This window comes from Hetaerina americana, unplaced genomic scaffold, assembly GCF_022747635.1.
Source record: "Hetaerina americana unplaced genomic scaffold, ioHetAmer1.1.p SCAF_33, whole genome shotgun sequence".
Classification (NCBI taxonomy): Eukaryota; Metazoa; Arthropoda; class Insecta; order Odonata; family Calopterygidae; genus Hetaerina; species Hetaerina americana.
In genome coordinates this window covers 1,510,596-1,617,356 of record NW_027286908.1, presented here as the reverse complement: position 1 = coordinate 1,617,356, position 106,761 = coordinate 1,510,596, and the positions used below count along the sequence as shown (strand labels likewise).

General features: G+C 39.1%; 2 protein-coding genes across 5 annotated transcripts; both read right to left on the bottom strand.

Moving 5' to 3' along the window:
* Positions 1–5,010: 5,010 nt before the first annotated feature.
* FIG4 (polyphosphoinositide phosphatase FIG4) lies at positions 5,011–35,735 on the bottom strand. Of its 2 annotated transcripts, none has more exons than XM_071589106.1 (17): positions 35,359–35,735; positions 35,174–35,287; positions 34,970–35,081; positions 33,651–33,858; positions 32,864–32,949; positions 32,727–32,772; positions 28,039–28,297; positions 24,339–24,534; positions 22,568–22,766; positions 21,366–21,624; positions 19,433–19,658; positions 18,110–18,236; positions 14,884–15,093; positions 14,089–14,247; positions 12,900–13,097; positions 8,025–8,264; positions 5,011–5,057 (listed from the first exon to the last, which is right to left on the bottom strand). In XM_071589106.1, exons 1-17 carry the CDS (start codon positions 35,431–35,433, stop codon positions 5,018–5,020), a joined length of 2,754 nt encoding a protein of 917 aa, XP_071445207.1. In that variant the 5' UTR covers positions 35,434–35,735; the 3' UTR covers positions 5,011–5,017. The 2 variants fall into 2 exon arrangements, with proteins under 2 accessions (XP_071445207.1, XP_071445208.1); XM_071589107.1 differs by having other exon boundaries at positions 12,900–13,094.
* Positions 35,736–38,263: 2,528 nt separating this feature from the next.
* Positions 38,264–104,349, bottom strand: LOC139691357 (serum response factor-like). 3 transcript variants are annotated; one of them, XM_071589142.1, is made up of 5 exons: positions 104,261–104,349; positions 98,347–98,673; positions 51,175–51,448; positions 46,042–46,275; positions 38,264–41,185 (listed from the first exon to the last, which is right to left on the bottom strand). In XM_071589142.1, exons 1-5 carry the CDS (start codon positions 104,294–104,296, stop codon positions 41,076–41,078), a joined length of 981 nt encoding a protein of 326 aa, XP_071445243.1. In that variant the 5' UTR covers positions 104,297–104,349; the 3' UTR covers positions 38,264–41,075. The 3 variants fall into 3 exon arrangements, with proteins under 3 accessions (XP_071445243.1, XP_071445240.1, XP_071445241.1); XM_071589139.1 differs by lacking the exon at positions 104,261–104,349 and adding an exon at positions 100,767–101,509; XM_071589140.1 differs by lacking the exon at positions 104,261–104,349 and adding an exon at positions 100,767–101,509 and having other exon boundaries at positions 98,419–98,673.
* Between the last annotated feature and the right edge of the window lie 2,412 nt (positions 104,350–106,761).

Sequence of the window (106,761 nt, the reverse complement as noted above, 5' to 3'; positions counted from 1 at the left end):
TTCATTTTCCCTGGTACACTTCAAAGAGGACATCTAGGGCCAATATCATTCCAAAAATGAATCAATACTTTTGGTGCAGCTTTTTTTGCATCCTATTGATTAACATATATTTTCTGGTGAATAATCTTCAGCTTTTGGAAATGGTTTGGGGTGTCTCTTACCAAAAACTAATTTTCAATTTGACTTGGGGAGTAAAAAGAATTCAACATAAATAAATATCCAAAGAACTTAGTCAAGGATTTTGATGTTAATCACTCAACATTTGATCACCAACTCAATGCTCAAGAAGGGAACTTACAAAATGGAAAAGTATCATAAGATGATCCAGCATTACCTAAGTAGGCTATTGCAATCCTTAAAGGAGAATAGGATGGTTTGACTTTAAACTTGGCCATTAGCTCCTTAAACACTCATTCAACACTTGCTTAAACCTAATAATCATCCTGAGTTATAGTGGAAAAAATACTTCTTTTATTTTTTCATCTGCATGCCTCAAAAGAGAGATTCAAGTTAACTCCTGGGTCTGAAGCCAACCTTTTCCTCCCTGGTTGATCTTAAACGACAAAATCTAGCTTTTCACACTGCATCCCAAACCATTATTTTGAAAAGGGTGTTGGCAGTGGCCTAGATATTGTAGGGAGACAAAGTTTTACTTCCCATCCTCCAAAACAGGACAGGAGTTTCAAACAAAGCAGGAGGGTCATAAAGTCATGACTAAAAAACATTTTTTCAAAAAATGACTTATCTGTTTTCATGCATGTATAGTGGCTCTGGCATCTTAATCCTCTGGTGAAATTTTCTGAATTTTTTGGAATTTGATGACCCCCTTAAAGTATCAACATTTTTAGTTATGGTCTTTGCTTCCTTCAAGTTCACCTTGCAGAGGCACTTGCCCAATGAGTATTTTGATACCATTCAATATGCTTTTGATCTGGTAAATTGACAACCTGGGCTGAGAGGAAAGGGATACAAAGGGGATGTTTTTTGGGAAGAGAATCTTAAATAAAAGGTTCGAGTGGGGAAGGTACAGTTCCCCACTTCTCTGGCATGCTCCTCTGTTTTGTCACGTGTATTGCTCTTCACCTGATACACTCCCCTTGTATTTCCCCCTTAATTTTAACCTCCAGTAACTTATATTTTAGAAAGTGTCCCCAGAATACTATTTTAAATTCTTCATTAGGGAAATGGTTAACCCTTGAGTAAGGAACTTTTCCTAACATAGGTAATTTACACCAATTGATTGTGTTTTTTCTCAGTGGGAGGGAAATTGATGCAATATTGGAAATGATTTTCTTTATTGATGCCTAATTGATCATCTAGTCTACAAGGCCTGCATTGAAGCCTTTTGACATAACTATATGTTGAATTACTCCTAATTCCTTCTTGTACACATTTTCTTGGAGTGGAATCGTCACTAGTCAAGTGGCCACTGCATGGAAGGTATGACTTGTACAATGTGATAAAACTATGTATTGTAGAAATGTACAAATCTTTAAACTTACTTGTAATTTTGGCCATTATAAAGCTTCGGGAAGGTTATAAGCAAATCCAAAAAAACTGATGAGGTGCTTCAAATACCAATTGGTAGAGAATTTCATATATTCTTTTTAATATTTAGGAACAAAAACAATTAATAAAATTGAACTGATTCCATCAAAAAAGTGAGTATGGAGGAATCACTCATTGATCAAGTTTAATTTCTTGTGAATAAGATGTCCCTATATCTCTGAAGTTTATGGCAGTTTTGTCACAGTCAGCTACCCAAGTAACATGTATCACCCTCCAATACAAGATGAAAACCTAACTAAAGTAGTTTTAATTCTAGATGTCCCAGCAAATCAAATGTTATCTTACTGATTGTGACTAACATGAGTCCCTCCTACAGGCTCAAAAATGGTCTTGTTTTATGCTATCATAAATAATTCCAGTGTCTCATGATGAAATTCTGCAGTTTGCTGGACATATACACAATTAATGATGCATCAACCATTTCCCATTCCTACTTCTGAGTACAGATGGGTAATTGAATCAAAATTATCAATATGCTGGAAGACTTAATGTAAAATAATGATTCAATATTACGGATAAAATGAGTTGGATCAAGAGCGTATATTCCAAATAAGGCTCTTTTACTGAGCCTTCTCTTAAATTTATAATTTCCATGGAGTTTAGATTTTAATAGCTCTTGACTTTTTAACTCCCTACCTCAAGGTGGCATATAACTCCCCTTAAAATCCCTGAACATTACTTAGTCATGGGAAAGAAAAATAGGTTTTGTTTGCACAATGTGGATTTTATAATGAATAACTGCTCAAAGCACTTTTCCACTCGATAAAATTTTTTTTTTATATTTTACGACCGGGTTTCAATGTATTACATCATCATCAGGCAACAAACTGAAGTTGTGTGCAGGCTTATATTATACATTCACGATTCCGGAAGGAGGGGAGAGGACGTGGCAGGAAATGAGGGGGGGGGGCACTAGGGAGACGTTTACTATGAATAGGGGAAAAACAGTGTTTTGACCTTATTAAAACAGTACACTTAGTCTTTGGGTGCAAAGTGGTCCAATTGGGTAAATGGCAGCAGTCACCAATAAACTATTGGTAGCCGGGACAATGCCAGTAGGTGGGCCAGGGTTAGGAGGCCAAGAGTATTAGGCCCTTCTGGAAGGGTGACGGTGGAATACCCCCACTTAACTCACACACACTGGGGGGGGGGAGAAGAAAGCACTCAAGGACAGGGGCGGTTGTCTGTCACGCGTGGTCAATGATTCCCAACGAAATTTGATGGAAAGAAGGGGAGAGGAGGAAGTGAACTGCATGTCATTGAGGAGGGGGGTTTTCTGCTTTACTCGTTGGACAATTTTCAATTGTTCAAACGCATCTAATTTTTTGGATTTGTTCGACACATGTAGCACTTTTAATTTAAAATCACAGGTGTGGCTGGTATCGAGTAAGTGTTTGGCAATCATAATTTGGTGTTACCTAAGATCGTGCACTTCTTGTGTTCTTTGATTCGGGTGGAGAAATTCGTACCCGTATGGCCCACGTATATGGCATTACACTCACACTGTATCGCATACACACCACTCTACCTTGTATTGTCAATGGTATCTTTGTATTTGCAGAGGAGTTTCGATATGTTGAAGGGGGTGTAAAAAGAGACTCAAAATTTATCCTTCGGAGGTGCATTGGCTGGCTAACTGGTACGAAAAGTTGTTGATGAAGGAGATTTTGCAACATTTTTGGGTTTATTTGGTCCGTTCCATTTGCAGGGAGGTGGTTATGTTAGTGGCAAGCTTAATCCTTTTCTTCCGGAGTAAAGAGTTGGTCAAATCTGAACTAAGTGTGCTATTTTCACAAGGTCAAAACGCTGTTGTTCCGCTATTCCTTGAAAACGTCTCCCTTTCCCTCTTTCACTTCCCCCCCTCATTTCCTACCACGTCCTCTCCCCTCCTTCCAGAATCGTAAATGTATAATATAAGCCTGCACACAACTTCAGTTTATAACCTGATGATGATGTAATACATCGAAACCCGGTCGTAAAATTAAAAAAAATGTTATTAATTGGAAAAGTGCTTCAATCAGTTATTCATTATGTTCGCCTTTAACCACATCACACCTAAAGCTACTCAATTTGGATTTTATAAGCTGAAGTATGGAGCTCTAGGTTATGGAAGGTGTATGCATATTCGACAGCCATGTAGAGAAATCAAGAATGAGCAGATTGAAAGGTGAGTACGAAGCTCTTATAATGGCCAAAATTACAAGTAAGTTTTAAGATTTGTACATTTCTACTATACATAGTTTTATCACATTGTACAAGTCATACCTTCCATGCAGTGGCCACTTGACTAGTGACGATTCCACTCCAAGAAAATGTGTACAAGAAGGAATTAGGAGTAATTCAACATATAGTTATGTCAAAAGGCTTCAATGCAGGCCTTGTAGACTAGATGATCAATTAGGCATCAATAAAGAAAATCATTTCCAATATTGCATCAATTTCCCCTCCACTGAGAAAAAACACAATCAATTGGTGTAAATTACCTATGTTAGGAAAAGTTCCTTACTCAAGGGTTAACCATTTCCCAAGTGATGAATTTAAAATAGCATTCTGAGGACACTTTCTAACATATAAGTAACTGGAGGTTAAAATTGAGGGGGAAATACAAGGGGAGTGTATCAGGTGAAGAGCACTACACGTCTAAAATATCTGTTTTATGGTGACGGTAATAAGTCAATAAGTCACAGAAAAGAAAAGCCTTAAAATTAACTATTGAGTTAATGAAAATTGCTAAATAAAAATTATACAGAGCTTTGCTGAAAATTATACCTGAAGGGCCCTCCCAGTGCCCAGAATGGACTGTACTGTCAGCATCAATTGTCTCAGTGCACAAAATCATCCATGGCCATAGCAGGGCAGCAACAAAAATAATACGAGTTGCTGAGCCGCTACCGATATGTTGGACACGGGCTGTTCAAAATCGGCAGGTGGAGCTAAATATGCCAATACTTCCTCTTATCACGGCACTATTCAACTAGAGTTGCACCCACTGTACAGCATTTTCACAGATGAGCTCCTAGCGATTAAACTCTCCCTTTGCAAAACCCAATGCAATAACATACTTTGTTGTCTGCACAGATTCATTTACTGCATTTCTATCTCTTTCCAAGATATTTCCCCTTTCAATCTATAGTTCTGGATATTCAGTCAACACTTCCAGACCAAGAAGGCCGGAATATAAAAATATTATTCATATGGGTTCTACGGCACATGGGAATAGCAGGAAATGAGAGTGCCAACATAGCGGCAAAAGAAGCACGAGATAAGTGGCATTTGCAGTTGAAATCCATACCAGCACAAGAAATAAGAATTTAGCTTAAGAGTATATCAGTTGCTGATTGGAACACAACATGGCATGCGCTAATTAATAATAATATTTGGGCTGTAAAATCCCAAGTCTCACCTTGGATGTCTTCCTTCAGGAGATGCCAGCAGGAGGAGGTCATCATTACGCGCCTGAGGCTGGGTCACTGAACTCACTCTTATCTCTTCATGGAAGAGAAAGGCAAACTGTGGTGTAATGTCTGTCATTCTGACTGCTCACCTTCTCACAATATGTAAAAAGTAAGAGACAGTCTCTCTAAATACTAGGTAGCCTTTAATATTACCCTTAGTGACACTCTAAATCCAGAGTAAATTTGTTTTTAAATGAAGCTGACCTATTCCATCTCATGTAATACCTTTTATAGTAGATATACTAGTAAAATATTAAAGTACATACGACATCATCAAAGAAATTAGCACATTCCATGCACATTAATTTCCTTTCCTAATATGGACCTAGCAAGGTGCAAATAACCTTGGTCTTCAAGGCACCTAAAAATTAAAGTAATGCCACCATATACATTTCTTCCAAAACATCATGCCCTTAAGAACCCCTACCCCTCCCAGTAGTCGCCGGCCTCGGTGGCGGCAGGGTAACGTCCTTGCCTACTAACCCAAAGGTCATGGGTTCGATTCCCGCCTAGGTGGATTTCCCTCCATCTAGGTCTTGGTTGTATGTGATTGTCTTCAATATAATGTCTGTAATGTAGGGTTAGGAGAAAGAAGGGACATTTAGCCTCAACCTCGCCCAATTAAGTCGATAAATAAATAAATAAATAGTCTACCTCTCCATGTCTCCAGAAGGTATCATTAACTCTCACCCCCATTTCTCATCAATGCAAGGGTGCACGTGTGGCTACCATATTGGCTGGGTCACGACCTTGGGTTGTTACAAACAACCATCCCAACACTTGTGGTCATTATTGAGAGGACCAGCTACCTTCTTCCACCATCCTCTCAATAATGACCACAAGTGCTAACCTCCCCCCCCCTCTTTTTAAATCTCCATTTCTTTAGTTCCTCTGTTTCTTTGGGTTTTCCATATTTCTCCTCTTTGTCCCCACCTACCTACCTCCTCACTCTTTTCTTTCCCCTCCCCCCTCCTCAAACAGGTATAAATATGATGTATTTACAGTTTGAATTCATCTTGTACCTGAGGATGATTCAATGAACTGAAATGAATGGTACGCTACAAATAAATCTGTGGAAAAGTGGAAATTTGTTTTTCTCATAATGCCAATTCACCATCCGTGTATAGGCAACCTGAAGGTTATGATATTCGTGTTTCAAAAACTTCTTCCCAAAGTGTTGTGGAGCTGGTCACCATTCTCCCTGTTGAAATTTGTAGCATGTTTTGTAATTTCAATGACCTTCCATGTAAGACTGGGGTAATAAAAAAACTCCTTAGAGATCACCTCGGCTTTTTCTACTTTTACTTTGTGCCTTGGGCTCTGATCAGGCATGCTCCACAATGGCTGAAAGGTGAAATTGCTTTTTCTTCACAGCTATTTGGTGTTCCTTGAGTCAAGACATTAAGGATTTTCCCACAGCTGCACTCCATTTGCTATAGAATCCTTCATAGGGCATGTGTGTGAAATGATATTCTTCAGTTTTGGGCAGGATGTCGCAGGCCATTGTTACACTGTGTATGATGGCATCATGCTTTTCCTTAGAAGCATCCCCTTACCAGTCACCTGCATCTTTAGAAGATGCTGAGAGCCCTCTCTACAGCCCTTTCCCCATCCATAGATGCACATCAAAGTTGACAGATTGAGGGAAATTTTCGAAAACCATAAAAGATAAAAGTTAAATCCTTCTCTAGAGCAAGATGTTGGACACCTGTCTTCCACTAAAATTTTATGCAACTTGAATATACATAGTTTGTATAAAAAGTATCGGTAAAAGTTTTGGCAAACTAGATTTATTCCAGATATTGCTACAATGCCTCAAAATTCCTCAGAGTACATCCTGTGAGCATCGACACACTTTTGCCAGTGGCTTTTGCAAGACTTGAGGGCTCCCTGGTAGGCAGATTCTGGAAGGTTCTTAAGGATACCTGTGCAAGCTTCTTTGACGGAACCATTGCAGAAGGTCTTCACAAGCAGACACTTGAACTTGGTTGTCCGTCAAGACCTTTACGACGACTTTAAAGATGATCTTTCGAATCGCTAAATTTTCAGTGATAATGGTGTGCTCTCGTCATCTTATTTATGCCAATACAATCTGCAACCATGCGCACACTTAACCAAGGGTCTAAATCCACCACTTCATGCAAACATCAGGAAAACATTGTTACCTATACTTTTTACACAAAACTTGTATAAGCATGCTGATGTTATATCTATGATGTGAGGTATATATAATTGCTTTGAAGAATAAAAAATTATAATTTCAACACAAAATATTAAAGGTATGTAAGAATGAGATGAGCTTGGTTGCACAACTCTCTGCATTTCCACAACATATTCTAGCTCTGGTGGAATAAGTTTTTCCAGTAAGTGCCGAATAGAATTACCCCTACACTGAATTTGTATGACCTTTAAACATCAAAGTACTTATTACTACACGATGAGCCCTAACATCATCAATGATACAAAAGCTAAGGGTTGAAGACAAGTGGTGGGACCTCAAATTTTGTCATTATTGTTTCATATTTTCACTCTCTAATAAGACTTCATCCTCCAATTTTTAACTTACAAGAACAATCTCTGGCCAACTGTCAGTATAAAAATAGATGATCTTATAAGATATTACTCATTACACTTTTCCACAGGTTACTCGAGCAAAATACCATACCATTTTAGTCATTCATGTACATGTATTCTTATACACAAGGTCACCTCAAGAGATTAAAGCAGGGGAGCCATTTTCCATTAGAAATAATATTCTCCCCCCGCACAAAGTCAATAATACTACAGTTACGTGGCCTAAGAAAAAACCATAGGTATACAACTTGATCAGCTCTTCAGATAACAGCTGGAATAGCATTCATGGTAAGGATTTAAAAAAGTTAATCAAATGAAATAAATGTATCAGAACTTAACAGAGTTTTTATTATAAATAAAAATTACAGAGATCAAAAGAAGGGATAATGGAGCTATGCAGAACAAAGCATTTCACAGCTCACAAACCTCTTGTACAAAGTGAGATCCTTTTCTTGTAGAGGAAGTTGGGAGGACAAGCAAGTCCCTGAAAACAATCCCCTCTCAATGTAAGAGTTGTAGATGTCTATCGATGCAGACTGCACTTGGGGCTTGGTAGTGCAGTAGGATGATGAGTCTGTGGGGAATTTCCCAGCCACCAATACCTGCTGGTTACTTGCTCCAGGCACTTCCATTTGCAGAGGGGTGCTTCGTCCAAACATGCTGTACCTATCAGTCATAAACAAAAACTCATGATGATGGAGAAGACTGGCCATTTATTGAAGTCTAACCAATCCCTTAAGGTAGAGTGTGCAAAAAGGGTACCCGCCTGTTGAGAATAGTGAAAATGGGCCCAAGAGGAATTTAACTTGTGGCATGCTGGCAAAAAGGTGATACAACTGCTCATGTCATAGCCTTTAGTAGATAATACAGGTACTGCTATAGCTGATAACCATGCACGAGGTCTGTGCAATAAATACACAAACTGAGGTCATAAAAACTTTATTTTACAAAATTTAGTCTACATCGATTTTGTCCCCTTCAAAGTACTCTCCATTCGTTGATAAGCATTTATTCCATCTTCAATTCTAATGTTTAAAGCACCCTTTGAAGTCCTCCGCAGATAAGCTTTTTAGTTGTCTCGTCGTTTCTTGCTTAATTGTGTCCAGATATACCCAGTGATCACAGCTCATCATATTTTGGGATTAGGAAAAAGTCACACGGGGTGAGATCTGGTGAATCAAGAGGATGATCAAGGATGGTGATTGAATTTTTTGCCAGAAACTGGTGAAATCAATACTGAAGGTGTAGGTGCATTGTCATGGTGAAGGATCTATCCATCATGTTTGGTTAAAATAGTGTGCACTGTTGATTTTCCTAAATTCAGTTCATCAGCTATAGGATGGTTTTTTGCAGATCGGTAAGAACAAGGGACCGCAGACGATCAATGTTATCATTGATGCAGGTGGTTGAAGTTTGTCCAAGCCTTGCGTCATCCTTGGCGTCTTTTTGGCCATCTTTAAAACGGATGCTTTCTTCAGAGCATTATCATTGTACACAGCTGACAACATTTCAGTGATTTCTTGATAACTTTTACCCCACTTCACTAAAAAACTTGATTGAATAAATGGAAAAAACTCCAATTGCTATGGGAGTTTTTTCATTTATTCAATACTACTAGACGTAAGAGCTCAATTCAATCAATATAAAAACTTGATGTTGATTCATTGCTCTGTGATTTTGTCAATTTCCATTTTTGAGGAACAGTGAAAACAAGGAAAACAGGAACTAACATAACTGGCACCATACACACAGCTCGCTGATCTGCCAAGCACAGACGGCTCATTGGGTTTCAGGCAACTAGCGCCGCCAGTGGGAGGGGCTATATTCCACATCATGGCAGCCAGAATGCACAAGTTTGCGCATTTGTTGCAAAGGCCAAGTATATCCCATCCTTCCTTACTCAAAAGCATCAAGTGAAAGAAAGAAAACCAAAGCAATGATGGCCATTGTAGGCTATATAAGATTGGCCCATCTAGAGAGAGACCCACTAATGTTACATGAACAATGCAATGTACCTGGAATTAAAGATAGGTGTTTACGGAAAGGAATGAAATGTCAAGATTTTTTTGAAAATAAATAAAAATAATTCTGCAAATATGAACATATTTGCCAATGGATAATTCAATATTCACAGCATCTTACAAGTATAATTTTTTTGACCAAATCCTATGTCTGTGTCAGGAAACTATGGAAAGCTGATGTTTTGTTGAATATGTTTCCTTCTCTATCCTCTGTTTTTACAAAAGGTTGAAATTTCACAACCTTCCACTTTCATTTGCGGATGTAAATTCTAGCAAGGTGAAATTTAGCAGTAAAGGAATCGAAAAAGTTCCTGTTCATCTCGCAAATCTAAGAGGACTTCGATGCACTTAAATTTCATCCCTTGGGCCCTAAATGACAGTTTTCAAGAAAACAAGAAGAAATTATAACAAAATTATTTACTTTTAAATAATTAGTAATGTCCCCAAAGCCAAACATTTCACAGGAAATTATGGATGTGATAACAAAGTTATTTATCATTTACATTTGAATAACTTAGGCAAATTCCATAGGAAAGTATTTTCGAAGAGGGATCCTCAAATTTAAAATTAAGCCATTGAAACTTCTTTGATTTTTAGGTTTAAAAGATGAATTGTTTTGTTCTATATGGCATTGAAATGCATTGACAAAAATTAAATTTTAATAAAGATGAATATAACCGGGACTGACCAACTAACTCCAATTTTACTAAAACCCTTAATTATAATATCATATGCCCTTTTACTATCACAAAAATTTATCCAAAAACAGGCAAGGAAACTCAAAATATAAGCGAGGATTGGGTGATGGTACATTTTAACAAAGCCAGTTATGACTGCCAAAGAATGAACCTTTTTAATTTCACTCAAATTATTAATGATCACCCCCCAACCTCAAACCTTCCCCCACAAAACATCTGCCCGACTTCCACGTGATCACAAGAGCCAAAGAAAGGAAGAAGCAAATTATTCTAATTCCCCAAGGAGGGGGTCAGGCCACAAAAATCTCAAATACCACTGATGTGGCTGGAATTCAATCTATCAGTTAGCATCATTATTGACAGTGCCTCAATCCAACATTGGCAACCTTCCATTTTTCCCTGATTCATAACAACTCTCAAGTACCCCCAGGGCACAACTTCTTTGCCTGGTTTGCAAATACTTCCCTTTGTTTTCCTCAAAGCACCTTCCCTTGCTCTTTCCCTATGTACCATGTCCATAGCATATTGATTGCCTCAGGATGCTCCCTACCTACCTAGTTATTCTTTCTTGTACAGTGCTCCTAATTGCCTACCTGTTTCCTCGATACATATTCTTCACTTTATTTGCCCAGTTGATCTCTTGGGCCCAAAATGACAGTTTTCAAAAATATGTTTAAATAATCATCAGGGGAAAATAAGAAGAAATTATATCAAAATAATACACTTTTAAATTATTAGTAATGCCCCTAAGGCTTCTGTTATGTTTATTCTTTCCTGGCCGACTCATCCCAGTGCCAATGTCCCTGAATGTCACAAAGTTTTCATTTCCAATTTCCTTATTTGTAAACACATTCTTTGAGCACAGCTATTGCCTCTTCATCATAAATGATGCACGGGCTATTTACTTCATGCATATGAGGTTTCTCTCATTCTATTCTATAATGCTTTAAAAGTGACATAAGTGAAGAAGTAATTCTAATAATAGAGATAGATGTAGCGAATTCAGATATTTTATTTTGAAATAAAAAAGTGTATTTTGCTTGAAAAGTCAGCAACTAATTTTGTTCATTTTCCCTAAATTTTTGAAGAAACCGATTGCCACATTTCCCATTTTACAAAGTCTGATTTTTCCCCCAAAGAATAAAATCACCCTGCATATTTATATGGCAAATGCCAGCGTTATTTTTGGCCTATGAGCCACTAGCATCTGATGTAAATGGATAGTATTCCCAAATACAATACACTAAGGCAACATATGTATATTTCCCATTATTCATAAGAAAGTAAGAAATAAAATAAGTTTTATTGGTGAATAAGAATGTTTTATAAAATTTCAATCAAAATTTGTGTCATGCTTGCACAGTACCTTATTTTGATGATATGAGTGTCACCCACCCATACTCATTTGATTTAAAATAATAACTATAGTAAACTGCAATGAAACTGCAGCAATTATGGCATCAGCTCAATGTTTCTGTGGCGATTTGGTTACAATCAGAGAGTTTTTTGGTTAATTTATTCCAAAATTAGTGAGTGTCTCATAGGTCCATACACATTTGACTGTGAAATGCAAGGGCATTAAACTATTTTACAAACAACCATTTTTTTGCAAAAATCACCAATATTTCAATGCTCAAAACCAAAATGTCCCATCACTCACAAGCCTTTTTACTCAGCCAATGAATTTCTTAAGAATGACACTAATGACTTGGTTTTCAATGTAAAATGAATAATAATACGTACATATCTACATGCATGGTGTTTTTAATATTTTTGATTACACCTATGCAACCATATAAGGATAAATCATGATTAAGACAAAAAATATGGCAAAAGCAGACTTTTTCCTGGCTGACTGGTGAGCCCAAATTAAATCTTTCCCATGTTTCATCGGTATGGAACACTCATGAAGTAGCCCTTGCTCCTTTCCACATTTTAAATTGATTGAAGAGTATTCTGACATCTCCAAACAGAAAGTGTGCACATTAGGTTCATTATAGCGGGGGTTAAAGCGGCGTATGAGCAATCCAAATGACCAATAAGACAGGGCCTGGCTGAAGGTACATAAAAAAAGAGGACTTGCAAGGCAGTGGATGACTTCAGCTTACATAGAGCATATCACGTCAAGAATCACACGGGGCACAAGATACTCTTTGGTGAGGCTAAATTTTTGGATAAAATTGATCTCGTTTATCCTCATGCATAGCAACTGAGTGTCAGATGGTCCCTTGATTTTAACAGGGAAGACGGCTGCATCAAAGAGATACCTAACCACTAACAAGAATTAACAGACTGCTTATTAAACATTCTAATTTTTTAAATAAAGTCATCAATGGCCATCTCAGCAAAATATGTAGAGCAAAAATAAAAAACAACTCTTCAGTCAGCCTTCTCACAATATTCCCAACAGGTAGAGTAAAATGTAGTACTTTTCTTTTAAATATCCTCAACAAAAATCAGGAAATCCTAAAAGTATTTATTGAAAATGCTAATCAAACTTTCAAGGACTGCAAAATCAAAGCACCGCAAAAGCCTAAATCAAAGATTCAAGGATAAACGCCACTAATATTATCAACATTCACCTTTTATAGAGCATCAGGCTGGCCCTGGACGGCTCCCCTGCCTTCAAGTCATACTCATGGCCCATTGGCAGCAATGGGGCACTGTGAAGCGGTGTGGCATCCGAAGAAGGGGGCGGCGGCTGCAGAGTGGGCATGGCTCCCTTTCCACCTCCCCCATCATCCTCATCTTCCGAAGACTCACTTGCCGCATTCGTGCTGCTGTGTGGAGGACACCAATGCCGACGCACATGGATTATATTAAATGGAAATATCAAAACTTTACCAAACATCCCCAAACCACTACATCCCAAAATTGAGACCTCTATTTCAAAAACACCCAATCTCTGGAAGCATACTCTGCCATTCAGCTTAAACAAGTTTTGGAGCAGCTTTAAAATCCACATTTTCTTGCACATAAAATATATTTATGGTTCAAAAAATAGGTCTAGGTGTTTCAGTGTTTAACATAGTGCTGCAATTAATGGGGACTTTCCTGAAGGAAAAATTGGTTTTTCAATGGGCATATTTCCTAAGTAGAGAACATCAAGATACATGTGCAAACTCATGAGCACAATAACTGCTACTAATGCCTTTGAGGGGCTATAGGGTCACATACACTTTAGGATGGAAGTTCATTTGATGGTTTTAAGAGTCAGCGGCCAGACAAAAAGTCATTAGACAAACTAGCCATTTGGCGGCACACAAAATGTCTTTAGGATATGTTGAGACTATTATTATTATTTAGATAAGTTTTATAAGTAGGCCAAAGTAAGTTTTTAATGGATCCATGGAATAAGCAATACTATGCCATTAGACCCACAACACTACACTTAGCACCCTGCATTACGAAGACTGCTTGAGGCCTTGCCTCTGGGCAGGAATCTTGCTACTTTGGGCTGAGTCCCATGGTGCTAGGATTTGAATTATCATATTTATCACAATGGTGTGGGCTCATGTGAAATTGAGTGAATTTGGAAACACAAACCTATTCACTAAACCCACCAAGCAACCAACTCCCTCTCCCACACTTGTATAGTAAGATATAAAGAGAAATATACTAACTTAATTGCAAAAATACACTATATGCTTGCACTAACGCCAGTGGCCCTCTCGAGTCTCAATCATGCACTGAACTTATTCCAGGGATTTCTCTGCTGTCCTGCAATATTGACCAGGAGAGAATAATAAAGATCACATGGCTCAGTCCCACCTGTCATCACTGGAGTTAGTTGAGCTGGTGGAGCTTTGGCCCGTGAGTGAAGGGTTCTTAGTCCTTTCCCCACCACTAGAGCTCTCCTCCCGTCGCCTCCCAGGGCGCACCCTCACAGTGAATGGGCTGAAGTTGGTGGTGAAGTGAGGCATGAAGTCCCTGTGCAGACACCATTCGAATAAAATAACATCCTAGTATATTCAATGAGTGAGCAGGTGCTTGAATTCTGTGAGTCTTTCATTACTATCACTTAATAACATTATTTGTCCATAATATACCCATTAAATGTGGATGACTGTAATTTCAAAGCATACCCTCTGCAACAGGGCACAATTTCAATTGATCCATTCAAATGTATTTCAATTTTCAAGAACTGAGTCATCCACTGCATTTGCTCCAATTTAGTAAAACAAGTAAAGTCGATTCTGTCACAATATTATGCCATTTTTATTCCCATGAATTTGTAACAACATATATTCATTTTAATTCGAGCAAAATCATGTCACATTTCAACTTATGAGTATTTCCAGTTATCTACCAATTATATTTTTACGCTTGATATTCTTGAAAGCATAATTTTGTGTATTTAGGGCTCAGGATGTGGTGAACAACCTTTAAGTCAGTGTCATAATCAGTTATTTTATCTAATTTTAATTGTAAATGATTAAACACAGCAGGTTATGCTAACATGCATTACGTCCTTATATCCTTAATAAAACATTAAAAAGTGAATCAAAAGACTTCCCATTGCACCATTGAGATCTTGAATACAAAAGAGAGAGTGAAATACAATACCTGACGGAATGGCTAATTTTATAAGCTGAATCATCAGAAAGAACGCTGAATTCATGTGGGCGATAATAATCCAGGTAGGCATCCACTTGGTCATCGCCAACCCACGAACCAAGCTTCACAATTTGGGCACATTCTTTCCAAACTTCATCACAAGAGCAGGGTAAGCACTCAAGCACCTTTCGATCCCACCATTGAGTAAGTTTTCCTAGCCTTTGACACAAGGAAGCATCAAGATGAGAAGAAATCATATGGCATTACCTACATAAAAAATCTTCCCAATCCATTTATTTTCATCAATTTTTATTCTTTACCCCCACAAAAGACTATCACCATCTGCCAGCTGAGGACCATAGCAAGTTATTTCATGATGGAAATTTAAAATGCATACTGAATGAAAGAAGGGAAATTAATTTGCCAAGTCCAAATATTTTACGATAATATGTGGGTATCTTAAAATTAGAAGGACCTGAACAAAATCTTGAATCTGCAAAATGTTGGTTACATTTGATTAAGCTATGCTTGCAGACTGAAAATACACTTATTCCTCATTTGGCACATAACACATAATATGAATACATAAATAGTTAAAGATAACAATACATGCATATATTAACAAATTGATGATACCTTATGCTTACGGGCAAACTGATTAATGCCAATTCAATATAATGACTATTAAAAATCAACCCAAAATTGAGTTAACAACAGCCCTTGTTTCAATAAGAAGACTAATAGAAACAAGATCATTTTATAAATTAAATTATCCAATGACACCAAATTTATTCTGTGACTTGTAAAAATGTTAGTAATGTCTTGGAGATCACCACAATCTGTCATAAAGAGGGGTAACCCTATGCATGTATTTCATCTGATAAAATTGGACAACCCTGTGATGTAAGAAGTTTTCTCTTAGCCATAAAAAATCCTCCTGGACACAGTTGATCTACCTACATGTTGAGAGCATTTATTTTTGAGGCCACCATTTGAATGCATTAGAATGGAGGTTGTGTTGAGATACAACTATCATCCAAACACTGATATAACATATATTATGAGATATAAACCATAAACACAGTAATCAACCCGAAGGTCGGTTTAGTAGGTGATGGTAGAGATCACCCAGTACTAAGCCCTATATGGCGTGCGAAAATTCACACATCAGGGTAGGGGGGCCAGTTCCTTTCCCTATGCCGGTTATGGTTTACCAGGAAGACCTGGTACCCAAAAAATCACATAGCTTGGGTGGAGCTTCAGGTGCCAAGAGTGCCTTGCCCGGGAATCGAACCCGGGACCCTCCGGTCAGCAGTCCAACGCTCTACCCACTGGGCTACCGCGACCCACATTATGAGATATATCTTGCACAATTAGCCACAATTTACACATTAACCAACAGTATATAGCAGTTCAAACGTATAACTACCTTTTAGCATTATTGTAGCATACCTTCTCTATTATTTTGAAAAGAAATACGTACCATACTTTGTAAAAATAAATTAAAGAAGATTTAATACACCATTTATTAGTTCTATACTGATGGATACCCCAGGAAACACCTTGAAAATCATGAAGGTTACAAGTCAGATTAGACAATAACAGAGGAACTAGAGATTTTACCATACATATTGGTTTGCCCAAGTACTCCCATAATATTTCTGAAATTATGACACCAAGCATGCCATTTATAGATTCCTCTCATGTCTTACAATAAGGCCTGCACAGAAATTAAGTAATTCACAGGAGATCTTCAGCAATGTAAGAGAAAGTACAAAAATTATCAGCTCAAACAGTAGAAGTAGCAACATAAATCTATTGTGCAGTCGTACTGACTATTATAAGGCTTACTTTGATTTAACATGAATTTTATACTGGATGAAAAGACACTGTAAGAAAGCATTAACGTTGTCCCATGAGAGAATGCTACAAACATATGCACATTACATAACAGTACAATTACAGTCTAATGCCTCTTTTACACCTTTTGTAAGGAAATGTTAATGAATGGATTCTGGAGGCAAATGGAAATAAATAAATTCAATCTATTTGAAAACAGTATTCACCTGATTTGCACACCTAGCATTATTCATGAGGGCCTAGATCATATGTGGGTGATTTCCTTTTTCATTAGATATATCACTTCAATGAGGAAATCAGCAAGGGCTGCAAAATTCAACAAGAGTAAAACCACAAAAACAGATTTTTGTGATTTTTGACAGAGGAATTAATCCCAAAGAAATGCTAAATAATTTTAAATCAATGAATTTCTTGATTCAAAGAAATTTTATGATAGGCCTTGGAAAATTCCTCAACTTCCTCAAGATTTCCTCACTTTTCCAAGATTTTTCCAAACCAGTAACAATTCCCTCAACCATGACCAGTAAATTAAATTAGCAATGACCATTAAAAATTCAGTGGAATTCAGAGAATTTTTACTGGTCATTTGTCTTTAATTTACTTGCATGACTACTAATGACCAATAAAAATTGGTGATTGGTAGCCCTGCAAGTACTACTGGTTGCGACTTCAGTGGTTTGGATATTGTATAAATTTTCATACTATCTAGCAAATTGTGTTGAGGATAGGTAGTATGTTATACCCTATAAGGAAATTCAAGACTGACAGTTTACTACCAAAAAATTATCGCTCATAACATCAGAAGCCTCACTTATGTCACAGGGCTTATACAGTACAAGATTATTGTTAATAGAGTGGTGGAATGATTAATAAAGGCTAAGGCTGCAGAGTTAATTTATGAGCTTTCTTAAGATATAGGTCACTGGCTACCAAAGAGTTCAATACTCTATCATGGAATATCATCACAAAGAAGTTCAACAAGAGAGAGTATTGATGTCGGATGCTGATTATCCCAGCAGCCATGAGGGGCAATTTTGGAGGATTGAACGCCTTGCACAAATTCCAAACTAATAGATAAAAGATGGATTCATCATTACAACTGCAAAGAATAGCCAGCAATCTACTTTCAGGATGCTGTAACAATGAACATGAAGACCACAAGCCTACTTGGCTAAGGAATTGACTTAGATGTCCCTCTTCACAAAAATTAGTCCGAATTTCTTTATTATATAGTGGTTATGAATAAGAAAAAATATTCAGATATTTTCACATAATACCTGGAATAAGAAAGAAATATGTGCGGGTTTACAATAATTTTCAGTTATGCCCAGCCCCATGTCTTAGGTCACCCACATTTTGTGTAATGTAGTCTCACCTCTTTTTGGAATATGTAGACGGATGATGTAGATAATAATCGGTTACTTGCTCCCAAATGGGCATTTTCCCTTCCTCAGGAATAAACAGCCCCAAAAACAGATTCATTGTGTGCTGCTTCTCTGCATCTGAAAGTGAAAATTCAATCCATTAACTAAAATATCTATGTGGAAAAAGACCACAATTCTATTTCTGTGTGTCTATATATATATATGTGTGTGTGTATGTGTGTGTGTGTGTGTGTGTGTGTGTGTGTGTATATATATATATATATATATATATATATATATATATATATATATATATATATATATATATATATATATATATATATATATATATATATATATATATATATATATTTTTATAGATAATGCAACATCTGTACTCTGATATTACTTAGACTCTCTCTGTCAGCACTACCATGTAAATGCCACATAGAATGGTCAAAACAATTAAAGAATCACCTACAAAGCAAAATGAGCACTTTTAGGCCAGTTGTGTAGGCTTTTAACTATTCAAATCAAAATATTGGTAATCATATCTCAAGCCCCTGAGGGAGCCAGATGACAAATTTATTTACATTTGATGTCAATCAATGAAAACAAAATTCTTTTGAACCAGCAGGATAAGACTTTCAACACCATTTTTTCTGAACAGCCCTCCATTCTCCTCATCAAATGCTATCTTATGCTGTCAAGTCTGCTGTTGTATGCCTTATGCCTTGAGAAGATCCATGCAAGCAACTTTAAGTGATGTCATAGGATCTTGCAAGATTAAGTTTAAATACATATGGTATACATATGAGTAAGCACAAAAATCATGAAAAATCTATTTAATGATTAAAAAATGAATTAGAGCAAAAGACGAATATTTCCAATGAATGGCAAATGCATTCACTAACTGGGACAATGGTATATCCCCCCAACTGTTAGTTAGAGAGTGAGGTTGATATGATGATCATTCTTTGCAGTCGAATTAATTAAAATATTGATAGTTCAAAAAATCTTATAAATATTATAGTTTCATGTCCATGATCTCTCTCTCTCTCTCTCTCTCTTAAGATTTATTGTCACACACTTTTAATGTCCATCTCATCTGGGCCTTCTCACAAGGATATGAGAATGTAGCTCCTATTGGAAGAGAATATTAAAAGAAATAACATCTGCACACTTAATGTATGAGGCACTGAAATATTTCACTCATGACTTATATTCAGGAAAATCTTATCACTAAATGTTTTGGTGTGACTGTTCCTCTTTTCCTCCCTTGATTTTTGTTGCCAGTGGGCGAGTGCCAAGGAAAGGTGAAAAACATCTCTAACCTGAGAAGGTGTTCCTGTAGTAACGGCTAAGGGTTGTCATGATGTCATTGCCCTGGGATGTCCAAGGAGCAGTCTTCCTGTATGTCCGTATTCGGTGCACCAGCTGTGAGCCACCATACTGCAGGGCCAGTGTGTCCCCATGGTCCTCATACAGATTTTCTAACATTCGAACACAGTCGGTGTCAAACTCTAAATTCCCATCTTCCAAAATGCCCAGGGCACACAGCTAACGGTAAGAAAGAAAACAATCAATAAACATAACAATGCAGAAGTGTTCAACCAAGAACCTAAACTTGCATTTTACAATCCTATTACATGAATTTCTCAAGCAAGTATATTAAAAGTTTTAGATCAATTGTCCAAAATTCAGCCACATCACATTATTGATAAAGGCAGTATGTGCATGTGTGTATGCATGTTTGCTGAGTTTTACACATGAATGTGCGAAAATTATAGCAGAGGAGGCAGTTTGTTCATCAGGATTAGACTGTAGCTGTTGGCCAGTTTTCAAATCTGCAATATCAAGCAGAAAACACAGTTCTGGCGGAAGAAGCTGTATGAAAATCTGATTGAAGAGTCAGGAGGGCACTATAACAAGAGGTTCTTGTTATGAGACCAAAGCCATTGCTCAACCAACCAAGGAAATCTTCATAACATTTAGGGAGAGAATAAAACTCTAAAAACAATTGGAGATTGCCGGTTGGTGCATTTACCAATGTACCTGTACATGCCCAAGTCAAGTCTAAAGTCACTTCAGTTTGAGCCTCAAACAGAGTTGTTGCCCACACAATTATCCATGATTTACTTTATACTGTTATAAAAATCATGAAACAAGTTTTATTAAGTATTCTCCAGTAAACCTATTTTTAAATAATTTAATAGATTTATTATCAGCCCTGTGGTTATACATCATAGCAAATTTCTCTTCAATCAGAAAGAAAATAATAGGTAAATAGAGAATTCATATGCCCAAAATTATAACACTAGACCTCTAAATTATTTTCATTTCAGTAATTATAACATAATAAAAGCATTGAGAGTATTATTTATCATTGATTTTGAGTGTATATTAAAGTAACACAATTTATAAAGTGTCTGGATAAAAAAACATTCACCATTAAGCTAAAAGAGATAACTCAAAGAAACATGATCTAGACCTAAGAAATCATTCAACAAGTACATCAATAACAGCAAACTGATCAGCAATGGACAATTGGTGCTCTGGCTGATAACTTCCCTGTTGTTGGACGCACCTCTATTACCACGATTGTTATAGAAAATTAACATGATTGTCATAGAAAAGCTCAGATATCACGACTTGTGGGCAAATGGGTGTGTAGCAAAACTGCTTACCGACTAAACAAATAGCAAAGAAAGTTGAGTGGATGGGTTTTTTAGGACCACTATCAACAAGACAGAGATTGAACCTACCAACTACTTCCTCTTCTTTCACTTGAAGCCGTGGCATCGTGGACAAAAATCTTAAGACATGGAGGAACCCAAGACCACCAACTATTGTCAGCTGATTGAATTCCCAGTCGGCAAACGTCTATGCTGAGGGATTAAAGAAGTGAGTGCAGTGTTATGAAAAGTGCTTAGAAATGAAGGGCGATTATGTAGAAAAGTGAAGTAGGTTTGTATGAAACTAAAACCACCGCAAATGACCTTAGCTGTCAGTCGCCTCCCACAAGACTTCTACTAAAACTGTCAATAAAAACATTTTCTGACAAATACATCGTTTTATGACCAACATCCCTTACTCTTTGAATATGCCATGTACTTTTGAGTATGCCTTTTGATTAGGTTCCAATGAAATTGAATGGCATACACCTAGATGGCATATTTTAGTGGATGGTTATGAAATGTCTTGGTCTAAAAGAATTAGACCAAGAATCTATTTCTCACAAGTACCAAGAGTCTGTGCTTGTCTTACCTGAAGCCCCAGGGCACACTTGCCAAGTGCAAACTGAGCAGTGTTTGTCCTGTCCAAACAGTCCACGCAATTGACTCGGACAATGCCAGTTTGCAGGAGGGGGGTGGTCATGGTAGAATGGTGGCCAGGGGGTGCAGGGAACCCTGGTGTCTCCCACCGCCCCCCTCGATTCAGTGGTGGTTGACTCTGGAATATTCCCACTTTGCAAACGGCCTTGTATGCTTTCTTTCCAAGGTGAGCCATCACGTTTGCTTCCTTTCTGCAAAGGCAATGCAGGAAAGGAATGACGGGTATGCAATAGGTGGAGAGGGGAGACAAAATGTGGTGCAAGGTATTTGCCAGCTTCACGATTCATTCGGTGGAACTGCTTCACAATGAATACACAACCAGCTAAGCACATGAGTGAGCACACAAGGCAACAATGGATTATTCAAAGGGAACACAAGGAATAATGAACTTAATGAATGATCACGTTTTATCAGCTTCCAATAACCAAGCAAGCATTTTCAAAGCTGTAGAAGAAGACATAAAGGGAATTTTAATATCCAGTGTCCAGAAAAATTTCACTGGCCAGATTCTTTTTAATTTAGCTTAGATGATATGCATTTCATCCAAAATCATACTCATCGATAAATCCAACTCCACTGCAATTAATCCATTCGTATTAGAGTTTTTTATTAAAATGGTATATTTTAAAAGATCAACAGAGATGACATTTTGTCTCATTTCCAGTTTGACAAATATTATAATTGCCAATTTTGAGGAGTCATTTCCTGTAATGGGCAAAGTCTGAAGGAAGAATTTGATAATTATTAAATACGAGTTCTACAGAAAAGTTTGCAAAAGGACTTACAGCTTCCTTCTGTACAAAAAAGAATCTAAAAACATTTTGGAGAGAAATGGTCTCTGGACCTCATTGTCATGTTCATTTATAACGGGGATGAGCAAATGAAATCTTTCAGTCCTGCTGGATGAAGTCGTCGAAATATTAAGTGAAACTTGCACACTAAAAAAGCAACACATAGCATACTAAAAAAAATCTCCCTTATTTTATAATGAAACTCTCTGAAGAAAAAGCACAAGTCTAATAAATATTTTCACATAGTGCACAAGTGGCATTCTCAAGAGTATGTAGAAATGAAATTCACAACGGAATGGAGCATGTATTTGGTGTTTGGCTTTAGCAGGAGCAGGGGACTTACTTTTTGTTCATACGGGCCATATCAAAGCTGAGGTAAATGATGTGGTGCTGGGGAGGGAGGAACTGGTTTAAGTAGTCCACCGAGGCTTTCAAATTCTCACTCAGGGCACTCTCATGGCGCTTCTTCTCCCTCTTCTTCACCAAGTTGAGGACAATGATGGGGGAACCATAGCGACGGAGCACATCATTGAAATGCTTGCCTTTGAACATGACAGAGCATACAGGGGAAGTTAATATTGCAACACCAATTCAGCTAGTCATAGGTGACCTCAGCATCATTGTGACATATGAAAATGTGATATAATAACCTTACACAATTTTATGCTTAAGGGTTTGATGACCCATCCCTTCCTACTTTCTAGGACTAGAGCAACTAGAACTCAGGATAGCATCAATGGACTGCACACTCAAGAATTAAACAAGTCTCCAAAGGTGGATTACCAGGAGGTTAAGCAGGGATGCCGTTATTTGACTAATATGGTCATGGTTTATCATTATCAGGTCATCTGCGTACATTGCTTACCAATACATAAATGCAGTCACTTGAAAAATTGAACAGAATCATCAAGCCCGATTTCAACCTTGATACCACTTGCTATTTTTTCAGTAGAATAATCAAGTAAATATTTCTTGAGATACAATACAAATAACTTTAGGAATTTTATGCATCCAGCAGTTCATTTGGTTGGAATCATGACTTTGGTTCATCTAATAAGCATTATTTATGTATTTATGCTGTGTATAATCCGATAAAAGTGATAGGAGATTTTCCTTAGAATTTTGCCAGGACTGTTACATTTGCTTAAAAGTTTCACAACTTGTACCCCACTAAAACTTGGTGTTAAAGGTGTTTCATCCCATTCACCTCATTTCTACCTTTAACCTCTCTAACATCTTCCATACCCATAGAGACCACACGTTCCAAATCCCAATTCCGAGTTTGGGGCCTGTCTTGATCTACTCTATAAGAAGAGGCCCCAAACAGAGATCCCAATGGGGAATTAGTTTATCCTGGAATGTTTCTGAAGAGAGTTCCATTATATCTATTATTTAGCCCTTTCTCTGCGGTTGACTCTCCGGAATCCTACTTTTCACATGTGGTGAAAATGGAGGGTATCGTGCCTCCATAACCTTTAATACTCCCAAAATAATCTAAATAATAAAAACATGGAAACAATAAAAAAAATCTAGATTCACTGTCTATTTAATGGAAAATTTTCATTCATTTATTTTGACAAGCATTTGATTTTTTTTTTAATTTCAAAGTATTATAGCACACTACAGGGAGGATGAAAAGGTATGCTCACATCAGCAAAAGAGTTGAGTAAATAAAACTTAAAAAATATTATTTGGTGAAGTACTAAGAAAATTAAAGTACTTTTTTCCGATTGCCTTCCACATTACAGTGCTGCAGTCTTTGCAGTATCTTTTTTATAAATGCCTGTAGTGATATGAATGATGCTCTACCTACCACTTTGGTCTCCATTCACTCATATGAATGCATATTCATAGGGTACACCCACTTATTTTGCAGATAACATTGTATCAAAATGTAAACTCACCATTCACTAGTCTCACTCTCATCCACCTAGTGGATGGCTTGGTGCTTAACCATGAGCTATATCTAGAGGTCAACCAACCATCCACAACGTGATGGATATACTAAGGTATTTTTGTTAACTGCAAAACTCTTCAAGAGCTCTTGAAAATGATGATAAAATCAAGATGGGAATAAGTTTAAGAACTTAATACTAGGTATAATGTACACATACCCGCAGTTTCAGCATAAGGGTCGCTAATATTGAAGGATATGGCCGGCTTAGGGACCATTTTGCTCACATCCTGACTCCAGTAGGCAGGCACTGAGCCACGCATTTGAACAAATGAACTAAATCGTGACTTCACCAAGGAGGACAAGCCAGAGTCATGCACCATCTGCTCTGTCTCAACTTCATTGGCCACATCACCCTGGCAACAGAAACAATAGCCATTAGAAAAGCTGTAGGAGGATTGCTGTTCGGAATCACACATAAAAATTATTAACCTATGTAAATTATTATTATTAGTATTCTATCACTTAAGTTAGGTTGAGGTTGGACACAGCCTACATAACAGGACATTGATATATTCCCTTGCCTCTCCTAAGAAAATGCAACTGGACAATCGATACTACAGTAAACCCCTCTTCATCTCTGTATACTTCCTTTCTCCCTTCATTCCATCCAACATGCCTATCCTATTCCCACCTCTTCCTCACTTGCCTAATATTCTCCCCTCTGTCAGTCTTCAGCATCCCACTGCCGATCAACATGTCTTTCATCCATTTTTCCTGTTTCCTTAAGATTTCCCCAAACAATCCTCTCATCTTCGCTACCATGCCTATGACTTCCTTGTTTGTTTTCCTTCCAGCCCCCTTCACCTTCTCCATACTTCTCCATGCCCATAGTTCAAAATCCTCCAATCTATGCCTTTCATCCTGCTCATGCCCTTCCATCCTGACCATGTTTCCGCTCTGTACATAACCATGCTTCAAATCTAAGTTTTGACAAGCCGTTTCTTAACATTCTTACTCAATGTCCCTGTCATCAATTCCCTCCTCCTTGTGAAAGCCTCTTTGCCTAGTGCAGTTCTCCTCCTTATGGCTCTACTACTTTCGGTTATTCTGGTTCCTAGTCCAAAACAATTCCAAGATAGGTAGACTGTTCCATCTGCTCTAGTTTTTGCCCTCTGCTTAGATTACCTTTCCTTTTTCTAGACAACTGAATTACCTTTGTTTTAGTTACATTTAATCTCATCCCATATCTTATTCACTGAATTTCCAATTCACTCAGCAATGCTTGTAAATCCTTGGCTGACTGACGAACTAAAGCTGGTTCATCAGCAAACCTATCTGATTTTATGAATTCCCTGTCGACTTTCATTCCTGCCTAGTTCTTCCTATGCCTCTTTCCTCCACATATATACATTGAACAGCACAGGTGACAATGGACACCCCCGGATAACTCCTCTTCCTAACACTGTCCATCCAGACTCTCCATCAGCCACTCGTACCTGAGCTGTCTTCTGAGAAATGTACAAATTGTGAATTAGTCTCCTATCCCTCTGATATATTCCTATTTTCTGCAATATATTCATTAGTTTTTCTCAACTCACTCCATCAAATGCCTTTTTGAAATCGATGAAACAGACAAATACATCCTGATTGTATTCTATATTCCTCTCTACCAGTGACCTCATCACTGCAATGGCATCGCACGTGTCTCTCCCATTCCTGGACCCAAACTGAACATCCCCTGAGTAATAATTTGCTCCACTCTATATCCTCTAGTTGATGAGCCTGACAACCACTTTAGCTGCTTGTATAATCAAACATATTTTTCTGTCGTCTTCACATATGGCTCCCTTTCCCTTTTTTGGAATGAGAACTAACACTGATCTGACAAAATCTTCCAGCCTAATTCCTCACTCATAACTGAGACAAATCAGTCCATTAAAGCTCTTCCTCCTATGCTTTCCTAAACATTGTGAACATGATTATACAACCAAAAATAAAGGGATTCCTCAGCACATACATATGCAAGTGAAAACACAATACATGTTGATATCTGATGACATCCTATGAAAATTTCAAATTTCAAGTCATTCTACCAGATCTCATAATTCAATATTAAATTATCATATCACAGCTGAAATCATGAAAAACATACTCAAAAATGAAATTATGAAAATGCTTAAGTTCCCAATAAATAATATAAAATATGGAATGAGAATGCTTTCTCCAGCACAAACTTCCTGCGATGAGTCCTTCATTTTTTCTGACTTTTTATTATTAATAACATAGCCTTACAGAGAAAAAGGGTTGGGAGCTGTCCCAAGTCACCAGGAATTAAACCTGGGCCCACCAGTCTGTAACCCAACACTGTGCTCTTAAGGCTACTATGCTCCTTAAGACCTTGACTAAAAAGCCAACTAGTAGAATTCCTGGTTGAAAAGAAAATAAGCGCAAACTATGCAAAAACAATGCATTTTATTTTTCAGAATTTCAGTTCTAGGCATGATTTACTGAAAATTTACTTTACTGCTACTCATAATTCAGCAATAATTATAATAAAATTTAGCTGTTGTTACGTATAGCTACAGTAACAATAATGAATATCCCAACAAGTTTTCAATTTCAAATTGACATAAAAAAATCATCCAGCTGATCAAAGGACCAGATTGTTAATAGCAATTACCTGGTGTTTGGCAGAAAGTATTCTCTATTGTATCTCTCGAAAGTATTCTCGTTTGAGAAATGCTATTCTCCTATTTCCCTATTTCTCAAACGAGATGCTCTTTTAAGTTTTGTGTACAATTTAAGGCACGAGTCAGACTGTCAAAGGCATACATTTCAGGTTACTCATGCAAACATGTATGCAAAAATTAATTGAACTCCCAGCCAAAAATCTGACCATGTCAACCATTTGAAATGAGATCTCTAATATGGCACTGTCATTCGGTGTTAAGAAATTATCTCAAAATGATATGGTTACACATTGATGGAAGAATCCCATCCCATTAATGTCAAGAAGATATCGAAGAGACAGAAGATACCTCTAATTCTTTGGCACAAGCACGGTTTCATGGATGAACCCATGGAACACAAATAAACAGTGTATTTTGAAAGGTGAACTTGACAGACAATCTACAAGGCATCAACAGGAAGAATGCAAGTTTTACTACATCCTGTAGTTTCAGCAATTATCACATCACAGGCACAGGAAATGAATACTAATTTTCCTATGCATTAGAACACAATAATTTTGTTTGCACCACTCAAAATTATTTCAGCATTATACTAAATGGGATGTTAACAATTACAAAAAATCAGGTGCTTTATAGACATTTAGAACCTTGGGATGGATCCCATTTCCTTTTCCCTGATATGCCACCAATTAACATCTCTTTAATGAATATCATACCGAAAGGCTTCCAGAATAACGCATTGAAATGAAAAGTATTATAAATGTTCACCAATTTCAGCTTAGAACACAAGGTGTTCTACAAGAGTAAAAAAATAACTTGAAGTGGAATACATTAATAATGCCTTTCCCATTACAGTCGTTAAATTTTCATCATCAAAAATTAAATAATTTGACTGCCTGCATTTTCTCTGATATTGATGCAGTCAAATCTATGAGGGCAAAGATGCCACACAAATGCCTCAACTAAGCATGTGGGATCATTTTACAAAACTTGAATTCACCTAATTTCATTGCATTAGTTTTTCAGAAAAAGTGTAAAATAACATTCAACTCCTCATCAATGGTATTTTAATATTTGATAGTTCAATTAATAAAATTAAAGGTTTCTGAAATTTTACCTAGCAATGGGAGAAGGCATTTTATCTCATTGCATTACATTTTCTAACCGAAGTCATTCTTGCAACGATAACCGACCATCATAGTTTTAATTACATAGCATTGCACTCACATCAAAGTTTGCTCCTCTTTTGAGGAATCGTGTTCCAGCAAATTTGTTCGATCGGCGGGCAATGAGGGTAACATATATTGGCCGTCCAAAAACACTGACATTAGACTGACCAACAAACCCATGCACTACGTAAAGGATCCAATCAGGATGCAGACGTCCCTCAATTTGGGAGAGTAAGTAGGAATTCCACACAAACTTCCTGTTCGGGATGTTGCGAATGCCAAATTCCTGTTTGTCATCATTGAAGCCGACATTGTTACTATGATTTGAAAAAAAAAACTGTAAGAATTATGCTATCACTTATCAATTATTTTAATAGTTACACCCATTACAGTGTGGGCATTAAGTATCCTTGAAACTTTCAACAATAAAAATCCAAGAATACTTGTTAAAAAAACTTTAGCAAAGATTATGCAGTCCTGACATGATATTGAAACTGGCACGAAAAATTACTTTCAGCATGCAAATTCATTTGGTTAGGAAAATAATTATTTTCATGAGAAAATCTGAGAACTCTGAAGAGGCATGGAAAAGCTCTTAGACATGTTCTTCAAAAAGCTTTGACCTTCCACAATGTGTACTCTCTTTAACTATTCATAGTCATAGGCTCACAAGAATAAAACTTTTTTGGTGAGTAGTTAGTTATAATATGAATTGTATTTTGCACTAAAACAATATGGTACTGCAGGAAATGAAGTAGACTATCCAGAGTATTGTGCAAAAATGATCAGGAGGAAATCCAAAGGAAAGATGCAAAGGAAGTAAAATAGAGAGAAGTTGCCAGAGAGCATCTTGGACTAAAGAGAATGGAGAAATACTCAGGAAGATGGAGGCAGGAAAATGACAAGGAAAACGTTGGTTGGGGTCACAGTGCCATTAAAAAAGAAATAAAAGTGTGGGTAAAGAAATCAAGACTACATAAAACTAAGAACTACTGGAATGTCTGCCAGATGCCTTCTTTTTCTATCTCCCATGCATTATTACACAAGAGGTTTTCCACTTATTTATCATAATTCTGGGGTTTCTAACATAAGTCTCTTCCATATTACTATAAGGATTAATAAAGAAGGAGAGCAAATTGTCCTAGGTAAATTTTTTAAGACAAGTTATTTGCTTTTGTTACGCATAGGTCAAATTGAGAAATGTTGCTATTGTGTAAAAAATTTGATGGACAACGAAGAAAACACTCCAGCAACAAAAAAATTAAAACTGAAATTTTGGAGAATCCATTAAATTAGAGACTTTATTAGAAGTTGGTGACCGTAATTTTGAATCACCTGCTTTATAATTTTGTAAAAAAATTCTGATAAGGGCTATGTTAGTATAAAACGAGACATTTTAAAGCTTACAAGAGACATTAGAAGTATTACCACGGAGTCCTTGCCTAGTCAACATAGAATATTCGTAACATAGTTTTAATTAACTAGTAGTAAGAATAATTGTAGACCATAGTGTACATCATAGACCAAGTGGCCTCCACTTGGTTATTGATGGGAAAATTGCAAATGAGAGTGCAATAAAATATAGAGTAATGTTAATAGAAAAGATAAAGAGTTTAGTTGGAAGAGCATAAGATAGATGAACACTGAAAGGAGTAGGATAAACATGGAATGAATAAAAAGTAACAGTAACAATTTTTTCCTGAGGTGACTGTACATCACGCCACGCTCACAATGTGCAGGCTTGGTGGTGGGGGTTCTGACCTTCAACAAACACCAAGCGCCAATCACCAGTAATTATTCATTCAGGCTAGATTGTGTTGACAGTAGACCCCGGTCACGTGACTCGGTGCAGGTAAAATACAGCAAACGATTGAACAGCAGTGGGCCACAAATTTTGTACTGGATGGGGGAAATCGGGTACAGAGACACTGAGCATGATTCACCAAATATTCAGGATGAAAGCATGTCACAAACTACAGTTTTTGAGTGGCACAAGCTCTTCAAAGATGGCTAAGAGAATGTGGAGGACAAGCCCGGCAATGGATGGCCGTCGATGTCAAGAACCAACAACAACTCTCACCGTGGGCACAAAGTGCTGAATTCAGAATTTGTTTAGTGAGCGCATGCTCGCAGATGATATTGGCATTGATAAAATGACAGTGCCTACCATTAACACTGAAAATGTGAAAGATCAGCGATGTGGCTGGGTGCTGCACACCCAGCCACACCTGCATAACCAACTACCTGATGAAAAATGGCATCGCCATGATTCCCCAACCCCCTTGCAGTCCCAACTTGGCCCCAGCAGACTGTTTTCTATTCTTAAAAGTGAAATCGTCCCTCAAAGGACACCACCATGGGACCCTAAGTGCCGTCAAAGAAGCTTGTACGCGTACCCTTAAGGGCCATCCAAAATCTGCCGACCAGGGAGCCTTCAAGTCATGGAAAAGATGCTGGAAAAAGTGTCATTGCTCAAGGGATGTACTTTAAAGAATTTTTAGGCTGCAGTAATATCTGAAATGAATCTATTTTCCTGAAACTTTTCCTGATACTTGATATACAATCCTTGTACATATATGAGAAAAGTAAAAAAGCAACAAAAGGTTGCTACAGTGAAAGTTGCATTGTAAAACAACTTATTTGAAATACTAGAAACTAAGGAGGGGGCCAAGATCATGCTCAAAAGTAGCCAAAGCAAAAGGAAGAGAAAGCTAGTAGGAATACTTACTGTGTAAAGGGAATAAGATATAACAACAGAAGAGTTCTGGCTAAAAAGGAATACACTCAGAAATGTTGAAGAAGTTATTTTGATGATCACTAAATGTTGAGAATGGAAAAAAAAACATCACAGAATTACCAAAATCAATATAAATGGGGGATATTAAGAATGAAAAAGAGAAGGAAGCTCTGTAAATGATAAAGGAGGGATAAATCATTTGGGCAGGATGCAACACCAAGGTGCGGATGCAGAGTAATGAGTGTGCCATTGCCTGGCTTAGTGAACTGTTCAATGAGATCTGGAATGAAAAAAGAATGGAGAGATACATATTGGTACCTCTTTTTAAGAATATTATACAAGATTTTGAAAATTACTGTACAATTGAATTAATGTGACACACAATAAGGCTATGGAAGAAGATTATGTATACAAGAATTAGACATGAAAATTTTATCACCGCCAACCAATTTAGATTAATATCTGAAAATTCAACCATGCACATGATATTTGGTTTCAAAACTTTGATTGAAAAGTACTGAAAAATAAGAAAGGAACTACTACAATGAGGAGGCAATTTTCACTGATTTAGAGAAGTACTGAAATAATTCCTTTGGTGGGCACAAGGGAAAAAGAAGCTACCAACCAGCTGTACACAAATAATAATGGACATGCATGGGGAAGCAAAAACCAAAGATCGGATTAGATGCAGGGGAGACTGATTTTTTTAAAAGAGAGATTGGGTTCACACAATGATGGAAAATTAAGTCCATACATGTGCATTATATGTTACATCACGTCAGAGTTGCAGGATGAGTCTTCTTGGTGCATATTATTTTCAGTTGACACTGAATTGAGAACAGAGAAGAGTTATAAAGGAAGCTAAGCTGCTGTGGGCAAGGGACCAAGAACAAGTGCGAACTTGGAGTGATGAAGAGCACGGTGGAGTATTTAAGTGTGTGCAACTTCACAGATGAGTCAACAGTCCACATTGGTACTACAGCATTCACTTAAGTGGATATATTCAAATGCTTGGACTTAGAGATAAAAAAAGTGGAGATACAGATGAGTGCATTATAGGAAGAGTTTCTGCAGCTTTATAGAAATGAAGACAGGTTAGGGCTCATGTTCAATAGGAGAATATCAATGAAGCTCTACGGCAGAGTCAATTAAGACAACAACTATACCAGTACTCCTATACGACGTGGAATGCTGGATGATTAAAACTAGCAACCAAAAGCCACTGCAGACTAATGAAATAAGCACATTTTGATGGATTAGCAAAGTTAGCAGTCTGGACGGAATACACAATGAGTTTATAAGGGGAAGCCTAAAAACTGCCCTCATAAACAAGAAATACAAAGGAAGTAGACTTTGGTGGTATGGCCACATGCTGATACACAAGGAAACTTAATTGACCAAAAAGTACTAAGTGTTTGGTTTGAAGATAGTCAAATTAGACTAGGAAGACCAATATGGTGATTGTACTGGATGGATCATGCAAGAAATGGCATTAGAGTGTGGAGTATATGAAGAATTGGCCATAGACGGGAAGAAAGGGAAGAAAATGATCCAACATGCGGACCCCAAGTAAAATTGGAAGAGAGAGCCAGGAAGAAGAAGCATGAAAATTAAAATTATTTTCACATTTTAGATGCATAATGCTACATCCAGTATAGTTTCTTTTCAGTCAACGGAAGCGAGTATTCGAGTATTGTGGCATACATACAATTTTATGTACACTCAAATTAAAAATCTGAATGATATATACCGATATTATGGCAGTTATATTTCAGATAACAGCCCTTTAATAATATGTTAAATATTTTTTGAAGATGGGGAGTTCAACTATTTCTGAAGGTTATCTGTGTGAGAAACTATTCCCTTCATGAGAACAGCTGATACTATGTACACTGCATAATGAACTAAAGGTGTTGCTTCAATGGGTTTTTCAGTGCTAATGAATAAATGGAAGTAAATGAATATTCTGTACATAAGATTTGAACTCCATGAAAGATGTCTTCACTTACCACTGCCGATCGTCAACACTCTCAGTCGCAGCATCACCAAACTCCGCTACGGCCAAGGAACAATAGGAAATATCAATCGACGAACTGCGCATAATCATGGCACAATGTCATTTATTACAAAACAAGTTAATTGTTACCTTCATCGAAATATTCCCCATTTTCTACCAGGCAGCGAGGCAACGTCATGTTACTCTGTAGGGTATGGGTGATGTCATAGCTGTAGCTGAAAAAAGAAATCATAGCAATGTAACCCACATCTGCAAAAAATATATTTGGTGACTGTGCAAACTTCAACAATATTTTTCCCAACTTTATCACATAGCAACTTGAAATGTGGAAAAAGCCATGCAGGGTTTTTGCATCTATACATAGCAAGATGAAATATTTTCACAGTATTATTCTTGAAACTGTGCTTGATATCTGAATAGCTAATCTACATATCCATGAACTGATTTTGTTGGACTTTGAATAGTAAATTTCACTCTCTCCTTCAATTGTGTCTCCTTAATATGACTACTCAATATCCCCTATTTCTCCTCTTAAGTTAACCAGATATTCAAATTTAATAAAATTTTAATGCTCACATAGTTTAATTTTGCATGGGTATTTCAACCCATTAGTCTTAAGAGCATCAGTGATTCAGTGATATAGTCATTCTAGAAGCATGTACAGAGAGGCAGGTCAAAAAAAGTAAAAAAATAAGCACATGCTTCTAAATGTTTTTCTAGACGTTTGGAAATCTCTTCCCAGCTGTTTCCCTCCTTATTTGATGCAGATTAGATATATTTTAACATATTTCAGTTAAATGTGCCATCTTGGTTGATAGGGTATACAAGCAAGCAACAAATGATAGCAAAATTTTGACAAAGCACAATCAAGGGGCATGAACTCTTGCTATGCAGAGGCACTTTGTATAACATATACCTGAAGTAGAAATTGCTGGAAAGATCAATGCTCTGAAACATCCGATAATATTTCTGTTCATCAGGATGAGGCTGTCTGACACCATCATTTGGAATGTATATCATATTCGTATCCACAATTTTATAAATTGTATGATGGCCAACCATGGCAACACGTCGCCTCTTTGTCACAACAATTAGGTAGTAGCCCTCCAGGAACCTTACGAATCCTACAGTAATGAAACCACACAATTAGTCAGAATAAATGCACATTCGATATTTTTTATTTCAAGGCATCCCCAGGAACCAAACCCAGGTTCTCCAGTCAGTAGCTCACTCTTCTACCAATTGGACTACCGTCCCCTTGAATATTTTTATGAACTAAATTAAGAAGTAAAAAAATAAGGCATAAAATCTTGTGAGAAATGTTTGGGGGACATGTAGCTCAGGTGGAATGAGCACACTATACACAATTGTCAAGTTGGTGGTTTGGGTAAAACTCTTCTAATTTGAGATGTGAATGTCCGCTTCTCCACCGAACAATACAGATTGGACAGCTTCTCCCTAATGTGAAACCCACAAGCCACTACTTCATTAGAGTAAATGGTTGTTATTTGAATTAAGGAAATTCATATTTACATTTTCATATTGTCAGTTTCCTTCTGTAGTGGTCACAAATTGTAAGTATGAAAATGGATTCCTTGCATTGCTGAGCAATGTAATTACAATTATTGAGGAAAATAATGTGGTTATAATGTATGGCCAATCTGGTGCCCACCTTGAGGTAGGTAACATAGGCAATAATTTATGCATGCATGTTAATGTGATTAGTCATTTGAGTCACACTATGGTTATATCTACTGCATAAAAAGTGATTAAGTCATTTAGAACTGTTTTCCATTGGATCAAGTATTTTTTTTAGAACAAAGAAAAAGTAGAGCTCTGAGGACAGCTAAATGAGTGAACATGGTTACAGGTATCTATTTTAAATTCAACTAGATCCAAAGGTAATGATTTTCTTGGTGAATATTTAGCCTAAATGAAAAACAGAACTTTTATAAAAATAATACAAGTAGTATGTCGCATGTTGATGAGGCGTGATTTTAGGGAAGTTAGAGGGATTATCAAGCAACCAAATATATTTTCACATGTCATCATCTAGTTACTGTTGGGTTATTTAATGCGAATTTTGGGTAGATAATAATAATAATAAAATTGTTTCTTTTGCATACGATATTAGCAACAGTAACGTTTAACTTGGTTAGTTGTTTTATAAATTCCAAATCTTGGGCTGAGTAATTATTACTGAAGACAATTATGAAAAATATAAATGGTACAAACCAACGATTCCAAAAGCTGAAACCACTGGAGACATAACTGAAGCTGGACCTCTTTGCCCAGCCTTTGGTCGGTTTCCAACGTCAATCATTTTGACTAAATCCTTAATCTGGTCCTTTAATATCAAAATTAAACACTCGAGTCAATGCAGTTAAAAAACACATTTAACTATTACTACGCATTAACTAATTTTAATTGAGATTATACCTGGCTATATTCATAATTGTCGTCGATTATTATTAACTCCTTTGGATCTGTTCGGTCAATCTTCAAAATTCTAAACCTTGTTTGGGTATTATTTGATCCCATTAGATAAAACCTCTGCGAATGAAAGGCATAGTTAACGAGTCATTTTAAATTAAATTATTTCTATTACCACAGTAAAAACTCACCGCTTTCGTCTCGTACACAGCGATTTTCTGAATACAGCTAATAATTGGATGCGTTATAATTCTGTGTGAACTCATTTTTAAATTCGAATTTTAACTTTCTGATTATGACAAAGAAAAATTGATGGACAATAGATTTAAACATATATTCCAAACATCATATTGACCAAAAGATACAAATGTTTAATGTTAAACATTAAAATTAATTTATATAGGAGGAAGTAAGAAAAAGAAGACAATGAATAGTAAATTATAATTAAGCTGTAATTGGCTATTTTCACAGGTCCCACGCAAACTGCTAATTACATATATTTTCCAAAATGATTCTATCCGTAGAAAAGTAAACTATTCAAAATTGTAATACAATTTACATATTGATGCCTACGAAAACATTTCAAAACAAATCACAAATCTCGCAACTTGTTCATCATTTGTTCTACTAAATGCCTCGCCCACTGCATCACGCGACTAATTTTTCTGGACAGATTTTGGTCACTTTTAATAAACTTATTTATTTCGTAACTAAAAATGTGTTAGTGTTCTTTCAAACACGTTAAATATGATACTAATTTATGGCTATGAGAAATGAACTGGTTCCCCAAAATTAGATCCCTCAAGCCCGAAAGGCGGGTTTTTCAATGTAAACTAGGAATTTCCTCAGAAATTAGGGGTCATTTCCTAAAAAAATAATAATAGCGTGAAAAATGATTCTTAAACCCTTCGGGCACTGCAACTATTTTTTGAAAAAAGTTCGTTGTAACTGTAGGCCTATCTATTTTTAAAGTTTTAACATCCAACGAATGTTATAAATTTATCTCGTATTTAACGTATAGCATACTTATACAATTTCAGGCAATTTTTGTGAACTTGATCGAAAGGACACTGTTGGCTGAAAAAGGGCTTTTAATTCTCCAACAGTTCGCAATATTTCAATGAAAACGTCCTAGGATGATGATCCGTACCTCAAAGGCCGAAAATGGCTGTATTAGATCTAACAACACATTTTTGACAAGTATGTCAATTAATTTTTGTTCAACTATGGCGTTGACAAGATCAAGTTCGTCAAGGAAATGGGTAAAAATGCCTTTTCTGGGTGTTTTGGCAGGAAAAAAAGGTACCACTTGGATACAAAATGTTTATGAAATGGAGAAACCAACTTTCTTGATCACTTTTCACCGCTCTTTTTTTCCTTTAACCGCTATACTGTCAACTTTAATTCCCTTCCTTGTACTATCAATCCTCAGAAGTCCCACATGCTTATTTACTTTCTGCCAAAATTTTCATTTTCCACAGTAGTAAGGTGAATGTTTTTGAGCTTATAGGCCATCAGGCAGCAGCATATAGTAGGGAGTTTGAGTTTTATTTAAAGCAAGCAAATCTTAACAACTTCAATTTAAAATCATTGTATTTGCCACCTTAATGTGATTTGGTATTTTGAACAGTTGGAAACTTGTCACCAGCAGTTCTCCACGGAAATATGGAGGGGCCAACATGCATCTATCCCCATGATTAGCTTATTTTCTCTCTTTCCAGGTAAATCAGTTTCCATTCATTGGGTAGAATATCTACATACCTGGACATGAAAAGACATCACTGTAGTCACTCTGGTCTACAATTTCACCCTATCCCTCTTTCATTTGAATCTAAAAGCCTTTACATAACATTCCTGAGCTGATGCATTTCTTAATTATATGTTTACACAGCAACATTGTGTTTTAGGGTGCGAGAAAGACATGGCAGCTTATTTGTAATTACTTCTTGAAACTCCAAAAATTATAACTGGAATATGAGGAATAAGGGTAGATTCCTTCATTAATCACTTCAGAGAAATCAATCCAATAATTCGTACCACGACTGATCTTACCTGAAATATGCAGCAGTTTCCCGGTAGAACTTATGAAATAGGGGCTCTGGTCTCTGAAATAATTCTGCTTTAATTGTAGGCTACTTACAAAACTCACAAATAATAAAAAATACTGGATTTTTTCAAATGAGTTAATCGCCATCCCACAACTTAAGTATTCCACAAGCAGCTGGTCTCATACCCCCTCATTACTGCAATCTCTAAGAACATTTTAGAGTTTAATTTGGGAATGAACCTCTTCATACTCCTTGGGTCTCCAAAGTGACGGATTAAAGAGAAAATCTTAAACACAATGAACACCCCATAAATTCACACATGCATTGTGCATAATGCAGATATTGCATCCACCAATGTCAGTTGATCCTTTATAATCCAATGTCCACTTCCGAGTTTGACAGTTTTAACATTCAATTCATTCAATTATATTAGGACTGCCAGAGCCAGGCATTAGACATTTATCTAAAAATACTTTTACAAGTGAATTTTTCCACTCTTTATTTTCATCCAAAGCATGTCTGAATAAGCCTTTTCAATTAAAAAGCACCGAAGACCAAGAGAAATTTTTTCAAGCTTGCTTTCTGACAAAAACCAAGTAGTTAACTGAAGTTCCTTCTTATCATTGTAAGGAATTATTGGAAATGGCCAAACCCTTCGTTGGCATTTGCCTCAATCTACTGGGATGAGGTAAGGGGTCACAAAATCTAACATCCCATCTGATAGATGGAGTACTTTATCTGAAGTGCTCTCCACACGGCACCCAAGTATGGATTGAGATTCCAATGAAATATTCTGCCACCACCACTTACAATTCAAGCCCAGGCTCTCAGAGTGGAGAAGAGTCAGTAATCTACCCAAGATTGAATGATAATAATAATTATGAAGTAAGCTCTGAGGCCTTGTTGACACAAGGCTTTCAATATCTTTTTCAAGAAATTTTACCCACCAGAATTTTCATCGCATACCATATGAATACAGTGAAACCTTGAATTTTGAGTTTGTGAGGGGACCAGTGAAATAATATATAAATTTAAGGTCTGGAAAAAAAACATTTTAAGTGTATTTTGATGTTTTACAAATAAAATATATCTCACAGGATTATAATAAAATAAAGAATATAAACATTGACAATTTGCTCACACAAACAGATGCAATAAATTTAAATAAAAGTCCTCACACTGAAAATTCTGTAATACAACTTCATTTATAAGTAGAATTTAGAGATCTATGTTAACTTTAGATAAAATAGTTCACCTTTAGTTCATCATTCAATGTTTTTCATCTCTTACAGTGCACACTATCTATTAAAAGTGTGCATTGTCCATTTTTGGCCCCAAGGAAAGAACAAATATGCTTTACTTCTTCTTTGCCATTTACTTTGCTTCCCTGTCTCATATCTATCGGGATTTAAAAGATCACAGATGTTTTTAATGACAAATAGACACGATTTTATCATCAATATAATGGAAAAAAGTTCTTTGGAGAAAGGATAGAATACGACTGAGACTTTTATTCATGAAAGAACTTAAGACAAAATGGACTGTGGCTGGCATGGAGAGATGAAAATCCTGGGAAGGAACAGAGATCAATGGTTGCAGCAACAAAGTGAAATGTTTAAAAGTTGATAATGATGGACAAAACAGCAAAGTAATATGAAAAACTGTGTTCCTAGATATTGTTTGGAGCTTGTTCTCTTCAGTGGTGTTCAGATTCCAATCAAATTCCCTACATTCACATCCACTTGAATTTCCACCTTCTGCTTGATTTTCAATGTTTTCACTTTCTTATGGTCTTCTGGTAATAAATGAAATATTAAAATATCAATATTAAAATGCAATAATATTTTAACCCATGGTGTCTAAATCCATGGTGTTTTTTATATTATTTAAAACAATTACTCCCATTGGAAAAGCAAAATCTGGCACACATTATTTCGGCGGTGTTTGTTACTGGCAGATAACTTCTACGATGATCATTTTCACAACTGATTAATAGGTACAAGCGTTAAAAGCCACAGCATTTGCAAATACTAGTTTTAATGAACCAATATGCATAATATAAATATAAGTTATTAACAAAACCAGGAAAAATTATAAAAATCATCTTGTTATCTCTGAGGGATGGTGAGATTTGATGTAAATTCCAATTTCAGAAATGTAAATTTGAGGTTATTTACATTTCCAGAGGAGAAAGGTTTCCAGACCATAAAAAATTGAATTAATTCAACAATGGTGTAAGTGTGGTGGGCATAAATTCAAGGTTTCATGCGTTTGAACCACTTGTTAAAGTGACCAGTACTATGTAATGCTTGAGGTACTTTTTAAGTTACATCGTAAATTTTCTGGGCTCAAATGATGTATATTTTCCATAGCTGATCATTATCTCTTAAAGAATCACCAAAATAAGTAAACTCTTTTAGCATAAGAACACAACTTTTACATTCAGTACAAAAAAATATAAATTATTCAACATTAATAAACTTTTATCCAAATCATCAATTTTGTCAATAAACTTTTGCAATTTTCCTGACAAACTGAGTAAAAAAGGTTCCTGCTGACAAAGAAGTGGCAGGTAATCCTTGAGTTATAAATGGAAGACTACGTAATTATGCAACCCAGTCCAGAAACATTAGAAGATGAGAAAAATGAAGTCTTGTTATTAAAGGCGAAGTGGTTAGAATTCCATTTGCATGAAAAGTATCTTGACTGTGGCCATCTTCAGCTGAAACAAATATTATTTATAGGCGATAACTTTTTTCCCAGTTACTAATTCCATGACCTACATGATGAAACTTTGCTCCACGTACAAAATTGTCATGAAACCAAATATTAACTTTACTCTCACTGGTTTTATTGTTCATCTCTATGTATTTATTTACATAAAAACATGCATTCCTTCATAAGGATGGCAAAACATTTATTGAGTATGCATACATTGTATGCAAATTATTTTGATTTAATCTTCAATCCTCTGCCACTAATATGCATTATACTTACATAGTTGTTAACTTTCTGCCATGTTTACATTTCAACATGTAAACTGCATATAACATTTTATTCATCCTGCCAAAAAATTAAAATTTCAAGGCACAGAGAAGACTTCTCATAAATAATAAAGTACTGCATCATGTATCTACTTATATAAAACATTAGTAAAAAACTATTAAAAGACATTCCTCACATAAGGATATTTTAAATTGAACTCACCATTCCCCTTTGGAAGGGAAATGAAAACTGACACATAATTGCTGCAAACCTTTTCCATTATCAGGTACTGCCTTTATTCTAAGACAGCCTTAATTCCTTTATAACATATACATAATGCCATGTTTTTCAGCTATAATACCCTTTGCCACTAGAACTGGCATGACTGGTATTGCTGACTTGAGTTTCAAATTTGCATATTTATTAGGTTGGAGCCATTGGGAATAGAACCAAAACACAAGAGCTTAGGCAACACACTTCAACGTGTAAAATCAATACTAGGCATAATTACACATAAATACACATGTAATACGCTGTAACAATGTGTAAAATAAGAAGAAAATTGGTGCATGGCACTGTTACTCACAAGATCCCCCCCCCAATCACGCACGGGAGGAATAAAGAATAAAGACAAAAAGCAGGAAATGGAGGATGACAATAACAAATAACAACAGCAGAGGTGCAATATTGTCAGTTGACACTTCTTATGCACACACGATGCCTCCCACGCACACACACAAACACACGCACAACATGCCCCCTATGCTGTGAAGGGAGAGAGAAAGAGAGAGTGCTTGCGCGTTTCAACTGCCACTTAGCGCAATGAACACTGCAGCTCCATACAAGCCAAGGGATGCCGCTACCTCCTGCCCCTGTCACTTACGACTCTTCGAAAAATTTGTCCCTTCTTGCTGTTGGCTGGTGGACAATGGAACCGGCATCGGGATTCTTATGAACTGCTGACTTCTTGAACCATTTGACTGAGCTGAGAACAAATGAGAAACAGCATGCCCATTGAGAATGTCAAACATGACTTATTTTAGTAATTGAATTTCACAGACAGCTAAGAATTCAATAGTTTCAAAATATGCATAGTAACATATTGACACACAAAGTCATTCATGTTGATGTAATTTGATATTTTGCCATGACTTGGCGAAAATAATGCAAACATAAATGAAACCAACAACTTAGTTATAATCCACAAAGGTTTTTAATGCAACATCATAATCAGGTTTTCCTGATAGATATCATCATCAGGTAAGCACAAGAGAGGTTTGCCTTATACAAGTTATGGGGGAGGGGAGGAATGTAGCTGGGCAGTTATGGGAGGGGGGAGAGGGAAGGGAAATGGGGGGAGGAAGGAAAGGATTGCCACAGGGGGTCTGCAGTAGTAGTAGTATTTAGGGGAGGTGACCAACAGCTGAGGTCATTTCCACCATTAGGGATGGACAGGAAAAGATGAAGGGTGGAGAGAAACCTGGCATCAGCATTAGCCTACTCTTAACAAAAGACGCCAAGGGGTACGCAGCTTAACGTCCCATCCGACGGATGGCGTACTCACTCAAAGTGCTCTCCACAAAGCACCTCAAGTGGGGATCGAAATACCTCTGAAAAATATTCAACACCGCCGGGATTTGAACCCGGGCCTTCTGGGTTGGAAGCCAGTAAGGTAGCCACGGCACCATCTCAATCCCCGGGGGTCTAGTAACAATTTTCCATTATATAAAAATAGTACGACTGGGTTTCAATGTATGACATCATCTTCAGACCTGAAGATGATGATATACATTGAAACCTGGTCATACAATTAAACTTATACAGTGGAAAATTGTTATTATCTGTTCTTTATTATTCTAATATGCTACTTTACAAAAGGGATTTTCTTTCCTTAAACAGGCTTCATATTCCTCCACTCTGTCCTAGTATTTCCTCATTTTTTGACCAATATACATGAGTGGCCAGGTTGCATCTAATCGCAACTGCCTGTGTTCAATATTGTGTGTATTATTTATCTTTTGTAGTTGTGAATCATCCTAATTTCTTTAATATGGGGAACTTCTTTAACATAAACTTTGAACTTGTTTTATACTCTGCTGCATTACTTTTAAGGGACACTTTCAAAAATTTAAAAGCTAATGCTTAGAGAATCACAACCATCATTCAACGTGTTTCCAGTGCTCCAAAAGAAGATTTGTGTTACCCTGTGCTCTGCTTCTTGGCCTCACTCCTGTCCATTCTCTCCCCCGCTGTCCATTCATCTCCTGCCAGCAACAGCTTGGCTATACCTCTTGGCCAAATTCCACACACTTTTCCCTAACCACCAGGAATTACGGGCACCAAGCCTCGCTATGGTTTCATCTGGTATTTCTCGTCCTACTGGCTAATGATGTGATAGTTGAACCTCATCCGATGTGTAAATTTTACTTTAAGAATGTTAGGAGCATGCAGAATAAGCTCTTGACCACAGCTACTCACATGGCTGAACTCACTCCTTTCTAAGTGATTGCACTAACTGAAACTTAGCTCAGCGACCAAGTATCAGATTTTGAATTGGATTTTGTGTCTAACCACCAAATTTTCACACGAGAATGGCACTCACATGGTGGAGGCATCCTGTCGTCTATTGACTCTAACTTCCCAGCAAATTCAAGGTCTGACCTTGGATCGAATGGAAATGAAATTCTTAGGGTTGAGATCGAAGTGAAATGCTGTGATAACAATTTAAGGAAGTTCTTCATCGGTTGCTTCTATCATCCACCAAACAGCAGTTTAACAGCCCTCGAAACCTTCTTTGATTTTGTCTTCCAAGTTTGTTTGCCAGGTGATTTGATTTTATTTGGACACTTCAATCTGTCGATACAGTGGTCTTCATGCACTGCTGGCCGTACTGTTTCCCTCATTGACAATTATTTCATCGAATACTTTATTAATGAACTTGGGCTTGAGGAGTGCGACCTCTATCCCACAAGAAATGTGGCAACACTTGACTTGGTGATATCCTCCCTCCAACTTTCCTCAGTGGCGGCAGGTATGAACATCTTGTCTGACCACGACTCACTAGAGTGCACCCTTACACTACCCCTTTCCCTGCCCCCTCAATCATCACCTCCCTCCAGGGTCACTAGAGCCTGGAACAAAGCTGACTGGGCCACAATAAACCATGTCTTCCCCCTCAACCTCTGGGACCTGAAGGAGTGCGGCAGACCCAAGGATGGCCTGGATGTCTTTTATGATCTCCTGAATGTGGATTTTGGTGGATTGTGAATGGTGGATTTTGTCCCCTTGCGACGTGTTTCGAAGGAGAGATCTCTCTCTGGCATTCACCGGAAATGACTCTCGCTCTAAAAAAACTAACTCAGGGCTTGGAAATTATGGAAGCACCACCACTATCCTCACGCCCATGCCTCGTTTATGGCCCTTCGACATACGTGCTTTCTCCTACGTCGTGATTACAAAAACTATATTTACGGAATAACTGAGGGCATTTGGGACAACTCCAAAAGATTGTGGTCACTAATTAATGCCAGACAGAAGTCACATCGAATCCCAATTTCAGTTTTCCATTAGGATGAGTGCTTTCTGGGTAGTGACCGTCCCTCTGCTTTTTACAACTACTTTTGCAATAACTTCAACCTTACCTCTCCCACCTCCCCACCACCACAGCTTCAATCCGTTTGGCCACAATCCTCCTCCTCCCCTATCTCAGCTAATCCTCGGGAAGTTTTGAACTATTTAACCAGGTTACCCTCTTCAAAATTAACTGGATTCGACCATATCAGTTCTTTTTTTCTCAACCCCACTGCTTCATCACTCTATATCCCGATCTCTATTCTTTTCAACAGATTATTCTCCAGTGGCACCTTCTCTTCTCTATGGAAGACTGCTAATGTAACTTCAACACTAAAATCTGGCCATAAATGTTTAGTTCAAAACTACTGTCCGATCTCCATGTCACCTATGCTTCAATAATCTTCGAGCATATCATTCATGATCATCTTCTTCACTTTATCCTCCCTTAAATCTCTCCCCAGCAGCAAGGCTTTCTCTCTGGTGGACCATGCCTCACTAATCTCACCGTTACACATCGCCATATTACAAAATCTTTTGAGCTTAACTCACAATTGGATGTTTGCTATATTGACTTCTCGAAAGCATTTGACTCCATTAACCACTCCCTGCTGGTCCATAAACTCAAACATTTGTACAACATACATGGCATTTTCCTTTCTTTAATGCGCAGCTGTTTCAGCTCTCGCAACAGAATGTTTTCATTGATGGCATTTTCTCTACTCTTCTTTCTGGACTGTCCGGGATACCACAGGGCAGTGTCCTTGGCCCTCTCCTCTTTTTACTTTAATTAGACGACATTATTGGCTATGTTGTCCCCTTGGATGCAATATTTTGCTTTATGCAGACAATTTCAAAATTTTCACACAAATTGATTGACCATCTGATGCCGTTTCCATACAATCTGCTTTTAATTTCATCACTGCTTTGTGCTCCGATTAGCAGTTATGCACTAATCCCTCAAAATCAGCTATAATGACCTCTTTAAAGCACAAACCACTTTTACTTTCACACACTCTTTCGAACAACCCTATCCCACCTGTCAGTTCTCACTGTGATTTAGGTATAATTTTTGACGCAAAGCTCACCTTTTGCAAGCCCGTTCAAAGGATTGTTGGGAAAGCAATTGCAATAGTCGGCCTACTTTATCGCCACACTGATGTTCGTGATTCTCTTGCCCTTAGGAATGGTGTTTTTTTGTTATGTCCTCCCAATTATAGAGTGCTGTTCACCAATCTGGTCGACCGCCTCCCTAACTACTTTCGAGTTTCTCAACAGACCTCTTTATTTCTTTAATGCCATTTCCTGTTATCATATCCCTTCTCTCAAAAATACACCCCGGGACCTTACACTCTCATCCCTTGGTATTTCCAATTTCTACTGCTGTCGATTGCTATGTGATATGAAATTCTTAAATAGCATCTTTAACGGGACTCGCCATACCAATGACCTTCTTCCTCTTTTCTCAATACGTGTTCCCCTTGACCAACACATAACTTGAGTCTGATGCAGATTCTAAATTTCCATCTCTCGATTTCTCAAAGCCTATTCCATTAACTCCCTGCTACATTTGATTCCCTATTCATTCCTGGACCTGTCTTCCTCAGTCATCGCTTTCATCTCCTACCTTAAACACCAGATAGTAACTTAGCCCCCTCTGCTTGCATATTTGCTTTCCTGCTATCTTATAGCTGTTTTTGACATTTATTTTGTTAATTTTTCATTATTATTTATTGCACCTACTCTTTATTTTTCTTAATGTATATTATATGTTTTGCCTGTCAGCCAATGTAAAAGCCTTCGTGCCATTTTTAGCTGCTTTGTAATATAAATAAATAAAAGCCCCCCTTATTGAGCAGAGATAGGCATGAATTTTGTAGGTCTTATTTTTTTAATTTATTGAATATACTTTTGAAGACAGCAGAGTCTCACTTGTCATACACAATTAAGATGAAGATGAAAAAGAGTGTTTAGTTTTTTTGTGATTAAATGATGCTCAATTTTTGTACTATAATTTGTCAGGTGACTTTCAATATGATTCTCTCAGTCTACTAAGCTCTTTGTTAAATACTCTTCTTCACCTGTTACCTAGTTAAAGTGATATTTCATTCGTGAAGCCCAGTCCCTGCTTCTACTCTAACTTTAAAGTTATGTTTATTATCAACACATACTGAAAACAGAAGGCTTAAGTTGTACAAATAACCCGCTGTACCCTCAATAGGGAGGGGTTTAAAGAGTGATTTATTCAGCACATGAACCACACCACCTCACCTGAGGTGCCCAAGGCAGCAGCTGCTTCTGACGCACGGTGTGAGGGGGCGAGTGAGAGGATAAGCCCAGTGGCACCATTGGCCAGGGGTGATGAGGTGGACGGTATCAGCTGGGTGGCTGTGGTGCCACTAGTAGTGGGAGCTGCATACACCATTCCTTGGGCTGTCTGGTAGAGGACACCTGGTGCTGGTGAAGAAAACCCAGCGCTGCTCATCACTCGTGCTGCTGCAGAAGCTGCGATAAATCAAAGACATGCATGTCACACATCGTCCACGACACATTCCTTTGCCCCTCCAAGCCTCCTTCATCAGTGTAAGATGAATAAATTGGTGGAAGAGGGGGGTCAGGTGCAAGGGAGGGAAGTGGCATTTGGGAAGTTAGTCGTTCATATCAATAAATCTCCAAGAAACATGCAATTTTGCTTCCAGGTGTCATTGGCTGGCCATTAATTTAGAAAGTTTTTTTACTCTTAAGATAATATTGGAGGCATATATTTTTAAATTATGTATCACCAACTATGATAAGTATCAGAGTTTACAAATTTAAAGAGTTTTAGGTATATAAAAATGCACAACATAAGAGCCATTGATATAGGAGTCCTGGAGTTAATCCTTAACGCAAATTTTTGAGAGAGTTGGTTCTTTCATGGCACATGAGCTGGATGAAATATTAGGGTTTCTTTAGGGTCAGAAACTCTACTTTCTGAAAATTCTACTGACATTTCATTGCCATTCTTGGCCTTGATCACCAGGATTAATCTTAAGAGACTGCTCCCGAATTCCTGAGACTTGGTAGCTCTGTTCTCCCTTCCTTATGAGAATGTATGAGTGGGGCTACGAAACATAGGCAGAAATGAAGCTCTGGACCGGTGGAAATATGGAGAAAATTTAATTAACCTATTTCCCAATTATTCATGCATGAAAATATTTTCCATGATAGATGAATTCTTATATATTAGGGAATTGGACAGCTTTTAGGTGATATGTTACCCATCTGGTCATAAAAACTTGATATCTCAAAAAAAGTTTAAAATTGCATTAAATTACAGCAAATATTATTTTAAGGCAAAGTATAATACATCCAATTTGAAACCCTAATAAATGCACAGCCATTTACCATAACCTACCAAATTTTCAATTAAATAAAAGCCTGGACAAAAAAAATATTGTTTAATTCAGGCATCTGGCCAAATGGTACAGTACTCTGAGGAGTTTGTTTGTGTTACACAAAGTGAACAAGAGAGAAAAATTAATTTGATTTTAATATAAGAATTAACTTGATGTGCAAATTTATTATTGATATATGAAGACTTTACAGCTCTGTGGAATGAAATCTAGCTCACTTGCTGAACATTAGGATTTACCTTGAGAATTCATAATATTCGAATTTTTGAGGTCACATCTATAATTTTTAACCCTCTTAGTGCGGCGGGGATTTCAGGGGTACTAGTGAGAAGTGCGAAGGGTAATTTAAGAAAATGTATCACCTTAGAAAAAAAAAACATTATGAAGTTATTTGTTTAGATATCCATATGCAGTTTTTTTATTTTAAAATATAATATTGTAGTTAATAATGATGTAATACATTTACATTATCTGAAAAATAAATGTAATTACTACAGTATCATAAATTTGAAGAATATTTTTCTAGCAATTATATTTCGATTTTTAGACACAAAACTAATATTTTTTTAAAAACATTTTTCAATGAAACTACGATATTTAAATATAATAAGGAATCAAAAAGACATGCAGAAAATATTATAAATAAATAAAGAAAAACTAGTGAATTGCAAATTTTTTTGTCAGCCTCTGCTAGTTCGATTTTGTTGAAAAGGCTGATCTCACTGAGTCAAATTGGGACTTTTCCCCTTTCCTTGAGACTGCGGCCATGTGCTTACAATCTAAAGGCAGAAAAAAACCAAGTTCTAACTCACAGAGAACTGCTGACAATGTAATCCATTACACAGGGCGCAATTGATTAGATAGGATGGACGGCAAGAGAAACCAAAATGATTACAAAGCAGTGTTCTCATTTCCATCGTCTCAACTAAGTCTGAATAAGCAGCTATATTTTATTTTTTATTTTATTTTAAAACATTGTTCACATACAGCAGTGGCGCCAATTTACAGTGAAAAATATAACAAACATAAAAGAGGACAAAAGACAATAACAGTATAACAATAACAACGAGAACCAAGCATGGACCGGGGAAAAGTTTAATTTACTGAAAGGTGAGATAAAGCTTGGGTGGTGAAGTTTTTGCATGATAGGTTAAAGGGGTCGACAGTGTGAGGGAGTGAATTTAGAAGGGAGGAGAGGCGAAATAACAGTGAGCGCTTGGTGAGAGATATTCTAGGAATAGGGAGATGGAGTAGGGAGTGGGTGCGGGTGGATCGGGTAGGTATTCTGAAGTCAAAGAAAGATAGCAGTTCAGGGCAATCAATAGCCGAGTTTAGGGTTTTGTAGAGGAGTTTTAAATCAGCTTTAAGTCTGCAGCTTTGGGGACTAGAAATGGATAGGGAAGACAGAACAGCATTTGAGGACATATTGCGGTAATGTGGGACTCGGTGTTTGACTATTTTGGTAAAGAAGTGAGAGATGCAATCAAGGGATTTAAGGTTAGTTGGGGATGATGTGGACCATATATCATATATATATATCAACACCACGACACCACAACACATTCAAGAGATTACAGATGAAAACAGATTAGCAGCCTTTCAGTGGCTTTTCATAGTGGAAAGACCACTCAGAAAAAAAAAAACAAGCAAACAATTAGGCTGAGCTTCCCGACATGTACAAAACTGAACGAAAAATTATAGTAAGAGTTATACTTTTTGAAAAGCATTTAAAATTGCTAATAAAAAATTAAAAAATTAATTACGTAATTCTATGGAATTCAATCTATCGATAGCACAAAAACCATAAATTATTGAATAAAAAACCATAGGTTACAGCGATTTAAACAATAGCCTACGCAAGAGCCGATATATCGGCCCGCCGCACTAAGAGGGTTAATAATGAATTAGCTGAATGCAAGCGCTCTTCTTATATTTTGCACCAAATGAGATGCATGGAAACCCTACAAAAAGGAGTTTGTACGTATATATGTGTCGTTTGGATCAACAGCTTTCGAGTTTACTATCTTTAAATTATTACATTCCAGTTTTTGATTACCCACGTTTGCAGATATTTTTAAGTATTCAGGTTTCAGCAAAATGGAAGGTCACAGGATTGTACAAACACATGATTAAATTCCCAAAGGATCCAGGATAATAAGAGACTTAAAAATGGAATGTGTGATGCATGGACACTGCAATTGCCCAGTTTCTTAATTATTATATTCTTAATTCATTCACATTGTGACAATTTCATGGGCTTTCTTACCACATGTCCATAACATTTTATCCAGGACAACAGTTCAAAAAGGGATATTTAAAATGAAACATAAATAATTAAAGGGACCGAGGACTGTATTCCAACATTTCCCTAGAGGGATTTACAATTGTAACATAAACACAATGTCAATGCTAACATGCAATCTAATTCTTAAATTACATATTATAATACAGTAATCAGCTGTAGAATATTACTAACAGAATATAAAATAACACTTCTATTATCAAATAACTAATCTACTTTGGTATTAACCTAAACATATCCTCTTTCAATAGTGCCATTTCCAAATTAATGAAATGAAATAAATAACAAAGTATAAACAAAGTTGTGAGAAAGTAATTATTATTAGGCTCTTTACTTCAGCTATAAATATACCTTTTTAAAATCACTGCATCACTTGTTTGACTGTGTAAATATACATGAGGAATTTAGATAAGCAATGCTCTTACAAGACCTCAGATGAACTTATGACCCACCTGAACTCATCTGGAATTACTTTAACTATCGTAATTAATGATTATGCCAACATGCATATGTTGTATAGTTCAGCAAATATTTATTATATACAACATAGGACAGATTTTAATCCTATGTAAAGGTACACTCAATTTTTCTGAGGGATACGGGGTGAAGGTGACAAGTTAAAAAGTTTTCAAACTTGTTCACACTCACATGTGTTCCCCTTTAGTATAAAAATTATAAGTTGTCACAATAATTAATAAAACACACTAATAATGTGCCCTGAAAGATCTTAATTAAATCCCAACATGGATATCAAAGACCATAAAAATGACTTTAAATTAAAAAAAAATGCAGATATTCACAGTAAACAGCCACAAGATTGTGGTTGAAAACTAATAGTAAGTGTTTCAGTGAAAAAATCAACAGCAATTGAACTATCCCGCTGGATGCTGATATATCAAGAAATTAATTTACATGGCTCATCTCTGTACACACTTAAAATCAATTAGCAGAACAACCACACAAGTAGTGTTCACTTGTAATTGATCATACAGTATACAAGTCAAAGCATAGAAAGATGTTCAGAAAAAACTTGCAGGGCTCTTGAAACCTGGGAAGGGAGAATGAGGGAGGTATTAAAGGGAGAATGGATGAGCAAACATCAAAATAGTGGTGAGGAGAAGAATGGTAAAGAGAGGAATAAAGAAACGTTGGAAAGAAAAGAAGTAACAGAAACGAAAGAAGAGAGTAGGAGGAATTCTAGGATAATAGAAAAATATTGGAGAGGCTATTAAGAGTTAGTTGGAGTCTGAATTTTCTAATCTATTTTCTACAATAAATATATTAAATATAAGAAGTATGTGGAATGAAGAATTAGTAGGAATCTGATTTAACTAGGTAGTAAATGATTGCTGCATATTTTTTTAATTTTCTTCATTTTATGTTTTGGAAATAAATGCCTTACATGATAGTTGAATGAATAAAATGCATTGTAATCAGACAGAGAATCCCTAAAGTCAACACTGCTTTAATTAGAAATAGCCATAAAATTTTCAACATCTTCAGAAGCTTACATTCTGTCTTGTTTAAGAGATCAACTCATGTCTGACTTAATTCAATTTATGTTATCTCAGCCTTTCAGTTTGCATGCCCCAAGACAGAGACACTGACTACCTGGGAAAAATCCATGACAAACTCCCTTTATGCCCTAGACAAAAATAGGGGTGCACTGCAAATGTCTATTCTATTACTAATGTCAAACTTGCACACCTGATATGAACTGAGGCCTTGCTGCTGCCATCACCGTAACAAATTCCGGTGCTGTCGTGGCCGGTGTGCTCCTGTGCGGCTCGTCATCATCACCCCGGCACACCTCCTCCTTCACCACTGCATCCGAAATGGGTGAGGCCGCCGGAGGGGACAGGGCCTCCTCGTTGCCACTTGAATCCGCAGCATCCTCCGAGCCAGCGGGTGACGGTGATGAGTCCTGGAAAGATCCTCGCGAGACTCTCACCACTCCCCCTTGCGCCAACTGTGCCTGCTCCTGGAGGGACGAGAAATAATGCAAAACAGATATGTTAGACTAAGGTACAAGTGTATTTGAGGCACATATTCACAAGCCAACAATCTAGTTAACAGCCCTTCAATGGTTGCATTGATGGATGTTAGGGAGTTGCCTACTCAAGATCTTAGACCTGAATTTCACCCGAACAGTGATAGAAGGGAAGTTCAGGGGAATTCACCATTGTACATTTCAGTTAAACTCATTTAATGAAAAAGCCAATGTTGGTTTAAACTTCAGGACAAAAATTCTCCCAGGTACACTCAACTTCACCATTTTAAAACGCTTGCTAGCCACTAAAGTTACTGCAAAGTACATTGAACTTGAAAAAAATTTTTATGACTTTTTTCAATCAAATTCATGTGTATTTAACCAAAGGTTTGTTAACTGGTTCATATATTTCTTGTGTATCCAATATTCAGGGTACATAGCCCTTGTGGAGACACTTCATCTCAATGAAGGCGATATTTCTGTGGGATTGATGATCCCCCAAGGGTCTTGACCTCCTTTTACTTGGTCTATTTGAGATGATGTTGGTTGAGTTCCATTTAGACATTTACTTTATGTACTTACTACCCCAGTGACATATATTTCTAGAAGAAATTATTACCTTCTGAAGGTAAAAATGACTCGTACTGAGAAAGTATGTTGAGAAACTGTTCAGTCCAAGAACTGCTGACAAAAATATTAAGAATTAGGTGTACGACCATGCCATGATTTAGGCTGAAAAATAAACAATCTGAATTGTGAGCACAAGACAGGGCGCCCAATTTTTACTGTTTTTATTGTGATATTTTACTTACTTTATTACTTATGTGTATGATTAGTAGGAGTAAACAAATATAATTGAAGTTCAGTATGTATTGTGATACATATCTAAGGCCAATTTTGAATTCTAGTCCTTTGATTAACACCTATATTTTAGTCACATTTTTTTACTGCATTGAATGATTTCCATTTCCAAATAAAAAATATCAATTTGAAATGAAATGACATTTTTCTAAACTGTCAAAATTGACCCATGCAACTTTTAAAAGTAAAATATTTTTTGAATGCTAAGTAAAAATTTGGCATAATTTTCGTCATATGTGTACAGTGATGTTCCAAATGTGTAATAATTAACTCTTTGAATCAGGCAAATCCTGTTTGTGACTTGAATCAGGTTAATCATATAAGTGAGGTGCATTCTCACACATTTCTGTGTTTTGCATGCCTTTTAGCTAGTATTGACCGTGAATTATAACACTGGAGTTGGTATTGTGTAATGCACCTTATTCCTAGCGATAAAAAACTTGCTCATATTAATTAAACTTTGAATTTATACTTCATGAAATTAACACCTACATTGAAGAACTAATACGAGTTTTTCATGGGTAATAACATATATAGTATTTCCCATGCATGTACCACAAGACTTGATTTTTTCCTGAAATGTTTGTCCATGTATGAAGGATCACTAAATGCAAGATGCTTTAGGAGTAAAGTCAAAACCAACATTCCCTTTTCAGTAAATTGTGTCATTTTATGCACAAATTAATTCAATGCAGTGGTAATAATTCATTTAAATATAAATGAAAGACAGCTCTGAGATTTGAACTCCATGCTTTGTAATAGAAAAAGTTTCAGAATTGTTCGTTCAATAAAAGTTGAGTAATGAATGAAATACTACATGTACCACAACTGTGCTAAGCAGCTTTGCCTAAAATTCAAACAGCCATATTTCAGATATCATTCCATGTAGGAGGCCATAATTTTACAGAGGATCTATTCTCAGGTTGGGGGTATTTAGCCACAACAAAATTCATGGAGTTCTGAGACATGTGATTTGATGGCTTCATTGAAGTGACATTTGCCATTGGAGTCATGAGTAGCTTAGATATAAGAGGAAACACAGCCCCTTTGATGAGCCCAGACGTGGGAAGCATGAATTAGAATAATACAGGAAAAACTGGACAATATATAGAATGCTATTAATGTCCTGGAGAGTTTTCACGGCAGTGATCTGGAATCCCTTTAAGGTACACCCCTTACGTCCATTCAGCCTAGCATTTTGAATTCCTAGCATTGGCGTAAGCACTGAATTTCACATGTCAAGTACTCTTAAACTAACAAGTGATTTATATGAAAAGAATAAACAAACATTCAAATCATTTGTCAGCTAAAACAACCAATTACCAGTATCACTCAAACTTTTACAGTCTATTACCTGATCCACATAAAGTAAACAAAGATAAAAATCATTTTAAATCACATATACTGTTTCTCTGGAAAAATCCAATACAATTTTACATTTGTTCAAAATGGAGCACATGAAACATGAAAATACCTATTAAATTTTGGAAAAGAAACAAAAAGAAACATTTGTACCTTCCACCATTTTATTTCCACTTACAAAATGGGTAGGGATGGATAAAGTCAAATTACAAGTGTTTCTTTCAATCCCTTGTCCATTCTGTCCCTGCCCTAAAGTTTACAAAGAAATAAGCCTGAGACACTTTGAATAATAAAATTTCATTTACAAAAATAGTAAAGGTTGAAAAAGTAGGTTTGTATTTACACATGAAGGTAAATGAAAATGTCTCATAAAATTAAGATAACAGCCATTTTTATACATAAATATCAGTTAACACTCTCTATATTATTTTATAGGTGTAATCACAAAATTTAATCAAAACATTTATTAACATGTTACTAAATCATTACAGTTCAAGTGCTTTACTTACATTTAAGCAATAAATTAAAAAATATAAGTGGTGCATGGTCAGTTTAATAATAAGAGACATGTTCCTTCATGTGAAAAAAGTCATAAAGTTAATTGAGATGGATCCCATACTGTGACAGGCCATATTGTCAAAATAGTTTTGACGATGTAACTCTAAATGTGGTGCACCAATGCACACTAGTGTGGAAGTATATATGTATGATGGTGCAGTGTTGCAATGACACACCAATCTCTGGGTTAAATTTTTGTTCAAGGTTCCCAGGGCTTCCCCCAACAGCAAGGGCGGTGGGTGGGGAAGGGGGGGAGGGATGGAAGGAGGTTGAGGTTTATTTCATCCAGCAGTTGCTGCCTCCCTGCACAATATCCTTCTTCATACACACCACACCTTCCCCATCTGACAACACTCGGCCAGCCAACACAAGGGCATGCGGTGCAAGAAGTTAGAAAATTTACTTTTCTAAAGCCACGAAAGATTAAGCATTAAAAAAGCAGAAAAAAGTACAAGTGATTGTAATACTGTGCTACAAAAATTATGGTAAAAATCGACTGGATAAAAAGAATGGGTAATGAAAATTTCTTTGAAGAGTGCACGAAGAGAAGTTTATTGAAGATGCTGATGAGATGACTAGGATAGGGTAGGTAGGAAATGAATTATGTGAATCCTGGAGCATTAGAGTTCAGGGAAGGTAGCAATCAAAGGACCCCAGGATTTTTGGAACTAAGGGATATAAGGTGAGGAACAAGTTAAGGAATATATCCAAACATGGAATCATGAATGAATGACAAAATAATAGAATGATGATGGCAGCTTGAGAGAGCAGCTACAAAGTCACACTGAACTTGCTGGCTAATAACGATGATAGATTGCTACATCACTTCAAGATCATATTTTAGAAACTTACTCTATGTTTTTCACATAAACTCAGCAACATATAATCTACGCTTAATGGATCAGTGACACAGCTAGAGCACAATGTTGATCAACAGTGCATTCATCAAAAGCATTAACATGATTTGATGAAGTTTATCAGCTTTTGTTTGTTTTAAAAATTATCAAAACTAAATATAACAGGGTGACTGTTCAATTCATAGATTTCTGCTCAGAGTATGATGCTTTTCCCCCAACTTATGTTTAAATGTATGTAATTCCATTAGGTATTTTTTTAATTATCTCACCTCGCTACACATTTTGCCATGGCATTCCAACATGGGTACAAGTGGCCCCTTTACTAATGGCCCTAAATTTCCTAAACAGCTAAAACAATTATCAAGACAAATAAAACCAACAACAAAAAATGTTATTTTAATTATACGCCATGCACCATAGCTATAAGAAGAAAGATGGGAGTAAGAGAGGGCATTTTACTAGTTAGCAAACTTTGAATATTTAACAATAAATCAGATCTGACTGAATTATCAGCAGTTGCCTGTTTTATAATGAATGCATTCTGACCATCTGGTAAGCAATATGCCCAATTTATCAAATATATCATACTGGTCTTCTTCAGGAGGAAAATTTCTTCTTGACGAGGAAAAATTATCACATGGATAAATAACTCTCTCTAATATTTTGCGGTGATTTATGTTCAGAAATCAGCAAAATATTGTATGTTCTCGTCCACGAGTTAGTTATCAAGCCATTAGACAAGGTTTGTTTAAGGATGGTGTGGTGAGCAACAACTTCTGTTTTCATATTATTACTATTCTTCACAGACATAAATGAGCGTGGAAACGGTTAACGAGGACGAAGCCGCTCATCAGGAAGTACACGTCAAATTTCCCGCCGCTCTACGGGGCCCAAGAGCTCCCGTTCCCTCCGGCGACGCATGCGCTTCCCGCGCGTCGTTCAGTCCGTCGTGATGGCATTGGCTCTCCGTCAGTCAGAGAGGGAGGCGAGGGATGGAGGGATGCTAATCGAGGTAGGGGGAGAGAAATACTTCCATCATACTCCCGACCACGGAAGCCGGGAAGCTCTCTCGCCGGGACCGCCTTTACGACACTTTCCAACTAAAAGGCACACTCATCCGCATCGCTTAGGCGGCAGTCGCAATCGTCACTATGCCCGTTAATGAGTTGCGAAGGCCGGCACATCTTTCTACCGAACGCCGATTCGGAAAATCGAGGGCGTCGCGTCCGGGCCACAAAACCTTATTCCGCCGACCGCGCTCATTCTCACGCGTTCCCATGAAGACGCGCCCCCACCCTCCGTCTCCACCCATCAATACGATCCAACGTCTCCTCCCAGAACTACTGGGGCCACAATCAAACTTAGTCCCCGATGGAGGGAGGGGTCGCGGGGAGGTGGGCCGATAATTATCCGGGCCAACTGCTTTATGGGCGAAATTGAGCGGCCGGAATGTTTCCGATCGCTTCTCGAAGATTGCCATGTTGCAGTTAAATGGCTTTTTTTACGACCCGGAGAAAAGGTGGCAGAGTGCGTTACAAAGTGAGCTGTGGGGGATGGGGCTGCTCCTGCCCGCCCGCCAGAGAGCGCGCGCGGTCGGTACGCAGTCGTAAAAGCGAATCCTTAAGCGATCTTTTTTAAGGGCGGGCGGGCGGGGAGGGGTTCTCTTCCCCACCCTCTCTGCTTGCCCTTATCTCGGGTTTGCCCGCGAAGAAGAAACCAGTCCCCCACCCCCTTGGATACCTTCGTTTGAGTGCACGACTCAAGGGGGAAACATTTTAATGACCCCCCGTAATTACTGCGAATAAATACGAGAATATTATCAAAATGACAGACGAAATATTTTTGGAGTGAAAACAAATGTGTGTAGAGAGCGGTACGATGAAATTGCCGCTGTGGGACAGCTCCCATCCCCCACGCGTATGACAGTCGCGACGCATTAAAAGATGAGAACACATGATTGAAAATTTCAAGATGACGATCTAGGCCTTCTGAATTTAACCAGAAGGGGTTAGACTGCATGAGGTCGAAATAATTTACTAAATTTGCACAGCCATTTGCCTTCCTACTGCTTGAGAACTCACCGCTATTAATACCAGTTATATGAAATACTTTCGAAAAGTAGCTATACTAGATCAAAACTATGGAACGAACATTCTTTGGAGCATTAAATAACATAAAAACTTCGTCCATACATCTCACTTGCTTTGAAAGAATAAATTAATTTGCCAATCTGTCAGCAGATAAAGGACTGATTAAAACTACAAGGACTTTTCAAGAATAAAACTTGATTTTGTAGGTGTTTCAGTATTTTCCTCCAAGCACTGAAGAACTATGACAAATCTAACTTCAATCCAAATAATATAGCATATTCATAACTTCATCTCACATTTATTATCCTCCACCTGAAAGTCATACATATTTGAAAATTTTCGATAAATCTCTCCAGCTATCACTACATATATCCTAGAAACCATCAGCATTGTTTGATCGATTATAATGGAATCAAATATTTAAAATAATCATTCGATCGAAAGTCAATTAATCGGATTATCGATAAGTACCAAAGCGAAGTTTTTCTTTAAAGGAGTCCATATAGTATTTCAATACTGCAGTTTTTTGGTCTGCAAATAACTTCCCCATACACTAACTACACTAACTCCTTTACGCCATTCTACAACTTTTGAGACAGGGCTGGGAGCACATTCCGGAGATGAAATGATTCGCAAGCTTTGCGTGTTCATGGTAAAAACTTGATTCGTGGGTGATTGATTCCTTTCGGTATAAATTAATATCACGGCGTCCGAATACACCTTCTCTTCATGTCGGGAAATCTTTGATGGACTGATTACAACGCGTCCAGGGCGGTTTGCTCCGGCGGCATACAATACATTGGGGGTTGAGGGGCACAACTGGAACGGCGCAACACTTACGCGAATATCGGCGAACAAATTGTGGTCTTCGCTAAGAAATTAGTCTCCCCTTAGTTTCTGCGTCCAAATATACTGCCCAAAAGCATATGTAGCTTATGTACAACAGTGTAGTGATCACCCTGGTTCTTCTCTCCTCTGTTTGGGCAATCGGTGGAAAGCAGAGACAGAAAGTAATTTTTTACGTTCCATACTTCATCACCTCATCGTTTAACGACTTTTTTCCCTAGGGCACAAAATCCTTCGATTTATATCGAAACTGATATCGAATTCAACAATAGTTTAGCCGTCCAGATTCGGAAGTGACTTTTTGGCACATGAAATGTTGAGCGATTTTTAGGCACTACATTCAAGAGAATTCTTTCTTTTACTGGTCACTGGAATTAATGCCAGAAACTATCTAATGATGGCGGGATTATATTTTATTATTTGGGTGTGGATTATATGTATTATATTCTGCTTCTTAAAACTCATACAACAAAATTAAAGCCTTGAACCCGAAGATCGCTTTTGCAAGGGAGCATACACCTTAGCTGATGCTACCAGGCCCTATGACATGTGACATGCATTTGGGGAAGGGCAATTACTTTTATTGTGTCGGCTGCAATTCCCCCAGGAAGTCAGAAATATTGCCTGGCCAGTAAACTAACACTCAATTCACAAGTTTCTGTGGTTAATTTAAATATCAGCAACTGATTATGAATATCGAGTAAAATCGAACACATGACACTTGCGACGTGTTGAGCTGAATCGAAACAGACAGCTGACTGTTATACGCTGGCTTCCATTTTAATGCCAAGAATTTAAAGTGCGAGCATACCATTTCAACTCTACGAACGAGAGTTATACGACACAATAAACTATAATTTAGACACACATTTCATTATGTTCACCCTATTGATAGGGAGGTAAGACGGTTTGGGATACGTTAAGGTTCAAGTGGAGAGCCAATTCCCAAAACCTCTCCTCTCTGTCTACAGTTTCAACCACGAAACAGTTTTTTGTGTTATCCAGACTCTCGTCCGGGCCATGTACAAAGAATCCAGCAATTAACGTTTTGAAAACCAATACACGAATTTTCACGTAAAGTTAAAGCCTTCGCTACATGCTAACTCGCCAATTTCTTTTATGGCGTTAGTTAACAGTAGAACGTAAATGATATCTCGTTACGTAAATGATACCTCTTTTACATCACAACGATTTACACATATTTGCTGTGTAACTCGCCTGTTAAGCATGCATATTTAAATGAGTAAAAACAGGGCGAAAGGCACGCTATTCAATTAATGTATTCATTAAATGTAAAACGCTCATACATTTCAAAGGTTTGGAACTAAGGAGTGTGGGCAAATGGCCGCCCGGCAGGGGGACAAGGCGCCGCCGCGCCGGCGCCCATCTCTCTCCTCCCTCTGACCACCCCCCCTCCACACGCACCCCCTTCGGCCACAAGCACACGGCGGGGGTGCGGAGCTATCTCCTCGCCAAAAAGTTAACGGGAGTCCATCGTTTAATCATACTGGCGTGAGCATCCTTTAATCCAAAGCCATTGCAGGGCTAAAAATATGCAGATTATTCGAAATATCCATTGCGGGTGATAAATCTGACTAATAAACCCAACACTTCCCACATATTAATGACCTTTATCTCAACGATTTGAGATTACAGCATGACTTTTGGCACCTAACCCATCTGCGAATTAATGAGTGTCAATCTTGAAACATATTTCAAGCAATATAATTAAATTGTTAATCCAGAGACCACCGAATCAAGGCATTTTAGAGGAAGATAAGTTGCCGCCAGCGGATTAGTTGGCTTTTTAAATTTCGCAGCCTGCGCACTCATTGTGCGACCTTTGGTGGGCAAATGTGACATTGAACGACAATCATCAAAGCAGGTTGAACATCCAAGTACAAGAGGGACGTAGTAGCTTCCAGAAATTGCTAACGTGACTCAATAATGAGCAGTGACCAGTGTATCCGCTCATGTCAAGTCATCCACACATGCAGTCGAATGCTAACAATCTTACACCCTCGCATACGGTGACAACATAATTTTCTCCCGAATGGAGATTCTTGCACATTCAAGTAGTATATCGCGTAGCTTGTGCGGTGCATACCACATGTCGATATAATAATTTATAACCTGTCAGAACTATGTTAGAGAATTTGAAAGCTTCCAACACAGGCTACCGACACCTCCAAGTGTCAGTAATTCATCTGCGGTGTCCAACGAACGAAGGTAATCCGTTTCCTTTAAAAACATTGCAAATGAAGCCGCACGTGTAGCTGGTACACACACACACACACATATTATATATATATATATATATATATATATATATATATATATATATGTATATATATATATATATATATATGATAGTGGTTATTATACGCTGAAACTATAGGAAATATTATAACATAATTACTATATTATTAAATAAGAGCCGAGCGCCACCGATGAGGAAGAGGGCGCCAGGCGGAGAGTAGTCGGAGCTTAAAGATAAAAGAGCGCCACGCAAAAAGCATGCCCCGGGGAAGAGAGTTCTTGCAGAGGCTCCATCCATCAAAGCTTTTATGATCCAACTCTCAAATGCGGCCACCTAGAGGTTCAAATTTTAGCCAAAGTCTCCTCACACGTATTCTCTCATATCGGCGGCAGCGGCGACAGAAAGCTCGACAGAGGCGACAACTTCCCGGAGATCTTACCAGAATGCCCTTTTCAAAATGTTCTCTAGTATTGATACACATGGGAGGTCCGTTGTTTTTACTATCTTAGTCTGCTTATCGTGACCGGTTTCATTCTTTCCAAGAGCCACAAATCATATTATTTTGCATTCTGTAGTATTTTCCAAGGGATGGATTTTGGAACTAACAGCCCCACACTAGTTGAGTATGCATCAACTTACGATATGTAAATGATTGGATTATTTTCAAAGAAATGATCGTTACTTTTCACAGACTTGGCGGTTACCGTCGCCGCCTTGATGATAAATAATAGATTCCTATTGCAGAAGGCCCAGTAACTTTTTCGTCCAAGTAAAGGGAGGGTAAGAAATTCGGACAGCCTTAAGTTCCGATTAACTACTCGCGTGAAATATTTCCGTGACGAAATTTCCTGATCGTGCATACCACTACGTTTTGTCATTAAAACCTAAGCAAATTGAAATTCATCGGGGTCGGATTGGTTCGGTGCTTAGCGCACTGACCAACCACTCCGAGGACCCAAGATCGAGTCCCGGCGGTGGCAGGATTTGGACAGGCAGGTGTCCCGAGCCCTACTTGCGATGCGCTTTGTGGGGAGCACTTCAGTTGGAGTGGCCGCCGTTTGTTGGCTGCGACGCTAAATTGAGGACCCCTAGAAGAGCCTTTTGCTAAGAGAATGCTAATGCGGACGCCGGGTTTCTCTCCACTCATTTTCACCCATTCCTTACAAAAACTGCCCCCACCAAATTACTAACCTATCCCTGCGACCTTTGTGATCGACTCTTACTGCTAATACTCCATGATACTAATCACTCGTCTGACATTCTACCGCAGTAATTTAAATTAAGAACGAATGAGGATAGAGGTTACTAACCTTTTCTAACATAATAAAAAAAGCTAGCAATGCGGGCAAGGCATGATTCGTTCCCGTCGTCCTTTTCACCACCGCCCCCCCCCACCCTCCTCCCTTCGATCCTTCCAACCCTACCCAAAGCGGCGTGTTTCAGTTTTCCGGAAAAGGACTCAAAGCTAGCTGCGACCCGTGCACATCATCACATGGTCAATCCACTTTACAACCAACACTCCTCTGACGCGAGCCTTTAATGGGATGGTCAAAGGCATGGACTAACGTCCCACGACAGACGACACGCATTGCAATCAAATGCGCGAAAATACTTCGGCATGAACATTGCATTAACCGAAAATAGTCCTTTGATGAAAAAATACCACATCGTCGCATTAATGTCGCTTCACTTCCCGCAGATGAAAGCGTTAAAATCGCCGCCCTTCCTGGGGTCGTAGGGCGCTGACGGGAATCGGGGAAGGCTGCCCTCCGCCGCCGCCGCAACGGATCGCGAGATGCCTCGCACCTTCGCAGTTGGCGTCCCCGCGACCAAGTGACCGCCCTCCCACTTCGACACATGCCCCAAATATCGACGCGGACACAACTGAATTTACTTCCTCATTTTACCAGACTTTCCATGGAAATCTCTCGCGTTTTCCATTATCATGACAACGATATATTTACACGAATTCCCACGAAATTTCAGAGTACACTTTCTGTAGAGGCTATTCGATTATATGCCGAAGAGTCGCGGACATAAAAATCCATCGATTTGAAGAATACACGTGAGTCGCTAAAAAACGAATTTAACCATTTTCACAAAAAATTATGGATGAATTTTGACGCTTACCTCATTTTGTAGACATTAATTACAAAAATGAGACATTAGGGCCGGTAGTAATTGAACTTAAACGAAATCCTTTAAAGTATACTGTTGGTGAAATTCGATCACTAAGGCTTAGCTTCGCGCAACCCATTCATCAAGAATTGAAACGGAATCCACGTGAATTATCAAGAGCCTGTGCGGAAATTCATTATTCATTTACCAAGGTAAATAATTATCAACAACACCAGATGAACCCACTGATGTCTCTTAATTTTTCATATTTGTTCACGCACACGAATGCAAAACGAAGTTTTGAACAATTTATCGAAATACGCTATGACGAGAGAAAAAAATGGCGGGTGTTTCCCAAGTTTACCAACCGCTTGCACATGTTCCAACGACCCGCAGCTATGCGCAAAGTAATATTCGTAAAGAGGAATTTATTTCGATTTCTTCATGCGAATATTTTTTTAACTCCCACACCATAGTGCTCCCCAAATTTGTTGCTATGCTACTACTTCCCCCCGTCGCTACCTCTCTTTCCGATACAAACTTAATATTAAATAAATATGGATAGGGAGTAATACGCACACGAAAAACGATTAACCGACTACAAAACAATACACAAATTCAGCACTTCAATCTTTCATCGCCGTAAAATAGTTATATGAAATCGGACCACACGTGTCCTTGTTTTTCGCGAGACGGCCGCCCTTCCTGATCGTGAATGAGGCGGGAACACCGAGCCCAGCAACCGCCCGCGCACCTCCGCGAGGGGAACACCACGGCGATCAGACGAGAGCGCTCTCGCGGTTCGGTCCCCTCGACGCGCGGCTAAGCGTCAGCGTCGCCTCACCGCCGCCAACGTTCCAGGATAGCTACTCCATTCTCACACTCCTAAACTCGAATTTTTCTAAAACTAAGACGTCGGATTTTTCTCCGTGTGCCACCCAAGTCGCTCCAAAACTACTTTTCTAGCCGGAGACTGCACGCGCGGCATCCAGTGCCAAGCCCGTTTACAAGTCCTTGAAATTTGTCCACTGGGTCTGCTGATGGCACTAAATGGCGGAGACCTTGTTAATTGCCTAATTTAGGGTGTGGGAGTTACAAAAAAACCATTAGCATTAGGAAATTTCAATAAATTGCTCTTTACGAATATTACATTGCGCATAGCTGCCCGACACATTACTAAAGGGACATCGCTTTCCTTAAGAAATTCCGCATCGTATGTCTCGTATATATTCCTCCCGACTTTCCCTATTAATTCGGTCCTTCTCCCAAATCCTTCTGATAAATGATGAAATGCCGACTTCTTCCCGATTTTCCCTGTATGATCGTGGGGCCACCCTGAGTTGGAAGGCGCGTCTCATACCATGCGGTGTCACATTTATGTGCCTTATTGTGCGCAGATCATCCATTTAGCTCTGCCATCGGTACGCACGCCAACGAATGGCTCGTAAATGCAGCTCATTACAATCCGCGGCAAAGGGTCTCGGATCCTATCTCCCGCAGGGCACACCGGGGGGAGGGAGGGAGAGAGAGAGAGAGGCTACTGTGCGCTGCAATTACGATGACACGAACCTTCACCCGCCGCCCGAGAGCGTGCCGCGCTCGGGGATCGAGCCCCGTCCTCGCCAGGGCCGAGCGGAGGTACGACCGGCCGGCGAAGAACCTGTGGAGGGAGGGAGAAAGAGAGGGGGGGAGCCCGACACGACAACCCCCCCCTCCTCCTCCCCGCGGCTCTCTCGCGCAGCGGGACAGGTCCACGCGCGCGCGCACACACACACTAAGGAAAGGGGGAGGTGAGAGGGAGGGCAGCGGCGAGAGAAGGGTGGACACATACACACACAGGTGGACACCCTGTCCCCCCCCTCTCGCACGCATCGCGTTAACCATTTGTGGGCAGACCCGGGAGGGGGTGAGTCATACATCGGCGGGGAAGAGGGGGGGGGGGTAGGCCCCGCCCCCTTCCTCCGATCGAGTAAGCGAGACGCCGCCTTCCCCTCGCCCCCGAATAATATCATCGAGAGGAGGGAAGTGGGAGGAGGAGGAGTGGGAGGAAGAGGAGGAAAGGGAAGTCGCCTTCTCGAGAGAGAGAGAGGTTCATGTGTGTGTGCGTGTGTGCGTTCGGCGCGCCCGAGTGTGCGTGTGCATCTGTGCGTGCGTTTCGGTGAGTGCGGATACGTGCCATATAAGGCGTGGGGAGGAGGGAGTGGAATGGGGTACCAGGAGGGGGGGGGGAGAGGAGGTAAAACGGGTGTAGGGAGATGGTGGACGGGGGGAGAGCACTGAATACGCATTTGGACTGACTGAAGATGGGCGATGCAAGGAGGGAACAACCGAATCGATGAAATCACGGCACTTACCTTCCCGCGCACCGATTCCCACTTTCAACATCGAAAATCACGGGGAACGTGGGGATTATATCTAATACCGTCCGAATTGTGATTTTCGATACGGAAAACGAAGCATCGCATGAAAAATAACCGTTCCAACGACCACTTCCATCGTCGCAGCCGGTACAAGATACGTAATATTACCGTGAGCAAGAGTACATACATTCGTAAATTACGTCTCCCACGAAATACCCGCGCGCCACCAATGTCACCACGATGCTTCTCTAATGGCGTACGCGCGCACAGGAGAGGGGGGGTAATGCACTTAACGCTCGGCCGAGAAATAATCGAAGGCCTGCCTTACAGTCGTAGATGTCCAATTAAGAAATAATGCACGAAATTCGGATTCGAGCTAACCAATCAAATCTTCTCGCTAATAATATCTAATGCAGGCGAACCAATAGAATCCTTTGGCACATTTAAATTGAAATTAATCGTAAAATCACCACGGAAATGTCGGAAAATAAGAAATTTCTTCGTCTCCGGCCTGGTGATCGGCAGGGGTTGAGTGAGTGTGGGGTGAGAGGGGTGATTTCTCTGAGGGGTTGGATAGTCCCCTTCCATGTGGTGATGAAGGCGGGACTCCCCCCCCTTGCGTGATTCTTTGAAATGGAAGGTGGGATGGAGAAGGAAGGTCGCCCGTCAAGCGGGTACCGGCCTTAGTTACAATATCAGTCGGCGCTGAACATCGGTATGACAATGGGCCATGTGGGCGAAATTGAGACCGGTTCACCTCTGATGCTTCTAGGGTGCATTGCAACGCACCGTCGTTGGAACGTCGAAAGCAACACTGACGATGAAAATAAGGACGCCATGAAGCCGAGGGATACCTTCAACTCCGAGCAACATGAACACACTCGCATTAAAAATAAAATACTATGGAAATATCATGGCGGAGAAAACACGAGAGCATGTCTGGATGCAGTTAAATAGCACAACCTCGGATACAATGCAACATATTGTCGTCGTTAAAAGGGAAGATGTTCGATAAAAACAATTCATAAGTTTAACGAAGAATCTCCATTAAGCTACCACTAAATATGACCGGGATACAAACCCTGATCCTTCCTATTATCAGACGAGGGTACTAAACCTCAATATATTCAATACACCTTCGCCGCAAAGGTGATTTTTTGTGAACAGTTGCCCCAATGCTGCTGGCAACAAGTGAAGCGCAAATTGCTTACTCTGTCAAACTGAGTGTGCGGGAAAAATTTTGCAGGCTGCTTTAAATTTTCTTCCCAATGCAAATAATTAGTTTTGTTGCCATGTGATTAGAGTCACAGTTCACCAATGCGAATAAATCATCCTGCGACAACACTACATCGCTTTGAATCTGTCTGCGAATAGTGCAGACATTCACCATAGCCATCTATGTACGTTTATTTGTAAAATATATTTCTTCTGATTTGAACTTGACCAAGATCTTTTGACATCGGCTTTCATTCTTCCGACCGAATAATGGCCACCCGCAGGCGAGGGGGAGGTCTACGGCTGCTTCCATTTCGGCTCACCAATTCTTTCTGCCCTCCCCTTAAAAAAATCCTTACGACGAAATACCCAGGAAATCTGGTAACCATTAGTAAAATAGTAAACACATATCATTCTTTTGCCAGAAGGATAGACCTGCCAAAATTAGCATATCTTAACCCGTGGTACAATTTTCTTCAGAATTTAAACATCCCGCTTGCGTGGTCTGCCCTGGATATACTTGGGAACTACAGCGTGACATGTTAATCGAGGTTTACTAATCACAAGTCGGGGTGATCTAAAGTTTTGCGATGGTGGGAGCAGTAGAGAGAATTGTACAATTCAGCTTCCGTGTTCCCTCGGCAAAATTCTTTGCCGCATGTACTCGACGACAGCGGTTGATAAAGACACGAACCTAATACACCTGTCTCCTTGAAATGACGGGATGAGAAATTTCGCATGGAGTGAAATCAATTGACACGAAAATATTTTGAGCAAAATACTACGTAACCAAAAATATAATTATTTTTAACGTTAACTTAGCATTTTATGTCATAAGAGTCAGGAAAAATATCGCGTAACTTGAATATTTTTTTCATCAAAAGAAAAAATCTCGTGAAAATACATCTTATTTGGAACATGTGTTTCTAATTATATTGGTTTCTCAATCGATGAAATGTGGTATCCCATCTTAGACATTACCAACATCCTTTTGTTTCAGTAAAAAGTATTCAGCACAAACAACAAAAAAGAGATAAACGAAAAGATTAGCATTGAATATTCAAACCTACTGAGATAAGTGAAATTCCACAAAAAACCAGAGCGATAGAAAAAAACTGAGTGAATCGACGAAAGAACATAACTTGGGAGTAAACTTTTCCATGAGAGTTCCAAGGAGGCGACACTGTTTTAAACGATTGGGCTCTCAATAAATAAATTGAGTTAGGTAAAGTTTATAAAGTAAATTAAGGAACTGCGACGGGCATTGACAAACGGCAACACGAGTTCCTTAACATGTAATAAACTCAAGACTATAACAATATTTTGGAAAGGATTATGTCACTTGAATGTACTCACACCAGCAGCATTACTAAAATCGACCACTTACTAAAAACGTTTCAGAATAGGCCCTCCGACAAAATTAGAGTAATGCCTCACAAAATGATAAGATTTTTTAAATGTATTTCACAATATTCTGGTTCATAATTAAAATAAAAACTACATCGACCACGTTTCTATTAAGGGACCATAAGATATTTATAAAATTACAATTATAAAAAGTCTGGAGCTCGATCAAACTGTCCAAAATCAACGTGTCGCATTGATGAGCATCTTGGGAAAGCAGGCGTTTTGCTCGCTTCTCACGAAGTAATAAATAATCTGCTGGTTCCCACTTGAAATTTCTCTATTTAATGAAAATTATAAACAGGATTATAAAAATTTCTGATAAAGAAGTTTTTAAAGCATATTTTTTTCTAAATAACATTGATTTTAACCAAATCACAAATACTGTTGAGCTGGCTGCATGAAACCTCCCCATGGCTACTCGCTCACCCACTCTGAGGGCTACGTCCACTCATAAAAAAGTCATCTTTACAAATAACTACTCCGGAGAAGCCCACACTCATATTGAGCGGGGACCACAGCAAAATCGCCTTTGGCTGGCATGAGGGAACTACGAACCCACGGCAGACGTAACCATTACTTTCCAAAAGATAAATTCAAGTTTCGGCTTCAAAAATTGGGATGGAATAACATCACGAGCAAACTGATCCAACAAGATGCATCCCTCCGAAATAAAAATCCCTCTGACGATGAGGTCAGAGTGTCGCGAGACTGGAAAATAGCCCACGCCATCTATAAAAGTGGAAATTAAACGCGAGCACACAATCCACAGGCCGAATCGCCAAGCATGTTTCCTCAGAGCACGCTTTGCCAAGAGGCAAGATGACGTGAAGATTAGCATGCCCTCAAGTCTGTATCTCGCCACGTCCCGATGGCGGCTGGGAGTTAAATGTCCCTGGGCCGTACCATCGACGGGCCTCGCAAATGGCCGTGCGATACGACTTTACTTCGATTTATTCCGATCCCGTCGATGTGGAACACTATGAGGAAAAGCCATCATCTAGAGCCGATGAAAATCCATGACGCAAATACGCAATGTAAATACTCACACGACGTTACGAAGTTCTGAAGATATTTCAACCGAGGAAATGGATCTCAAAAATCAATCAAATATATAGGGTATCATCAATACATTCCCATGAAATGTCAGTCTATGAACTATTTTTTTGTTTATAATTCGTCAAGATCAAATCGAGATTTAACCATCTTGTAAACTTCCTAAGATTCTAATTGCGAATCGATTTAGAGTGGAATTTTGTCTCATGATTCCTTCAATGTAATTTGAAGATGTCATTTAAAAGAACTTTTTACGCCAACTAATATAACTAAATGCGATTCATACAGATTTTATGTTCAAAGCGGTGAGATTTATATAACATACTTCCAGTATTACTATTTAATAATTACTCACTCATGATATTTCATAAGAAATTGCTCAATGTCAGCTGTCAGCAGACAATGTCAGCATACAAGGCCGTAATGAACCAAATGCCACAAGCATTGGAGCACATTTTATGAGTTATTTACACATCTTCGGCTGGTTTCTTTGATATTTATTCTAACAGAAAATTGTTTATTGTTCTCCATTCAACAAACAAATGATTCGTATGCCTTCAGACTCAGGTCTAACTTTAGAAATAGTATTTGGGTTGGTGCATTCTAGTTTTTGAACGTAATATGTCATTTTCTGTATTGCCTTAAAGCTTTTCCGAATTTTTTTCTGTTTCCATTTACTCTCCTTTACAATATGACATTTTAGCTTTTCCTTTTGCGCAAAATAGGTTAATTATTACCACGTTTCACTTTTTTAAAGTCTACTATGTCCCAAGAGATAAGTAAATAGGATAGATCAGAGGATATAGCGCTGTGATACTAACTAGAGGGTCTTGGTTCGGTTTCTTGCGACACCTCCGGACACTCTCAGCTTTAACTAAGCTGCGATATTTCGGGTACCAGATCCTCCTGGGAAACCACAGCTGACACGGAAAATGAAACTAGCCCCGCTACCTTGACGCGTTTATTTCATACGCCCTTGGGCTTACTAGCAAAAGGTGAGATTTACTTGACCTACCAAGCCACCTTAGGGTAATTAATTGTAGCGTTTTCCGTTTGAATGTAATCTATTCCCGTCACAAATAGATAAGATGAATTATTTCCAATCAATTAAGTCAACGCAAGCTTACTGCATCGTTCCTGATACGGTGAATTACATGTAAATTATCGACAACCCTCTTGATCTTACGTCCTCAAGTCGATGGCGGTACGAAAATAGCGTTCAGGAATGCTAGCCACTTTTCAACAACAGACATCGAGGACAAATATTATAGGATACACAATGTCGCCGTGTCGAAATTTGAATTTGCAAATTCGTATGCCTATTAGATCAACAAATGAATGCTACCATACGCAATACACGTTCAAGTCCGTCGAGTTTCAGAGCCGATGACCGTAAAATACCCACCAATCTTAACAACAAACCACCAACCTAGGTCGCTATTCGTATTCATTTACACCCTGTATGACATGCTTAAATCCAAATTCTTGCGTCTTCATTCGCATTCATACGAGCGCCCGTTGCACGGACAAATGAGTGGCAACAGTCAGATCCGTATCCGTAGCGCAAACGGATATGAAATCGAACGTGCCAACTCGGCGTCGCCGGTAGAAGTCAGGCGCGCCTTCCGCCGCCGCTATCCGACATCCTGTTAGCTCGGTCGCGAAAGCGTCAACGCGTCGAGGATTGACTGGAAAATACGGTGTGATCGGAATCGATGGGACCTCGTCGAATGAATCATTGACTCGCGGCGCCACTTAAAACGCTGGAAGAAAGTTATCTAGGCTGTGCCCAAATACTAGCCGGGTCCAGGCTAATGAGTATTATTTAAATGTAAAAGAGCAAAACGAGAGGAATGACGTCGGCCAGTGAAATGCTACACGCTAATGCTGCGTTGCCTACACAAGTCTTCACATTAGTGACCCAGTTGGCGTCGCGTTTCCGTCATGGGTGCGTCGGGTGGCCTGTTTCCAGAGATCGGTCGAATCGGTTATAGTAATGTTCATCACACGCTACAAGATTCATACTATACATTATACGACCATTAGTGTTTTTGATTGATATAATAACGCCGATATGGTGTCAACAATAAAAATGTATTAAAGGTTTATGTGAATCGGAACCGGAAGTTGATCCTGGTATCAAGAGGGCCTCCTGTGAATTAATAGGATGAGGGTGATGTATCAAAATGCACCTTACTGCTCTAATGTATAATGATATTTCCCATTCTAAGTTTACGTTTCATGTAGTGTTCGCCTAACTTCAACGCATTTTTGATTAGCGCAGCAAGGTTAGAATGCGCTAACCGTGACATTGTCGTAAAAAACGATGTACCCAATCGCACCGCTCTATCACATTGTCCTTACGGCACGGCGGCAGATATAACTGAACGATTATCTATCCATTTTTATTCGATAACATTGGATTTCAATACTTGCCTCTGAGTCAGTGGTCTCAAACTCCGAACGATAAGATCAAGCAACATAACTGGAAATGGATTGTCCAAATCGCTTAATACTGGTCGCTCTATATGCGCGGACGGAAGAGCTTGCATTAAAGCCGGTAGCAAAGGCATTGCAGTCAATTTTGGGCGAATTATGCAAGAGCAAGGAGGTAGGGTTCAACAATATATGAGATCATAAAATAGGGGAGATGGGACTGTTTATGCACTGAGTAGGGCAGTATTTTGGACGAAAAAAGGACTTACTACCAAGGGCAGCAAGAGAAAAATGGGTTGGCCTTCACAGGGCGGAGGGCTTCTGTGGGGAGGAGACGAGAGGGAAGATTAGTAAGACTTCACCATGGAAAAAAACCGCTGCATTATTCCGAAAACTGAGAGTTGAGGCAAGATGCGCCCAGATTAAGAGGCTTCCGAGACGTATGTATGGAGAGGAAAACGAAAATGAGTAAGTCAGAGAGGAAGGAAAAATACTGCGCTCGCCTTATTTATAAAGTGGAAGAAGAAAATGAGGCAAACGGCGGGGAAATGCTATTAAAAAGCTCGGAAACGTTCCGGAATCGTCCCAAACCGCCCACTACCTCAACGATAAGCTACTACGATGATGAAGCACCCGCGTTCATGGGAAGTACCACAACGTATACGAGTATTAATGCTTATCGGTATGACAAATGATGCAAAAACTTGATTGTTTATATAAAGCAGACCTAGCTAGACGGTTTATTCGCGGAATTCATCACTAATGATCTGAGAACAAACGATCATTAAGTAGCGTTTCTATATGTATGCCCGGTGACGCCCGCTCGCTCTCCGCTGAGATACCCCTTGCCCCATGGCAGAGACTCCCGACTGGAAGATACAGTCCAGGGGGAACAACAAGCTCATACATAATAGTATGTTGCTAGTGTCAGCTTTAGAACATATTGAACATACAACGGAAGGAATAAAAAAATACCATGTTAAATCCGCTGCACACATATTATAATCCATCTGGAGGATATATATGACGGAATAAGACTATATCACACTAATAATTTCTCGTTCAACTAAAGTCTAAATTTAACGTCCAATTACAGCCAAATATTATGCTATAACGACTAGTTCAAAACCGACCGTTAAAATTCTCAAAGCTTAAATACGCTGTTTTCACTGTTAATGAATCAGCCCTTAATTGTTTAAAAAAATCGGACTTGGTAATATCCACTTCAAAGAAACGTCACAATAACCAACGATTGGATTTAACTATACATAATAAAACCAGGCCTTCACAGAGTAACCAGTATTATCCGTACGCCACATTCAGTTTCGGAGTAAGTACCGGGGTACTACGATGCCAAATCCACTGAATACATTATTTCACGCCGTGATCATGGTAACAATGCAAAGAATTATCACTAAGTCTACCGTAACCCTGAAACGTAAGAGAAACACATAAAAACTCAATACACATTAAGACCATGGTGTCTAATTAAAAGGAAATATCTCATGCTTCCAGAGCGTGAGAAGTAGTTCTTCTGGGTAAATCCATATGCCAGTTTATCCATTTCAACCGACATCTCGATGCTCGTCTCAACTCCAGACGCCCTGAGTACCGTTCGCGTCGGAATTCGAAACATCGCTTGGGATTGAATATTGCAGCCACCCCCAAGGAGCATTTACTAAACGGTTATGTTACTATATGCTTAAACATAGGCTTTGTAAAGGATGCATTCGAGGTTTCAGGTTTTTCTTCGTGAAACTAATTTACGGTGTCCTTGGCAAAGAACTGTCGATGCGCACACAAAAAATAGCTACAAAGAAACGGCATTTAGATATAATACTGTATTTGAAAAAAAAACCCCTTACCCTGATGGATCTCTTTGAATTTTTTCTTTTTTTTTTCTGTTGCAGAGTAAAACGTACGTTCCTGGTAAAAAACACAAAGCGTTAAACATAATACTTTCCTTCGACACTTCCCAGGTTCCGTCTTTCAGGACTCGCTCGATAAAAATTTCATCAAAATTAAGTCCGATTCGAAACGTGACAAGTTGCCCCATAATGCTGATTACAGAACATAAGAAATGAAATGACATCTTTAAGAAGAAAAAATAACCGTAAACAAAAGAACGTTTCGATTTCCTTGAAGCTTTCCTCTGCGCGGACTTGCGGAATAAGTTTATTTACGTCTGCCACGAGTCCTTAGCGAGTTCAACATGCACCCATTCCGACAAAGGTTACGGAGACGTTTCTCGCAAGTTGAAAATCAAAACAAAAACAAATGAAATCCTCTCAAATGCACACACCGTCTTCCGCAACGAGGGGAGAAGAGTCTTCCTCCTCCGGTTACGTCACCATACCAGGAAGGGGGGGTGGGTGGGGGGTCCCCAGTTTCCATACGGGCGCCTTCGTCGCGAGGGCATGGATAATCGAGACGTTAACGCCTATTCATAACTCCCTGCCACGTCAATTTAAAACAACATCTCGAATGAGATTGCCGCCAATGATATCAGCGAACGCCTCGCCGAGGGACAACACGCCGCACGCACTTCGCTTGCCCCCCCCCCCACCTTTCCCCCGAGGTCCCAATCATTAAAGTCCCACAGGAAACATTCCCTCCCTTTCGCCGATGAACTCAAACATTCATAGGAGACATAATTAGAACAAATTACTTCTATTTGTCCACTGCGAACATTATAAAATTACCACCTAACGGTATTGTCAGATTTAAAATATTGCGATTCAGCATCAAGTCATAAAAGTATATCAGCTTTTTTCAAAATGGCTGAACAAACCAACGAAAATATCTCACCAAACAACTGGACTTACATCTAATGACCGGTGATAAAAAGTAAATTTTGAAACTGCTCAACATGTTTAAAATATTTATGTCACGGACTGCCATCAACCAGAAAAAAATTATTCTTATCGATTTTGTCCATTAACTTTTTTTTGGAAACACGAGTAACTTTTCCTGAGAGTACTGCAGAATTGGTTAAATTTTACACAATTGTAGATGCATGCCGGGGACCAGACGCAAACACTTATGGCTAAGAAAACACTCACGATGAAGAGATAACAACTGCGACTCCTGGAGACACAGTTATAAAAACAGGTGCACATCAGGAAGTTAAAAAAAATCGTGGCGTGTATAACACTACGGATCAGAGACAAGGGAAAAGACAGTAGCGACGAATGGAAACCGTCAAAATTAGGCGATGGAAGTGGATGCTGAAGATTTTCAAGGAAAAATTAAATATAATACACAATAATATAAGAGAATGATGCCCTAATGGAGCGGAACATGTAGGGGAAAACAACCTGGGGAACTGGAAGCGTACTTCAAGTTAGGCGAAACACATTGTTGAAGACCTTTGACGAAGGGAGAGCCAGACGAGAAACAACCGGGGGCATATGGTAATACGGATGAAGAGCTATTAGGGTGTAATGGAATAGAATTCGCATTGAATATAAGTAAGAATACGAGCTGCAGTCGACTAAAATTAGGATTGAGGCCTTATGATGGCAGTTGTCTCGCAAGCTAACTCTTCAACGCGAATGATGGAGAACACAACGGCATCATGTTATACCCCAACTCGTAAAAATGTACCCATAGAGAGCCTCCTATCTAAAAAAATTATTAATACCATGCTATGCGGGAAAAAATGCGTATCACATTGGGAAAATTACGGTAAGGACAAGTGGCGGGCAGAAAGAAGTGTTGTCCAAACGCGACCCTTCGATGAGCGGCCGGGCAATGGTTGACAGGAGGGGTGGTACGGGATATTGGGGTGGTGAGAGGATTACCGGGGGTTGAGAGGGAGTGGGGTAGGAGGGGAGGAGTGCGAGGAAGGAAGGAAGGAAGGAGACGCGGACGACCACAGCGGCGGACCAAAACGGGACGCGAGGAGAGAGCACGCGGAGGCACGCCGATCCACACACGCGTGCTCACCCAGGCACGCACGCACGCACGTCACGGCGTATTTGGGAGGAGGTGGCGGGGGGGTGGGGGAGGGCGGAAGGAAGAAGGAAGCAGCGCGCGATGGAGTGGGGGAGGGAGCACGTCCGTAACTCGCTTCACTCACTCACCCGCCCGCCCGCCACAGCGACATGTCCGTATAAAGATCGGACTTCGCGATTCGTCATATTGCGGGGTCACGTGGCCACGAGTGAGGGGAGGGAGGGGGTGGGCCGCCGGGAGAAGAGGAGGAAGCGCGCCCCGCCACCAGACGGGCCTCGACCGAGCCACGGAACGGGCGAGCGGGAGGGGCCGCGGACGGAGCAACCGCACCACGGCAGCCGGAGGCACGGAGGATGACTACGGAGCAGCATCGCCGGCCCTGGAGGCGCGGACCCGCCCCCCTGGACGGACACGGCTAGGAGGTAAGCTGGGGAAGGGGAGGGGGAGTGAGGGAATGTGTGCTGCAGCGGCGAGAGAGGGAAGGAGTGAGAGAGAGAGAGAGGGAGGGAGAGAGAGAGCGAGCGAGCGGTCGCAGCCGGTGATCCCCGCGGTGTCGCAGGTGTGAGCAAAGGTGCGGGTGGGCGTGGGGGATGCGGCGTGGGCGGGGCAGGGGCCGCGCGAGGGGCGGGCCGAGGTCGCGAGAGGGGCCGGGGTCCGAAGGGGGCCGGCCCGGGGCGCCAGGGGGGCCCACGGGGGGCCAAGGGGCGAACAGGTGTGTGGCGGCGGACGGGGAGGGCGGGCGGAGGAAGGGGGGGGGGGCGACTCTGGAGAGAGGGGCGGCCGCTCGATGGACTCGACAGCCCGAACACACACACATACGGAAAACCCAAAGGGCGACCCTCAATTGTCCACATCCAGGGCCGGCACCCTTGCACCCGCCTGGAAGGGGAGCGACACTCGGCGCGCCGCCCGGCACCCTTCCTCGAGCGGGGGAAGAAATCGACACAAACACAGCCCACACGCCTCCGCTTGTCTTTTCCAAAACAATCGAGCGATCGGTCTAACTTCGCCGGACAATCGAACTGCCCAGCAGCACCCAGGTGTCGCGCTGCCGCGAGTATCTCAGGCTGCTCAGCCGCGCGATCTCCCGATCGCCGCGCGTTAAAATCTCTCGCACTCTTATTCACTACGAAATGCCTGCGCGAAACAGAGCCACCCCCCGGGGCCTGATGACTCTTGGCACCGCCCCAAAGAATGCTACACCTGTTCGGTTACTAAGGTCATATCATTGCTGTCGAGCCCCAAATTATTTTACTCGAAGACGAGGAATGACGGACGTGGTTTGAACACATCATATCTCGAACTGTTGGCGCTTCGTGATTCATTAGCCGATATATTAATTATTTAAATACTTTCCGAGCACAATCCCACATGGATTCGTTGATATAGCACATGCGTGCAAATTCACTTCACAAATGTGAAAACTGCACCACCTCAGTGCCCACAAATTTCTCTGGTATCTTGTAATGCAAATAGTTTGCACGAATATCTGTACATCGGGGAACGGTTCGAACATGAGCCCAATAAGCAAGCAACAGTTAGGGACCTTCCAGGGTTCGGGCCCTTAAATGCACACAATAGGTTCCCAAAAATGTCAACATGTTTTAAAAACTTTACAAGGGAGGAAATCGAATGGAAGATAAGCCTCCTTGATACGTTTGAAGCCTCCGGCACCACCTCCGCCATTCATAGAGGCGGTGATTGCTTTTATGTACAGCACACAACTAATTGACGCTGACAAGTGCGAAATGCCATCGACACTTACTTTCTCCAATGCCCTAAGGGCTTGAAGCGTTCCACCTTCGTTTCTCTCCTGAATGGATTTTCATTTCTCCTACAGAGCGAGTCGATCCGCCTAAGGCCACCCAAGTAATCTTACCATTTTCGCCGAATATTTTTGACTCTTTTAATGTGTACCGAATTGCATTATATTACCCATGCATGATTTCTAAATCCAAATTTTCAGAATCAACATTCTGAACTAAGCGGTCAATAATTTACAATGAGTTCAGAATGTTCATTTAAATAATTATTTACATTAGGAAACATGCTAAATAAACCCACCCAGTTTAAAAATCTCTGGAATCACACACCCACCCACCTGGAAAGGCGGGATTTTCTGATAACTTGTCCATGCACTACAGTGCTCTTTCCCCCTTCACGCCAGGGAGTTCAATCCCCGGGGAATGACGCAAAACGTGATGATGAAGAGGGATCCAGTGGAGAGTTCCTTAAAGACCCCAATTAAATGGGGAATAGCATTGGGCCCAGTACTGTTTATCTGATTTGTTTCCGAAAATTTTAACACCTCGTAATTTAAGGTAAAGGGGATTAAGAAAAAAACAAAAAAACAGGGACGAGCGCTAAGTTAACTTGGCAAACTCAACACATTAATATTGATGCCGCGCAGCTCGCGACGGCGTGAGTGGAAGGGGAAATGCAGAGTATATGTACACTGCTCTGTTTTCAAAACACACACGCACAAGTAGGGAAAAAAACAATGGTGGCATCTTTAACGACCGCGAATTAAAAATTAGGATATTTTTTACTTTCCTGAACTAATAGTTTACCACATTTTCCACAAGCGCATTCATTTCGGTTCAGTTCCTCCCGTGAGGGCTTCATGACAAACGGTGGTCCGCCGCTCGAAAAATTCAAACAGCGCGCGCCAAAACGTAGGCGACTGTCTCGGGCTGCACTAGGGGGTTGCTCCCCACCAACGGGTGAGCCGCATTTCAGACTGGCTCGAGAAAAGCCATAGGAGACGACTGAATTGAAAAATGATTACATTCCAATCCATACACAACAACATATTCGATGTGCTCGAGGAATTCTTTATTGACATTACGCGATTATTTCGTTCCAATCTTATTCTATCAATGAAAATGCGAGCTGTTTAGTCCATTATTTGTCATCATAAATATATAACATTATCCACATGAGAGGCAAATCAACTTAATTTCAAATCCAGATAATCTATTTCAATATATAATGGGCAGATTTTTCCGTAATATGCATTAACGGAGGCCGTAATTCGTATTGAATTTCATTATCTCCACCTTGTGCGTAACCAGTGGACTGGACGAGGGGGTGCGGAATAAGCGGTGAGATGAAGGCTAGACTACATATAGGTCAGGTTAAGGGCCCAAAATAAGCTTTTGACAGGTGTTGCTTAGAACTTAACCATTAAAATAGATACGATACCTTACGAAGGAATTCGAAAATAATCACAAATAAATAAGTATGTTTAGGACACTCACATGCAGTGAGGAGTATACGATTTTGGAGTACATCGAAGGCTGGGATGTAATAAATTATGTATTCATCAAACGCGCATTGAAATCATAAGAAAAATACTCTTAGGAGTTTCCCTCAACCAGAGATGACTTTCTTCGTAATGAAGAGGGCTGATTGTTTAGTGCTGTCAGTTTCATGTTCCAAAACTCACTTATTACCGATAACACACCTCGGCCCTGCATATTTATTTTCTCCTAAGTTCTACCGAGTGTGATAGAGAGAGAAACTCGCAGCAATTTAATTTTGCTTCAAACTAGAATAATACCTAAGACGACAACACATTTAGATTGATACGGGAATTGACATGGAAACAAGAAACTTTTTTTAATACGACTCCCTCGGGACATTTCTCTGACTTAACCCTCCCCTATCGCGAATTTTGTCCCCAAGTCGTTAGTTGAGCCGATTTTTGTGTGACCGATGGTTACCACGGTGGAAAAGAAGGAGATAAATATCGGGTTACGTGGATCTCCGATGAAACCCGCCGACGGTATATAGGGCACGGCCTGCCCTCCCTCTCCACATGGAGGGTAAAGGGGGAAGCTGGACGTTTGGACGTTCCTTCAAGAGCCCTCGGACGGATAAGGCAATGGAATTTTAAAACCTGAAACCATTCCCCTTCAAATTCCCCACATTATACAATTCCACAAAACGGGGAAGCATGAAGAATTGGAAACTAAACTCGTTTATGCGCGGGCACGTTCTAAGGTATCGTGTAAACTAGGGATTATCGTTAACAGCCGACGAATTAGTCGACGGGAACAAAAGTGGTGACATTTAGCTATTTTATTTTTCCATTGCACAGCCGTGGTTAATTTCTCCTTAATTGGAGCGGGTAAAGAAATCTCGAGATTCCCCCGAGAATCCTGATCCCAGCTGCAATGGTACAGAAACGCGAGAGTTGAAGAATTTCAGACTGGCTCGTCTCGGAGATTCCAGTGGCTGGTTGCTTCGGTTTCGTAATCGCTTTGTAACACTTCTTGTCTACTTTTCACGACAAAATAATTTTTATGAAGTTTGTTGGATTTACTCTGGAGTATATCTAATTCCTTAATTAAAAATCCCAGGGTAAATCATCCCTGAGAGAAAGAGCATAGATCTATCCGTTTCGCTAAAATGACAATTATTGGGCGATCGTGTCCCTTGGTGGTCCATAACAGTCAGTAGATATCAGACTGGCGGCTGGGAAAATAGGCGCCCCTCGTCTGGCATTCAGGGCATTGAGATCCAATACCGAAGGAGGCGACCATAGACAGGTAATTCTCAGAGGGATTTGGGGGGGGGGGGAGTGAATGCTTTTATAGGAAGTAGATTCAAGAATGTTTATTCGTTTACCATAGAGTTCATCTTAATTCAAAATTACGCCACGAAAAAATATCCGATGAGTCGCTAACCCTACAACACTCGAATTCTAAAAAAGAAAGCAGTAATATTCCTCGAAAAATTCCCACTCCCGAAAATCGTGTATTGCAAGCTTAAGGCCACAGTTAAGACAACGAATGCTACTAGTACTACTGTATTCACGTTCTCAGGGTAGAACAAAACGTGTATTCTCCTTGAAATCGCAAGCAATACTTTCCAGGGGAACAAATTATTAATGTATGTAAATACAATGTTTCACAGTAATGACAAGTTTCAAAGTTTGATAAATTATAGTTTTTCCTTGCAGCCAAATGTTTATTTCTTCACAAGTTAATCAAATCGATGGCTAGCTTAATCTAAGTAATGTTTCTGTACGCAAAACTTACGTTGGCGTAGTGCTTAGCAGTAGTTGGTCCAATACAAGAATGGTCTATGGACAAAACAATTTATAACCATAAGATAATTCACGGTTACTCCTTTCAATTCCTAGCCATCGTAACGGAAAGAGATTTACTTAATTTACCTTATCATTGAGCCAGTCAGCAGCCAGCAGAACATCATTACAGTTTCCATTCTTGAGAATTTGTAATGAAATAAACCTTTGAGTAAAGCGGAATATCATGGTAACAAGGTTGTTGAATCAGTAGTTTTATTGAGCTTCATTAATGATTAATTTATGGGATAAGGCGAACGACAGCAGAGTTCATTGGCACCAATAGGGATGGGTGGACAATTCGGTAGAGGCTGAGGATTTTCAGGGAATGGGCGAAGATGGATTGATAGAAACTGGAATCCACGTTAGCCAACTTGTAATCAAAGGCGCCAATGGGACCACAGTTCCATGGCCGATTCGACGGACACCGTACACCACGTATAGTGTTCTCCACGTATCACCCAATTAGTGATCGGGATACAGCTGAAAAATGCGGTCGCCACCGTGATTTGAACCCTGGCCCGAACTGTAATAAGCCAATTATTAACTGCTCCTTAATAAGTTAGTTACTGATAATAGATACGTGAGAAGATTGGAGGAAGCGGTCACGTCAGACCTATTGCTTCGGATAAAATCTTGGCGATATACCTGAAAACATGTTTGAATTATATCCTCTGCTACTCGTAAGGGCAAACATACGTAAACGCTAAGATGAATGGATTCATAAGACCCGCAAAAATATTTTTGCTAACGGTCCACCAAGCGTATTTTGCAAACGTTGTGGGGTAATGAACACGATGTTGTCAAACTGTGGTGTACAACTTTTTGAAAATGACAATATTAGTTTTCTTGTTAGAAGTTTGTCCATAAATAAGATTAAACAAAACTCCACTAAATTGGCGAGGGATTGCTCACACGAGTGAGGCGTTGTGCGAGTTATCGTGGGCGGTTAACTGGATAATGTGGAAGAACGTGATGAAGATGCACCACTTGGATGTGATCGATCATTCAGAATTGGTACTCAATTAAGCGTAGGTGGTCATGAGAGGCGGTTACAGAGGGTTGAACAGTTTTCTGGATGAAAATGACCATAGAGTCCCAACAACATGCGAGAATAATTGCCTCAGCGAAGTTAGCATTACGAAGAAGAGGAAATGGACGAGCGAAGTGGTAAGAAAAAGAGTAAAGAAGACGCCTGAAACATTATGCCTCCAAAAAATCTTCGAGCCCATACAATAGACGTAAATTTAGAAATTTTGAGACGCATGGAGAGTTTATGAAATCCGAACGAACGTCATTGGTGAGTAGAGGACATTAGAAGAAGAGGAAAATGTTGGAGAGGTTTTGATAAGCACTGCGGTAGGTAATAAGACAAGAATGCTGGGTAAGAAGGACAGAGAGAGAAAAATAATAAACATTTCAGAAATTGTGAAGCAGAAAACCCGAAGGAGAAAAATATTTAAGGTAAAGTTTTAAATTAACTCTCATTAAGAGACCACCAATGTCGCCTTGCACTTGGTATGATGTCGTATTCGCACTTTTTTGGACAAGTAATTTTTGATTTTAGGGGTTTTGCAGAGATTTGAGCGCTTCGAAAGTAACCGATAGGGGAACAATGAACTGAATGATGAATCCACTAGAAGCATCAATGGCAATTACAATTTTAAGAATGGATCGAGAAGAAAATGTTACCCTGATATTAGGGTATACACAACAATACTTATGCACACTGACTCAGTTTCTCTCATTGCGCGAACGAGAAGCAATACAGCCAACGATGGCACCCTCCCCGTCAGCCAACCGACCTCTGGCAGTCTAACCGTCGAGATCATGGACAAATAGCTATCACTCCCTGAAACCCTTTTCACAACCACAGAAATCAGTTCAGCGCTTTGATCAAAAATGTGTTTAATTTTGGCTATGGTAGACGCTTTCAAAGGATAACGAATCGTGATTTCACGGGGAATTCATTTAAACTAAAATTTTAGAGACTCGAAATGTATAGCGTTTGATATTAAATAACTATAATCTAGTGAAGAGAATAGGAAAAAATGAATTTGTATTCGCTCATTGTTTAAAATATAACTCACCAAAACGGTGATCAGGAAAAAAATTCCTGCCGGATCTAACGAGCTTTTCCAGGGACACCTGGGCTGCGTTCAGCGGGCAAATTCGCTCTCTCACGCAGAGTGAGAATTTGCCTCAGGACGCGCGCAGATTGAATGGAGTACCCACTTGTACAAGTGTTCAATCATTATCAAGTACTGCAACATTCACTTTTAAAAGCATACTATTAAAATAGATATCATCATCTCTTTTATTGCATATTATCATCCATTTTAATGCACTTTATCATTTATGTATTGGTAAAATATTACAATCATCATTTAATAAATTCCATACTCAGAATTTTTCATTGCACTGTGTCCCCACGTACACTATGATTCACTTAATCCACAACAAATGTTAAAGAATTTCATAAAAACCAACCTCACCTGGCGAAAGCTCTAATTCAGTTGTGCGCCCTAAAAATACGCACTAGTAGACAGAGCTCATTTCAATGCTTCAAACAATTTTAATCAGGTTTCGTCCTTCAGTCTAGGAGCTACAATGAACAAAAGCAGCCACGACGAATCCTCGTGTCAGCATTAAATGAATGACCAAAAATCGAAATCAACCATAAATGTTCTCATATCAAATGCACTCCGTCAACTCTTGATTCATCAATGCCTCCCCGTCCCCTGCGTTTCATTCCTTTCCCAGGGGGTCGACACATTATGAACGAGAGTGAGTGAGCAGCCGGAAGGCCTGGCCCATCACTGAGCAAGATATGGCGTATTCCCATTGGTCACCTGTGAATTAAAATACATTACTCTGGGGATTCTAACTTGAAGGCGTGAGTTCGAAAACTGTAAGCGACGAAACATAGGATAACACCATTATCGTGAAAAACTGAATTGTATTCAGGAGTATTTATGGTAAGTTTCAAAATGTTTAGCATGTAAATAGAACTAGATGTCATTCCCGGACCACTGCGAGATTTGGGAGTGAGGGAACGACACGTCCATCAGTAAGCAGGAATGACTCGTGCGGACAGCCATGCAACATCCATTTAGGTCGCTTTGATGCAACCTGTTACCTCAATATGAGTATCATATCAGGCATACCACGATCACAATTTGTTAACCAACGCGGTTGCTTGAGAAAGGGTCCATTTGGAGGCCAGTTCCAACCCACACGATTGTGAGCGGACAGGTTACCCGCCAAAGACAAGCCCTCCAAAATTAAAATCATGTAAAAGAGAGAAGAAATGTTAACACACTCACCTCAGCCACTCTCCTGAAAAACAAAAAGAGGCAAGAACACTGATATAACACATTCACAGGTGGAGGCAACGATATTGTACAACCGTATTTCTTTATATTCTTGAAAAATTACTCAACAATAGGGATAGATGTTGAGTCCACAGTAAATATTATCGTGTCGTCATGCAACCCACTACCACTTAGGCAACAGCAAAATGGCGTACCATAACTTCTACATAAAAGATGCTTCGGTTTGTGTTCGCATTCGAGGGAATCACATATGTGGCTACCAGGCACTGAATATTGGTCCGAGGGCAAAGGGGTCGAGATGCATTTTGGCATAGCTTTCCCCTCCGTGTCATGGACTAGTGCTCGTACTTGGATTAATCCTAACCACAGTAAATACATGGATCGAGTGGAACGTATCTAAAAATATTCCAGAAGCTCGGTGACGGCCTATAATTCATTTAATAATTTCAGGCCAGTGCTGTCCAGATCAGTTGTCCGCAAATAAATGTAAGCCATCATCCACGTGTTTGAAGCAGGGAAGCAACGCCTGAACTGCTCAAACCAGATTACCCCGCGCCGACAGCAAAGACAAGATCAGGTGATAAAACGAATAGCACCGATGTTCGAAAATGCCAGTGCCGCTCACGACTAACAAGCACGAAACACGAAGGACCCTGATGATAGACATATATCCGTCGGGGAGCACAAACGCACGGAGAGAAAGATCGAACCCGTGTCCCCGGGCGGAAAACCCCGAGGCGGCGGCAGCTTCGCCAATCCGTACCCTCCCCCCTCACTTCCCTTCCGGGGCGCCCCGGAAGACGGGGAAAGACGCCGCCGCCGCCGACACGGGACTCGTGCCCCGGCGGGCGGGTGGAGGGGGGGAGGTCCATGCGCGGCCAAAGATGGGGCCGCCAACCCCCCCGTCTGCCATCATCATTTACATAATTGCCTCGAAAAGCCTCCTCTTCGCTCGTGGGGGAATCTCCCCCACTCCCTCTCTACGCCACTCCCCCGCCCATCTGTGTCTCTCGGGCCGCGCCACGGGCACCAGGGGGTCGCGGCGGCGTCCCCGCGTGCGTGGATCGTGAGTTTTCGCGGCGAAGGTAACCGGGGGAGGTTGGCGAGGGACGAGCGCGGCCCCCATCGGCCCCTGCGACCCCTTGAGGGTGCATGGGGCTCCTCCCACCGCCCGCGCCCCCTCCTCCGCGGGTTCGTCGACTCCCGAGGAGAGTAGAACGGTAACCGACCAACCCCCTCGGGCGGCGGCGGTCACCCGTAGGGATTCACTCTGCCCCCTCCCCCCCTTCCTCCACACCCCGAATCGCCGCGCACCCTTCCCGAGATTCCCTGAGACCTGCGCACCTGTGCAATCGTGTCCGCGCGGTGGTTCGGACGGGGATTAAACCTGAGAAACGATGTTTACACATGTTTCCGCAAACCTTCATTAACACGCTCCCTTTTCCCTCAATCGACTATCGCCAAGGAACCCAAAGCTGCGTGGTCAAAAGTAGCAACCAGAGCGATGCAACGATTCCAGCTTTCACCACGGGTCACCCCTGGCGGGCCGGCGTCCATTCGGCGCCGATACATCTTTGAGCTGAAAAATGGGAAAGTATGGAGGGCGGCTGCACGTGTGCGCCGGCGACTCCTCTATCGGCCACGCCACCTCCGCCACCCGCCTTAACCCCCCACCCCCGCCGCCCTCATGTTCAACCTCTAGGGCAGCGGGGCCCACCGCTCCTGACCGCGCGTGTTAGCCCTCTCGTCCCGCGGGGACCTCACGAGTGACGAGATGGATGGTGGCAGCGGATGGCGGATTTAATGGCACGGGGGTGGGCGAAGCAACGCGGTTCGACTCCCTTGCGGTCAACGCTGATTAGCACGAGTCCTAATTGATGCAGTTGCGAATCGGGGCAACATTATTTTCAAAAACGGTACACAGATATGATTGGCTCGACTGAGTATAATCCGACTTCGGCACGGTTATGGGCTCCTCTTAAGTGCGGATCGTCGTGGCGGATTCAACACGGGCTTCTTCGAGTCTGACAAAAGAGACTGAACGAAGCAACCTACGATTTCTCATGCTGTTCGGCAAAGCAGGCACAAAAATATGTTAAAGTTGTACAACAAGAAGTCCTAATCATTAACAAAATATGGAACTTAAAAAATGCAATCCCCAAGTAAACAATATACATTATTGGTGATTACTAATACTGTGCTTATCAATTGCTCTGGAAATAATAACATGATTTTCAAAAAAACCCAACTTTCCATATCATATCTCTCTCTCTCTTCCATCTAAATATATTACAAGACAATGGAAAATCAAAAGTAATGGGGGGTGGGAAATGTCTCAGTACTAGGAGTCCCATAAGTTTTTCCAACAAATGTAAGAATGCAGATGATTTCTACAAGATTTCCAAAGCTGAGAGACAATTAAAGACAATAATCTCAAGACCAAGGAATAAAACACAACAGAACTTAAAGAAAACTAAACAAAAAAGGATTTCAACAGAAGATATGAAGATCAATGCAACAATTTCAGAGTGTAAAGAAGATATGAATATTTTATCAATACCAAAAATGAAGTAGCACAACATATTTCCTTTCAACAATAATTATTAAAAAACATAAATGATTGAATTCATGTAAGGATTTTACAAAAATTATGCCTGGCCTAACAACACAAAAAACTTCTAAAATTTCTTTTCATTTTCAATTTAGAAAACACCTTAAATATACAAATATCTATTTTGTAACCCTTTCATAAACCTCTAAATTTGCCATTACATCCAGAGCTTGGATAACAACGGGGGACTACTTCGATGTAATTTAATGTTGCCATCACTTAGATTTTTTAAAATTGACTTTGGCAAGTCAATTAAGTGAGTCATAGAGTTAAGACAAGTCATAGAGTGACCTAAAATACCATGAGTGAAAAGTCAAATCCAACAAAGACTAGAAAATTAACATATATTTTTCTCCATAGGAACAACTGGATCACATGAAAAGAAGGGAGGTGTCTTCAGCATCAACTGACAAGTGGGCACTTGTTGGGGAGGGTGAACAAGACAATGGCAATCGGAGGTGATTCAGTCACACTCTGAAGTGCTAACTACCCAGGGTTCACTATGGGCACAGGTAAATGAAATGCAATTTGTTTTTTTGAAGTGCAATATCTAAAAATCAGTTCAAAAAAGCCTTGCAACTGTAATAACAGAACTTTTCTTCGCCAATTAAGACATACATTAAAAGCATTTAGAACAATTTGACATACCGATTCACAGTGAGCAAATGTTGAAAACTACGTATTTTATTGTCACAAAATAAACTTAAAACTTTAACTCAATAAAAAATTATTTTTGTGATAAAGTTCACTACTTTGACTACACCACTAACAAGAGGAAAAACAAAGAAAACTGCTCAATTAACCATGCTGAATCAACGAAAAACTCCACCTCTCTGTGACCACAGTACAATCCTAATTAAGGGCTGCAGATTCAGTCTTAAGGTAGGCAAGTGACTTCGGGTGGTATACACTCATTTTCCATAAGATACATGCAAATTTAATCTCCAGCTAGAGAGGAATAAACCACAATTGTAGTCTTCATTGAGATCATTGTTTCTGTCTATTAGGAAATATAAAATGTACACCTCTTGTTACCTCATTCATTTTTATCAAAAATATTACTACCTTAGGCTTTAGGAGCTTGATTTAAATTTACAAAATTATGTCATTGTAAATTATCTCATTGGTTGGGTTTAGAAGACATCTACTTAGCAACAGACTATTAGTAGGATCATACTATTCTATCAGTACTGAAGTAGCAAAAGCAAATCTACCACAAGTCAGCTAAACTGCTGTTATTTTCAGATGCTAATATAAGAGCTATATATTTTTATTGAAGTAGCCAAAGTACAATGGTGCTTATGCTAATATGGTTTCATGCCCAAATGATAATCATTTGACTGGCACAGACAAAACCCTGACCTTCCCAGTCTCTTCCAGTTTTCAACTATCCTGTCTATGCCCTGATGAAGAAAAAATTTCAAAAAGGCAAGTTTGATAACAGCTTTCTTTGATACGACATGAACATATCCACTTAAACAAACTTCAAACCTAAAAAGACCTCAAACAAAAGTAGATCCTAGGTTTATCCATGCATTTTCCATAAAATTGTATTGAACACTAGATGATAAAAATATGATGCCACTCATTCTATTCTTTGTGAAAAAAATACTAGCAGAATAATCCTCAGTTGCTTAACCAAAGACAATATTAGAGATGTGACTTCATGCTCTTGTACTACTCCACACAAATTTTAATTCTCAATGCATGTGTCTCTTAGGTGATCCTCATGGGAGGACTTTAAACCAGCATATGGATTACTCCAGTGCAAACACTAAAAGACAAACTACACTCTAATTTCTGGAAGTAGTGATCCTTGCATAAGAAAATGCTAATTAGATTATATTAGGCCCTAGAGACAATTCCCAAGGAAAAGAGAAGAAAATTAATTACTACTCTATCACAAAATATATGCTCATCAATTCCAGGTTTTGTGATCAACAACAATGCAGAGCTCAACTGCTCAGCTGGGAGATTTTCAGCACGGGGGAAGAATGAACAGAATAAATTCTCCTCTTATGCTTCCGAAGCAAAATAGGTGAGTAAATGGGATGCGGAGATCGAAACATACCTAACTGGAACAGCAACATCCAACCCAGTGAATCACTTCCACATTTAAAGTTTTTGCTAACTACTTAAGTAAGGCAACTATAGAAAACCCATGATTGATAATGATAACCTTGTTATATACACCCTAAGTGGATATAACATGATCATTATTTATTCCCAAATAAGAGAGTCATTTTCTACATTCGCTTTATTATTAATTATAATTCTTTGGCTGGACAAAAAATCATTCTACTTGTGAAAGTATATTTCTGTGATTCTGGTCAGTTGCAGATAACCACATTCTTGCAAGGTAACTAACTACCTGTGTAAATAAGAACATGAACCTTAAATACTCCCAATTGATTAAAATTATTTTTTTAAACCAGTGAGCATTCCCACAGTTTATGTTTTCATTCCAGTCAGGTTCAAAAACATTTACAGTTGACTTCAATTTCCACATTTGTGGTCCCTAACTAAGATGGTGTTTTTCCTTTGAAGAGTTTTTTAAGTGCCATTCAAAGAAAAATGTGGACTTGCTCGTATTCAGAGCAAAAATTATAGGCCAAATGAAGGATGTATTGAAGAATGACAAATGATCTGTAAAGTATGAAAAGTGTCCTTAATACTCTCCTTCAAATTAAGCCCAGGCAAAGGTATGGAAAGGCATACGAGAGTGCCCCCCCCCCCCCTCAGTGGCTTAGTGAAGGGCAACCAGTGCCATCGGGTATGCGCTTAATCACTTCAACATAAGAGAAAAAAACGCCAATGAATAGGAGCCTCAAGCCTCCATAGACAATGAAAATCTGTTAACCAAACAAAATATTGAGCTCCCTGCATACAGCTCACATTTAAATAATAGACTCAATAGACTTTTTGCATTCTCAGTATTTCCTCACACACAAGATGGCCACGTGCACTCTTATTTTATTGACTACACTGAATGAACGCTCACACCTGGTGATGTGATTCATAAGGAAATTAAAAATCGTTTTTGAAAAATCACCACAACAAAAAAATGAGTTAACTTAATGACTAAAATCAGCAAGAATCCCATTTAAAGTGCAATTCCATTAAAAAAATTCAAGTTAAAAGTCTTCACACTCTTGGATCATTAACACTTCCTTTATATTAATATCCATTGGCTTAAGAAAAAGTGATATTAACTCTTAAGGGTAATATATGAAAATATTGTAATGTAATAATAATAATGATGTTAAAACAATAAAATGACTTATTTCTTATCTCATGCCCCTTTCCCTTGTATAAGATGCAGTTAAGTACAACTTATCCATTGGAAGATGAACAATGGAAGAGAATAAAGAACATGGCAGGCCTAATGACAAACATATGTATGTTAGCAACGCTTGAACCACTGGGAATCAATTATGGGAAATAATACTAGATTTTGAGATGCAATGCACTTAATGATGGACAATGACCTTAATAGCAACAGCTCATGGTCATGTTTTTTCAAATGTGAATATTGTCACTGTTGAAACAAGAATGAAAATGCTCTAGAGGGCTGATTGCCTCACATTTCTTAATTACTGCTCACAGCATTCTATGCTATAACTTGATTCATCCAATAAATAATTAATTACACCCTAAAATGAAAACCTGCCATCTGACAATAAAGATAACTGCATGAAATGGCATAACTTAAGTTATTTCATCTCCATAAATATCTTAACCTTGTCCATTACAACACTCATTATGAATTCAAAGAGTCCATTGAGCATATTCATGACCAACCATCAATACAACTGAATTGAAAATTCACCAAGAGCTTTTTACTCGGCACAAAATCACAGTAAGCTACCACTCATTGACCTGAGAGGATTAAGTTGTGTCTGACACAAGAGCAGTGGTACAAGTGCAGTCTCCTTCAGCTCAGGACAAAAGGTACTGTACTATTTCTGTCTTCTGGATCTATTCCATCTCAATTAATTTTAAATCATAGCAGCAGTATAAGATGGTAGGATGTCACCACAAACACCAGACAACAATTGGTATAAATTCTCAAGGCCATAATTTTGGTATCTCAAAAGATGATGGCCAAGGGGCATTTATATCAACCATGGTCAAGGTAGATCTAGAGTGGGACTAAAAAACTTCTCAACTCCTAAGCTACAAATAAAACAACAGTAAATAACAATAAATCCCTCATTTCAATAAAGTCTCTGTGTGGAAGGTCCCGAGAGACTGCCCTGCCGAATACATCTCGTCTCTTTGTCTCTCTCTACTAAACTCACCCAATTCCACAAAAACCTAGTCCCTTCCCTTAACATTCCTAGCACTTCTCCATTTGTTTCTGTTCATTCCTTTCTCTTCTCTTACCACATCTCAAAACTATGTTCCTACTATTCTGCTTATTGTCATCCACACACTTCCTAAATAAGTTTTCCCCGTGATGTTATTTCTACCCTTCAACCTCAAATTTCAAAGTTTTAATATTTGTACATCTAATCAGACATTATTCCAACTGCTCACCTAAACAACCCCAACAATTAGGCCTGAATTCCATTTATGACTTATCAGCATATTTCAGTATTGATAATTAAGAGCTTCACAGTTCAGCATAGATTTAGAAAATAACATCTTTTTAAACAACATTTAATCCCAAGAGTATCCTTTTTGAATATTATCATTGTAAGCCAAATGAATGTCTATCAAGTTTAATTCATTCATATATCAAAATGTTTCCAATTAACCCCTGGAATAACTTTCCTCACAACATTAAAGGGAACTGGAGGTACTCACATATACCAAGAGATATAATACAAATGATGAGAGGAGAAGAAAATATCAACACCTAAAAGTTCCAATTGATTCTCTAGCAAAGGCGTGCTGGCATTAAAACCATTGTAGAAATCATTAAAACATTCTGTGAACAAGGCCAATTACTGTGCTTATTGTTTCTAATCCAAAAATTGCATTTTAATATAAGTAAAACATGTGAATGTACTAAAATCAACAACTGGGAGTACAGAGGTAGCACTTGCAAACAGGGAGGAAAAATTATAATATTCTGAATGAGAGCTACTATGGAAAAATGTTTTGAACGAATTTTCCTAGAAAACATTTTGTGTCATTTGAATTTTCTTCATACTGCACATCAACAGCCTTGAGCCAAGGAAGAGATTGTCTGTTGGTATAATAAAATGTAGACTGACACAACTTCTCTTTGGTCACTGGCTAGGACCAGCCATAAAATAGTACTATTTAAGATGGCAAATGAAATGCTAATGGTGGTACCAAGCGAGCTTAAATGCTCAGAGATATGGATGACATTAAGCACCACCAAAAAAATTCAAGACATTCTATCCAAGGTCCTCAAAAAGCTCAAAACTTTTGGCCTGTAATCACCAAATGCACATTATACAGGTTGGTACAGAAATGTACAAACCAATCAAAAACCCACATCAGTTTATGCCATTAAAATAGTTAATAATGAGTGTGATTTCCTTATAACCAAAATCTCCAAATCAATTGGAAGATGCATATCCAGGAAATGAAATTTAAACTGCTACCGAATTTATATAAGACCCCAGCGATGACTTCAAAATTGGATAGGTATTGGACTTGGTCAATATAATGAAGATATTCAAAGTCAAGTGCAGTGGCATGTAACTCAGGTTTGCATAGAGACTACTCACAATCTATTTGATTCAAATAAAGGAAATCCCTATGCATGGAAGAAAGGCCAAGAAATCCCCCTTAACTGACTTGGGGAGTCCATGATGTGATCACACAAAAAAGTTTAACTACAGATCTCTTTTGCTTTCATACACTCAAACATCTCAAGTAAATTTACACCACTAAAAAGGACAATTTAAACTGTACCTATAAAAATAAAACATTTTTACATGCAATAAGACATATCTCTCTAATTATGGAAAATTGAACCCTCCCATAACTGGCTCAAGCATTGTATTACACATCATCTGAATGACAATGTTAGAAAATAAACAAAATCTGATGGAATTTGTCTTAAATAAAATAAATGAAATAACAGTTGGCAGCAAATATACAACAGATGATAAGTGTGCGAGTACACTGAAGAGAAAGTAACCACGCTATAATACTTGACCCTCTGTTGATGAAGAATTTTCTTTCAGCCCTGACCCACCCTATTCCTTCAATACAACTAACTACTGTAGGAAATGTAAATGCAACCATCAAACTGCAAGCCAAGTGGTAAGCTATGGTAGAGGGGCTGATATTCTGCTCAAGGCCAAGGGCTGCACTGGGGTGGGGGGGGGAGTCCAAGCCAGAGGGAGGGGCATGGTGGGATGAGAGGGGGGCCAACAACCTTTCCAATTTGGTCAAGGGAGGGGGGGGAGATAGCCGGCAGTCGCTCTGTCTCTCCCGGCCCCCTTGCCATTCTGGGACATACTACGCAGGGCCGTGCATGGAGAGACAACGTCCTAAAAGGACTTCCCTGAGTGCCTTAATTGGGGAAGGTCAGGATGGCCACTTGTGCAGAGGGGCTTTCCATCCAAGGGATGGGGCTTTCCCTTGGAGGTTTCCAAAGATGATGGAGAGAAGAGAGATTTTACTGAAAGCGGCTGTACAAATGTTTTATCCCCCGTCATTTCACTCAGGGAATGTTGGATATTTTATAATCAAAATATACTAAAAAGCTATGCCATTTTTTTTAATACCAGCAAGAATGGTGACAAGTAGACAATTGAATAATTATGAGCTAGCAACAGGAGCACAAGGGTAATTTTACGATGTTATTAATCCCTTATTAAATTTGAAATATTTTACACCTTATCAAACTTTAGGTGTTTAAGGAATTACTTTTCCCACTTTAAACTTGAACTAATTAACAAAATAAAAACTTCTTGCCTGCAATTCTTTAATTTATTCCAGAGCTCTAACTTTGAAATGACTATGCAAGCAAAACAAGGACATTCATTGGGAAAAGATCTGCACCACAAAATTAGAAAGACTCCCGTGAGTAGCATGCAAATCATAATGAGTGTGCATAAAATTGATCCACGATTATTAATTTTAAATTAAAATATTTTTTAAATAAAAACTTTTTAATGTGCCTTTTCATTTTTCTTAATCATCAGCAGACAAGATACTTTGAAAAACCTTTGTAAGACATTAAAACTAAAAAGTTGAGTTGAGAAAAATAGCTTTACAGAAAAATTATTGTTTATTCATAAAATTTTTGCCTTATTTTCAAAACAATTAAGCTTCAGAAACGCTAATTCCATTCTTTAATGCGTGAATCCTCAATTCATGGTTCTTCAATGCTACTATTATCACAACAATAATATTATCTTGGAATTACTTATTAAGTAAGTAGAAGTAGTACTCTCAGTAGTCCAAGGAATGTCCTCTCGTTATAAGTAAAATACTAGTGGATAAGTGTTTGAGGGCCTAATACTTCAAAAAGCAAAATATGTCTCTTAAGAAACCTATATTTTGAAAAATCGAGAATTTTCAGGTAGAGGGACTTTTGTATTCAGAATTGTACAAAAATCTATAGCTCAGGAAAGAGAAGCAAAAGAAAGTAAGATATGAACAACTGATGAATAGCCATCCAAAATAGTTGAAGAATCTTTCTAATATGCACTTTATAATTACTTAAGTCTCCTTCAATATGCACAGGGAGACTGTCATTTAAGGTTCTCCAAATATTATTCATTTTTCAATAAAAGAAATGAAGAGTCAAAAATTCCCTAAGTCCAACCATTCGACAAGGTGTAATATGAATCAATTTACAGTCCACACCCAACAACCCCACCGACCAGATTTCCCTCAGGGCAGAATCCAAAGTGACGACAACACACGAACTGGAATTAAAATGGGATGTGGGGATGGAGGAGGGTGGACAAGTGCTGCTGTTCGCAAAGAGTGAACCATTTACAAAGTGACCTTAAAAGGGAAAACTGGCTTCCATTTGGAGTCGCTCTTGCAAGGGTGGACACCTGGCTCACTCCAAAGGTGAGGCCCTCGATGGCAGCATCCTCGATAGGCCCCACCACGAGAAAGAGAAAAGCCCTCCAGGGGCAGAGAAGTGGAAAGATGCCAGTTGACATTAATTCTACACGGATGGGTCAAAAAAGCTCAAGATATCTAAGAAAAATGGCACCAAAACTAACAATCTAATATTGTAACAAGGTCTTTCATCCCCTCTCACAGAATCGGACCCAATCATCTCTATGGGGTGTGCGGCTAAGGATTTTCATTTGGCAAAAAAAAGCAACTCAATTTCCTCATTTTTCACAGTCAGTTTTCCATGTACTTGAGATGCCATTCTCAAAAACTTCTTATGAACCCTTAAAACTTAATCTTCACTCACACTTCTATCTATACCGACATAGAGCAAAAACAGACTTTTTGGAATATTTTTTCTCCTGCACTCCCAGCTTACCCTTTAAATTCAAACAAAAATGAAACCAGCAAATATAATAATTCAATTTTTTTCTACTGCGATTGGGCTAAAATAATCGTTGGTCCTCATTCATAGATATATATAAAAAGGAAGGTGAGAAGTCACATTTGTGGGACTCTGGATGCAAGGCACCAGAAACGGGTAGAAAAGAAAATGTTTGGTGATTCAGTAAAATTCATCACAACTTTATGTTTTCAAAACAACAAAAACCTAACAAGAATGTGAAGATGTGTTACACAGCTTTTTTCAATATGTTAATGTCTCTCTCCCTATAGTAAACAAACATTCACACTCATGCAATTGCATTAATGCTAGTACTCTTCATACACTACACATTAAAACATTAAAAAAAATTAAAGTCATAAATTATTTGACTCAAAAATCACATCAACAACAATTTTTTTTTTTAACTCACAAACTTGTGTGACAACCAAATTACACAAAAACATTCAAAAACCAACCAATAAATCAAACACTACTACTCTTCTACTCCTGCAACATCTAGACTGTTTGGAGCAAACATGCAGGGAAAGCATATCTGACAATCCTACTGTAATTAGCAACCTCTATTAGACAAACTCACCGTGCAATTATTTTAAATACAAATCAAATCCATTGAGACAAACAATTGGGTTTTATAAAAGCAATACTTGTACGCCATGAGCAAGAATGCTGCTCTAACCACAGCAGTTCCTCTATTTCAAATCTCTATGACATGCTAGGCGCATCCATGGTGGGATGGCTCAACATGTATGAGTACTCGAGGCAGTGCTCAGATGAGCCGCTTAAACAGAGGCACACACACACACGCCCGGCCAATACACTGACCCTGCCTGGGTGCGCCCTTGAGATCGGAATGTACACCTGCAAACAGATTCCTCCTCTCTATCTCAAAAAAAAAACAGCCCATTCCCAAATCACCAAATGCACCCACAAGAGGGAGGTGGTCCCTCACAAAAAGACAAAGTGAGGACAATCTATCCACTGTAACCAACAGCTTAATCAAGACAAGGCCAGGACGACAAGAAACTAAAATTTGTCATGATGGCTCAATTTCATCAATCCTTCAAACAAAACGACTCAGATTTTACTCTGCCGGCATCCCTTAACGGTAGAGCATAAATTCATTGCCACCATTGGATCTAAAATAGAGGTTATGAAATGGAAAATGCCAAAACTGTACGGAGCTCACAAGCCACTTTTTTTGGCTGCAGTTAAAAAGTTACTAATTCACCATTTATGTGAAATTTTCAAGTCCAGTAGTATATTATATTAGATCATAAATTATTCAGAATATATGTCTTTTCCAATATCAATTTAGATACAGGTTCCTTTTGACTTATATCATCAGTCATTTCCGCAAATGGTAATGGAAATTACTGTCAGAAAAATATAATAGATGAGATGCACAACTAGACACGGCTCTGGCAGAAATATATGCATGAACTTAATCTTTAGAATTCAAATCAAGCGTTCTGTAAATTGTTATATTTCAACAAAATGTTAAGAAATGGTGTAAATTAAAAACACCACTAGCTTAAAATGTAAAATCCTTCAACATCTAGAGCAAATTTCAGGTACATGGCAGATTAAAATCAAGTAATGACCACATAATTACATTATGGGTAGACAGAAAAATCGTCTCCTCTCCTCCCCGTGCAGAGAACATGAATCCAGCCAAAACAATGAAATTTCCACAAGGGGCATTGTCTTGTGCCTGTGGGAGGGTCTGCAAAGCAATGCTGTCCAACCACTCACCAAATTGAGATAAGAGAGACTTACAGACAGACACATGAAACAAACTACTATTCTTATAGTCAAACTGAATGAAATTCGTTTGTTCCCTAAGCTTATTTTAAAACACACCAAAACACCAACAAAAAATCTTTTACACTCAATTGAAAGGTACTGATGTCTCTGAAACCTTGTTGCATAAGGTGAAACTTAAAGCATGTAAAACTTCAATCAACAACATAAAAATGAGCCAGTATGTGTGCCATCACTGAATCATCAATGTCCTCCCTGGCCATTAGACATGGTTAGTTATCCACATCTATGCAATAAACATGCCTCTGAAGCAATAATCAATATGATAGAGTAATTCAATTACTTACGTAAACCACCTTCAAAGATTCCCAAAAACACAAAACTTGTCTCACACCACTCGGATGATCTTGTGCATTTTCTCAATGGGAGAACTAATAAAAGACAAAGGGCCGATGATGACCCAAATGTAGGGCACACACAACTGGGATGAAAGGAGCTAATGAATGACATGGAAGAGGTAAACAAAAGTTAGGAAGAGGTATCAACAGATTTTGAGAAATTCGTTGGATACCGGTGACTAGCCACCTTAGTGCATGAAAAATACTTCCTGGAAACCCTGTAAAATAAATCAAACATGGAGGACTCCCCTCAGCCTCACAGTATTTACCCAAATGTAAAGCAAACAGCGGAGTGCTAATTATAGTGCAATCACATGGTAAGAAGAATTAAGATCTTACTGGGGCATACTCCAGCTAGCAACCAAAGTAAATATTAAGCAATTGGCTATTAATGCCTCTGCCAAGTAATCAAACAACAAAAGAACTTCGACAAAAAAATAAATTTGCTTTTTTAAGTTCATAACAATATGCATTACTCAAAATTACTGAATTTTAAAAAATTACAAAAATTACTCAAAATTAGTTATGGTTCATTCCAGTTAAAGTAGATACTTTCACATCAAAAACAGGTTTATGAATTTTGGCTTCATAAGAACTAAAATAGAATACCTTGGTATTTTATCCACCAAGAATTAAGTATCTAGAGCTTCAAAAACGTATTTCATTACGATCCCAATTAAAACAATGTTATCTGCCAATTTTAAATAAGTTTCTGAAACCACAGCGTTATAAGGTAACTCAAATAGTTATTATTACATTAGCTCGCAGAGCTGTATAACTGTGAAAGGCATCATTCATAAATGATATTATTCTGCTTTCAGTCATTTTAAACATCCTTAATTATTTCACATTGCTCAGCTATCCTCTTGACTGCATATTTTATTCAGGCAATCATTGCAGTAGCTAAAGGCTTGTGTTCAACTTGTGGCCCCATCGTCAACTAGAGATTTGTTCATCAACTGATGGCCGGACAAAATTACACAAACATAAAATATTCTTCAACAGGAATACCGTTTTAATCTGATAAAAAACAAAACTGCAATGACATTTCATAACCCTCAGCTATTAACCATTTCAGTCACAATGCAAAAACTTGCGGGTGAATGATCAATCATAATGATGTAGTAAAGATTTAATCATACTACCTTTGTTTGCTGTAACTTAATGGATAGCCAAACCCTATCCTCTCAAACTCTCCCATAGACAAATGATGCATTTTTGGATGATGCCAAACACTTCTTACCATATGATGCTAGAGAAATTTTAACCACGATAAAATTTAGTGCAGCAATGAAAATGAATCAACCTCTGTAGAATCAAAAGACCCGAGGTGGTTTAATGTGATGCATTTGAGTTACATTTGGGGAAACACCATTCCTGATGGCAATACCTGAGGGGTGCCTACTACCTCTGTGAGGACTGGGCAGGCACGTGATGGTACGAAGAGGCCGAGGGGGGCTGTGCCGAGGGGTGGCCCTGAGGTGGGGAGGAGAGGGGCAGGGGGGAGGAGGCGCAGTGGGGTGAGGGCACAGGAGGGTACATGGATGAGGAGGGAGTGGGGCTGGGGCATGCCATGCCATGCTGCTGCAGGTGCAGCGAGGGGGATGTGGGCGAGGGGGGAGGGGGATAAGATGACGACGATGTCTGGTGCGGGGAAGGGTGGTGGTGGTGGTGCGGGTGGGAGTGGGGGGGTGTGTGGTGGTGATAGTGGTGCAGGTGTGGGGGCAGCACGCCTTGAGGCTGCTGTTGGGGCTGCGGTTGCAAGTGCACGTGGTGCTGTTGGTGCACGTGGTGCTGTTGGTGCACATGGTGCTGTTGGTGCACCTGGTGTTGGTGGTGTACCATCTGTTGTTGTTGTTGTTGCTGTTGTTGTTGTTGTGCCGCGGCAGCCGCGGCGTACACCATCTGCCTTACTTTCTGCTCCTCCTCGGCGATGTTGTACGTCAGCTCAGTCTCCTCGAAGCCCGTGGCGGACATCCGCTGGTCGGGATGGTGCGCGGCGGAGGGCGGGGGGTCTGGGGAGTTGAGGCACGTCTGGATGAGCGCCTTGCCGGCCTCCGAGGTGATCATCGGCTGCAGCTTCCTCGTGGCGAATGTGTACACGTGACCAGTCTCACTGGCCACCAACAGCATCACCTGGGTGCCCGTCAGGGTCGACAGCTCATACGCCTGAATCATTGAACGAGACACACAATCCTTCTTTACACAATGAACACTACTTGGAGCATCCATAGACTCCAACTGAAACAAAATCATTAAGATCTTGCAGGAACCATGACTCCCTGCAAAATGAAGTCAAATCCTACAACAAGGCCCCAAAAATGTAGCATTCGTACGGCTTGGCTTGATATTTTTAGCACTCAACTAATAGGTCCGTAATAGATTGCGGTCCTCATAAGATTGTTACAATTAAAACATCATAAGCGCTAATCTCATTAGGGCTCCCCATATGGGATTTCAATGACCAACACTTCGGGAGAGGGCCTTTTTAACGTTTGAATTCCCCGAGAGTTTATGACAATACTGAACAATGACACAACTAAGTGAATTCACAATAAAGGCACATGAAAATATAATTTGTTTGCAACACAAATATCATTGAATCTATTCAGAGAAATTAAAAAGATTCATTGAAGTGCATGTGAAAAGATGTAAGTGGACTTGTGGTTTTTCCATACATTTTCATCATTATTTTTATACATAACAGCAATGATTTAATTCAGTGAATACCCATACATAATGAAATTGATTAACTTATGTGTTTTCAGAAACATATGTGAAGCTGTTTTTATTTAAACTGATAGAAATCCACTTATGTTAAGATCAATGATAAATGAAGAGGTAGTAACAGTAGTTATTAATTACTGACATCTATACTTTAATAATTCAAAGAAACAGGAAAACATCGCCACATGGTTCAGGCACACACGGTTATAAAAATGGGGAAGTCAAAGTAAACCTATGACATCGATCTACAACGCCTTTCTAATAATACCAACAATGACAAAAGTATTTACTTTTTTAACACGGCATACCTTCCCCTTTCATTTCTTTAACCAGGGATAGCTAAAAATAAGCCTGAAATTTAATTGATCTTCACCCGCAGTAATTCTAAAAAAGTATGGGTTCCCGGGAAAAGAAGCCATTGAGACATGAAAATGAGGCAACTAGTACAGTTTTCTTCGAGAAAGCTTCCATTACAAAATATTGGATAGGAATACATTCACGGAGTGTAGCTAACATATCCATAATTTCAGTTCTTAACCACATATTTAAATGAATATTGGCCATCCTTGTGACGACTTTCGTTGCTTGTAATCAATCTCCTTTGAACCCCATTTCGTTTTACAGGTTACCATTGTTTCTTTAATGTACGCGGCAAACAAAATTCTCAGATTGTTCATTATATAAACATACGGAATTCTATTTAACTTGACAGTCCTTTGCTGCAATCGGAATACTTACTCACCAGCTCTCATTATTTGGGTGAATATACTAAAAAAAGGATTTCAGCACGGCCTATTGTGACTCTCCAGCAGACACAAATACACGTTCAAACACACAGACGACATACACACGTGTTTAGGCACTAAATTTGAGAAATCCCACCATAGGTGACAAAACAGAACTGAAAATAAAAATAAATATTTTGAAGTTGCCTTGCGTGACGTCGCAATAACCGCATATGTCGGTACACTCGGAATACAAGCTGTGAGCCATCATATACACGCTTCCCTTATTTCTTTGAAATCAAACAACTCCATTTCTGAGCACAGAGCAATAGGTAACTATTTCATTACAATCAATAAGTATTATTTCTGGTGAAGAGACTAATAAATCAAGCAAATGGTGTACGAACCATGGCGTGGCACGTGCTTCCTGTATTTAGCCTTTTGAATAACTCAAGACATTCATACAACAACCACATACATAAACTGAAAAGGAAACAAACCAATTCAATCCTTAATATAGTTATTCTGCTGGTGGCAGAAATCATGTGCTGGACTTGGCAAACAGAAGGGAGTTCATAAACGACATCATTCTCAGCGCCGTAAACGGGTCATTTTGCTAACACCTAAATATAGCATTGTTTTCCAAAGGCCACAATGCGATCTAAATTAATGCGACAAATGCTGCGTGTTGAAATAACCAAGAATCGCATCCACTTCAAGACAAATTAACGGCTTAAATAACAATAATTCTCAGGCGATTGAAAATTACCACAGTCATATAAACAAACGGGCGACCAATAATAAACTAACCTTTTTCATTATTCCTGTCTTTCTTTTAGAAAATGTAGTGTATCTTCTGAGTTTGTTATCGATGTATTCCATTTTAATCTTGACACGGCCCTTAGTCTTTTTACCATTAGGTGGAGGTGTTTTTTTCTGGTGGGACTGCGAAAATGCATCGTCCGCAATATCAGGAGCACCGACACAATCACCAACAAGGCCCATCCCACTTTGTTGAGCTGACACAACATTTTGATCAAACTCAGCATCTGAGGACGTTCTTTTAAGACTTCGTTGCACTCCACCTTGACCACTGCAAGACACAGGTGCAGGTATTCCTGATCTAGTAACCCCAGTAACACCTAAAGATGTTGAAGGTCTACTATTTCCACTATTACCATGGCCATACATTTCCGGCGAAGTTTCACTTCCACTTAACAACGACATATTGTAACTCATTTTTAAAATAGAATTTATACCCCCACAGAGAGGGGCATAATCGCAATCAACAAACTAATAATCCGCTTTTACTCATCTCCGCCTGGTAAATCCAGGAAGAACGTTTATTTCGTATAGCCTCCGATCACTACCACCACCTCCTTGCACGATCGTCACTTCACCGCTTCCATTCGTAATTTGACCTACGTGCCTTTCATCCGAGCAAATGACACTATGAGTTATGGAGAAAAAATAGTTCCTCTTGAGCCTTCTAATTTAATTAAACTAATAAGGTTATATGTCGATCAAAATAAACGTATTGTATTAGTTATTGTTTGATAAAGTTAAATTATACGAAAAATAAACACATTCGCCAGTAACACGGGCACTAGATTTTAGGCGTAGTGATATTTGTCGTGAGGTGAGGACGTTACCACTTCCATATTTAGAAGTCGCTGTTGCCAAATTAGGTAAACTTCTCCTTATATGGTAAACAAAGATCCACCCTCCTTTGAGTGCTACTGTGGAAATTGATGTTTGACAGATACAGCTTTCATATGTTTAGTACCGCAAGTGCTTGATGATTGAAACGCACATGCGAATTAAGAGAAGTTTGATACTTGTAGGGCCAGCACTAATTTCCAATAATAGTGTAATTGTAATCCAATCGTTATTTATACCAAGGTAGCTGCCATATGATATTTTTAAGTGAGAATAAAAATAAGCCCGGTCAAACGGTAGTTCAAAGTAATATTTTTTTGTTGTTCATTTAATAGTAACGTAAACCCATGCTGCCCATTCAAAACTTAGTTAGAGCCATTACAGGAAGCAAAGTTTAAATAATCGAGTGATTATATTCGTACCAATGTAACGCTGTGTTTAAATATATTTTGGTATGTATTGGCGGGTTAGAATTTCCCGTTCCGTTACTTTCGGACGCTCATTCCGTTGGTACGCACGTCTGCGTTGGTCGGCAAGACGGATGACCCGATTTGGGCAGAAAAAGGAGTGGGGGAGGTTTGTCCATCATTTCCTTCTTTTACTTTTTTCCGGAGCGCTGTTGCAGCACTGAGAGTACACACAAAATTGGTGCTTCACCACGTGGGATGATAAAAAATTGAAAGTATTAGCTGAGGTCGGCCGGTAGAGATGACCACCGTACTTGGGGGCAATCGGGAGGCAGACACAGCAAGGCTAAGGTCAAAGACCATCGGCGAAGGTAACCCGTTCAGTGAACTTTCCTTGGCGTAATAATGAACAATACGAGGGACAACAATTGGGAATTTCTGAATTTGAAGATTGATTCTAATAAGAACGAATAATTGCCATCGTTTTGATTGACAATTGATAAGATATTATGAAGAAATCTCACATTTGATTATGCACAGCTGCAACTGTTCACCATAGGGTCAGCAGTTTTTTCTAAATGCGATGTCCGGTATGCAGTCTCTTATCTTCGGGGAAAGATAAATTTATATCCGATATCGAGTGGTTTCCGATGTACTTTTACTCCGTTCATTTCGTAAATCTAGTCAATCGTGTCAGTTACATTTCCTTGGAACAGGGTGTCAGAGGCACTCTCTTGACCCCATATGAAAAAGAGGCGGAAGGACGGTGGAACACCCGGCGGGAAACTTTTTCGGTGAGGGCTGGAAAAATAATTGTTCGCTCCTCGTGGAGGTCTCTATGAATCCTGATGAACCAAATATCCTGCACCCACACACATACATACTTACAAATACATTTTTGATTGACCCAGGAACTACAACTAAACTGCTCCTAAAATACCAAGCCCCGTTTGACACACTACAAAAAATTTGGATAACCCTGCATTGAAATACACATTTTTTTAATCAGTTCAAGCACAAATGCCGAGCAGCCAAGTTCAATGCCAGCCAGTCTTTTCTGCGCTTGGGATGAATCCCGAACTCCCTTAAGCCACCTCGCGACTGTTGAAGCTTGACTGTAGTACTGACATACCATGCCATTATTATCAACTCGGTCTGTCGGTGTCACCTAGTATACCCAACGAGGCGGAAATCCACCCATAAGAGTAGGAGAACACATTTCCTTTCCATGTAATTCACATATAGGAAACAATTATGTGTAAAAAGAGATGTGGTAGTCCAGGAGTAGAGCGTAGGCCTACACACCGGAAAACCCGGGTTAGGTTCCCGGGCCTCTGAGCACCTTCAGCGCCACCCGAGCCGTGTGATTTTTCGGGTACAAGAACTTACTGGGAAACCAGGAAAACCCTCTACCATAATGTGACAATTTCACAAGCCGTTGGCCTTAGAATTGGGTGAATTCAACCATCACCTTCAAACCTAACTTGACCGTCAGGCTGATAACCGTGTTCATGGGATATAGTTCCTATTTTCCCCAGGAAGATTTGATTCCTACAAAATCTGAGGATGCCCAGAGGCATTCCGGTATCAAACCGGGTCCCGCAGATCAGTTGCCAATTGCTCCACCAACTGGACTTCAAGGTCCCTGTTGTAATACCATTTCCGATATTTTTTCGACCATTGTATGCAATTCGTCTTTTTTAATTAGGGATAAATCTGATGTTAAGAAGACCCGACACAATTTCGGACTAGTGAAAGCACAGCTTTGCACCCCTGAGATAACTTAATTTGCTCCTCGATAGTGAAGTAAGATTCAATCCATTTAAGATCCAAGTGTTTCACTACCAATGCTCATATTAATCGAATGGTGCTTCTCTGTTATAAAATATTTATTTCACATTAGTGACCGCCGTCCTAAAGTAGTACACATTATTTGGCGAGAACAAAGACTTATAAAGCGATTGATTGCAACGGCAGATACACTACAACGCGTAATTCTAATCATTGGCCTTGTTTTAGAATATTCTATATAACTGCTTTTACAAGATTTTCAAATAGACAATGGCCCCCATCATAGCCCTAAATCTTCACCCCGGGTCTAAGGACCATATGAGCTCCGCACATTTATTTTTCAATTAGTTGGATTAAAACCGTTGTTTGATTTACACTAATGACTGCAATGTTATGAATCGGACTACTCCTGACGCAAAATTAGGGATGTACAAGTCTTTGGCTTACCCCCAATTTTTCATGCATGAGAAATATTCCAATCATGCTGAAATAAGACACCGCAAACTTTCCTCCATATACTCAACCAGCTTCCTTCCACAGTATCCTCCCGGAATATTGAAGCGAGGCATCCCTTTGGCCACGCAGTATCAAGGTCTGTAAAGTCTTTTACGGAGCTTGAGTAGCTTGTGTAGTATGCGCGTACGGCAGAGCACTCTAGCGGTCTCGTCGGACTTACTTTTGTATAGCGCGTACTTCGAAAAGTTTGAATGTTGATGGAATAGCTAACTATTTTCCTTGTATTTTGGGAAATACCATATATACGGTCATCAATTTGTTGGGGAAATAAAAATATATACATTTTGTTTAAAATATGTAAACTTTTACATGAATTTTCAAAACAAAATTAAATGATAGAAGAACTTAATTTATAGTTAAAGCAATCACAAAGAGAAGAAGTGAAGAGAATTATTCATTTAAAGTACACATAACAGCAAATAAATTGCTAGTGAATACTAAGTTCATTGCCTCATTAACGGATCACCCCTCTTACGAAATATCATATGAAAATTATCGGTTGAAAACAAATCTTGTTAATTCCGCCTACCAATACAATATCCGAATGAAAATGCGAAACAGTAGAATATAATGAAATGAATAGCACATCATTAAAATCTTGAAGGCGTATGAAATTCAAATACTGTACAGTTACATAACTCGTCGATCAAAGTACACGGTTTACCTCGACAAACCGTGCATAGGAATCAGAGAATCTTTACTAGCTTCCTTGTGACAACAACCATGTACGTGTTCTTTTCCGCTGGGCAAATCCTGGCAAACTCGATGAATTTCACTCTCAAAGATAGACGATGCTAAAATGAGGACTATCAAAACAATCGGCGTCGAAGTTCAGTAATGTAGAGAGACATTTTCAAAAGGTGACGCCTGAAGGAAGGTCATTATTAATTTAACAACATGCTGAATGGTTCAAAATTCACGTAGAAAAAATATGTTTAATGAATTCCAACGTATTCTATTATCAAATAACAGGACAGTATTTTTTGCTTAAACACGAAAATTGTTGAGCCTCCTTTTCAAATTTCTACGTCTAGAGCTTAATTAATTAATTCTTATTTAGCGCCATCGTTGTTTTGTATATTAACTTTTTACGATTGTCTTCTGTTCTCAAACCGGCATAACTACGGGGGAGCGCATTTGTTTTTAGGGAATATAAGTGAGATGTAAAGGAATTTATATATGTACATACGTACATATTTGTCCCGCGTTAAGAGAGATTTTAAACAGAGTATATATTTATTTATCGACTTAATTGGTCGAGGTTGAGACTAATAGTCCCTTCTTCCACCTAACCCCTTGAGTACGTCAAAACAAAATTATTAGGGAAGGGAAGTACTAGGAAGTAAGTAAAATCACATTTGTAATGTTTCCCAAATGACATTGCGGAACGAATCGCCATTCTGAATGATCGATTTTACCCCTGATAATGAACCGTTAGTGAACTACCTAAACGCATACTTGGGTTTGAAGGCAGTTGGCCCATTTTGTCCCGTCTATTAAGCACCAAAAGGTAAATCAACACAGTCCTCTTTTGGGGTAGGCTGTCTAGCCAACAAGAATTTAGTTTATTAAACCAGGACTTGCTCACTTCCCAGATTTCCATGCAGACTTATTTCCTACTAATATTTTAAAATATTAATATTCCAATGCTATGGCCTTCCTCATTTGTTCTTGTGTAGCAATATGATTACTGCTCAATCAACATTACTCTCACCCAAGTTCTTATCTTCTACTTTCATGGAATTCTTCCATTTATCCGAACAGGCTCTCTTCGCTTATTCCTCTGAGCATGTTGATAATTTCTATATCGACTTTATCCTCTTTAGACCCTTGGTTCTGACTTTCTAGTCTGTGACATGAAATTCTCAGTTTCAGTGGACCCTGGTCATCTGCCTTACTCCCATTTTTCATTATTGGAAGTTCTAGTGGGTTACTAAGTTCCACGAAGTGGTTCTTGCGGTCTCCCTCTCTATTAGCTTCTTGCATTTCAAGTGAGTGGTTTAGTTATAAGGCGCTGAACAGCTTGGGTCATTTTACTCAAGTAGAAAAGCTGACACATCCTTTTCAAACCAGAGTAATGGGATGTAAATGATAAAGATTATTGAGGATTTAGTCCATGCCTTCAAGGTGCAATCATCTATAGCCATGGAGAGAATTATGTACTTCTCTAGGACTCATCCTAATGAATAAAAGCACAGTCCATTCAGAGATTATTATGTGTTTTCTACCATGAAGTTGATGTAAAACTGATACATATAAACCAGGAATCATACATTATGTTGATTTACAAAACAACAAATGAAAAACAATCTCAAAACCTTTGGATGACTATCATAAACTAAGGATTTTCATCATTATTGCATGCATAATACAACTTTCGCACAATTAAATGATAAAATCACCAGCAGAGTTGATTTCATTAATGTCCATAT

Bases quoted from the DNA above. Each gene is read 5' to 3' on its own strand.
- LOC139691357 (XM_071589139.1), bottom strand. From the start codon at position 101,195: ATGAGTTACAATATGTCGTTGTTAAGTGGAAGTGAAACTTCGCCGGAA. The intron at 51,449-98,346 runs GTACACCACCAA...TCGTCCCTCCAG, and splicing joins AACAACAACAACAACAGATG to GAGCAGGCACAGTTGGCGCA. The intron at 41,186-46,041 runs GTGAGGTGGTGT...ATTTGTTCTCAG, and splicing joins TGCTGCCTTGGGCACCTCAG to CTCAGTCAAATGGTTCAAGA.
- FIG4 (XM_071589106.1), bottom strand. From the start codon at position 35,433: ATGAGTTCACACAGAATTATAACGCATCCAATTATTAGCTGTATTCAG. The intron at 28,298-32,726 runs GTAAGTGAAGAC...TTCAAATCATAG, and splicing joins AGTGTTGACGATCGGCAGTG to TAACAATGTCGGCTTCAATG. The intron at 8,265-12,899 runs GTGAATGTTGAT...TATGACTGATAG, and splicing joins AGCCTGATGCTCTATAAAAG to GTACAGCATGTTTGGACGAA.